Source organism: Musa acuminata, chromosome BXJ1-10 (genome assembly GCF_036884655.1).
Source record: "Musa acuminata AAA Group cultivar baxijiao chromosome BXJ1-10, Cavendish_Baxijiao_AAA, whole genome shotgun sequence".
In the NCBI taxonomy this organism is placed as follows: domain Eukaryota; kingdom Viridiplantae; phylum Streptophyta; class Magnoliopsida; order Zingiberales; family Musaceae; genus Musa; species Musa acuminata.
The window spans coordinates 18,188,990-18,332,500 of NC_088336.1; the positions used below are offsets into that span (position 1 = coordinate 18,188,990).

Here is a 143,511-nt window from a genome sequence, read left to right on the forward strand (position 1 = left end):
CGGTAGTACCATCCATGCTCGAGGAACCCGGGATGGGAAAGTTTTAGGTTCCAAGTTTAAATCAACTTGAAGCCTATAAATACCCCTCTCATCCTTGGTTAAAACACACTGGCACAGAGAGATTAAAAGAGAGAAAATGCTGCTGCGATCATAAGTGTATTCCCTCCTCTAGCTTAAACTTAGAATTCTGTTTAGAGAGGATAGTGTGTGCTTGTAAGGGTTATCTCCTAAACCCGGTAAAAGGAGAAGAGGGGTGTAAAAGGTGATTGGCCTTCGCCTATTGAAGGAAGGCCTCTGGTGGACGCTGGTGACCTCGTCGGAGGAGGAAGCCGAAAGTGGATGTAGGTCACGTTGACCAAATCACTCTAAAAATCTCGTTTATATTTTACTTTGAGCAATTTATCTTTACTGTAAACCTCTTTAATAGCTCACTACCTTCAATACATTTACAAATGGGTTTCAAGTTAAGATCTTTACGAAAAGGTTTTTGTCAGAAATGGTTTTTATCAAACAAAGTTTTATTCGAGACGTAATCTTTCCGCTACACTAATTCACCCCCCCTCTTAGTGCCGACCCCACTCTTGATCCTAATAATTGGTATCAGAGTGGGGTCGGCACTAAGAGGGGGGGGGTTGAATTAGTGCAGGGGAAAGATTACGTCTCAAATAAAACTTCACTTGATAAAAATCGTTTCCGATGAAAACATTTTCATAAAGATCTAAAAGCACTTAATAAAAGTTTTTTGAACTTTGAACTCATTAACAAGATCTTAAGATCACTTTCTAAAACTTGGGAATCGAAAGTAATGGTAATACAAGAAATAAAAGATTTAAATATTTTTCCACTTGAAGAACTAATTGGGTCTTTGATGACCTATGAAATGACTAATGTGGCTTGACGAACATGAGAACTACCTTCCAAAGGATAAGAAGGATTTCAGACATAGAATATTTGAAGACCACTCGAGTATAAGCTCAAGTGATGGTGAACTTGAACTACAAAAGAAATTTAAAAAGTTAAAGAAATAAAAATTTAAGAACAAGAAAAACGAAATTACTGAACGCAAGAAGAAGAACAAAAATTGGGATGAATCGAGCTCCTCTGAAGACAAGGAGAAAATCAACAAAGGCGAGGCTGCAAACTATGTCTTAACCGCTTTTAACGATGAGGTAATCGAAATCCCCCTAATTTATTTCGAAATTACTTGATGTTTTTCATGATGCATTATTTTGTTTAGAATTTTCTTAAAAGTTACATGTTAAAAAAAAAATAAAAATGCAAGAATATAATCATGCTCGTAATTTTGAAAATGATAATAAAAATTACATGTTTTATGTTAATGGAATAAAATGTTAGATTTAAATCTAATGATCATATGTATGTTTTTTTAAGAATAAATAATGTATATCTTGATAATTTTCATTTTTTTTTAATATACCTTATGCCCAATGAAACCATGATTGATGAATATGCTTTATGTTTAATAATTTCTTTGGCTTGTATGCCTTATCATGATGAATATTTTGAAAATAAATAGTTGTATCATGCTTGATGATTTTTATGCATGAGAACTTGAAGTAATAATTTGAAATTATATGTTTTAGAATCGTATTACATTTTTTGATCTTGATGATTTTTTATCTTTCCGTTTTAAACATTGATGCATGGTTTTAACATAAGAATAAATATTTGAGCATGCTAATATAAAATCGATTACACAAATTGAAACTAAAGAAGTTTAAATATATTTAAGAATCATTCAATATTATATTCAATGAAACCAAGCTTGGTGTTTTAACGAAGATGTAATGAATTTTGACATTTAGATACCATCATTTGAAAAGCTATCATCATGTTGCCAAAATGATGTATCATGAATGCTCGAATATCATGTATGATATGCCCATAGTGATGATTTATTTTTTAGTATCATACATGGAGTAAGGATGATATGTAAAGTTTTGGAATGTGCATGTTTTAATTTAAAACTAGGATGATGCACAAATATATTAAAAAAAGATTAATACTTTACCTTTGTCATGATTTAGAAATTGACGCAAAGGGTCTTCCCTTCTTTTTGACATTGACAAAGGGGGAGAAATATCGCTAGCTCATCTTGCAAAATTTAGAAACATGCACTTTGCAAAGGAAGCAAAATTGCTAGCTCAAACATTGCAAAGGAAGCAAATATGTGCTAGCTTACATATTGCAAGGAGAAGAACTTGACATCTTGAACCTCACAAAAATTTGCTACCTTGCATGATGTAAAATTTGCTAGAATTGCTAGCTTGTGATCTAAAGAGAAACAAAAAGTTATTATATCAAAAGAAACAAATGTGCTATCTTGCCTATCTCAAGAGGCAAAAAATGCTAACTTGCACATCTAGCAAAACTTGACAAATTTGCATATTTCAAGAAGCAAGAGTTGCTTTATTGAACATCTCAAAACTGCTAGCTTGCATGTTCTAAAATGTTGTAAAATTTGCTAGCTAGATGTTGTAGAATTTACTATCTTACTACCTTGCATATCTATGATGATAGCAAAATTGCATGATGATAAAACTGGAGATTATGTTAATCATGCAATGATTTGAATTTATTTTTAAACACATAAGAATTGTACTTCTCCTTTTTGTTGATGACAAAGGGGGAGAAGTATGTTGTTGGTATGTCATAATTTGATCATGACATGTTGCTTGGATTTTTGAATCTAAGAGTTTATATCAATATGGCATATTGATAGGGGGAGTTTGTTTAAACTCCGGGAGTTAAGGTTAACTCCGTCATCGATTGGTTGTCATCATAAAAAATGGAGAGATTGTTGAATCTCATATTTTGATGATGAAACCAATTGATAGGTATTTATGTTTTAATCTGTGTTTTGAGTGATACATGATGCTTCAATTAAGATAAGACAATTAAAGCAGGAAAAATCATGTTGGGCCGGAGGAACATGTCAGAAGATTGGACGTCGGGCCGGTGGATCGGTCGACGTATCAACAAAAGGCTTCAGGCCGTGGATTCAGGCATCAGGCCAAGAAGAGCAAATATTATGCCAAGGATATCAGAGTTACGAAGTCAACTGGCCGATTGGGTAATAGGCCGCAAGAGAGGATGATGCGTCGAAGAATCGGACGAAGCGTCGAGGGACCAATGACATGTCGGACAACTTGATTAATGCTTAGTATTAATTATCTAGATCAAAGTATATTTTACATATGCAAGATTAACTACGATAGCAAGGCATGAAGCAAAATGATGTCCCGGAGTCAAGGACGTGATTTCGTTGGGAGTTCGAGAGTTCGTCGGAAGTCCGGACGTTCGTCAGAAGTTCTGGCGGAACCAACCGAGAAGTCTCGGAGCTTGCCAGAGAAGCTCATCGAAACTCACCAAGAAGATCATCGTGAAGTCCATGAGCTTGCTGGGAGTCTGTCGGAAGTTCGTCGGAAGATCATCGGAAGCTCGTCGGAAGAACCAAGACTTACAGACTTGTTTAGCTTAGAATATGTCTTAGGATTTGTAGTTAACACGTAATTAAGTTTGGATTTAAGCTAACCCAATTAGGGGTCAAGTAGGCCCATGTAAGAATTGTGTTGGGCCCAATAAGATGCCCAAGCAGTGCCCCAAGAAGTCTCACCATTGTGGTACAGTCTTTGAGACTATGTCAAGTGATGGTACCGCCGCTGGCAAGGTGCCAAACGGTGGTACCGCTAGTCTAGGAGGTGGTACTGCTAGTCTTGGCGGTGGTACCACCCAGCACTGCCCCGCAGGCAGTGGTTCTACCAGACCTAGGTGGTGGTACCGCCTAGGACAGTATCAGTGTCAACTAACACTAGGTGATGGTACTGCCCAGCGCAGGCGGTAGTACCTCTCATGCCCGGGGAACCCAGGATGGGAAAGTTTTAGGCTCTAAGTTTGAATCAACTTGAAGCCTGTAAATACCCCTCTCATCCCTAGTTAAAACACACAAGCACAGAGAGATTAAAAGAGAGAAAACGCTACTGCGATCATAAGTGTATTCCCTCCTCTAGCTTAAACTTAGATTTCTGTTTAGAGAGGAGAGTGAGTGCTTGTAAGGGTTATCTCCTAAACCCGGTAAAAGGAGAAGAGGGGTGTAAAAGGTGATTGGCCTTCGCTTATTGAAGGAAGGCCTCTAGTGGATGTCGGTGACCTCGTCGGAGGAGGAAGCCGAAAGTGGATGTAGGTCACGTTGACCGAACCACTCTAAAAATCTGGTTTACATTTTACTTTGAGAAATTTATCTTTACTGCAAACCTCTTTAATAGCTCATTGCCTTCAATACATTTACAAATAGGTTTCAAGTTAAGATCTTTATGAAAATGTTTTCATCGCAAACGGTTTTTATCGAATGAAGTTTTATTCGAGACATAATCTTTCCGCTGCACTAATTCACCCCCTCCCCCCCCCCCCCCCCTCTTAGTGGCAACCCCGCTCTTGATCCTAACATCTTTACTCTAGTAGTGCCTTCGTGTATGATTTCAAGAGTATGCCAAATATCGAAAGTCGTTTCGCACATAGAAATTCGATTGAATTTTTTTTTATCTAAAGCGCAAAATAGAGCATTCATAGTTCTAGCATTTAAAGAAAAAGTCTTCTTCTCCAAATCATTCCAATGGTTCATTGGAAGACAAGACCTTTGAAAACTAAATTCGACTATATTCCATAAATCGAGATTCAACGAAAGCAAGAAAACTCTTATACGAGTTATCCATTAAATGTAGTATGTCCCATTAAACATGGGAGGACGAATGATAGAAAAGCCCTCTTGAAATCCAAAAAAAGTCATTTTTCTTGGGTGTTAAATCAAATAAAAAATAACGAGGCACTGATACCAACTGTTAGGAATGAGTCGGCACTAAGAGGGGGGGTGGGGGGGCGGGGGGGAGGGGGTGAATTATTGTAGCAGTAAAAATCACCACATCGGTTTGAAAATTCTTCGTACGATTAAAAGTGATCGAAAATATGTTTAACTTAAAAACACTTACGTAAGTGTGTAATGAGGAAGTAGAGCAGTAAGAGTAAAGAAGGATAGTTTGTAGTAAATGTAAATTGCAAGAAATAAATGTAAACCGAGTTATAGTGGTTCGATCGTCGTGACTTACATCCACTTCACCGATTCCTCTTTCATTGAGGTCACCAGCATCCACTATCGGTCTTCCTTCGATAAGCGAAGATCAACCACCTTTTACAACTCGATTCTCCTTTTACTAGGTTTAGGAGATAACCCTTACACCCCTACTTACTTCTCTCTCAAACTATTCTAACACTTAGAACTTTGAGAAGAGTTTCACACACAATTGCAATAGAGTTTTCTTTCTTTTTTGCTCTCAGTTGTGTGTTTGTTAAACAGGGATGAGAGGGGTATTTATAGGCTTTAAGTTTATTAAAACTTGGAGCCTAAAAATGTCTTATCCTGGGTTTCCTAGGTATGGGCGTTACCACCACCTGTCTTGGGCGGTACCACCGCTAGTGTCAATCTGACACTAACACTGCACTAGATGGTACCACTACTTGACACCCTACACTGGGTGGTACCACCGCCCAGACTGGCGGTACCATCACTTGATAGCCTCTCAGACACTGTGTTTAGGTGATACTATTGCCCAGACCGACGGTACAACCGCCTAACACAGTCTCGGAGACTGTGCCACGACGGTGCCACCTCTTGGGTCACTGTTTAGACCTTTTCACTTGGCCCAACATAGTCCTTACATGGGCCCAATTGGCCCCTAATTGGGTTGGCCTAATTCCAATCTCAATTATATGATAACTACGAATTCTAAGACATATACTAAGCTAAATAAGTCAAATAAGTCAAGGTTTCTTCCAGCGATCTTCCGGTGAACTTCCGACGATCTCTCAGCAATGTTCCAGCGGACTCCCGGCAAGCTCCTGGACTTCATGACGATCTTCTTGGCGAGCTCCGACGGGCTTCTTTGGCAAGCTCCTAGACTTCTTAGTTGGTTCTGATAGAACTTCCGACGAACGTCCGGACTTCTGATGAACGTCCGGACTTCCGACGAACTCTCGAACTCCCAACGAAATCTCGTTCTTGACTTCAGGACTTCATTTTGCTTTATGCCTTTCTATCGTAGTTAATCCTGCATACATAAAAACCTACTTCGATCTAGACAATTAATACTAAGCTAATCAGATATTGTCCGTCATGTCATTGGTTCATCGACGCTTCGTCCGATTCTTCGGCGCATCGTCCTCTCTTGCGGCCTATTGCCCAATCGGCTAGTTTGACCTTCATAACTCCGATTTCCTTGATGCAATATCTGCTCTTCTTGGCTTGATGCTCGAACTCATGGCCCGAAGCCTTCTGTCGATACGTCGACTGATCCTTCGGTGCGACGTCCAATCTTTTGACATGTTTTTCTTCGGCTCAACATGATTCTTCCTGTTTTAATTGTCTCTCCCTAATCGAAGCATCCTACGTCACTAAAACTGTAGATTAAATCATAAATACTATCAATTGGTTTCATCATCAAAATTCGAGATTCAACAAAAGGAGGTTTGCTTTAGTTATCCATTTAACTTTGTGTCCTTTATAGTTAGATCTACTTGTCTTTTGGCTTTAAATTACTTATGATTTTTTAGGAATCTAAAGTGACTATATTTCTTAAGAGAGCATATGTAAGCATAGTAGAGTATGTGTAAGCATAGTGATCAAATATTTCTTTCGTTGAGGTCACCAACATCCACTATCGGTCTTCCTTCGATAAGCGAAGACCAACCACCTTTTACAACTCGATTCTCCTTTTACTGGGTTTAGGAGATAACCCTTACACCCCTACTTACTTCTCTCTCAAACTATTCTAACACTTAGAACTTTGAGAAGAGTTTCACACACAATTGCAACAGAGTTTTATTTCTTTTTTGCTCTTAGTTGTGTGTTTGTTAACCAGGGATGAGAGGGGTATTTATAGACTTCAAGTTTATTAAAACTTGGAGCCTAAAAATGTCTTATCCTAGGTTTCCTAGGTATGGGCGTTACCACCACCTGTCTTGGGCGGTACCACCGCTAGTGTCAATCTGACACTAACACTGCACTGGATGGTACAACCGCTTGACACCCTACACTGGGTGGTACCACCGCCCAGACTGGCGGTACCATCGCTTGATAGCCTCTCAGACACTGTGTTTAGGTGATACCATTGCCCAGACCGACGGTACCACCGCCTAACATAGTCTCGGAGACTGTGCCATGACGGTGCCACCTCTTGGGTCACTGTTTGGACCTTTTCACTTGGCCCAACATAGTCCTTACATTGGTCCAATTGGCCCCTAATTGGGTTGGCCCAATTCCAATCTCAATTATGTGATAACTACGAATTCTAAGGCATATACTAAGCTAAATAAGTCAAATGAGTCAAGGTTTCTTCCGGCGAACTTCCGATGATCTCTCAGTAATGTTCCAGCGGACTCCCAGTAAGCTCTTGGACTTAATGACGATCTTCTTGGTGAGCTCTGACGGGCTTCTTTGGCAAGCTCCTAGACTTCTTAGTTGGTTCCGGTAGAACTTCTGACGAACTCTCGAACTCTCAACGAAATCTCGTTCTTGACTTCAGGACTTCATTTTTCTTTATGTCTTTCTATCGTAGTTAATCCTGCACACATAAAAGCCTACTTCGATCTAGACAATTAATACTAAGCTAATCAGATGTTGTCCGTCATGTCATTGGTTCATCGACGCTTCGTCCGATTCTTCGGCGCATCATCCTCTCTTACGGCCTATTGCCCAATCGGCTAGTTTGACCTTCATAACTCCGATTTCCTTGATGCAATATCCGCTCTTCTTGGCTTGATGCCCGAACTCATGGCCCGAAGCCTTCTGTCGATACATCGACCGATCCTTCGGTGCGACGTTCAATCTTTTGACATGTTTTTCTCCGGCTCAACATGATTCTTCCCGTTTTAATTGTCTCTCCCTAATCAAAGCATCCTACGTCACTAAAAACATAGATTAAATTATAAATACTATCAATTGGTTTCATCATCAAAATCCGAGATTCAACAAACGGAGGTTTGCTTTAGTTATCTATTTAACTTTGTCTCTTTTATAGTTAGATCTACTTGTCTTTTGGCTTTAAATTACTTATGATTTTTTTAGGAATCTAAAGTGACTATATTTCTTAAGAGAGCATATGTAAGCATAGTAGAGTATGTGTAAGCACAGTGATCAAATATTTTATAAAATATTATATTTAACTCTATGATGTGTATGAGTATGCAATATAGGTCCTTTTACAAACTTGGTTGACTTTTAAGTGACAACTACTACTTATGAAGCTAATACCTTCTTTTCTTAATATATAATCTTATTTAGCAAGAATCAAGTGACTTATTTTTAATTTTTAAAATTTTTAATATATGCCGTAAGAACATCTTTTTCTCTTTCAAATGATTCTATTACATCATTATTATTAAGATTCTTTTAAGTAATATTTAAGTTTTTCATTTATAGCAAGTAAGTCATTGTTTGTATTTTTCAAGGCATGCAATTCTAATGATTTTTGAAATAACTTATTTTTAAGTTCAATGGGATGATTCTAAATCTTCACAAAGAAGTACAAGATGCTGATATATATTTGTCATACTTATTTTTTTAATACATCAAATTCATTAGTGAGTGAGATATGATTCATTTTTAGTAAATTATGTTTTTATCAATCTTTTTAAGTTCATCATATAAATCATGAAATATTTCAAATAATTCATCAGAAGTTTTGCGAGAGTCAAATACCTCATTATTAAAAATCATTAACGAATAATTTGTCACTTCTTCTTTATTGATTTTTTTTTACTTTTGACTCATTTGATTTATCTCATATTGTCTTGAATACTTTCTTATTCTTTGGGTTGATAATTTTTTTTTAAATTATGAATACTTAAAGTGTCCTAACCTTTTGCACTCATAGCATAGTGACTATCTCTTTCTTGGACTCAATTTATTCTTATATTCTCTTTTTATTAGATTTGTCTTATTTTTCCTTATGAACTTTTTAAATTTTTTTGTAAGAAGTGTTATATCTTTATCGTCATCACTAAAGCTTTTACTCAAGTAATCTATTTTAGATTTGAGAGCAATATTCTTCATTTTTATAGAAGGCTTTTTTTTTTTCTTTATCATATGTTTTGCATGTGATTTCATAGGTCATTAAAGATCCTATGAGTTCTTCGAAAGAAAGATTATTTAAGTATTTAACTTCTTAGATTGTTGTTATCTTTAGATTTTAACTTTTAAGAGGAGACTTTAAAATCTTACTCAACAATTCAAGATTAGTATAATTTTTATCAAGAACTTTTAATCCATTAACAACAATTATAAAATTGGTATATGTGTCACTAATAGATTCGCTTTATTTTATTTTAAATAATTTATAATTATAACCAAAAGATTAATTTTGAATTCTTTTACTCTAATTGTGCTTTATTAAGTGAGTGATTTCAAGGGTGCGCCATATATTATGTATAATATAATAAGTAGAAACTCAATTGAACTTATTTTCATCTAAAACATAAAATAAAGCATTCATAACTTTAGTATTTAAAAAAAAAATTTACTTTTCAAAATCATTCCATTCATCCATCGATATAGAAGATTTTTAAAAACCAAACTCAATAATATTCCATAAATCAAAATTTATAGAAAGCAAAAAGTCCTCATTTATGTCTTTCAATAGGTGTACACTATCTCATTGAATATGTGTAGATGTGATAGAGTATCCCTTTTGATTACTTGAAAATATAATTCATTCTCTCTTAGGTGTTAATCTAAATGAGAAAATCTTATTTTAATAATAATTGTTATGATCTTAATGACACTAAGAGGGGGAGAGTGAATTAGTACAATAATATTTTTAATTGATTTTAAAACTTGATCAATAAATCAATATATTTTGAAAACTCGATTGATAAAGTTAAAGTTGCAAGTAAAAAGAATAAAACTATGTCACAAGTAAACAGCAAATAAAGAGAGATAAATTAATTTATAATGGTTTCGTCTTTCTAACCATGTCTATTTCCGATTTTTCTTCTCTTGAGGTCGTCTGCTTTCACTATCGATCTTCTTTCCAACAAACGACGACCAACTACCATTATTATAATTTTTTTTTTTTTTAGGCTAAGGAGATAACATTCACACTTTTTTTATACAAAATCTCTCACATCCTATAACTTAGAATTATAATCAAACTCAAGAGAACGAGAAGACTTAAACTATGCTCAAAATAAGAGCTTACACTACTTTATTAGCTTAGGAATGGATGCTTAATCAACAAGTCTGAGTAAGGTATTTATAGGCCTAAAAGACTTCAATAATTAAGCCAAAATTTAAATCTCAAAAATTTTGGTGTATGAGCGATCCTACCACCAACACTATTAGTACTATCAGTAGAATTATATTGCAATCTAGACTCTGGTTGTACTACTACTGACGAAGTAAGTACTACTACCGTCATAAGTGGTAGTACCACCGAAAAGGTTGATAAAGTACAAACAATGCTTATTGGTTGACTTAGATAATACTATTACTTGGGCCTAATGGTACCACCACCTAGGCCTAGTTTAGGCCATCGATTTGATCTTCTAATGGGTTCAATCTAGTCTAACTTTAAGCCCAATAGTTTTCTTGATAAGTACGCTTTGTTTCAATCTAATACCAGTTTAAATTGACTCAAAATAATCTCATCAAAGACCTTGACAAATCAACCATACATTCAACATATTTACAAAGCTTTCGACACCTATACTCGTTTTACATGTCGTCCGATTTTTCAGTACTTCGTTTGAAGCTTTGGTACATTGCCCTTTCCTTTAGTATATCGCCTATTCCACAGGCATATCAACTTTCTCATAACATCCGATCTTTCGACATAATATTGGATCCTTTTGGCATAATATATGAAATTTTAGCATGAAGTTCGATTTTTGACACGTCGACTAATCCTTTGGTTTGACATCCAATTTTTAACATGATAATTTTCTAGTACAATATCGACTCTCCAACTCAATAATTAGCCTTCGGTGGTCCAAGTCTATGATCAAAATATTTTTCTACGTTACTTATCTCAAAGATATATTAGTTTAATAAATTGATTTTATTATTAAAATTAAGGATTCAATAGCATGAACACTAATAACATCCAAAACATCTTATCATTTTATAAATTTTAGAACTATAATTTTATCTTCAAATATTTTTACATCTACAACATTGTTCTTAAAATCCTTATCAACAATAATTCTATAATTCTTACACTATTTTTGTGTTTAACTCTTCTAGTATATCAAATTTTAAATCCAATACTATCAATCTATTTTTTACTTGTCCACCTAATTTTTTATAAGTAATATATATATATATATATATATATATATATATATATATATTCTATTAATAGTCTTTACAAATTCTAATCCCTTATCTAAATGTATTTCTATATTTCAAGTTGCTAATCTAACCCTCTATTGGACTAATTTTTTTACTCCCATTGGTCCAAACTTTAAGAGAACACTTGTGCATTACATTCGGGCACCGATGTGATGGGCTATTTCTGGATAACCTTTTAATCAATTGTTTGCAATTGGAATACATAGGTAGTGAAGTTATCTTGTGTCACTTTCGAATAATGACCTAGCTCTATACTGAAATCAATTAAGATCTATGTTCATAACATATAATATAGTTTTACACTAATTATCAATGACCAAAAATAATTATTCATCTTTTTCATCTAGACTTTGTTATTTCTTCTCTCGTTATCTATTACCATAAGCATTAATTCATTGAGAGACTAATAAATCACTCATAAATATTTTAATTGGGTGATCATTAACCCTACTTTAGCTATTATGAAGGGACCTAATATTTTCATAAGCTTTAATATCTCCTTTCATGAGTAAATAAGACTATATCTAACATTAAAATTAAATCCAAGTGCATAATGTAAGTCAATTAAATTGAATTTTTTTAAAAAATATTATATTAAATTACGTATATGATGCTAATAAGTGAATTTGAATATGAGAAAAAAGCAGTGTTAAACAAGTATCGATGATATCCCAAGAGAAAAGAGTGATAAGATATCATATTCTCTAATATTATGATAAAAATTTTGATAGTGTGATAAGTAATCTCAAAAGCTTAAAATATTAGGTTATGACTCAATATATTTACAAATTTGAGCATTTTTTTATTATTTCGAATAAACACTCAGTTCAATCACAAGGCCTAGAAAATTATTGCAATTTGTTAGTCAAAATTATTCTTGATAAATAAACAAATTTATGTACATGGGCAGTGGCTTTCAAGTAATTGGCATTATTGTGATTAATTACTAGGAGAAGGGCTTTTGTGCATTTCTATTGAGGAATAGAGTGCCCTAGCCACGTCTCCGGGGGGAGAGAGAGAGAGAGAGACGGGGGAGGGGAGATTTAAACCCTGCCGCACGCTCGACGACATTGAAGAGGAGGAGAGCGAAGCCCCGGTCAGCCGCCATGTCCGGGATCCACCGCTTGGGCGCCCTCGCAGCACGATCCCTCGCCCGGCGGGCGTTCTCTCCGCCTCCTATGCATCGCCGGTCCTTCGGCGCCGCGGCGCTGGCGGAGGTGGAGTACTGGACGGAGTGGGAGGAGGAGGAGCATGGCAGGTACGCGGCCGCAGCGGCCACGGACGCTTGCGGGGAGAGGGAGCCGAGAAGGGTGCAGTGGGTGTTCATGGGGAGCCCCGGGGTGCAGAGGCATGTGTACGCCACGCGCGTGGCGGAGCTCCTCGACGTTCCCTACATCTCGATGGGCTCCCTCGTTCGCCAGGAGCTGAACCCCAACTCCTCCCTCTACAAGAAAGTATCTCTCTCTCTCTCTCTAATTCATTCTTGACGCCATCATTTTTTCCCCATCTTGGATCCAAATCTTAATTCCTTGCTCCTATTTTGGGTGCCGATCAATTTCCAATGTTGTGTAACCTTAGACAAATGTCGTTCTTGGATTTTTTTGTTTGATCTGTGGTCTCAATTTGGTGATTGTGTCGCCGGATTCGTTCCCGGATTGGGAACATCTTTTCCGTGTAAGAGAGGGGGCTATTTGCGTAGTGGCGGCCATGATTTGTCCTATAGTATGGCTCGGCTTCGTAACCTTAGAGGGGTGATTTCGTCATTTAGCGGCAATTCCTGCCATTGTGCTACGTTAGGGTTTCTGAAACTTAACGTGACTAAGCATTCCCGTACTGACGGCGTCGAAGAGGAGGAGATCGAAGCCCGGGTCAGCCGCCATTGTCGGGATCCACCGCTTAGGCGCCCTCGCAGCACGATCCCTCGCCCGACGGGTGTTCGCGCCGCCGCCTATGCACCGCCGGTCCTTCGGCGCCACGGCGCTGGCGGAGGTGGAGTACTGGACGGAGTGGGAGGAGCGCCGCCGCGGCTGCAGTGGCCACAGATGCTTGCGGTAAGAGAAGCGAGGAGGGTGCAGTGGGTGTTCATGAGGAGCCCTTAGGTGCAGAGGCATGTGTATGCCATGCGTTTGGCGGAGCTCCTCGACGTCCCCTACATCTGATGGGATCCCTCGTCTGCCAGGAGCTGAACCCCAGTTCCTCCCTCTACAAGAAAATATCTCTCTCCCTCTCTCCGTCTAATTCATTCTACACGCCATCATTTTTTCCCCTTCTTGGATCCAGTACTTGATTCCTTTCTCCAATTTTGGGTGCAGATCAATTTCCTATGTTGTGTAACTTTAGACAAATGTCGTTCTTGGAATTTTTGTTCGATCTGTGGCCTCAATTTGGTGATTGTGCCGTCGGATTCATTCCTGGATTGGGACATCTTTTCTGTGCGAGAGAGGGCTATTTGCGTCATGGATCATCTTACCGGTCCGTACTGGTGTACCGACCGACCGTTGGTATAGTATGTATCGAACTGTACTGATGTACCAACAAATGATACAATGGGACATATTGGTAGATCGGCATATACCACTCATACCAGTTCCCTATTGGATTGGTATTAATCGTTCATATCAGATAGCACATTGTGGTACGATGAACCTTGATTTGCATAGTGACGATCATGATTTGTTCTATTATATGGCTAGGCCTCGTAACCTTAGAGGGGTGATTTCGTCATTTAGTGGCAATTCCTGTGTTAGGGTTTCTGGAACTTAGCGTCACTAAGCATTTGTTTTGGCGGCATGAAATTTCTACTTTTCGTATCTGCTCATTGTTTCGTTGGAGATTAAATCTTTGAGGGACAATAATAGTAAAATTCATAATAACAATAATAGAAAAAAGCAAGGGCAAATTTTCAGAAAAAGCTAATACTTTTTGAAAATTTTCACATAGCACCCCTACTTTGAAAAATTTTAAAACAGCGCCCTTGGTCATAAGAAAAGATCATTTTGCCCATTCTTTCATTGGACTCGCCTCCGCCATCCTGTAGCTCTCGCATGAGGGTCAGTTGTTGGTCGTAGCTCTCGTATAAGGGTTGGCCGCCCCCCTCCGTTGCGTGTGGGGTTGCCCCCCTCCACCTGCAGCCCTTGCACAATGGTTGGTTGCCTCCCTTCGCCGTGCGTGAGGGCTGGTTGCCCCCTCCACCTGTAGCTCTCATGCGAGGGTTGGCCAGCCCCCTCTGTTGCGCTCGAGGCTGCCTCCTTTGCTGCAGCCTTCACGCGAGGTCTGGCTGCCCCCCTACAACGTGTGTGGGGTCACCCCCCACCTGCTCTGGGCAAGCATCATTGTTGTAGGTTGTTGGGGTCCAGCAAGGGTGACAGCGGAAGTGGTGGCCGGCGGGCTAGAGGTGGGGCGGAGGGGATGGCTGGTGAAAGGCTAGAATGGTCATTTTGAACAAAAGGGTGCTTTGTCGGAATTTTTTAAAGTTGGGCACTATCTGGGAAATTCTCAAAGTTTAGGGCTTTTTTCAGGAATTCGCTCAAAAAGCAAAGGAACTTGTTGTTATTGGATGTGAAATTTTGACCCGAATATTGAATTCGGTGTACTGTTAAAATTGGTTTGTTATCTTTGATTGTCTTGGGTGTTAATTATTTGTTTTGGTTCTTTGAAGATTGCGAATGTTGTGAACGAAGGGAGGTTGGTGCCAGAGGAAATCATATTTGGGTTGTTGTCGAAAAGGCTCGAGGAAGGATACCAGAGAGGTGAAATTGGATTCATTCTTGATGGAATCCCACGTACGAGGATCCAAGCTGTAAGCCCTGTGCTGTTCCTGGTCCTGCATTGCCTTTTTTAGTTTTGGTTGACTTAAGTCTAATATTTCAAAGGTTTTAATCGAAACTAACCTTGTTTCTTTTATGGATAGATCAGCTGTGTGTTTTGTGTTCACATAGAAGGTGTTAAGAAAGAAAGCAGAATTAGCCTACGCTTGTCTTGTATTTTTATCTCATCACATGTTTTCTTGCAAAGATTAAATATGTTATCATTTTCTAATGATGCCTAATTTCTTATTTCTGATCATTTTGTGTGTTTGGGATTTTCACAGGAGTGCTGTTAAACCGGTTGTTCTTGCCAGGAATGGCTGTTATATTTCTAGTGGAATCTAAGATCAAATATATGAATGCATATACTTTTTGAGAATGCATGCTCTTATTTCTATCTTCCTTTTTTTTATTCTCAGGAGATCCTTGATCAAATAGCAAATATAGATTTGGTAGTGAACTTACAATGCCGAGATGACTGCTTGGTGAAGAAACACTTTGGTGCTGATATTTGTTCACACTGTGGGAAAACATTTGATTCTAGCAATTCAGAGTCAACAAGCCTTAATCTCTGTTTGGCTACACGAACACGACATGCACAACTAAAATCATCTGCTGCAGTGGATATGAAGGATTCCTGCATGGAGAAATTCCGTGTCTATTCTGAGCAGGTATTTCTAAAATTTTATAAGAAGTGCGAATCTCTAGTAAGAGGCAGCATTGATCTTCTTGATATTTGGAAATTGGAAAGTTTTGAAAAATCTAGGAACTTGTTGAGCATTATTACTTTGTTTTAATCTGATCTGAGTGTTTTTTCCCCTATTCTAACACTTGCTAACCAGTATGCTATTTTAGCTCTGGTTTGTGCTGGAATTTGGAATCCATTTTTCGTGATATAATCTATGGGCTATGCAAAGAATAAGTTTGGGAAACCAGCTGAGTTTCTCCTAGATACCTAGTTTTCTGATTCAGTTAAATAAACCTAAAATTTTCCAAGAGATGGATGTAATGGTGCACCTTATCACTCCATTTGACTCCACTAATATATATATATTTTTTCATATGTGGAGAGTCACCATCATACCTTTGATTATAGCCATGGCAAATTTTTTCTACTTCTGCATATCTTTCAAACTAAATATCTTTTGAGTCGTCAAATAAGAACAAGGGCAAGAAACCCATTTGTGTTGCAAACCCTCTTGCAAGGGAGATGTACTCACGAGTGTTTATATCATTTTGTCATCCTTTTATTAGAGGAATAGGGTACCCTAAGAACAAGGGCAAGAAACCCATTTGTGTTTCAAACCCTCTTGCGAGGGAGATGCACGCACTAGTGTTTATATCATTTTGTCATCCTTTTATTAGAGGAATAGGGTACCCTAATTTGATTGTCTTAGTTCTTCTAATGTATAACTTTAGTAGACGTGAGTTGCTAGTTAAATAATTCATGCGATGCTTACCCACCGCACAACATTTCTTTAATTGCTAGTGAGTCCATAAAATTATTAGACATTTACTTTATTTTCCTGAAATATATGGGCCTCAAGTGACACGAAAATGATTTCTGATATTGGACCCACTTCTGTTCCTTGTTACAATCAAAACTAGTTCTGCTTTATGGAAGTTTTAAAAAATTACCAAAATGATTGGTACATGCAGAGATACATACCTTGAATGGATTGGAAAATAAGCATTGCCATTATCAACTGAATAAATCTTTGAATGATAAATCAAGGGATGAGAAAATTTTTGTTTTATACATGAAGCTGAATTATATAGGAAAAACAATTCTTAAGGTTTTAGATGATTTCTTTGTGTTTCTTCTGTGGCCATTTCAGTTTTGATATTGTTGCATAAGTAATTTACAGAATTCTGATTCCTTTTTTGTCTGTATTTGCATTTTTATAAGTAATATCAGTTGAATTCTGATATTAACCACATGGTGGCATCAACCTTCATGGTATATTGTATCACTTGTGGACTTCTGATAGTCGTGGGTATAGCTCATCCAAAGTTACCAATTTGACTTTAGCCCTTAACTGGATCTTACCCAAGCTTGAGTTGAGGATGCTCAACCATGCTTTTCCTCCAGCAAATTGGACCAAGCTAAGGCGAAGGTTGCACTTTCTGTGCAATCGTGATATGAATCTTACTAACCATGGATTCAAATATCCATTAGTAAATGTGGACAGACCGGTATTATTATGTTTATTTTTAAAGGGTGATATCAGATGGTACAGGTCAGTATATATTAGTACTGGTATGGTAGATTATTGAATAGAACTGTTATTTCTACGTCAGCCAACTTGAACGGACTGATTCCACCTCTGCCTTCTAACCAGTTATAGTGAAAATTATGAATCCATTCCCAACTTAGCTCTTATGGTGACCCATTCACAACTAAACATGCAAATTTGCTTCCATCATGTTGTGCATGTATCTGTTTATTAAATATTGCAGCAAATGCTTTTTTGTGAACCAGTTTTTTGCATTCTTCTGACAGGATATGATATATGCAAATTTATGTCCAGTAGACTCTTAACAACCATAATGTTTTCTACAGATCAAGCAGTTGGAGGAATACTATATGAAGCAGAAGAAGCTTTTGGATGTCCAAGTGACCGGTGGCCCAGGTGAAACCTGGCAGGGGCTTTTAGCGGCGCTACATCTCCAGCACATGGACACTGCTACTTCACAGAAGCTCACAGTGTAGGTTTTTTTGGCCATTCTGGAATTCATTGGTACAAACGAAAAGATCTGAGCAATTCCCTCTGCCAGCCCAAACAAACTCTCTAGTTTTCCTTATTACCTACCATATACCTAATCAGTTTTGTAGATGCATGTTTGTAATGTGAGACCTCTTAAGAGGAATATGTAGTCCCCCTTTCGAGCAGTTGCTGCTGCTTATGTTTTGTTGATGGATGCGGAATCATCCATATCGGTGTTATACTGCGGCTATGACCAGATTATTTGAGAGCTAATAAGCTGTTCCTTTCTGCCCCGTGCCAGTTTTATGGATTCCACATTGCTCTTTATAGACTTAACGAGCAAAATGTGTTTTTGATCAAAAGAGGCCTGCAGGCTGATTTGAGATTGTGTCTACGATTTTGGTTTAAAATGGACTATTTATTTACCTCATTGGAAAATAAAATAAAATAAAAAATATATATAATTTTGTCTGTAAGTTCCAAGACTAAGTTTGGAACAATTCATTTTCTTTTGGATAAATCTGCCAAAATGTCTACAGGAAGTTTCTTTTAGACTCTTTAGAAAAATGAAAGACGAATTGCCACAGAAAGCTTCCTTTTGAATTTTGTAACGCAGTATAAAAATATTATAATACAGTATTTTTTTGTATAAACTTACATTGCGTTACAGTGTTTTTAGTAACATCGGAAAAACATTATAATACAGTGCAAAACATTATAACGCAGCACAAAACATAATATTTTTGTCTTCGAGTAGTATTAAAACACTATAACGTAGTATACAAAAACTGTAATACAATGTTCTTGGTATTATTAAAAATATTATAATGCAGTGTTAAAAAAATGGTTAGGAAGGGAAAGTAAAAGGAAAAAAAAGATGATGTTTAAGAATGCGGAAAATTGAAGGCGTTTCTCGAGAAAAACCTTCAAAAAAAGTTTTTTTTTTTTGAAAATTCACCCAAAAATGAAAACCAAAAAACAATTCGTCGATAATTGGGTTACGTTTCCAAACATACAGTAGCAGTTTTCTACGAATTTTTTATTGCAACCAAATACGCAACACCACTCCAACTTCTCCATCACCACTGAAGTCTTCACTCACAACATGTATAGTTAACTGATCATTCGAACAAATGAGGGGCAAAAAGGAAACAGAGAAAGAACTAAGAAATGTCAGGCATCCTTCAAAGCAGCATTGATAGAGAGGTCCTATAACGGCGAAGGAGATGACGTGACTTTACGGCGCACGGCAGCGAGAGACACGCCGATTCGGTTCAGCTTCAGCGGGCACTTGCGCGCCCCGCGGCGAGCGGTGCTGTGCGTGCAGGTCGACGGCCCCGACCGAGCAACGGGTCCTTTCGGCAAAGCCTGCAGCAGCTCCATCTTGTCGATCCTCTCGGCGGAGGCCACCGACTCATGAAACATCGTCGAGCGCCGGGCTGCGGCAAGCTGCAGCAGCAGCAGCAGAAGCAAAGATGTGCTCCGGAGAGAAGCAAACATGGTCGCAGACGAGAGAGAAAGAGAGAGAGAGATGTATCTATAGCTAGATTCGGGCCCCTTTTCCTCCTCTTCCTCGTTTGGTTAATATATGTAGAATGGACGTGCAGGCCTAATCTTTGAAAGCGGACGGCGGTCGAGGAAATGTGGTGGCAAAACCGGAAGACGAAGACGCAGGCGCAGCCGAAGTCAGCGGACGTACAACGTAGTATGACAACACACGAACGAGTGCTACGCAGAGAGAGAGATCCATATATAGCTCTTGTGAACAAGTGAGAAGGGCTCGCTCCTCAATTCTCATCACCCATCGCAGAGTTGTGCGCTCTCTCCTCACGTTGTGCCGTTTGACTATGGATTTTGCCGCTACTAGTACCACTACTACGGTCCGAAGTACGACTTTTGGTTCCGCCGTTGACTCTTCACGCTGTCACGCGGGCAGCTTCTCGTGTTATTATAGATTGTTAGGACCAATGGAGGAGCTATCACATTCACACGCTTTGATTAGGAATGGTCAGCGTTTCCTTGTCAAATGCATACCGAAAAGGCTTTGTGAAAGGTTATAAAGTGCTACTGATGTGCTGTCAATCGATATATGATGGTAGGGGGATTGGATCGCCCATAAAGCAAACCTGTGCTTGGATTTCTTTTGCCTTCTTTTTGTCATGTTGTTGACTTTTAGAGAGAATAATATAACTTCAAATTGCAGCCAAAGATGAGTTCTCGGAGTCAAACGTAGCCGCAAATTTTTATTAAGCATAATTAAGTTAGATACGTAATGAGGACATAAACACAGTACTTGCATTTATTCAAGAACTAATACATCAGATTTGAGATCCACGGAGGACGCCAACTCAACAAAGACCAAATTAAAACTATAAAAATCTATATAAAATTAATCCATTGTGAGAACAGTTTCTAAGTAATATTTTATTGATTAGCATAAGTGAGACCCAAGTGTCTCTCTGATTTGTAACCATTGTACAACATGACCCCTTGTTCCATGCTCAATTAATCCATTCTAAACCCTAAATCCAAAACTCAAGTGTATCCCTGATAACCATAAGCTAGATAGTAAAATTCAAAACCCATCCTAAACCCTAGATTCATGCTCAATGAACTATGCAGGAGCTATCATATCATCCAAAAATGTCATAAAATATCATGTATGATGGTAGCTTTCGATCAACATGCGCAGTCTAACTTGTTAGAGCATAACAAAACAAACCAACGAGGCTTGTTATATCAGCATAAATCTCATGAAGACATTTTTCGAATCATTTCTGATTTTGAGAATATTATTTTAACAACAAAACAAGATAATTTTTGTATATGTCATCCTAAAAGTAAAACTATGTGTTCTATGTATTATAAAGAATATGATGCTTACTGTTTGCTCGTTCCTGATCAGCTGAAGACCAGCTCGGTGCTCATCATTCTGTCAGTACCTAAAAGACATAGTTCGTCATGATAAACATCGATATACCCATACGCATTTGAGCACTCTAAAGAAGCCTCAAAAACACGATGATGAATGACATGGGAATTGATTTTGTAACCACCTTTGTGGTCTTGACCAGCAAAGCAAGCCCTTACTGCATCCAATACCTCTTCATAGTTCCACAAGAGTGCCTCAGGTGATGCTGCTTCGGGGTGCAAAGGAAGATGACAATCAATATATAATTACCTTATGTTCATTCTTGGTGGAAGATGACAGCATATAAAGCAACTGTTTCTTCCCAACAGCCGCATTGAACATTAAGAATCTTTTTTCAAAGCTTATCATGCCATCTGAGCTGTTCTTATCGGCATATTAGGGTTCTTCACCTTCAAGATACGCTTAGCTACCAATCAATGTGTTTGGGTGACCCTGTGCATATTATGACTTTCTATACAGTGCTCATTGACTTGTCCAATATCCCCAAAGTTCATTAAGAATTGGAGATCCTTGTGATCGTTTCAGTTACTTACTGCTCTCTGTAAAACCAGGATGCTATGACGATGGTATCGGGGAACTCCAAGAAATGAGTGACCATCAGGAATATTAGCATACTGGACATCTGATATAACCCCAAATGAGAATTGATGAAAAGGCTGACTACTTTAAGTGACTTTAGTACATATGACAAACTCAAAAATAGATATCATCCATAATAATGTTGGGTTCTAGGTTGACTACTTCTACTACATTCATCTCGATAGTAGTAATGAGGATATAGAAATGTAACATCCTACCTTAGTCATGGATGAAACTAAGAGTAGGATATCATAAGTCCTATTTTTGGGAGTTCTACTTAATGCATTAGTATGAGTTATTAGCTAAGTCCTGTTTTTGGGAGTTTCTATAATAAAAGAAATCCATGCATTGCAATTTGATCTTCTGCACTCTCAATCTGGCGTGAAAGCTTTATTTGCCCTAACTTCTTCAACGCTGTATACATTAGACGAGTGTTCTTGTTTCATTGTAAAAAGCATAAGATGCAGGAGCTAAATCTGAAGCAGGATTAGAATCAGTAGCTGGTGAGGAAGTAGTACCTGATGAAAATAATAGAAGATAAGAACAATTATTGAAGAAGCTTTATTGAAGAAATAAAAAATGCTTCAATACATTAACATGTTACCTCTCCTATTTCCCTTCGATGCAAAGAATGGTTTACAAGCGAGAGACTTAGTGAGTAGGGCAAGAGCAGATCGCTGTTGTTGTTGCGATTGCTATTGCTATAAGGGCACAGGCATTCCCTTCGTTCTCCTTAAGTCCGTCCTTCGTTCTCCTTAAGTCTACCGACTGTTGACAGATCAGCGAAGGTAGCGAAGGCTACCGCGGTGACGAAGATAAGGATTGGTCGTGGAGCCTCTTAGGAATGTGACTGCAGCGACATTGGTCGCTGATCGAAGACAAGGGCGAAGCTTCGCTTTTCTTAGTGACATTGGTCGCTGGCCAAAGGCAAGAGCGAAACTTCACTTTTCTCACTGCTCTGATACCATGATGAAAATAATAGAAGATAAGAACAATTATTGAAGAAGCTTTATTGAAGAAATAAAAAATGCTTCAATACATTAACATGTTCCCTCTCCTATTTCCCTCTCTTATTTATACAGATTAAGAGAAAGAAGGGAAAGAGATTTCCTCATATAGTTAGAGAAATCTTATCTTCTATCGGTGCCAAAGGAAGCCCTTAAAGCAGTCGAAAGATCACCAGCTGGAGAAGAAGATGGAGCAGGCGAGAAAGCGGGATCATAAGCAATTTCAAGTAGAGTTCCTGTTCGAGCAGTAGGATCAAAAGCAGTTCAAGAATCCGTAGTTAGGTTAGGTAGAGCAGAGCTAGAGATCCAACTGTAGATGAAAAGAAAGGAAAGTGAGTAGTAATAGGTAGATCAGCATTAACAGCATCAACAGTAGAGGTTGGCACTAAGAGAACAGGTTGATCGGGATCAGATGAAGCAGAAGCTAGAGAAGAAGCAGAAGAAAGAGAATAAATTGGATTAGAAGCAATAGAATCTGTAGTTCAAGGATCAGCAACACCTCCATTAACGCAAGGCTTTAGTGCGTAAAGCGTTAGTGAGTTTGAGTCTTGCATAGAATCTGGTAACCAGAGTAAGAGAGAGATAGATGATTAAATTCAATTATGTCTTCATAAGATCCTGATCTTATGAAGACATAATTGATGGAGTGAAGTATAGAAGCAAAGCACATGTCAATTAGTTTGGTACAATATTTATTTATACATATTGGAAAGAGGATTTTCTTTAATGGAGTAGCAAGATTTTCTTATGCAGTTAGAAAAATCTTATCTGCTATCATGCCCTCGCAAGATTGAGTTTCTGTCAAGGATGTCGATCTTGGACCAATGCAATGAAAATAGTTTACGGACGAGAGGCTTCGTAAGTGAGTCTACTAGTTGATCAGCTGTATGTATATGAGAGACACGTAGTTGATGTCTGACAACTTGATCTCGTATGAAGTGGAAATCGATAGCAATATATTTCATGCATGAGTAGAATATTAGATTGGTACATAAGTAGGTAGTTCCAATATTATCATAATATATTATAGGAGTAAGGGTAAAGTTAATGTTGAGTTCCTTAAGGAGATTTGTGACCCAATTAAGTTTAACAATAGAGATAGCGATGACATAATAGTTAGCTTCAGTTGTTGACCGTGCGATTGCCTTTTATTTCCTAGAACTCTAATTGATTGGATTAGCTCCAAGGATGACGTGGATGTTCTATCATTAAAGTTCCCCGCCTAATTAACATCAACAAAGACATGGAGATGAAGTGGGGGTATATTTACGGAGAACGAGACCATGATTAATGGTCCTTTTAAGATGCCATAAAATTCTTTTGACCATAGACCAATGTATAGTAGATGGCTGGTACATGAATTGGGATAATTTATTGATTGCAAATGAGATATATGGATGGGTAAGAGCCAAGTACTTGTCAGTATTGAGTAGAGTCCGTAGCAGGGTTTCCATCACATAATTTGAGTGATTCACTAGTAGAGAGGAGAGTTGTAATCTCTTTTGCATCATGCATATTTGTCTTTGATAATAAGTCTTGAATATTCTTTCTTTGTGATAGGAGGAGACAAGAAAATGTAAATGTTACTTTTACTCCCAAAAAATAACTCAAGGGTCATAGATTTTTTAGGAAGAATCGATCGACCAATTGCTTTAGGAATGCTTGAATTGCCAAGGGATTATTGCCTGTGACAATAATATCATCCACATATACTAGAAAATATATTGTGTTTCTATTTTATTGTCATAGGAATAACGAGATATCAGATTTGGAATTGATGAAGCTAGTTGTTGTCAAAAATGAGTCAAGTTCAGTATACTAGGTTTATGGAGTTTGACGAAGTCTATAAATAACTTTTTTATAGTTTGTAGATACGTCTCGGATACTGATGATGAACAAAGCTAAGGGGTTACTATATAAAGACATCTTCAGTTAGAATCCCTTGTAGAAAGACATTGTTAACATCCAATTATCATAGGTGTGAGCCTTTTGAAATATGACCAAACTTAGGATAAGTTGAATTATTGTGGATTTAATAACGGGACTGAAAGTCTTTGTGAAGTCAACTCCAGGTCATTGATAAAATCATTTGGCTACTAGATATGCTTTCTATCTAGCAACGGTTTCGTCTGAGTTCTGCTTAATTCGAAAGATCCATTTACACCCGATGATGTTTTGTATAGGATGAAACGGTACAAGGGTCCATGTAGAGTTATGGAGGAGGGCATCACATTCTTCACATATGACTTTACGTCAGTGTGGAGATTTTTGAGCTTGAGTAATTGTGGTAGGTTCACTAGTCCCAAGAGAAGATTTTGTGATAGCATGCAGGTCGAGGATTTGACGTGGTTTGAAGATACCATTTTTGGAGTGTGTTGTTATTGGATGTCCAGGAGCTATAGGTTATGTTATTGATATGAGCGATGGAGAGGCAATGACATGGGTCAGAGTAGGCTGAGGTTCTTTAATGTCTCTGGGTCCAGAAGAGAGTAAAGAAAGTGATTGTGTTTCTAAAGGCATTACTTCAGTAGTATGGGAAGCTTGTGAAGAAGGGAGAGGAGAAGCAATGGCGGGAGTGAGGAGCTATTGAACTAGGAGAACAAGAGAGTGTAGATCCTTATAAAAAGGACTAGATGATATTGTGAAAGGCTTGTTTGAGGCAATCAATATTATATTCCAGTGATGTATATTTGTTGGAGTAGCTTGCATAACAAGAGACTCATGATTTTGAAATAGAAAGGTAGACTCTACAAAAATAACATGACGTGATATAAAGACTTTGAGTTTGGGGTTCGTAGCATCGAAAAATATTATGTTCAAGAGAGTATCCTATGAAAATGTAAGGCTTAGATCTTGATATTATTTTGTATGAGGTATAGGGACGTAGCCATGGATAACACAAATAGCCAAATATTTTGAGTTTTTGAAGGTTTGAAGATTTGTGAAATAGTTTTTCAAATGGTGATTGGAGTGAGCATATGATTAATAAGGCAAACGGTAGTTTGAAAGGCTACGTACCAAAAGGTTGCTGACATAGAGGCGTGATGTAGAAGTGTGAAACTTGTTTCAACTATATGTCAATGTTTGCATTCAGCAGAGCCAACTAGTTGAGAAGTATGTGGGGGTTGCTTAAAGGTATTGTATACCACAAGTTGAGAGGCAGGATATGAGAGCTTGATATTCACCTCCGCCATCAGAGTAAACTATTGTAATTGTAGACTGAAAGAAGTTCTCGACCAACTTTTTAAGGTTGGTGAAGATTATTGAAACTTTAAATTTATGATGGAGAGGGCATAACCATGTGTACTTAGTGAAATAATATACAAAAATGATATAAAATATGAACTTTTCAAAAGAAGTGATTGGGGTAGGGCCCCAAACATCAGTATAAATAATTTTAAATGGTTTAGAATAGGATATAGAGGATATTCCAAAAGGGAGTCTATGATTTTTATTATTGAGACAATCATTACAATGAGTTATAATGCTACTATTTTTAAAAGTAGGAAGAGAATAGTGAGAAAGTAATTTATGCTAGATAGAGGATGAGAGATGACTAAGATGACGATGTCATACATCAATTGGAGCTACAATTGAAGAGTAAATAGTGGGCTGAGTTATTTGTAGAACTAACGGTCATTCATAAACAATGTCCTTACTTTGGCTTTGGACCAAGGATGCCCCCATGCTAAAATCCTTGACAAGAAAAGAGTTAGGAAATAATTCAATTGAGGTATTATTTTGTTTGTAGAATTGAGAAACAAAAATGAGATTTCATTTAATGTGAGGTGCACACAGAATATCATCGAGTGTAAAAGTTATGGTATATGAATTAAGCGTTGTGGAACCACTATGAGTAATAAGGATTCCTTTACTATCACTGATGATGATATCATCATTTCGTAGATTAGAGGTGATGTGGTGAGATGCACCAGAGTCCACAATCCAATTATGTTGACTAGTATTCGGAATAGTCGTGAGATTTACTTGAGGCCAATGTGATTGAGCAGGAAGTCTGGGTCGAGATTGACATACCTTTGTAGAGTGGCTGACTTTATCATACAACTGACAGACAACTCTTTGTTGGTTTGTGTGATTAGGGCACTAAGACTAATGATGATTGAAGTAGCCACCTTAGTAGTTATGATTTAAATGTTGATGATATGGAGGAGGAATGGTTTGTTTGGAGCTCATAAGTTCAGGAGGTATCTTGGTCAAACCATTGTTGACAATCTTGTTATACTAGTTGCACCTCCTCTTAGATTTTTGACTGACTTGAGCTATGATGGATGGTCCTGGCGATTTATCCTCGTGCTTGAGATATATCTCAAAGTCAGTCAACTTATCATAGAGTTTTTCAAATAACATCAGTGAGTCATGTGCTTGTATTATTATTGTCAGATCCTTGTACTCATCCCCTAGGCCATTAAGAGTGTAGACAATGACTTCTTCATTACTGACGGAATGACCTATCAAGGCCAAGTTATGATGCTTTTATATTTTATAGATAATCGGCAACTCTCTTATTTTGTTGTCATGAGGTTGGATAGGAGACTAAGTATGTGACTACGTGAACGATTTGCCAAGGTGGTTTGCAACTTGCACTAGGCTTCGGCAGCATTGTTACATGAAGATATGAGTGGGGCAAGGGATCCAGTGACTGAAGCTTGAATTGCTTAGAGGATGAGATGATCTTGATGTAACCATAATTTGTGGTCCGGATTTGGTACTTGATTGGGTGCTCCTGGATGTTGGCATCGCTAGTGGACAATGGAGAGAGCTATCGACATAGCCTAGTAGATCATAGCCAAATAGGAGATTAAAAAATTAAGCATGCCAGTATATGTAGTTATCACCTTTGGATAGCTTGAAGGGGATAAGAGTTGTAGCATTGATGGAGATAAGGACTGTATGTGAGAAAATACTATGGTTTCCTGTGGGGACAGTAATTGGAGCGTCAAAGGTAGATGATAAGGATATGTTGAGGATATACACCAATCTGAGGGAGCAAAGTGGGAGTCTACAACGATAAAAGTGGGAGTCTGCACCAATCTCTCATTGGACCTTATTTACAAGATCTAATAATTCAAAGATTTACTAGATATCCAATAAGATAGAGACTTTAGCAGATATCTCATATTCGAACCTCTACTTGTCGTAATATCTACCATATGTATGTGACTTTTTAGGCCTAATATCGAGCTGACCATGAGTCATAACTGTTAGAACTCTTTCTGACTTAGTGAATTATTATCTCTTATAATAATTTACTTATCTCATCGACTATGGATATACTAGGTTACTACACCACAGTCCCTAGATGATACAGAAGAATTCAATTCATTAGACCTCTCTATCCTTAGTTACTATGTATCTATAGTCATACATCTATTTAATATCTCAAAGATAATATACCAGGTATGGTGTTGTTAGGCCCATACAGAATCTAGTCGACTCTCACTTTAATTGGATTCTCTCAAAGAACTCTTTCTCTCTCGATCCGAATAACCCTGGCTAGGGATTTACCTGAGTAAGAACATAAGATATTCCTCTTATGACACCGAAAGTAGATAATCTTCTATCGACACTCAATTGTCCTCCTAAGGTTGACTACCACTCTCGATGATCGGTTGTGTTAGATCTGAAACTTACAGACTTATAAGTCTAGTATTAAAGAATAAAATACTCATAAATGACATCCTTGGTGTCTCAAGTCTAAGAACTAAACACACAACTAGGACCACAGAATCGTTATCTGATAATGAGGTATCATCAATCATCCAACATTTCGTGAGCGGGTCAATCAGTGTACTCATTCTCTAATGAGCACCTATACTATATCCCTATTGTCCCCATATGAGTAGTTATGAGACTAGTCACCTCCATCATATGGATAAGTATACAACACATTGATTATCTCAATGTCCCTCTCGAGTAACCTATGATAGGGATTCTTAGGATTTGTGTTTAAAGGTGAATTGGTCTCATTATCATGATTTCATCATGATACAATCCTATTGCATAGATCCATGAACATCATAATATATGCAATAGGTAATATAAAATGAGAAAATATTAATAAATAATAATAAGTAAAAAGATTACGAAATGTGTTATACGTGCCATCACTCATATGATTGGTTTGTAGGGCACCTATGACTGGCAATCTGTCACTTGACTTAAAGCTAATTACTTATATATTTGATCCTCATCAGACCCATGTGATACTTAAAGATAATATGAGATAATGGCTTCGTTAGTGGATCTACGATGTTATCTTCGGATGGAACTCTTTCCACTACTACATCACCACGGGTCACAATCTCTCTAATTAAATGGAATCTCCTCAGAATGTGTTTCAACTTTTGATGAGACTTGGGTTCCTTTGCTTGAGCAACTGCCTTCTTATTATCGTAATATAAAGGAATCAACTCCTCGCTACCCGACATGACTCCTAGATATGTGATGAACTTCTTCACCCAAATTCTCTCATTTACTACTTCTGTCATAGTAATGCACTTCATCTCTGTGGTCGAGTCAGCAGCACTATCTTGCTTGGAAATCTTCCAACATACTGCTTCTTTATTCAGAGTAAACATATACCTTGAGTTAGACTTGCTATCATTGATATTAGACTGAAAACTCGAGTCCATATAGCCCTCAACACTAAGGCTACTTTCTTTATACACAAGTAAAAGATCCTTAGTCCTTCTTAAGTACTTAAGGATACACTTTACTACCTTCGAGTATTCCAAACATGGATCCGCTTGATATCTACTAGTAACACTTAGAGCATGTGCTATATCAGGTCTGGTACAAAGCATAACATGTATGATAGATCCTATCACTGAGGCATAGGGTATCCTATCCATGTTTGTCATTTCTTCAGGAATCTTTTGGGATATACTCCTAGAAAGTAATATTCTGTCTCATCGGTATGAGACCTCTATTGGAATATTTTTGCTAAACCTTTTGACAATGATGTCGATGTACTTGGACTAGGACAAGCCAAGCATCCTCTTAGATCTATTTTTATAGATCCGAATTCCCAAGATATAAGATGCTTCCCCTAAGTCCTTTATTAAGAAATCTCTAGATAGCGAAGCTTTTACTATTGAGAGCATCCATATATCATTCTCAATGATTAGGATATCATCTATGTACAACACTAAGAAGGTGATAGTGCTCTCACTTACCTTCTTATACACATAAGACTCATCTTCATTTTTAATAAAGCAATAAGATTTGACCGCCTCATCAAATCTTATATTCAAACTTTGAGAAGCTTGCTTTTGTCTATAGATGAACCTAAGCAATCTGCATATCTTATCTGGACTCTCATTAGACACGAATGCCTTAGGTTGTATCATATACACCTCATCCTTGATGTTGCCATTAAAGAACACAGTTTTTACATCAATTTGTCAGATCTCATAGTCATAGTATGCTATAATAGCCAACAGAATTCAGATAGATTTTAACATGGCTATAGGGGAGAAGTTTTGTCATAGTCAACACCTTCACTTTGACGATATCACTTAGCCACTAGCCTTGCTTTATATGTCTCTACCTATCCAACTACTCTTATCTTCTTCTTAAAGATTCATTTGCAACCAATGGGTATGATACCCTTAGGTGCATCAACTATGTTCCAAATCTTGTTTGAGTACATAGATTCTATTTCGGAATTCGTGACTTTATGCCACTTCCCGAAGTCTATACTCATAATTATTGAATTTTAGATTTTGATAGTCTCTTATCCATCTAATATCACAGAGACTGTATATCGAGCATGGTGCTGTCAGACCTATACGGTTTCTACTCGAGTCTTGCTTTAATCGGATTCTCCCAAAAAACTCTTTATCTCTCAATCCGAATGATCATAGCCAGAGATTTGTCTAAGTAAGAACATATGGGACATTCCTCTCATGACACCAAGAGTGGATGATCCTCTATCGATACTCAATAGTCCTTGTAAGGTTGGCTGCCACTCCCGATGGCCGGCTATGCTAGATTTAGAACTTCCAAAACTATAAGCCCAATATCAAAGAGTGGAGTATTCACACATGACATCCTTAGTGTCTCAAGTCTAAGGACCATGTATACTATTGGGATAACGGAATCGCTATTTGACAATGAGATATCATTAACCATCTAGCATTCTATTATAGATCAATTATTGAACTCATTCTCTAATGAGCACCTGCACTATATCCCTAGTGTCCCCACACAAGCAGGTATGAGACCAACTGCATCCATTATATATACGTGTATACAATATACCAGTCTGTCTAGTTATCTCGATACCCCTCTCGAGTAACTTATGACTGAGATTATTTAGGATACGTGTTTAAAGGTGAATCGGTCTTATTATCGTGATCTCATCACAATCTGATTCTCATTGCACAGATCCATAGACATCACAATATATTAATGCAATAGGTAATATAAAGTGATAAAATATCAAATAATTATAAGAAGCAAAAAGATTGCATGTCAAGTCACATTTGCCATCACTCACGTGATTATAGGGCACCTATGACTAGCATGAACTTTCTGCCATGAGATCGGGCATCGGACTAGAAGGATCGAGCATTGTGCTAAGAAGATTGGATGTTATGGGAGGTCAATATGTCGATAGATTAAGCAATACGTCGAAGGAAATGACGATACGTCGGAAGTTCGAATGAAGTGCCTGATGAACAAATAACATACCGGACAACGTAAGCTTTATGATTATAGTTGTTGAGTCTTGATCGAAGTAGTTTAAGTGTATAATTAAGTTAGTTTTGGGTATAACCATGCCAACTTGATTAAGAGCCCATTAGGCCTGAATTAGGGTTGAATTGAGCCTATTAGAAGGCTAATTCGGTGATTTGAGTTGGGCCAAGCGATGATATCACCTATGAGTTGAAAGTACGAATTGTACTTTTCTAAAAAAACTCGACAATGGTATCGTTAGGGTCAGTAGTGGTACTGCCAATACCTCAAAAACCCAGAGATTTAAATTGTTTACTCTATTTCTAAAGCCATTTGGGGCCTATAAATATCACTCTCACGCTTGCTTGACATAGCAACAAAAACTTATGATTTTAAATGTATAATCTTTCTTAAAGTATTGAGTCTCTTCTTCCTTGAGTTTAAAAGTCTTTCTAAGGGAGGTGTGAGGTTTTGTTGTAAAAGAGAGGTATGAAGGTTCTCTCCTAAAGGAGAAAAGAGTTGTAACAAGGATAGTTGATCTTCACCCATTGAAAAGAAGATCGATAGTAGTAGCCTCGAGGAAAGATGGACCGGGAGTGAACGTAGGTTAGGATGATCGAACCACTATAAATCAGGTTTGCATTTCTCTTCATTCTTTTCCTTCCTATTGATAATTGATTTAGTTACTCACTGTCTTTCTCACATTCTAAGTTAAACATATTTCCAATACGAGTTTCATCGATCGAAACTTTCAAACTGATTTTCGAAAGCTCTAATTCACCCGCCTCCCCTCATCTTAGTACCTTTATGATCTTAACAGAAGCAACCACTAATAGCAGCACCAAGCCGCTAGTGCCTAGCAGGGCATCAAAAGCTCCTGAGCTCATCATCAATGCAAGAGAGACTGTGTACGTACGATGCCCTACTAAGCAATAGTGACTCGGTGCTGCTATTGGTAGTCGCTTTCACAATGATGCATCCTCCTACCATTAATATAAGTCATAGTTTTTTTTTAATTTAAATTATATATGTCATTATATTAATGATTTATTATAAGTCAGTATGTCACATAATCAAACTCTAACATTTATTAATTTAGACTTGATATGAGAGGTTTATATACTACGTTTTTAAAAATATAAGGGTTATTTTAGACACGATTAAACTATAAGGGCTTAAGAGGTCCATGACCAACACTACATGAGCTAAAATAGATCTAAACCCTAAATTACATATGTCATTGTATTAATGATTTATTATGAGTCAACATATAACGTAAGCAGACTTTGATATCTATTAACTCAGACTTGATGAGAGAGGCTTATATGCTATATTTTTTAAAATATATAGTTTATTTTAGACATGAGTAAACCATAAGGGCTTAAGAGGTGTATGACCAAAATCACAATGACTAAAATGGACCTTAACTCTATTATAGCATGCTATAGCATGCGATAATATAACACTATTATAACTATATAGTATATTATAGTGTAACACTATACTAGTTATATTATACTATAGTATACTATAGTATAATTATAATATAATATACTATAATTTCTATACTATAGTATAGTAACTATATTTATAGTATAGTATAGTATAGTATAGTATAGTATACTATAGTTATAGTATATAATATAAGTACACTATAGTGTAATTATACTATAATATACTATAGTTATAGTATACTATAGTAATAATATTATACCATACTATATTAAGTATAGTTATTATAACTATAATTATAGTATACTACAGTTATAGTTATACTATAGTACAGTATACTATAGTTATAATATAGTTACTATAGTTACCATAGTATAGTTACTATAGTTACCATGGTAACTATTACTGTAGTAATTGTAAACTAGAACTGGAACAGGCTGACATGGAGCTCCTACAAATAGGAATTGTAATAACTCATAATAACTCCTTACTTGCATTATAACACTTAATTATATGTTACTTATTCAGGACTAGAAGTTTACTTTAATTATGGCCTTCTGAAGTGCTTAGTAGTTGTCCCTGTAACTTAACTTGCTCCTTACGCATGATCCTAAATACAAGTTCCTGTTATTTATTCTTTGACGGAAATAGAATATAAGTTCTCTTTCATTAGTGTATAGTGGGCCAACAGTAGAGTTAGTTTCTATTCTTTACCCTTAAACAGAAGCATAGTTCGAGTTCCAATTCTTTATTCTTAACCAGAATATAAGTTCCTATTATTTAGCCTTAGCCAGATTATGAATTGAATATAGGTTATATGACTTGACGAAATTAGTTATTCAAGCCTTGTTGCCTTGTTATTTGATTTTTCTTAGACTTATTGAATGGAGTGTGATATATATGGATAATAGTAGAAAAATAACATTGCTAGCTAATTGGGTCTTAGCGCTTTAAGAATAAAATCTAGTGTGCAACTCATATAAATTAGTAACTCCACTATTGCCTCAACAAGCGATGGAGTTACAGAACTGGAACTCTTCTTTAGCACAACACTCGCACCCTAAGAGACTGACTCGTATTCAGTGTCACCATGCTTCAATCAACGACGTGGACCACACCGTGCTTCAAAACCGTTACTTACATTGAAAGAGACCCAACATAGTTCAAATGCTTTGATTCCTATAGTAATCCCTGTAATAGTCTGTTGTACTAACCATCCTTTATTATTTTCCTTGGAGGAGCACCACTGTCTTCTTATTCTTGCCTCATATATTTATTCATGATGACAATGGTCATACCATTGCTTGTTTATGCTTCACCTCTCCTAACATTACAATACATATTCTAGTGAAGTACTTCTTTACAGTTTGAAGATTTTTCTAATACTAAGTTTGGTTCTTAACTATGCTACCTTTACACGTAAGAAATTTGGGTTTACAGAATGACTATGGCTTGCATTGATATATACCTGTTTCAATAATCGATTAGGGCATAAAAACTCAGAACTGATTGCATTTTTCTATGCTGATATATAAGCAATTTGGGTTTCCACAAGAACGAAACTTGACTTTTGAACAAAAACAACATTTCCTAGCACTACTTCTCCTGATCTTATTGTAACTGGTGACTCTATTGATTCTCTTGTTGACTTTACTTTTTCTATTTCTGATCTTGTCACCTTAATTGGCTTTCATTCGGCTTCTTCAATTCGATTCTCAAGGTGAACTCAACTTGATACTACTTCCAATCTTGGGGTGCTAATGGGAGCTTCAGAGGAACAAACAAATAGTATACCACTTCTTCTACATCAAGCCAATATACTCTATTCACTAAACAAAAAAGGCTATCTCAACAAGCCTTTCCCTAACATGAGTCTTTATAGGGGTGTGTCGATATTCATTCTTAATGCAAGCCTTTGGGATGTGGCATTGACATTCATTCTCAATACAAGCCTAAGTATGCTAATAGTGTTTTAGTTTGTTTATTAAATTCTATACTTAAAGGAAACGCTTAATCGTTAGCAAGCCCTTGTGCATTAGGGCAGAGTTTATCATTAGTGCTCATTCTCTTCTTTGAAATAGGGATAGTAGTGCCTCAACTCGTTCACTTAAAGTTTAGTGCCTAGCTCTAAGTGAGAAAAGTAAGAAGTCAAGAGTTAGATATTGAGTTTTTAAAGTAAGGAGAGTCAAGAGTGAGAGAGATCCATATAAAACAAATCGTAGTTAAGAGTTAGGTGTTGAGTGATAAAAGTAAGGAGTTAAGAGTTAGTTTACTCTATTATTGACTTTGTACTTGAACTTCTTTTGATGGATAGAGAGGTGTGCTTATAGGAGTTACTTAAGTTGCACATTAGAGAGTCCTGAGCCCTATAGTTGATTATTCTATTACTCTTTATTTTACTTACTTTTACTCACTTATATAAGTCGATACTCTATTTGTTATATTGCTTAGTTACACTTACTTCTATAAGCCTATACTCTATTGTTTATATTACTTACTTGCACTTACTTCCATAAGCCTATACTATACTTGTAATTACACGCTTACCTTACTTACACTTACTTCCATAAGCCTATACTTACTTCCCTTGCATTTATTTCCAAAAGCCTATACTCGAACTTATGCTTACCTTACCTACACTTATGCTTAATGTATTTGGGATGTTTACGCTTAAGGGAGTTTCATGGTGCCTCAATTTAATGATTAGGTGAGTTTTGAAGTAATAGTAGTCAAATGTCAACTCTTATAGAAATAGCGAGCGAGATTTTCTTCTTTGATTACTTCATACTCGCCCTACTATAGCACAGTGCCAGAGGTTGTCTTAGAGAGTGCTTTTAATCACTCTTCTTTTTAACCTATTATTTATAAGGTGTATATTCCTTAGTCAATTATATTATATGCAAGAGATATTCAACAAGTGTTACGAACAAGCTAACGAACAAATGTAGGGTGATAATATTGTACTTGAGTAATAGTCATGAGCATGTGTTTTGTACTTGAGTAATAGCATAGCCATGAGCAAGTATTCTATACTCGAGTAATAGCCATGAACAAGTGTTTGAGGGAAAGGCAAAGTCAATAATAAATAAATAAAATGTATTGATCGGTGCCTCCACCTCTATCCTATAGTTTAGAGTTTAACTATCGATATCATATATTTAAGAACTAGTAGCAACCCAACAAGTAATGGTGACTAAGTACAGAAAGAACTCACGTTAACACAAATAAGCAAGAAAGTAAAGAACTTGCATTAGAAGAGTTAAAAGCGTTAGAAATTTAAGCGCTAATGTGAGTGGAAGCCTTTGCTTAAATAATTGAATGGAAATATATTTTTCTTTCATCTTTGTTATAGTTCATTTTATGATAAGTTCTTTTTCAAGGGCTCTTGTCATCTCAATTTTTTTCTTTTGAATTCAATGGCCATTACTAATAAAGGTCTAGGTAGGGGATTTAATGGGATTTTAGGATAAAATCTACCCTCGAGTCTTGCCTTGGAGTGGAGTTAGCTATAGACTCTATTCCAAAGTAATCATATAATTCAATTCTTTTGGTCGGACACAAGTGTGATATGAATTATGACGATAAGGAAGGGTTCCTACAAAAAAGCTTTCCCAGTAGGATTCCTACTTTCCTGGGTTATCTTGGAGGTGTCTAATATCAATCACTTAGAAAAGAGACAGACATGCTATTATCTTAGATAAAAAGGGGAGCCTATGACTGAGTGTGAGACCTCCTCTCCATTGACATAAGATATGACATTTATAGTCTTTCTATTAATTTATCTATATCTTAGAAAGTGAATGAATTATATAAGAGAGGTAATAGAAAAGCAAAAAAGGAGGTTTTATGATGGTTTTGAAAGATTTTCTAGAAATCCAGGCTAGAGACTCCCGTCGAGATATTTCTATAATCAGCAGTTCGTTCTATTGCACCCCAATGAAGCACTTTTCTTTCCTATGCTCAATACAATACCCTTTTTATATCATACTCTTTATTATATCATAAAAAAAGAATTTTGATATTTAGTACCTTTTGAAAAAGGGAAGAGAATGTGAAATCAATCTATATTCTTTATTCTCTTTATTTTTTTAAGAATACTCATCAGCCTTGGGGTAATTGAATTCACTTTCAATAGCTCAAATTGCTTATAGAAAAAGGATTAATTTAATAAAGAAATAGAGAATGTGAGTTATTATGCACGAGCATAGCATAGGATTCCTTTCAATTTAGTGGAATTCAATTTTCCTTGCTTAAAGTGATTGGAAAGGCTACTTTCAAGCTTAAAGGAGATTAGCAGTATGATTCATACTGGTGTTTTCGAACTCATAAGTAGTGATTCATACTAGTGTTTTTGAATGCTTCGATAGTCATACATGCATGACATTCTAACAATTGATTGAATATTGAAACATCCATAGAGATAAAGAAGCCATTGATCGAGCCAACAAGGAATAAGGTGATTCAGCCTAGGCTTAAGTTGATATTGCTTTAGTATGAAAGAGTCAAAATAAAAGATAAAAAAGCAAGGTCAAAGAATGAAGAAGGGCTAAAGAGTTCCCTCCCATCATCTCATCAATAGGTTGATTGATTCGTTAGGGCTTTCTATTTCTAGCTAATGGAAGACTATGGAAGAGTAGTTTATAGGGCTAAAGTATCTTAGGGGAAGAAGTGATCTTTGAGGTGGTTGGAGATTAACATCATAGTTCACAGGTCAAACTATCTATCTTCTTTCTCATTCCTGGTGCGTGAGTCATGCACCTCTTTATAGTCAATTTTCAAAACAAATTTTGTAATCAAGCTCATTTTCCTCGATCACATTCTTTCTTACCCAATATAGAGGGAGACTCTAATATACCTTAGCTATATACTTGAATAGTTTACTTAATTCTCAAAAAAAGAGATCTATGTCTTTTCATGAGCTAAGATATATCAAATTTAAAACGAACACTACCTTATACTTACTATACTTAGGAGTATACCAAGCGTAATGATCCCCTTGATATCCAATCCCTTTGAAAAATATATGTAAATTCACTTTTACAAATAGTCTATCATGTCCCATTTGATTCTTTTGGCACAAAAGCCTAGAAATATGGGCTGAATCTATTTTCATTCCAATGGTAAGCCCAACCCTAAGCATATGTAGGTCTCGAACACTAACAAACCCACTTTTACAAGACTACCTATTTCTATGTAAGTTCTTAGCGATCTCCTTTCAATATCTCTTACAATATGAGTAGCAATTAAGTAGAGTTCTCTTACAAACAATAGGAGATAGATCTAGTTTGAGTCTCTAGCCTTGTAACTTATAGCCATTTTCTAGCCTAGCCTATTACAACAGTTTACTTTGCTCTGATTAAGTCATTTCCATGTTTATCCCTAGCGATTATTTAAAAGAGTCCAATCCACTTCAAAAAAGGCCTTAGTGTTATTGAAATAACACTATCAATAGTTCTCTCAATAGACCCCACCCCCCCTTTTTGGAGTAATATAAACCTAATCACATTATAGGATAAGAGGAGATACCTTACGTTGGACTTTTTATAAGCTTATCTAGGGTTGATATCTTATGTTGAGCACTTTCTATAAAATTTTCCTTCTTTCTCTCGTAAACAAACAATCATGATATTGTAAAATTTACCAATACTACCGATGCCTAATAAGCATCACCTTAAGTGTATAGACATTTTTCAAATCATAAGAGCATATACAATATATTCTAAAATGTATTAATAATAAACCTTGATACTAGTCTAACTTAGCGTTAGAAAGCAAGAAACCCTAAGTATTAAACAACTTCAATTGCAAAGGATACTGCATCAGCTGTCTCATTCCTTCTCATGCATGGAAAACTAGTGATAATATCACCAATAGCAAGATTTTATATATACCAAAAATAAAATAAAAAATTCTTAATCTTTGCTTCTTAAGGCTCGTTTTATTATTCCTTCGCATGTCTGTATAACTAGAAAAAAAAATTTATAAGAAGATCAACTCTAAGAAAACAGGAACACATTCAAGAATCAAGAATGAAATAAATTTAGTCGTGACATTTTCTTTCTAGATTCCATCATGGTTTTTGTTTTTTGATAATGGCCAATTCCTTAACTATTTTTTAATTAAACAACCATATAGACTGGCCTATTTTTCATCTATACAATTAGAAGACACACCCTTAGAATATCAACTCCAAAACTAAATAGGAACACCTTCAAGAATTGGAAACAAGATGGAATGCACCTCGAGAGGTACCTAAAGGGTCTTGTCATCATAGGCATCGATCCACTTTCCATCGACAAGCCCCTAGATCCTCAATAGTCCTGATTTCATCAATCAATCAACAACAACCTATGGTTCCACACTCATCTGGCCATCAAACAAACCCCTAAGACTTAGATCAAGTCAAGAATCGACACTACAGGACAAGATCAAGGAAAGATTGGATTGATGGAAACCAAACAAAAACCAGTCAGGAATTGAAACAACAAAATAAGATTGAAGAATGAGAAGAGACCAAGATATGTTAGTTTGCAATAAGAAAAGGTGAGTTCACTTGCTTGATGGTAGAGAGGGCAGATGAGAGGGGGAAGGTTACGGTCAAGGACACCCACACGGAGCATCGCCATTGGGGTCGGACGGAGTCATCGAGCGCAAAGTAAGACAAAGACACTCTCACCCCTTCTTTCTTGATTCAAGAGTCGATGGGGGTGGTTTGAAATTATCCTCCTTTGACATTGCTACATCGCACGTGTACAAATACAGTGTTGTCTCTCCCTGATGACATGGATATAACCATTGAATCTCGGATTTTGATGATAAAATCAATTATAAATTATTTGATCTAATCTATATATTAAGAAAAGTATGTAGGATTAACTATGATAGTAGTAAGACATAAAGCGGGTATTGTGCCGGAGTTAAGATCGAGACTTCGTCGAGAGTTCGAGAGTTCGTTGGAAGTTTAGACGTTCGTCGGAAGTTCTGCCAAAACTAACCGAGAAGTCCAAGAGCTTGTCAAAGAAGCTCATCGAAACTTGCCAAGAAGTTCATCGTAAAGTCCAGGAGCTTACCGGGAGTCCGCCGGAACATTACCGAGAGATCGTCGGAAGTTCGCCGAAAGATCGCCACAGGCTCGCTGGAAGAACAATTGGCGTACCGGAACAAAAATACTTTATTAAATATCTTAATCATTATAGTTAGTCCTTAAGTTAAATTAGGATTGGGAGATAATCCCACTAACTCAGTCAGGGGTCAATTGGGCCCTTAACAAGACTGAATTGGGCCGGTTGAAATAGCTCATTCAGCACCTGAAGTCATCGGCGATGGCACCGTGACCCAATCTCCCAAGTGGTCTGGGCGATGATACCACCAACAGTTAATGCTGCTAGTGGTGGTACTGCCCCTGTCAAGTGGTGGTACTGCTAGAGCTCAGTCTTTGAGAGCTCTGTTAGGCGATGGTACCGCCTAGTGTCAGGTGTCATGCAATGGTACCATCAGTACCCCGGAAATCCGAGATATTACACTTTTAGGCTTCAATTCTAAAGTCATTGTGCCTATAAATACACTACCCTTTTCTGCATAGAAGAGTAATAAAGTGCAATCAAAAGTGTGAAAAAATCTTAAGTGTTGGGGTATTAAAAGTGTTGTAAAAGTGAGAAGAGTCCTCCTCCTCCCTCTCTTAGCTTTGTAATCATCCAAGAAATAGGAGTGAGGCTTGTAAGGATTATCTCCTAAATCCATGAAAAGGAGAAAGCACTGTAAAAAGGTGGTTGGTCTTCGCTTATTGAAGAAGGACCATTAGTGGACACCGATGACCTCGACGGAGGAGGAATCAAAAGTGGATGTAGGTCACAACGACCGAACCACTATAAATTTCGGTGTATTCTTTCCTTACTGTAAATTCTCTTTACTGCATTCAACTTTATTACATCGTAAACTACTCAACCTTCTCTTCTCTACTTATTTAAAGTGAAATAAATAATTTGAGTCAAAACCGTTTTTATCATACGAAGGATTTTGAATCGACGTAATTTTTCCGCTGTACTAATTCACCCCACCCCCCACCCCCCCTCTTAGTGCCGCTCTTGATCCTAACAATTGGTATCAGAGCAAGGTCACTCTCATTTGGTTTGAAACCCAAGAAAGATGGCATTTGCTGACAACCAAGAGGGTCATTCAATCACACATCCTCTAATGTTCAATGGGACAGATTACACATATTTGAAGACTAGAATGAGGATCTTTCTGATTTCTATGGATTTTGAGCTATGAAACATTATCAAAAATGGTTTTCAAAAGTCTTTATCTTCCAATGAACGATTGGAATGAGTTGGAGGAGAAGACTTTCGCTTTAAATACTAAGGCTATGAATGTCTTGTTCTGTGCTTTAGATAAAAACGAGTTCAATCGAGTGTCTATTTGTGAAACGACCTTTGATATTTGACACACTCTCGAAATAACTCACGAAGGAAGTAGTAGAGTAAAGGAGTCAAAGATAAATCTTTTAGTTCATACTTATGAATTGTTTTGGATGAAGCCAAACGAGACAATTATCGACATGTACACCCGTTTTACGGATGTCGTCAATAGTCTAAAAGCTTTTGGCAAATATTTTTCAAATTTTAAACTTTTAATAAAATATTGAGATCTCTTCCAAAGAGTTGGGACCCTAAAGTAACAGTCATTCAAAAGGTCAAGGACTTAAATAACTTCCCTCTTAAAGAACTAATCGGGTCACTAGTGACCTATGATATGACTTACAATGCTCATGAAGAGCTTGATAATAATCTTCCAATGAATAGGAAGGATATGACACTAAGAACTCATGAAGACCATTTGAAAGAAAATTCAAGTGATGAGGACTATGATGATGACTTGGCACTCTTGACAAGAAAGTTTAAAAAATTTATAAAAAGAAATAAATTTAAAAATGACACTAAAAACAAAATTGAACCCAAGAAAGGACAAGTTATATGCTATGAATGTAAGAAGCCGGGACATTTTAAAAGCAAATGTCCCCAAGAAAAGAAGAAGCAACCAAAGAAGAAGAAGACTCTTAAAGCAACTTGGGACGATTTAAGTGCATCTAAAGAAGAGGAGCCAACTAACACAGAGCAAGTTGCTCACTATGCACTAATAGCTATTAGAGATGAGGTAAGCAGTTCATTAGATGCAAATTTATTTTTTGATGAACTACTAAGTGATTTTCATGATTTATTTGATGAATGTAAATTAGTTAGTAAAAAATATAAATTATTGTAAAAGGAGCATGCTTCTCTCGTTAGCGATTTTAATGGACTAAAAATTGAGCATGATGATAGTTTAGCTCTTTGCACAAAATATAATAAATTAGAAACACTTAAAAAGGAAAACTTGCTACTTAAAGAAACCTTAGAAAAGTTTGAGGTTGATAGTAAGTCCTTGAACATGATCCTTGCCAATAAGGGTCACGTTCATAGAAGAGGTGGAATCGGATTTGTGAGTAGCTCTCACCAAAATCCAACTACCTTTGTTAAAGGCCCTACCTTGCATGTATCACCCCACACCAAATGCAATTTTTGTTACAAACGTGGACATGTTGCCTATAAATGTCCACTTAAAAGATATAATCCACACAAATTGATTTAAGTTCCTAAGGAACCTCAAATGACTAAATGCAATATGATAAGTTGTGTAGATCGATTTTTGAGGCACCCAAGGTCAAATGGGTATCTAAAAATCACCCTTTTTTATAGAAATATTTATGAGCAAGAGATGATACCTTGATAGTGGATACTCAAGGTATATGACCAGAGATCCATCTCAATTCTCTAAGCTCACTAACCTAGACGAATGGTATGTCACCTTTGGAGATAGCAATAAGGGTAAAATCATTAGCAAAGGAACTATATGTAACAAATCTAACTTTTTGATTGAAGATATAGTGTTGGTTGATGGCTTAAAGCATAATCTTTTGAGCATTAATCAATTATGTGATAAAGAATATATCATTAGATTTGAATATAATGCTTGCATCATTGAAAAATCACACAAAAACACATCCATGATTGCCCTAAAATAAAATAATATATACACTATTAACATTGATGATCTTTGTAATGAAATATGTTTTTCGATTTTGAATGACGATGCTTGGCTTTGGCATAAGAGATTAGGTCATGCTAGCATGAAACTAATCTCTCAAATCTCATACAAAGAACTCGTAAGAGGAATTCGTAACATTAAGTTTGTTAAAGATAATGTGTGTGATGCATGTGAACTAGGAAAATAAATAAAAGATAGTTTCAAAAATCAAATAAACACATTTAGATCATTGCAATTGATTCATATGGATTGTTTGGATAAATTGATACATTAAGCCTAGGAGATTGCAAATACGCTTTTGTCATTGTAAACGATTATAGTAGATATACTTGGACATACTTCTTGACACATAAAAGTAATTGCTTTAGGTATTTTTTAAATCAAAAATTATAATTAAATTATTCTAAGTTCAATTCTAATTTAATTTAGACCGAATAGATTATCGGGCTGGTTGCATTTTGATTTGATTTGGATTGAAATAAAGATGTGATCTTCTCATGGACGTACGTACAGTATCAATTAGATACATGCACTATGCTTCGGTATTTTGTACTCCATGTCCCCCACAACCTAACCCATAAACTAATGGCAATTGAAAAGGATTTGAGGTGTACTCATCAATTTGTGTTTATATGTTCATCCATCACTATGTTCCATCAATACAAGTTTGGGCAGACTCAATAAAATCTAACCTCCATTATTATTATTATTATTATTATTATTATTATTATTATTATTATTATTATTTATATAAAAGTGCCTGTATTCGGCAACTTCAAGACTCGCCCTCTATCTTTGTGTCTTTGGTTTGCGGACCGCTGAGATATGTATCCTCGCATAAATGTAGATTCTTCTGCACCGAATCCTCAACACACACACCCTCTTTCCGGATTTCTTTCCCCTTCTCCATAAGCTCGAATTGGAGTTTCCAACTTCTGCAAGGTATGTATGCTTGATGCAAATCCTTCCCTCTCTGTTCTTGTCGTATTTGTTGTCACTGTTGTTTGCTCGCATCAAAATTGTATCTTTCTTGCTGGAAGTCTTGATGATGTTCCAGACTATTTTTCTCGATCTTCCCTCGTTTTCCAGGAGGATCGATTAGAATTTCTGATCAAAATATGATCCTTGGATGCCATTCAATATCAGTTCTTTACCCTCCAGTTTAAGTTTCATCTTAGCTGCCGATTCGTCTTCTCTTGGCATAAAATGATTCGGCTTTGAGCTAAAACTTGTATCCATCTGTCCTCCCTTTTGTAGTAATTGGCCGTTGTGCCAAGTGGTTGTCTCCGTCCAGGATTTCTCCTGTTATTTGCAATGCTTGGTGGGCGAGAAGGGAGCAATGGAAGGAGGAGAGACGTTCCCAGTCTTGGGAAATGGCAGCCAAGGGGACTACAAGGTGATGCAGACCTTCCACAAGAGCTTTGGGCAAGTGCAGAGCCGGTTGGACCAGAACAGGAAACTGATCAACGAGATCAACCAGAACCAGGCGTCGAGGATCCCCGGACGCCTCAACCGCAACGTCCGCCTCATCGGGGAGCTCAACAGCAATATCCGCCGCGTCGTCGACGTGTACGTCGAGCTCTGCCTCTCCTTCACCGGGTCAATGGAGGCATCACCTGAAGCTGGAGCTGCTTCCCAAGGGAAGCCTGGCCACAAGAGAGTCAGGGCATGAAGCAGAGACCTCTCAACCCTCGAGGTCCGTCTCAAGTGCTATATTCTTTCAGATGCTTTAATGCATCCGCAAGAAAGCAACTTAGAATCTGAGCGTAGAGTGGATGAGTTTGCTTCCCCATCTTCTCTTTTGCGGCAATCTCTCAAGCACGAGCGTATAAAGATGTTGTGGGAGACAGAGATCTCTTCAGAGCGGTGCCATAGAAGAGGACAAGCGGCATAAAGCTTCCTTCAGATGGTGGAAGGCAGAGCAGAGCAGAGCATTGGTCTTCTGTTTTCAATCGGGATAATTAATCCATTAATTTAATAAATTTCGATAATATCATTTCAGAATGCGTAGTGTCTATCTATTTTTTATAAATCAATTTAACTCGTCTTTCACTTTTGGGATTAACTCGTTTCTCATTTAGGACATCAATTAAATAAATTTTAGGAAATTGATGTTACGTGATTTTTAGAAAAACACTCAATTTTTATTTTTATTTTTTAATAAAAATAAGTGACGAAGATAAATTTTAATTCATAATTTTACAATAAACTGTCAATGTCTTTGCCAACTAAACTAGCTAATTGACACTCTCAATTTTTATTTTTTTCTCTTAATTTTATTTTTTTTTTTCTCTACTCCTCAAATATAACGAGACCTCGTGATAAGAAAGAGACTATGGATAGACAATGTTATTAGACGATGTCATCTTAGGACGAAGATTGAACGACGTCACCATGATGGGACAGGAGGATTGGATGTGCGATTGGATACAGGAAACCTAATTGCTGGAGGTACCCATGGGGAAGATGTCTAATGGTGCAGTGCTCCAAGGGATGTGCATTCCTGTGCAACTGATATTGTAGAGATTGGCATTGTAGAGATGTGCATTCTCTGTACAGACTTGCTCTAACTTCCAAACCTATCTATTGTATCGAAATATCAACAGGGACAATCGAGCTATCGTTAGCTTGAGCATCGAGAGAATAGTTCTAGTCTTTTTAACTGAATCTTCACGGATGACCTCCATGCTGTAGAAATCTCAATTTGGTGGTGTTGTATAGTTATTGCCTATTTGACAGTGGTGTGTAAATGTTGCTAAATATATGATCAGCGAGTGAATTAGCACTAGTGGTGTGTAGATGTTGCTAAATATATGATCAGTGAGTGAATTAGCACCGCCAAGGTTTGTATGTACCACAGGAATTACAACTGTTAATGCAGTTGCATCACATTTCTACTCTTTTGCTCTTTTGTTGATCACTCATGGTTTAAGTCAAATGAGTGAGCAATCAATTACACTAATAAAAAACTACAGGGCTTCGTCAGTATCTTTTTGGATGCTTGCCCACTATGGTATGTTGATGCATGGGAAGAAAGAAAACAGTGACCTCTCTCTCGGATTGCTGGTTCATCCTATAGGGACCAACATCGCATCAAAGGAAACAACAATTCATGCGATGGGATGAAAAATGAACTTTGTTATTGCCAATATTTACATGAACATATATTTTCTTTTCCTTCCATTATTATGATATACATGAACAAACAGTATTTTCCATACAAACAAAGCTACTGCTCCAACCACAAGATCATAGTCGAACCCATAGGGGTGTCATCGGACTTCATGGAGGCTTCAATCTCTTGCAGCACACCCAATAGAGTCGTTCGACGATGACGACCAAGCCGGTTCGACCGTGGTCGAATCAGACATCAAGCAGGCTTGCAACTCTTTCGGGGTTGTCGAGCGGGCATTGTGCGCGCACTCCATTTGCTCCGCGGCAAGGCCGGTTGAAGGTGTCATTCGACATCAAGAAGGCCTGGAAGACCTCTTCCAGGCTCGTGAAGAAGGGGCCGTCGGTGCAGTACATCTGCTCACACACGATGAAGTCGATCGACGAGGAAACCTCTGCGACCGTGGTGGAATCTATCCGAGTGTCACCGGGCATCAAGAGAACATCGACGATGCCTGACGGCGAGGCCTTCGGGATGGTAGTCGAGGCTGTGTCGGTGGCATCGGACATCAAGAGAGCATCAACCTCTCTGGTAAAGAAAGCATCGTCGGTGCAGTGCTGCTCGGCGACGACGACGAAGCCAAGAATGCTTCAACTGCCACCGGTGAGCGTCTCCGTTTTGTTGAAGTTGCCGCCGTGTCTCGAAGGTGGAGGAACACATCTCGTATTCATACATTGTCCACCCGGAGTTCTTCCGCCGGCCGTCCTTGAAGGAAAGGTAGCTCCTTCCCACCACCATCTCGCGCCCGTCGACGATGAACTTCGACGGGTTCTTGCCTTCTGTTCAGAAGCCTAGAACCGGTGCCGATCGTTCGATCCACGCGCGAGCGCTGGGCCGCTGGTCTTGGGCTGGCGCACCGCAAAGAAATAGCCCTGCCGATTGCTGCCGAGAAAATTCTGTTGAGCCGATCGCTGCCGAGAAAATTCTGTTAGAGAATTGATTTATAGTAGTTATTTAGGTAGTTAGAAGTAATTATAGGGTAGTTTCAAAAAAATGACTCATCATCTATAAGTTATAGGTTAGTTCTTATAGGCCCATGATCTGGGTAGTTACAATTTTGAAAACATTTCTAATGTTGTTTGCATTTCAATTGATCTAATATGGAAGTAATTTTATATTCTGCTAAGTAATTCTATCAGTTGATTTAATATCGAAAATATTATAATTAAATTTTAAGGCTACATTTGCATGTAGTATATAATGTTGTTGGTCTCTACATATTGTTATGTACAATTTTACTTATTATTTGCTTTTTGAAATTAACATGCATAATAATAATAATAATAATAATAATAATAATAAATCATTTGATCTTGACCTAATAGTCATTCTTCGTGGTCTTAATACGAGTCTATGTGGCATATTCATCTTCTTTTACTGTGTATATTATTATAATATACCTCCTCGCAGCTGCAATGTTGCCCCACTTCACCGCTATGGGTCCCAGATCTTATGGTGAAGAGGCAGCGGCTCTACACAACGAAACACTAGCGTTGCCTCTTCGCCGTTGCAATGTTGCCCCTTCGCCACTGCAATGTTGCCTCTTCTTCGCCGCTGCAATGTTGCCTCTTCTTCGCCGCTGCAATGTTGCCCCTTCGCCGCTTTGCCGCTGTTATAACTGTTCTTCCCTTCGACGCTGCCGCTGTTTCCAGGTATCGCCGCACTTCTACTCCTTTTTCTTCTTCTTCTTCTTTTCTTCTTTCGTCCAAGATTGAGAAGTGATATCAGTAGACAAATAGGATGGCTGGATCCAACCAGCACTCATCAATAAGAAAGCAGCAGCATAGGGCAGCAACGGAACACTCTAGTGAGTGGAGAAATCATAACAAAAACCATAGTAAGTGATCTCCATTTCACCGAAGAAATTACAAGTGTGCAGTTTATTTTGTGATCTCATTTTTTCATGCAGATTTATTGTTAAACGTTATTTTCTTTCGATTAAACTTGCCTTGTTTCAGAAGCTAATTAGGGAAAAAATTAGTTTTGACCAAGTATGAACTGACCAAGTAGGTTGCAATGATAAGATGTAAAACAAGATGCAAAACAGATCATCCATCCAAGATGGATGGTCAAATTTTCTCCGTTTAAACCAGATAATGTAATTGTCACTTCATACGGACACGTGTTGAAGGATGCTTGGTCCAATTTGCTGCCTCATGTCTGGATGTACTAACAACCAAAAGCAACAGTATCCTGATCGACCACTGTTTCCAATCGCTGAATCACATCTGTTCACAACCCAAGTTGATTTCCTTTCCGTTATTGCTGCATTATCGCTTCGGCACTTCTGCTTGGGTTTGCGGATGGGATGTCTTTGCTACGATTGTTATTAGGTTCGTATTTTGCCATACATTGCTTTGTGTGTCCCCTTTAGTTTTCTTAAAATATGTTGTGATTTAGAATGAATGCATTTATTTTTATTTCTGTTCATCGATGGTTGTTTTCTCAATTGAAAAAGCCCAATTCTCCATAACAGATTAGGGGTTGCTGAGTTTGGATCACGTCAAAGCTCAAAAAATTCTTTATTTGCTACACTTCATGCTATGATGGTTCCGATATTTTACTGCTATTTAATTTCACTTTAATTTGTTGATAGTTTCTTTTTCAATGAAAATGCCAAATTCTCAAAACAAGATTAGGGATAACTAAATTTGGACAATGTCAAAGCAAAAAAAATCTTTGCTTTTGCATGCGTCAATTTGGAGTGGTTCTGATCCTTTACCATTAGATAAATTTATGTTGATTTGCTGATAGTTGTTTTTAAATATGATCTCTGATCTCTCCCATGAATGGGGGACTCCTAAGTTTGGTTCACATCAAAGGGTAGTGTTTCCGATCCTTTACCATTGTTTTATCTTGATTTGTCAATATTTCTTTCATAGCAAACCAAAATATATAAAAGATCAGGGATTTTAGACTTTGCACCATGTCAAGTCTTCAAAAATCTTCTCTTTGGTGTGCTTCATGTTGTAGTGGTTTTAGTTCTTTACCATTTTTACATGTCTATGTATATGCTGCTTGTTGTGGATTGTTAGGGTTATTTTCAACTTGCTTGTTTATAGCCTTAAACATTACCATGTCCTGTTATTCTGCTGCCTTTGATCCTCTTATTGACACTTTTTAGTGATGCTCTTGTTTTAGGATATTTATTATTTACTTAATATTTTAGTGTCTCTTAAATATGAGCCCTTTCCTTTTTGCATCTGCAGTGAGACATATGCTTACTACGACTTGCCATTCTGCTCGTTCTTGACTATCCTTACTGTTCCACTGACTACTAAGCTGCATGAGTCTGTTGGCAATACTAACTTTGCTGATTTATTAGATCAAAAGAAGCTATTGGGGAAGTTCTAATTGGTGATCGTTTGGTCAATGCTCCACATAGTTAAATTTTCTGGAGGAAAAGCAGTCAAAGTCTCTTTGTAAGAAGAACTTATCAATTTGGTCAATGCTCCATATGGTTAAATTTTCTGGAGGGAAAGCAGTCAAAGTCTCTTTGTAAGAAAAACTTATCAAAAGAAGATGTTGCAAAGTACAGACATCATGCTGTATTCAAGGGACTACTACTTTGAAATGTATTATGATGATATGCCTCTATGGGGATTCTTGGGCAAGATTTAGTGGGACAAGACTGATTCGGGCAAAGAAAATCACTTGTTCTTTAAACACATCCATTTCAATATTCTTTACAATGATGATAGGGTCATATAGATCAATGTCCAACATTATTATGGATATCTCAGAGGATAAGGAATTAGATGTAGAGTTTTTATATTCTGTTTTATGGAAAAAGACTGACATATCTTTTAAAGAAAGGACATTGATCATCTGCTTTCTGCTTGATTACCTGATAGCATATTGGACTAACGAAGATGGAGATATCTGCACTGGTGTTGGCTTGTGGTTTGAGGGTCGGAGCTGACGGAACATATCGTAAGTGCAAGATTTGATCTTGTATGGGCTATCCATTGGCATTGCATTTCGTGAAGTGCTTCACAGTTGTGTCTTCGGGAATTTGTGTGGTTTGCCATGTCAATTTCTCGTTCTGCTTTGACATGTATGAAGTCTGCCTCTTGCTTTGACTACAATCTTTTTTACTCATCTTGAATTTTTTAGCAAATTTAGTTACATTGGTCTATCTTGGATGCAGAAACACTTCCAAGCTTGAAATTTTGATTGCAGCTTCAGAGCAGATCAAGTGTGTTCAAAGGCAGCAAATACTTCAAGATCGATCACTGATATCAGCCGACAGATAGGATGGCTGGATCCAAGCAGCAATCATCAGTAAGAAACCAGCAGCAAGGGCAGCAAGGCAGCAAAACAAAGCTTTCTAATTAGTGGAGAAATCATCACAAAAACCATAGTAAGTGATCTCCATTTCACAAAATGAATAAAAGTAGGCAGTTTATTTTGTGATCTCATTTTTGGTGCAGTTTTGTTTATTAACATTGTTTTCTTTCAATTAAATTTGCATTGTTTTAAAAGCTAGTTAGGGAAAAATTTGTCCATGGTAAAACTTGTGGGCATAAGTTTCTAGTCTTCTCTAATTTAAAAAAAAGATAAAGTTTTGACTTTTCCTATTAAGAAAATTGACTTTCTGCTCTAAAGTATACTCTGTAAGTGAATCACTATTTATATTTCTGTCAAACAAATGCAAGATCTTGATGATTAAAATACCTCCAAATTACATAAAGTTAACCTTTAAATGAGAATATAACTTTTTCACTCCAAATTACATTAGTAATGGAAGCTCTTGTTGCTACAATCAATATTGGAAATGAAATATATTTTGTTGTTAAAGGCAAAATTGGTGATGAAAAGAAATATATTTTGTAGCTATATCTTGATAAATAAGCAGCAAAAAATATTCAAATTTTCCCCAATCCTTGAAGTAATCTGTTAAAATTATGCAACCATAAGAGCAACATATCACACAACAGAAAAAATAACAGGAATTGATGTTTAGCTAACAATTATACCAATGCAATAAATTAAAAATTTTAGTTATAAGTTTGTTTTAGCTGCACCAACAACATTATTTCAATTTTCGATAGTCTTAAAAAAAATATTTTAGACGGTCATTTATAGTTTATTTAGCAACTTCATCTCAAGCGAACTCTTCAAAATATATGTTTTACAAATCAAAGTTCCTCTTCTACATAAAAGCTCTACAGTAAGAACTGACCAAATAGGTTATATGCTGAGATGTGAAACAAGATGCAAAACATATCATCCATCCAAGATGCAAATCATGTCTAATTTCCACAGTTCCGTTAATCTTTGTTCATCAGTTAAAGATAACATTCCTCTAATATTGAATACTTTTATTACACAAAAAACAGACAAACACAGAAACAAAAGCTTTTTGATTACAGAGTATTATAACAAATCTTTAAGAGCAGAAATGAAGAAGTCATGAACACTTGATCACTAATCATCCTTCCAAAAAGCCACTTCTCTTGGGTGGTGGAGTTGCATGTTGAGGTGGTGCCATCATAGGAGACCCATGGTTGTATCTTACAACAACAAATACATTATTTTCTCATATATATATGTATCATAATAAAGTTGTAACGGCATCTTTTTATTGAAGCAAGAATACACGATGTGGATTTTAGTTATAAAATGTTATTCTGATCTTGATCCAATGTGGTTTTTTCAATTGTGTCATAGTCAAAACTTTTAGTGCATTATCCATCATAGTGTAATTCTTTTTTTATGATAATATCCAGCAGGCTTTAGTTTGATTGAATTTGGTAAATGAAGGTATAGATACTTGCTATAAATCATATTAATGTTGATTATCGATGTCACAAAAATTGTGTTTGAATATGTAAGACAGATCCATCAAAATTATGTGGGACACATCCCAACATCATTTAGTAGTTTCTTTGCAATTAACCAATTTCTGTGCCGATTTTTTTTTTTTTGTGAAATGAAATCAGATATTGGTTGTGAACCATGAATACACTATATGCATTGTTGCTGAATTATTTCTTGAATGTAAGCTAAGTAAGTTCAGTCACCAAAATTATCTCGATTAGCATCGTATCAGAAGTGGAAGAATAATTGTGATGGTTTATAGGGCTAGATAAGCTCACAATCATTAACTTGATGTTGAGTCCTCTAAAATTTTCTTTCAAAGCAATGCAAACTGAACTTTTATCTGGTTCCATTTAACCATCCTCATTTAACATGCTTTTCACTTGTCTATTGATTTATACTTTTCATTTTACTTGCTTTAGAGGTGTTATATATTGATTCATTTAAGCTTTTGATGCAGAACATTAACAAAATTAAAAATGTCAATTGCCCAGTTTTTGTAATTCATGCAAGTGCTTTGTCTTAAATTCATCACGTTTTGTCCTGCAAACAATCAGTGGTTTGATTCTTTCTGTTGAGAAGGATTTAAAAGCTTTCTTTGCAAAGTAGTGGCAATTGTATCCTTAACAATGGACTGAATTTGGTTAATGTTTTTCCATTGTATCAGAAAGTTTGAACTTATATTAAAGAGTCTATCAGTTTCTTAAATTTATTGATTCCTGTCAGATGCTATGCTTAATTTCTGCATTCAGTGATCGGTTTGGAAAATATTGTCAATTCCTTAGTCACTTTGATGAATTCAAATTGTCATTTGACTTCTGCTTTGCACTCACCAAAGTGAATACTGTAGACTTTGCTGGATAAGAAAATTTTTATTGGAACTGATCTGGTTTTACGATAGAGCTGTTTATAGACTCTGCTTATGTGCTAATAATTTATGATTGTTGTTATCGCTTTAGAGAAGACATACATAGGGAGGCTACTGCCACCACAACCACCCACCTTCACGACAAACTGTTGTTGTTGGATTAGACGCAGGAAATCTAATTGCTGGAGCTACGCATGGGGAAGATGTCTAATGGTGCAGTGCTCCAAGGGATGTGCATACCTGTGCAACTGATGTTGTAGAGATTGGCATTGATGGTGGCCTCCTCTGTACAGACTTGCTCTAACTTCCAAACCAATATATTGTATCGAAATGTCAACAGAGACAATCGAACTATGGTTTGCTTGAGCATCGAGAGAATAGATACTAGTTTTTTTTAACTGAATCTTTAATTTGGTGGTGTTTTATAGTTATTGCCAATTTGCCAGTGGTGTGTAGATATTGTTAAATATATGATCAGTGAGTGAGTTAGCACCAGTGGTGTGTAGATGTTGCTAAATATATGATCAGTGAGTGAATTAGCAGTGTCATGGTTTGTGTGTACCACAGGAATTATCACTGTCAATGCAGTTGTATCTCATTTCTATTATTTTGCTCTTTGGTTGATCAATCATGTTTTAACTCAAATGAGTGAGCAATCAATTACACTAATGAAAAGTAGAGGGCATATTGGCTGTTTGCCCACTACAATGACCTTTCTGTCAGATTGCTGGTTCATTCGTTATACCATCCTATGGAGACCAACATCGCATCAAAGGAGACAACAATACATGGGTTGGGATGAAAAATGAATTGTGTTATTGCCAATTTTTACATGAACATATGTTTTCTTTTCCTTCCTTTATTATGATATACATGAACAAACAGTATTTTCCATACAAACAAAGCTACTGCTCCAACCACGGGATCATAGTCGAATCCATTGGGGTGTCATCGAACTTCATGAGGGCTTCAATCTCTTGCAGCAAGCCGTCGTCGTCGTCTATGTTCTCCGTCTGCGCACACCCAACAGAGTCGTTCGACGATGACGTCGAAGCCTTTTCGACCGTGGTCGAATCAGACATCAAGCAGGCTTGCAACTCGGATGATAGCGAGGCCCCTGGGATCGTAGTCGAGGCAATGAAAGTGTCATCGGACATCAAGAAGGCATGGACCTCTTCCAGGCTCGTGAAGAAGGGGCCTGACGGCGAGGCCTTGGGGATGGTAGTCGAGGCTGTGTCGGTGGCATCGGACATCAAGAGAGCATCAACCTCTCTGGTAAAGAAAGCATCGTCGGTGCAGTGCTGCTCACCGCCAAGATCGACCGACGACGAAGACGAAGCCAAGAATGCTTCGATCTCCTCCGCAGTTATCCCGAGGTCAAATGCTTCGAGTTCTTCCGCAGTTATCCCGAGGTCACCTCCACCAACGTCCGTTGAAGATGGGGAGGCGGCTGGGACTCCGGCTTCGTTCGGTGCCACGGAGTCGATGGAGGAAAGACGACTCTCCGGGATTGTCACGACGGGAGCCAATAAGAGCTGTTGCAACACCGCGGTTGGAGGTGGTGAGACGTCGGACTGGAATGCTCCGTTGGAATGTGCAACCAACCCCCGGCATGGCTTCTTGGGTGCTGCTGATGAGAGTATAGAAGATTCCTCTCTATTTCTCTTCTGCCCAACGAAACTGCTGCCGCCGGTGAGCGTCTCCGTCGCGGCCTCCGTGAACGTGGACTCAACCGTTTTCATGAACTTGCCGTCGGAGATGGGTTGATACGAGCTCTTCTTCACGTGACAGAGAACTCGTGTCTCGAAGGTGGATGAACACATCTCGTATTCATACATTACCCACCCGGAGTTCTTCCGCCGGCCGTCCTTGAAGGAAAGGTAGCTTCTTCTTCCCACCACCATCTCGCGCCCGTCGACGATGGACTTGACGGGTTCTTGCCTTCTGTTCAGAAGCCAAGAACCGGTGCCGGCCGTTCGTTCCACGCGCGAGCCGCCGCTGGCCTTGGGCTGGCGGTCCGCAAAGAAATAGCCCTCCATCCGATCGCTGCCGAGAAGATTCCACGGCTCGGTGCCGTAGACGTCGGCGAAGGCGACAGCGCGGCCAGGGAGTGGTTTGCCGGCGACCCAGTTGGCGAGGTAGTCGACCACGAGTTCATCCGCCGTGGGAACGAATCTGTAGCCTGACGGAACGAGGTCGACGGGCTCCATGGATGACTAAAGTTTCCGGAGAGGGGACGAGAGGAAATGAACGAGGAGAAGAAGGAGAAGGGAGCAGAGGATTCTTGAAGAGTTGGAGAGGAGAGAGAATGGGCGCTCGGGGTTGGACAGAGTGATTCTTGAAGACATTCAAGCATTTCTTTGGTGGGTGTCTTCAAGACGGAGGATCTTGAAGACTGAGGTATGATTGCATACATCAAGGATTGTTGTACCCGCCGTACAGTGCGGTTTGGGTGGTACGTATAGGTCTAAGCATTGTATTGATACATGGATAGGCCTTTTTGGGGTTGTCCGAATTAAAATAATAAAAAATTAAAAAGGGGTGGACCCCAGTTCATTTCGGCATTAAAAAAATTCAAAAGGCATATTAGGGCTCCTCTTCTCGCGTACGATGCCGTGGCATTCCCTCACATCGCATCGCCGATGCGATGTTGCTGCTGCTTCCCTTCGACGCTGCCGCTGCTTCCCAGGTATCGCTGCACTTCCTTTCCTCCTCCCTTTTTTTTTCTTCGTCTTCTTCCTTCTTCCTCCTCTATTCCTCCATCGGACCATCCACTTCAACCTTATTTTCTTCCTTGTCGAAATATCAGTATGCACCAATGTACCATGTGTCGGTACACCGGTACTGGGCGGCACACCGGTGTCGACCGATAAGTCAAACCTTGGTATACATTTGATATATTTTATGATTTATGACTTTGGGAAGATCTCACCAGAGAATTAACCTCACATCTCATCACTTGTAATGTCACATTTTCAGATGTTCGAAGAGAATTGTATCGATTTATAAGGATTATATGAGTCTACTATAGTTAACTTGAGTTTAAGTATCAACATTGGTTTATAAGGATTCAGATGATTTTACTATAATTGATTTGTCAAGTTAATGAGACAGTTAACTCATCGAGTTAGTCATGATAAATGACACTAAAAAATTATCTAAAAAATATTGGTTAATGTTAATATCAGATTTTCAGTTTCGAAGACCCTAATGGTTCTAATAGATAAGAAATGAGTAGCAAAAGTGTTAACTAAAGTAATCAGATTCTTCCATGTAGCAGACTGGATTGATGCAGAATGATCACTGAGAAAGGTTATTTGACATTCATGAATCTTCTTATTTATGTTCTTGTGGCCATCACTGCTAACCACAGCGAAACATACTTTTATGGAAGTTTCTCTAAATAAAGATGCTGAAACACTTTCAAGCTTGAAATTTTGATTGCAGCTTCACAGCAGATACTTCAAGTGTGTTTAAAGGCAGCAAATAGGATGCCTGGATCCAAGCAGCACTCGTCAACAAAAGCAGCAGTACAGGGCAGCAAGGCTGCGAAACAAAACATTCTAGTCAGTGGCGAAGTCATCAAAAAACCGTAGTAAGTGATCTCAATTTCACAAAAGAAATAAAAGTAGGCAGTTTATTTTGTGATCTCGTTTTTTGTGCAGATTTATTGATTAACATTGATTTCTTTCAATTAAAGTTTCGTTGTTTAAGAAGCTAGTTAGGGAAAAAATTGTCCTTCGTAAAACCTGTGAGCATATGTTTCCACTCTTCCCTAATTTTAAAGAAAGAAAAGTTTTGCCTTTTTCCTATTAAGAAAATTAAGTTTCTGCTCTAAGGTATACTCTGTAATGAAACAGTATTTGTATTCTTGTCAAACAACTGCAAGATCTTGATGAATAACATACCTCCAAATTTATATAAAATTAACCTTTAAAAGGGAAAATAAATTTTCACTGAAAAATAAAAAAATTCTTGCTGAAGAGTTTTTCTAACATTGTTTTCTTTTAATTAAATTTGCGTTGTTTAAAAAGCTAGTTAGGGAAAAATTTGTCCTTATTAAAACCTGTGGGCATAAGTTTCCAGTCTTCTCTAATTTTAAAAAATAAAAAGTTGACTTTTCCTATTAAGAAAATTGACTTTCTGCTCTAAAATATAATCTGCAAGTGAATCACTATTTATATTCCTGTCAAACAAGTACAAGATCTTGATGATTAAAATACCTCCAAATTACATGAAATTAACCTTTAAATGAGAAAATAACTATTTCACCGAAAAATATAAAATTCTTGCTGAAGAGTTTTACTAGTAATGGAATATCTTGTTGCTATAATCAATATTGGAGATGAAATATATTTTGTTGCTAAAGGCAAAATTAATGATGAAAACAAATATGTTTTGTACCTATATCTTGATAAATAAGCAGCAAAAAATATTCAATTTTTCCCCATTCCTTGAAGTCATCTGTTAATATTATGCAACCATAAGAGTAATATATCGCACAACATAAAAAATAACAGGAATTGATGTTTAGCTAACAATTATACCAGTGCAATAAAATAAAAATTTTAGTTATAAGTTTGTTTTAGCTGCACCAACAACATTATTTCAATTTTCTATAGTTTAAAAATAATTATTTTCGAGGACAAAACGAAGGTCATTTGTAGTTTATTTAGCAACTTCATCTCAACCAAACTCTTCGAAATATATGTTTTACAAATCAAAGTTCCTCTTCTACATAAAAGCTCTACAGTAAGAATTGACCAAATAGGTTGCATGCCGAGATGTGAAATAAGATGCAAAATAGATCATCCATCCAAGATGCAAATCATGTCTAATTTCCAATGTTCCATTTAATCTCTATTCATCAGCTAAAGATAATACTCCTCTATTGTCGAATACTTTTATTAAATAAAAAACAGATAAACATAGAAACAAAAGCTTTTTGGTTACAGAGTATTATAACAAATCTTTAAAAGCAGAAACGAAGAAGTCATGAACACTGGATCACTAATCATCCTTACAAAAAGCCACTTCCCTTGGGTGGTGGAGTTGCATATTGAGGTGGTGCCATCATAGGAGACCCATGGTAGTATCCCAAAACAACAAATACTTTATTTTCTCATATATATGTATCATAATAAAGTTATAGATGCAAGCAAGAATACATGGTATCTAAGTATACCCATTATCTAGTTTTTTTGGTTATTGGGGCCTATTCTAGATTTATGTGGCCTCATTTGTTACTGAATATACATATATATATATATATATATATATATTGTGTGGATTTTAGTTATAAAATGAAAATTATTCTGATCTTGATCGAATGTGTTTTTTTCAATTGTGTCATAGTCAAACCTTTTAGTGAATTATCCATCATAGTGTATTTTTTTTTTTACGATAATATTTGGCATGCTTTGGTTTAATTGAATTTAGTAAATGAAGGTATAGATGCTTGCTATAAATCATATTAATGTTGATTACCGATGCCACAAAAATTGTGTTTGAAAATATAAGACAGATCTATCAAAATTATGTGGGACACATCACAACATCATTCAGTAGTTTCATTGCAATTAACCAATTTTTGTGCCAAATTCTTTTTTTTTGTGAAATGAAATGAGATATTGGTTGTGATCCATGAATACACTATATACATTGTTCCTGAATTAATTCTTGAATGTATGCTAAGTAAGTTCAGTCATCAAAATTATCTCGATTAGCATTGTATCAGAAGTGGAAGAATAATTGTGATGGTTTATAGGGCTAGATAAGCCCACAATCATTAACTTGATGTTTTGAGTACTCTAAACTTTTCTTTCAAAGCGATGCAAGCTGAACTTTTATCTTGTTCCATTTAACCATCCTCATTTAACATGCTTTTCACTTGTATATTGATTTATACTTTGCATTTTACTTGCTTTAGAGGTGTTATATATTGATTCATTTAAGCTTTTGATGGAGAACATTAACAAAATGAAAACGGTCAATTGCCCAGTTTTTGTAATTCATGCAAGTGCTTTGTCTTAAATTCATCACGTTTTGTCCTGCAAACAATCAGTGGTTTGATTCTTTCTGTTGAGAAGGATTTAAAAGCTTTCTTTGCAAAGTAGTGGCAATTGTACCCTTAACAATGGGCTGAATATGGTTAATGTTTTTCCATTGGATCAGAAACTTTGAACATACATTAAATAGTCTCAGTTTCTTAAATTTATTGATTCCTGTCAGATGCTATGCTTAATTTCTGCATTCAGTGATCAGTTTGGAATATATTGTCAATTCCTTATTCACTTTCATGAATTCAAATTGTCATTTGACTTCTGCTTTGCACTCACCAAAGTGAATACCGTAGACTTAGCTGGATAAGAAAATTTTTATTGGAACTGATCTGATATTACGATAGTGTTGTTTACAGACTCTGCTTATATACTAATAATTTATGATTGTTGTTATCGCTTTAGAGAAGACATACATAGGGAGGCTACTGCCACCACAAGCACCACATTCACGACCAACTGTTGCTGTGGGATTAGACGCAGGAAACCTAATTGCTGGAGGTACCCATGGGGAAGATGTCTAATGGTGCAGTGCTCCAAGGGATGTGCATACCTGTGCAACTGATGTTGTAGAGATTGGCATTGATGGTGGCCTCCTCTGTACAGACTTGCTCTAACTTCCAAACCTATCTATTGTATCGAAATGTCAACAGGGACAATCGAGCTATCGTTTGCTTGAGCATCGAGAGAATAGATTCTAGTTTTTTTAACTGAAACTACACTGATGGTCTCCATGCTGTAGAAATCTCAATTTGGTGGTGTTGTATAGTTATTGCCCATTTGACAGTGGTGTGTAGATGTTGCTAAATATATGATCAGTGAGTGTGTTAGCATTAGTGGTGTGTAGATGTTACTAAATATATGATCAAGTGAATTAGCACTGTCAAGGTTTGTGTGTACCACAGGAATTAGCACTGTAAATGCAGTAGTTGCATCTCATTTCTATTCTTTTGCTCAATGGTTGATCATTCATGGTTTAAGACAAATGAATGAGCAATCAATTACACTAATGAAAACTAGTTATCTTTTTGGATGCATAAAAAGAACATCATCAGTTCCCAATTGTGCCTCATGTTTTTGTATTTCCAGATCAAATACCAATCATCTAAACCAGCAATTACTAACTTTGTGAGAAGTTGATGATAGAGGATGGTGGGCAAATAGAATGCTTGCCCACTATGGTATGTTGATGCATTGGGAGAACACTGTGACCTCTCTCTCTCAGATTGCTGGTTCATTCGTTATACCATCCTATGGAGACCAACATCGCATCAAAGGAGACAACAAATACATGGGTTGGGATGAAAAATGTATCGTGTTATTGGCCAATTTTTACAGGAACATACGTTTCTTTTCCTTCCATTATTATGATATACATGAACAAACAGTATTTTCCATACAAACAAAGCTACTGCTCCAACCACGAGATCATAGTCGAATCCATTGGGGTGTCCTTCATGAAGGCTTCAATCTCTTGCAGCAAGCCGTCGTCGTCATCTATGTTCTCCGTCTGCGCACACCCAACAGAGTCGTTCGACGATGACATCGAAGCCTTTTCGACCGTGGTCGAATCAGACCTCAAGCAGGCTTGCAACTCCGTTTGCTCCGCGGCAAGGCCGGTTGAGGATGACAGCGAGGCCCCTGGGATCGTAGTGGAGGCAATGAAGGTGTCATCGGACATCAAGAAGGCATGGACCTCTTCCAGGCTCGAGAAGAAGGGACCGTCGGTGCAGTACATCTGCTCACACACGACGAAGTCGATCGACGAGGAAACCTCTGCGACCGTGGTCGAATCTATCCGAGTGTCATCGGGCATCAAGAGAACATCGACGTGGCCTGACGGCGAGGCCTTGGGGATGGTAGTCGAGGCTGTGTCGGTGGCATCGGACATCAAGAGAGCATCAACCTCTCTGGTAAAGAAAGCATCGTCGGTGCAGTGCTGCTCACCGCCAAGATCGACCGACGACGAAGACGAAGCCAAGAATGCTTCGATCTCCTCCGCAGTTATCCCGAGGTCAAATGCTTCGAGGTCACCTCCACCAACGTCCGTTGGCGATGGGGTGGCGGCTGGGACTCCGGCTTCGTTCGGTGCCACGGAGTCGATGGAGGAAAGACGACTCTCCCGGGTTGTCACGACGGGAGCCAATAAGAGCTGTTGCACCACCGCGGTTGGAGATGGTGAGACGTCGGAGTGGAATGCTCCGTTGGGACGTGCAACCAACCCCCGGCAGGACTTCTTGGGTGCTGCTGATGAGAGAGTAGAAGATTCCTCTCTATTTCTCTTCTGCCCAACGAAACTGCCACCGGTGAGCGTCTCCCTCGCGGCCTCCGTGAACGTGGACTCGACCGTTTTGTTGAAGTTGCCGCCGGAGATGGGTTGATACGAGGTCTTCTTCACGTGACAGAGAACTCGTGTCTCGAAGGTGGAGGAATACATCTCGTATTCATACATTGTCCACCCAGAGTTCTTCCGCCGGCCGTCCTTGAAGGAAAGATAGCTCCGTCTGCCCACCACCATCTCGCGCCCGTCGACGATGGACTTGACGGGTTCTTGCCTTCTGTTCAGAAGCCAAGAACCGGTGCCGGCCGTTCGATCCACGCGCGATCCGCCGCTGGTCTTGGGCTGGCGCTCCGCAAAGAAATAGCCCTCCTGCCGATCGCTGCCGAGAAGATTCCACGGCTCGGTGCCGTAGACGTCGGCGAAGGCGACAGCTCGGCCAGGGAGGGGTGTGCCGGCGACCCAGTTGGCGAGGTAGTCGACCACGAGTTCCTCCGCAGTGGGAACGAACCTGTAGCCTCTCGGAACGAGGTCGACGGGCTCCATGGATGACTAAAGTTTCCGGAGAGGAGACGAGAGGGAACGAAGGAGGAGAAGAAGGAGAAGGAGCAGAGGAGACGCGAGAGGCGAAAGAACCGAGTGAGTGGGAGAGGAACGCGATACGCCCATATATATATATATATATATATATATATATATAGGCAATGGCGCTCGGAGTTGGCAGATTGTTTCCTGTTCTGGATTCTTGAATCGAATCCGAGAGGAAACGAAGGAGGAGAAGAAGGAGAAGGAGCAGAGGAGACGCGAGAGGCGAAAGAACAGAGTGAGAGTGGGAGAGGAGCGCGATACGCCCATATATATATATATATATATATATATATAACTTGGAGTTGGACAGAGTGTTTCCTGTTCTGGATTCTTGAATCGAATCCGATAAGTTAGATGTAAGCGTGTTTCCTGTTCTGGATTAGGAAAGCCCCAAATTAATTAGACTAATTATATTTTAGTGTCGAATTATATATATTTAATTTGAAATTATCTTTCGCACATTCCTTCAGCTTCTTTCTATGTATCTCCGAGATCCAGCGAGCCAATCGCCCGGTTCGGTTTAGGGTTGATTTTGAGCTTTCCTTGATGGATTTTAGGTTCGAGGATCTTGAAGACGGAGGTATCTGCGCTGGTTCTTCTGGTGTTGGCTTGTGGTGTACAATCTATGCATTTCTTTGTGTGTCTTCAAGACGGAGGATCTTGAAGACGGAGGTATCCGCAAGACGGAGGTATCTGCGCTGATTTTGGGTGGGAGCTGATAGAAGGTACAAGATTTGGTGTTGCATTCGGTAGCATGCTTGCCAAGACTGCCAGGCGAAGTAGTTCACGGTGCTATGCCTTAGGACTTCTTGCGGTTTGCCATGTCAGTTTCTCGTTCTGCTTCCACATTTATGAAGTCCGCCTCTTGTTTTGACTACAATCTTTTTACTCAGATTTTTTAGCAATTTTAGCTACATTGGTCTATCTTTTGATGGAGAGCATTAATAAAATTTAAAAGGTCAAGTGCCCAGTTTTTGTAATTCATGAAAGTGCTTTGTCTTCAATCCATGCCTGTAGCCCTGCAGACAACCAGTGGCTTGACTCTTTCTATTGGGAAGAATTTAGAAGCTTTTTTTTTTTTTTTCCTTTCTTTCGGTGATGTACTTGTATTTGAATCCTCAACACCTCGCTGTAGGTTTAATTTGGTTGATGTTTTTCCACTGCATTAGAACTTTGAACATGAAAATTGGCTTTATTTTCTATACTAGTAGTTCAAATTAAAAATAAAAATAAAAGAATATCTGTTTGTCCATGAACTTAACATTGAACAGTCTCAGTTTCTTTTATTTGTTGATTCTTTTCAGCTGCTATGCTAAACTTGTGCATTCAATGATTAATTTGGAATATGGTGCCAATTTCTTCATGCACTTTCATGAATTTAAAGTGCCATTTAACTGACGCATTACACTCAACTAAGTGAACATTGTTGATCTTACTGGAACTCATTCGATATTACAGTGCTGCTGCCTAGAGACTTCGCTTATTTATCTTCATGTTCCAAAGTTTTGGTTTAAGGATTTCCTTATTTATGATTCTTGCTGCTTAAGGTACGAGCATTCAGAATGATTAGCCCAAATCAGTCGATGACCACTTCCAGGAAGGAGATAGCTAGCATGTGAACTAAAACTACACTTTTCTGTGTTTCCTTTTTCTACCTCTCTTCTATTTTTCAGAAATAAGATGGTATCCAATTGATCCTCTTGTAGCCTTACTGACTCATATCCAGCCCCCAGGATTTCCACGGACTGGAATAGCCATTTCATAGTGGGAAGGCATTCATTTTGGAATTGGTGTCGATCTTTTCATAGGTTCCTGTGGCGAAACATTAATGTATCCTCATACGTCTATCAATCAATGTTAGTGATCATTGAGCTTCTAACTGTGTCTCTCCATTTAGGTCTGCTATTATTAGTTACTTTTTTCTATGTTCCCTTATGTACAATGTTACCAATTTCTGTTATAGATTGTCAGTAATTCCTCGTGTGAACTGATACCTCTTATTGACAAGTTAAAATGTGAATGTCAGAATGATCGTTATCAATATTCCCAATAATTTTATGTGATTGGTTCCGATCCTTTGCCATTAGATAATTTTATGTTGATTTGCTAATAGTTGTTTTTAAATATAATATCTGATCTCTCCCGTAGATTGGAGACTGGTTTTTGTGGTAGTTTTTCCATTGAAAAGGTGTCATAAATGGTGCAGAAATCTGGTATTAGCTTCCTGCTGATTGCAAATATGCTGGATCAGTTTTCAAACAAAATTTCAAAATAAAGGTTGCAGTATATAATTTATTTTGTTTCCACATATTGCTCTGTGCAATTTTACTTGTTATTGGCTAATGAAAAAAGTTCTACATTCATTTATCCCATATCTTCCTTGCTTAATATAAAGACCATCTGATCTTGACATAATAGTCATTCTTCATGGTCTGAAAACCTCATATTATCGTCTTCAGGTCTGTTCTATGTAGAGGCTCCACCGGCATATTCATCTTCTTCTACTGCATATACTACTATCACGCGAGATCAGACATGTCAGGCTTCATGCAAACATATGACTTGCATTTGCTATGGATTCTTCCTTATGATGCTGGGGACTGTCGGTCTGTGCCTCTTTGCTGTTCGTGTGGCACATATATTGGGACATCGAATGTGAGTAAAAATTTGCTCTTTCTGCCAATAAATTTCACAAAGTATCATATTGCAGTGACAGCAATGATATCAAGCCTTCTGCTTTCTGCTTGATTGCCTAGTTGCAGACACTTATTAGCACATGCTGAACGAGCATAATCATTTTCACATCTGAAACTCGAAGCATTAACTAAGTCAACTGATGATGGAAAATTAAAATTGTCTGTAGCTATCAATCTGTTTGCATTTTATTTTGTATCAGAGATAACAATTCCTAACATGTAATGTTTTGCACATGGAGGTCTTGTACTAGTATTTTTCAATTTCATGTTTATTATTGTCAGTCATCTTTGAAAAGCAGTAAATGATCACTCTATATAGCCTCTCCAAGGAGCCATCAGTCAACTATAAAAAGATGAAAACCCTTCAAATATTTCTTGATCAATTTGATTTGAAGAAACTATTCAATCATATCAAAATCATGAAAATTATAGAAGGTAATAATAGTTTGAAGCATTAATTAAGATCTCATGGTGAGGATTGTGTGGCATAGACCGATATGTTTCCAATGAAAATGCTGCTAGGTGTAGTCATTGACTATTGTGTTTATTCCCATCTCGAGAAACTCACATGAAAATGCTGCTAGGTGTTTATGATTCATTTTGTATTGTTAAACTGTCATATATTGGAATAATGTTAGTACATAGGAACTTTACCAGTTCATATACACTGGAGAGATGTTTGCTCCAGAAAGACGGATCATGAAAGCATCATATGATTGGAGAAACTGAAGGATGTTTCACCAATCATTCATTCATAGAGAATGATCATGTATCTTTGCAGAAAACAACTAAAGTGAATTTAGTTGCAGTGTGTGTCAGTTTATGATGCTTTTGGGGGAGAATTTAGATGACTACTGGTACCTATACAACTTAAAAAGTTTATGATGATTGTGTCAAAGTCATGTTCTATCATGTAGAACATGGAAATTTAGTGCACTCCACAAGCAATTTAGTGGACTGCACTAAATTTCCATGTAGAACTATACAACTTAAAAACGGAGAACCTCATGTAGAACTTAACATTACTTGTATGTTCTATCACACAGCAATTTAGTGCACTCCACAAGCAACACATCCTTTTGGCATATACATCATATAACTGACTTCTCAAAGACTCGGCCATTGAAAATTTTGATCCTCAATAATGAACAAGAAGGCATGAATTCATACAAGTGACTTCTCAAAGACAGACAACTTTAGGTCTAGTTCACCAGAAAATCTTTAAAATACATCCATAACCCACAGAATAAATATACATGTTTTTAATCAAGTCGAGAAAAAAAAAACATTTACGAACCCTGGATAAGTCAAATGATCTCTCAACCTGAAAGAAGATGCATAAATTCATGTCATCACATGGAAGTACATCACTGAAGGAAATGTTAAAACGAACCACAAGTTCCATGTTGTGAGGTGAGGGAGATAGCGAATGCAGAACTCTGATTGCCATGATGAATTTTATAACTAATAATCTAAAGAAATAAAAACATTTACTTAATAAGCTAGTTCCCAACAATGCTCCAGCAAAATAAATCTGGCACTACAGTGAAGATGCACAGAGGGCCACTCTAGCTGTCTGCTTGTAAGTATTCGGCTATATGGGTGTTGCAGCACTATGTTCTCTGCAAAAGAATGCAATTAAAAAAGATGTAATATCTCCAGATTATCGACTGCAGAAAACCAAATTCTTAGCTTGGGAGGAAAAATTCATTTCTCTCAAGAAATAAAATCAAGAGCGGGAAAATATGCCAAAAGGTCTTGCAAAGGATAATCTTTTTCCAGAATGGGTTCTCAAACAGGGCAAATTAAATTGAAAGAAAATAAGTTTAATCAGTAAATCTGCATAAAAAAAATGAGATCGCAAAATAAATTGGTTGCATTTATGTCTTTTGTGAAATGGAGTTCGCTTACTATGGTTTTTGTGATGATTTTGCCTCTTTAATTTTGCAGCCTTGCTGCTGCTTTCATATTGATGAGTGTTGCTGTGATCCATCCATCCTATTTATCTGCTAATATCACAACTCAATCTTGAAGTATATGCTAAGAAGTTACCCAAGCTTGACAGTGTACTTCCGGATCTTTATTTTAGAGAAACATCTACATAAGTATGATTCATTGTGGTTGGTAGTGAGAGTCCCAACGAAGAACATTAATAAGAAGTTGCATGGATGTCAAAGAAACTTTCTCAAATATTATTATGCATCAATCCAGACTGCTATTTGATAAACACGTTTGTGACTCATATTTGATCGTTTAGAACCATTAGGATTTTCAAAACTGAAATTAACATTATTTAACAATTTTTAGCACCATTTATCTTGACTAATTAACTGTCTCATTAACTAACTGATAGATCAACTATAGTAGAATCATTTAGACATTATTTAACTAACTGTCTCATTAAACTAAACTCTTAGTAAACTCGACTTACCAAAGCGATGGTGTGGTAAGAATCGAAAAGAAAGCACTTGGCATTGTGGACAGGTCCGACCTTGATGACATACAGGGACCTATTATTGGTTCCATCAGCTCCAGCCCTCTGCTGAAGACGGCACTGTGAAGCACTTAGCCTCGGAAGCATAATGCAATGCCAACGGATTGCCAATACAACACCAAATCTTGTACCTTTCATCAGCTCCCACCCTCAAGCCACAAGCCAACACCAGCGCAGATATCTCCATCTTCAAGATCCTCGAACGTAAAATCCAACAAGGAAAGCTCCAAATCAGCTGTAAAATTCATGCATTTCGCTGTCAGAAGAGACCTTTCGAACCAAAAATGCTCACCTTTGTTTCCGAGTCGAGCAAGACCGAACGGGGCGATGGGATTCAAAGACGATGAAGGCACTTTGTCTTCTCGCCCCTAGCCTCTCTGCTCCCTTCTCCTCCTCTTCGTTCATTTCCTCTCTTATCCTCTTCAAGAAACAACCGTCGCTCATGGAGTCCGTCGACCTCGTTCCAAGAGGCTACAAGAGGAACTGTGGTCGACTACCTCGACAACTAGGTCATCGGCACACCCTTCCCTGTCGCGCGTGGATCGAAAGGCCAGCACCGGTTCTTAGACTCTGGACAAAAGACAAGAACTAGTCAACAAAGGCGCGAGATGGTGGTGAGGTGAAAGAGCAGCCTTTCCTTCAACGACTACCGGCAGAGGAACTCCGGGTGGACAATGTACGAATACGAGATGTGTTCTTCCGGCTTATTTGACATTTGTTTTGATGGTGGTTTATAAGGTGGAGTCAACTGTTTTGATGGTGGTGCCGTCGGAGATGGCCTGATGCAAAATCTTCATAGAACTCGTCTCTCGAAACTGGAAGAACACATCTCATCTCGTCCATCGTCCACCCTCTTTCGCCGGCCATCGTTAAAAGAAAGTTAGCTCTTTCGCCCCCACCCACGATCTCGCGGGCAGCCGACGGTTTTCTCGCCGACTTCTTTTTACAGAGTGGAAGAACCCATTCGTAACCTTAGGGTTTTTAAAACCTAAGAGGCTCGCTCGGTTCTTCTTGGGCCGCGATGGGCTGCCGGGACGGGCTCAACCCAAGTTCTTGCTTTTCGAACGTGGACTCAACCGCTTTGATAGAACCGGTACCGGCCTTTCGATCCATGCGCGAGCCATCGCTGTTCTCGAACTTGCTCTCGACAAAGAATCCCTCCTGCCGATCGTTGCCAATAAGATTCAACGGCTCGGTGCCGTAGACCGAAAGCGTGGCCAGGGAAGGAGGGCGATCCAGTTGGTGAGTCGTCGACCACGAGTTCCTCCGTCGTGGGAAGGAACCCGTCCAATTTGGATGGTAAACCGATATGCGGAGACTTCCCTGCTACGGATAGTTTGAATTATAATAATAAAAAATAGGTCTCAATCTATTTCAATAATAATAATAATAATAATAATAATAATAATAATAATAATAATAATAATTTCTTTGCAAAAACATGTGGGCATATAAATTTGTCCTTAGCAAAACCTGTGGGCATATAAATTATCCGTAGCAAAGATTTGCTTATAAATTTCACAACGTAGCATATTACAGCGATAGAAATGATAAATTATTTAATGCTCGTTGCCTCTTCGCCACTTTAATGCTGCCTCTTCATTATTTTTATAAATTTTTTAACATAAATTAATTACTATAAATAATATATTACTTTATTATTAACTTTTATGTTTGTATATTATACTTTTAAAAATAATTAAATTTAATTTTCTTAATCATGTGGATAAGTTAGGAATTATTCTAATCAATTAGATTATTAATTGATTTATTTCCTAATAAGTGATGTGATTTTTAGGAAGTAAATGATATGCATTCCATTTTTATATGTGAATCTTTATAAATAAATATTATATTTTTGTCTTTGTGTAAAAATAAAATAAAAATTAAATTTAAAATAAAAATTAAATTATTACTTACCTTTTTAAGAAGATCTCATCTTCTCCTATATAAAGGGGGATCCTCCTCTCTCACTCCACACCAAGCCCGAAAATGAGAGGATTGACGAGAGAACTTCTCGATGAGATGATCTCGAGGAAAAGATAGTCAAGGAGAGGTAAGATCATTTCTTTTCTAATAAACATTGATTTATATTTTTAAATCTTGATATTATGATTGTTAGATGCATAATAATGTTTTAATTTCGAAATTTTATAATTAATAAATAATGATAATTGATTTGTGATGTTAGAATAATTATTTGATTTATATTGATTTCTTAAGCTTAAGTGAATTTTAATATTGATTTAATTATTAAAATTCTTATTTTTAGATTAATATAATAGTTTTAATTTATTTAATTAGATATATCTGTGTTTTAAGAATTATGTATGAATTTTTATGATTTAATTAGTTTTAAATTTAAGATCATGAATTTATTGGTCAAGCATGACCCATCCCATGTGGCCAAGTATGATCCAGTCCATGTGATCATGCATTCTCCAACCCATGTGTGGTAAGGTACGACCCAACCCATATTGCCAAGCATGACCCAGCCAATATGGCTAAGTACGATCCAACCTATGTGGTCATGTACGTCCCAACCCATGTGACAAGGTACGATCCAACCTATGTGACCAGGTATGACCTAACCCATTTGGTAAGGTATAACCCAATCATGTAGTCAAACATGTGCAAGCTCATATGACTAGGTACGACCCAATCCATGTGGCCAGAACAACTCCAACTCAGGTGTCTAGGCTTGACCTAACCCACGAGCCAAACATGGCCCAGTTCAGTGGTAAGGCTCAGCCCAACTTATGAGTGAGGCTTATCCTAGTCTATGAAGTTAAGCCTACCCAACTATGCGATTGGCGTTGGACACATCGTCGCTCATCTATTTAGTCTGTTGTACCTCAACTCAACCTATTACTTGAACAAGCATGTGCAACGCAAATGACTCATCCAAGACTCGGGTGGGTTGGTTTAGTTTGGGCTAGCACTATATGACATAATCCAATTTCCTTTTCCTTTATTGGTTTGAGCTCATCAATTAACTAAATCAAACATGGGTTAATGCGAGGTCTTCCTGACGAGATGGAGAAGTCGTCTCTTGAAGTCAGAGGAACACATCTCGTACTCATAAATCATCCACCCGGAGTTCTTCCACCGGCCATCGTTGAAGGAAATGAAGCTCTTTCATCCCACCACCATCTCGCGCTCGACAATGGACTTAGACAGGTTCTTGTTTTTTTTTAGAGTCCAAGAATCGATGTCGACCTTTCGATCCACGTGCAAGTCACCGTTGTTCTTGGGCTTGCGCTTTATAAAGAAATAGCCCTCATGCCGATCGCTGTCGAGAAGATTCCACGATTCAGTGTCGTAGAGTCCGTGAAGGCGATAGTGCAGTCAGGGAGGGGTGTGCTAGTGACCCAATGGGCGAGGTAGTCGACCATAAGTTCTTCCGCCATGGGAAGTAACCTGTAGCCTCTCGGAATGAGTTCGACAGGCTCCATGGATGACGGAAGACGGTAGTTGTTTTTCGAAGAGGAGAGGAAATAAAGGAGAAGGGAGGAGAGGCGAGAAGACACTGAGTGAGAGTGAGAGTGGCAGAGGAGAGCGATACACGTATACGTATACAGAGGCAGGCAGTGGGTGGGTTTCAGATTCCATATTTCGGATTCCAAATTAATTAGATTAACTTGTATTATATATTTAATTAGAAATTAAGGTGCCTACATACATCTCGCAATCAATGTTAATGATCATACAACTTGTAACTTGCGGTATTGCTTCTCACTTAGATCATTGTCATATATATCATTATAGATCATATAGATCATTATCATTATCAAGGATATGCAACTTTTAAAAAGCAAATAACAAGTAAAATTGCACATAGCAATACGTGGAGACAACATTATGTACGACATGCAAATGCAACCTTTATTTTGAAATTAAATTGCAATGTCTGCTGTATTAGATCAATTGAATGGGAGGAGAAATGAGAATATCATATACTAATGTTTTAGAGTCGCTACTTAAGAAGCAATACGGCAGGTAAGTTGTATGATCACTAACATTGATTGAGAGATGTATCTAGGCACCTTAATTTCTAATTAAATATATAATATAAGTTAATCTAATTAATTTGGAATCCGGAATCTGTAATCCGAAACCCGCCCACTGCCTCTATATATGTATATGCGTATCGCCCTCCTCTTCCACTCTCACTCTCTCTTCTCGCCTCTCCTCGCTTCTCCATTTCCTATCATCTTCGAGAAACAACCATCGTTTTTTGTCATCCATGGAGCCCGTCGACCTCATTCCAAGAGGCTACAGGTTCCTTCCCAGAACTCATGGTCGACTACCTTGCCAAATGGGTCGTTGGCACACCCCTCCCTGGTTGCACTGTCGCCTTCGCCGACGTCTACGGCACAGAGTCATGGAATCTTCTCGGTAGCGATCGACAGGAGAGCTATTTCTTTACGGAGCGCAAGCCCAAGAACAACGGCAACTCGCGTGTGGATCAAAAGGTTGGCATCAGTTCTTGGACTCTAAACAAAAAACAAGAACCCATCTAAGTCCATCGTCGACGGGTGCTCGATGGTGGTGGGATGAAAGAGCTTCCTTTCTTCAACGAGGACCGCTGGGAGAACTCTGGGTGGACGATGTACGAGTACAAGATGTGTTCCTCTAGCTTCGAGAGACAAATTCTCCGTCACGTCAGAAAGAGCTCGCATCAACCCATCTATGGTGACATGGAGGCTGCGACGGAGATGGTCACTAGCGGCAACAGTTTGGTTGGGCATAAGAGAAATAGAGAGGAATCTTCTACACTCTCATCAGCAGCACCGAAGAAGCCGTGCCGGGGGTTGGTTGCACATTCCATCGGAGCATTGCAGTCCGACGTCTCACCACCTCCGACCGCGGTGGTGCAACAACCCTTATTGGCAGCAACATCACATCGGCGAAGCGGTGATGAATCAGCACTACTGCAACGGTGAATCTACGAAGAGGTAGCGCCGCTGCACCATCGCAGCGGCAAAGAGGCAATGCGACGCGACGCCATCGTACGCTAGAAGAGCCCTAATCCGAAATGAACTGGGATCCACCCCCTTTTTATTTATTTATTATTTTAATTCGGACAGCCCGAAAAGGGGCGGTCTGTGTATCGATATATGCCTGCCTATATGTACTACCCAAACTACACCATTTTGGGTGGTACAATAATCAAACTGTATCATTTTGGGCGGTACAACAATCGTTGATATATGCAATCATACCTCACTATAAGATCCTAATTAATGCTTTAAATTATTATTATTTAAAAAAAATTCATATTTTGCAAGGCTAATATTAAAAGACAACAAAAGCTATAAAAAGGACTCATTGATGCATGCATGATAGAACATACCAAAAAGTGCAAGGACGATGAATATCATAATAGTCATGAGACAGAAATATCAGATGATATTAACAGAAATCAGCACTAGAAGAGTTTAGTGAGAGCTCTAACGGCACCGAGAGCTGAGTTCCAGAATCAAGGATAGCCGAAAACAAAGACTTGTTTCTTCAGAAATCAAAAGACATCTCCATATCAAGAAAAAATTAAACGTAAAGAAATATGTTTCAAAAGGAAAACCATCGAATTTATATATCTTATTTTACAAAATTATTTTTTAGCATACGAATGAGAAATATGCTTCAAAAGAAAATAAACACCATTTAGGACATCTTTTCCATTTTACGGCTTTGGTTAGAGACAAGAAACTTTAATTTCATATATACACCACACTCGAGCTCCCAGATAACACATCATACATAAGACAAGAAGATCTAAAAGCTGAATTATTTTGTATAGGATGATAACCATAAGAGAATCAAATATTGTAGCCTTCTTGGCTTTGTCTTTGGCTGACTTCATAAAGTCAAATAAACGTAAGTCTTTCATAGCACAAGTTTTATTCTATATGTTGCTTTTTCCTTGAGATTCATATTGAAATTACTCATGCTAAATTTTTGGATTGCCATATTTATAGTGTTTTTGGTATTGATCAGATTAATGGTACAGTATGCCAAATCTTTTAACTCTTTTAACTCAAGGAATTACTAACAATATACAGCAGAAATTGACAACATGTACATAAGGGAACGTAAAACAAAGTAACTAAAAATAACTGGCCTAAATAGTATTAATGGAGATACTATGAAATGGTCAATTTCTGCTTTGTGCACAACTCAAAACATGTACATAACCAAGAAGTGGTCGTTGACTGATTTGTGCTAATAATTCTGAATTCTTATACCTTCCGCAGCAATAATCAATAAATAAGGAAAATCTTAAACCAAAACTTTGCAATATTATGGTAAATAAGCGAAGTCTCTAGGCAGCAGTACTGTAGTACCGAATGAGTTCCAGCAAGGTCTACAGTGTACACTTTGGTGAGCTTAATGCATAAGTTAAACAGCACTTTAAATTCATGAAAGTGCACGAGAAAATTGACACCATATTCCAAACTAATCACTGACTGCAGAAGTTTAGCATAGCAGCTGAAAAGAGTCGATAAATAAAAGAAACTGAGACTGTTCAATGTTGCGTTTATAGAAAAACATATCTTTTTCTTTTTTCTTTGAACTACTGGTATAGAAAATAAAGCCAATTTGCAAGTTCAAAGTTCTATTGCAGTGGAAAAACATCAACCTACAGCAGAGTTGTTGAGGATTCAAATACTACTACTTCAAAAACATTAAAAAAAAAAGCCTTTAAATTCCTCTCGAGAGAAAGAATCAAACCACTGGTTGTTTGCAGGACAAAACGCATATATTTAAAACAAAGCACTTACATGAATTACAAAAACTGGGCACTTGACCTTTTAAATTTTATGAATGATCTGCTTCAAAGATAGACTAATGTAGCTAAAATTTCTAACAAATCCAAGAAGATGAGTAAAAAGATTGTAGTCAAAGCAAGAGGCGGACTTTGTAAATGTGGAAGCAGAACGAGAAACTGACATGGCAAACCACACGACGTCCTGAAGATATGGCACTGCGAAGCACTTCGCCAAATGCAATGCAGATATCACCATCTTCGTAATCGTCCAATACGCTATCAGGCAATCAAGCAGAAAGCAGATGGTCAATATCCTTTCTTCAAAAGATATGTCAATCTTTTTCCATGTAACAGAATATAAAAACTCTACATCGAATTCCTTATCCTCCAAGATATCCACAATAATGTTGGACATTGATCTATATAACCCTATCATCATTGTAAAGAATATTCAAGTGGATGTGTTTAAAGAACAAGTGATTGTCTTTGCCTGAATCAGTCTTGTCCCTCTTAAGTCTTGCCCAAGAATCACCATGGAGGCATATCATCATAATACATTTCAAAGTAGTAGTCCCTTGATACAGCATGTCTGAACTTTGCAACATCTTCCTTTGATAAGTTTTTCTCACAAAGAGACTTTAACTGCTTTTCCTCCAGAAAATTGAACTCATATGGAGCATCGACCCGATCACCATTTAGTACTTCCCCAAGAGCTTCTTTTCAGTAACACGATCTAAATAAGCAGAGTTAGTATTGCTAACAGACTTATGCAGCTTAGTAGTCAATGGAGCAGTAAGGGTAGTCGATGGAACAGTAAGGATAGTCAAAGGAACCTGGTGAGCAAAATGGCAAGTCATAGTCAGCATATGTCTCACTGCAGATGCAAAAGGGAAAGGACTGTCATATTTAAGAGACACTGAAATGTTAAGTAAATAATAAATATCCTAAAACAAGAGCATCGCTAAGAAGGGTCAATGAGAGGATCAAAGGCAGCAGAATAATAGGACATGGTAATATTTAAGGCTATAAAAAAGCGAGTTGAAAATAACCCTGACGATCCACAACAAGCAGCATAAACATAGTCATGTCAAAATGATAAAGAACTAAAACCACTACAACATGGATTTTTTAAGACTTGACATGGTGTAAGGTCTAAAATCCCTGATCTTTTATAGATTTTGGTTTGCTATAAAAGAAATATTGACAAATCAAGATAAAACAATGGTAAAGGATTGGAAAAACTACCCTTTGATGTGAACCAAACTTAGGAATCCCCCATTTATGGGAGAGATCAGAGATTATATTTAAAAACAACTATCAGGTAAAGGATCATGCATCTTGGATCAGAGATTATATTTAAAAACAACTATCAGGAAATCAACATAAATTTATCTAATGGTAAAGGATCATGCATCTTGGATGGATAATCTGTTTTGCATCTTGTTTTACATCTTATCATGCAACCTACTTGGTCAGTTCACATTGTAGAGCTTTTATGTAGAAGAGGAACTTTGATTTGTAAAACATATTATATTTTGAAGAGTTCGCTTGAGTTGAAGTTGCTCAATCCTAAACAGCCTATAAATGACCTTCATTTTGTCTTCTAGTGCAATTTATTTATTAAACTATAAGAAATTGATCTAATGTTGTCGGTGCAGCTAAAACAAACTTATTACTAAAAATACTTACTATGTTGCATTGATATAATTGTTAGCTAAACACCAATTCCTGTTATTTTTATGTTGTGCTATATGTTGCTCTTTTGTTTGCATAATACTAACAGATGACTTCGGGGATCGGAATGTTTTTTGATACTTATTTATCAAGATATAGCTACAAAATATATTTCTTTTCATCACTAATTGTGCCTTTAACAACAAAATATATTTCATCTCCAATATGGATTGTAGCAACAAGAACTTGTATTGCTAAAACTCTTCGGCAAGAATTTTTATTTTTCAGTGAATAGTTCTTTTCTCATTTAAAGGTTAATTTTATATAATTTTGAGGTATTTTAATCACCAAGATCTTATGCTTGTTTGACAGGAATCTAAATACTCATTCATTTATATGCTTTAGAGAAAAAAAAGCCAATTTTCTTGATAGGAAAAAGTCAAAACTTTTTCTTTTTTTTTTAATTAGGGAAGAGTGGAAATATATGGCCTCAGGATTTGCTAAGGACAATTTTTTCCCTAATTAGCTTCTGAAACAAGGCAAGTTTAATTGAAAGAAAATAACGTTTATCAATAAATCTGCATGAAAAAAAAGAGATCACAAAATAAACTGCCTACTTTTACTTCTTTTGTGAAATGGAGACCACTTACTACGGTTTGTTGATGACTTCTCCACTAACTAGAATGTTTTGTTTCGCAGCCTTCCGCCCTATTCTGCTGCTGATTTCTTGTTGATGAGTGCTGTTTGGATCCAGCCATCCTATTTCTCTGCTGATATCACTCTGATCCATCTTGAAGTATCTGCTCCATCGGCACACCCTTCCCTGTCCACGCTGTCGCCTTCGCTGACGTCTTCTTGGCAGCGATCGGCAGGAGGGATACTTCTTTGCGGACGGCTCGCGCGTAGATCGAAAGGCCGGCACCGGTTCTTAGACTCTGGACAAAAAGCAAGAACTAGTCAACAAAACCGTCGCCGGGCGCGAGATGGTGGTGAGGTGAAAGAGCATCAATGACTACCGACAGAAGAACTCCGGGTGGACGATGTACGAATACGAGATGTGTTCTTCCGGCTTATTTGACATTTGTTTTGACGGTGGTGCCGTCGGAGGTGGCCTGATGCAAGATCTTCAGAGAACTCGTCTCTCGAAACCGGGAAGAACACATCTCATCTCGTCCATCGTCCACCCTCTTTCGCCGGCCGTCGTTAAAGGAAAGTCAGCTCTTTCGTCCCACCCACGATCTCGCACCCATTCGTAAAAGGAAAGCCGACCGATTTCTTGCTTTTTTACAGAGTGGAAGAACCCATTCGTAACCTTAGGGTTTGAAAAACCTATGAGGCTCGGTTCTTCCGGGGCCGAGATGGGCTGCCGGGATGGACTCGACCCAAGTTCTTGCTTTTTGAACGTGGACTCAACCGTTTTGATAGAACCGGTTCCGGCCTTTCGCTATTCTCGGGCTTACGCTCCACAAAGAATCCCTCTTGCCGATCGCTGCCAAGAAGATTCCACGGCTCGGTGCCGTAGATGTTGGTGAAGGCGAAAGCGCGGCCAGGGAAGGAGGGGATTGTCGGCGACCTAGTTGGTGAGGTAGTCGACCACGAGTTCCTTCCCACGACGGGCCCATGGACGACGGAAAGACGTACTTATAAGCACAAGCCGAATGAGCAGAATCATTTTCACATATGATGCGTGAAGCAAAATTAAAATTTATATATAGCTATTAATCAGTTTGTATTTTGTTTTGTGTTAGAGATTAATTGTTCTAATGTTTTTTCAATTTCGTGTTCATTATTGGCTTTTTTTTTTCTAAAGCATATAAGCGAATGAGTTTTAGCAATACAAGTTCTTGTTGCTACAATTCATATTGGAGATGAAATATATTTTGTTGTTAAAGGCACAATTAGTGATGAAAAGAAATATATTTTGTAGCTATATCTTGATAAATAAGCATAAAAAAACATTTTGATCCCCGAAGTCATCTGTTAGTATTATGCAACCAAAAGAGCAACATATAGCACAACATAAAAATAACAGGAATTGGTGTTTAGCTAACAATTATATCAATGCAACATAGTAAGTAGTTTTAGTAATTGCACTAGAAGACAACATTAGATCAATTTCTTATAGTTTAATGAATAAATTACACTAGAAGACAAAATGAAGGTCATTTATAGTCTATTTAGGATTGAGCAACTTTAACTCAAGTGAACCCTTCAAAATATAATATGTTTTACAAATCAAAATTCCTCTTCTACATAAAAGCTCTACAATGTGAATTGACCAAGTAGGTTGCATGATAAGATGTAAAACAAGATGCAAAACAGATTATCTATCCAAGATGCATCATCCTTTACCATTAGATAAATTTATGTTGATTTCCTGATAGTTATTTTTAAATATAATCTCTGATCCAAGATGCATGATCCTTTACCATTAGATAAATTTATGTTGATTTCCTAATAGTTATTTTTAAATATAATCTCTGATCTCTCCCATAAATGGAGGATTCCTAACTTTGGTTCACATCAAAGGGTAGTGTTTCCAATCCTTTCCAAGATGATGTCGTTGCTGTCGTTGCAATACGATAGGTTGTAAAATTTATAAGCAAATTTGTATTCTTGCGAATATCAAAGAGGCATACAAAGTAGATGAATATGTAGAACATATTTGCATGATAGTAGCATATAAAGTAGATGAATATGTAGAACATTATTTGCATGATAGTAGCATATAAAGTAGATGAATATGTAGAACATACTTGATAAAGTTCCTTGGAGTTGCAAATTACTTGGAGTTCCTCTTCGAGAAACAACTGTAGCCCATCGACGAGAGGCTTCAGGTTCTTACCCACGGCGGAGGAACTCGTGGTCGACTACCTCGGTAACTGGGTCGCCGACACACCCCTCCCTTCGTGGCCGCGTGGAATCTTCTTGGCAGCGATCGGACGGATTCTTTCCGGAGCGTAAGCCCGAGAACAGTGACTAGCTCGCGCATGGATCGAAAGGCCGGCACCGATTCTTTCAAAACGGTTGAGTTACGAATGGGTTATTCCACTCAAGAAGTCGGCGAGAAAACCATCAGCTGCCGCGAGATCGTGGGTGGGGGCGAAAGAGCTGACTTACTTTCCTTTAATGACGGCCAGCCGACGAAAGAGGGTGGACGATGGACGAGACGAGATGTGTTCTTCCGGCTTCGAGAGACGAGTTCTCTGAAGATCTTGCATCAGGCTATCTCCGACGGCACCACCATCAAAACAGTTGAGTCCACCTTATAGACCACCGTCAAAACAAATGTCAAATAAGCCGGAAGAACACATCTCGTATTCGTACATCGTCCACCCGGAGTTCTTCTGCCGGTAGTTGTTGAAGGAAAGGCTGCTCTTTCACCTCACCACCATCTCGCGCCCGGCGACGGTTTTGTTGACTAGTTCTTGCTTTTTGTCCAGAGTCTAAGAACCGGTGCCGGCCTTTCGATCCACGCGCGAGCCGTCCGCAAAGAAGTATCCCTCCTGCCGATCGCTGCCAAGAAGATTCCACGGCTCGCTCGGTCCTGTAGACGTCAGCGAATGCGACAGCGTGGACAGGGAAGGGTGTGCCGATGACCTAGTTGGCGAGGAGAAGGGAGCAGAGAGGCGAGGGGCGAGAAGACAAAGTGCCTTCATCTTCCTTGAACCCCATCGCCCCGTTCGGTCTTGCTCGACTCAGAAACAAAGGTGAGCATTTTTGGTTCGGCCTCTTGTGTCAGCGAAATGCATGAATTTTACGGCTGATTTGGAGCTTTACTTGATGTTGCCTCTTCGCCGCTGCAATCACCGCCATTAGCCGCCGCAATACTGCCTCTTCACCGCTTCACCGCCATCATGCTGCTGCTTCCCTTCACGCTACATATCATGTGTCGGTGCACCACTACAGGGCAGCATGTGCTGTGCCACCGATCGGTCGACAAACCGGCTCGGACTAGTAAGTCAAACCTTGGTATACATTTGATATATTTCAAGATTTATGACTTTGGGAAGACCTCACCAAAGAATTAACCCCACATCTCATCACTTGTAATGTCACATTTTCAAACACATCAGATGTTTGAAATGCCTTGTATCGGTTTATAAGGATTATATGAGTCTACTATAAATAACTTGAGTTTAAGTATCAACGTTGGTTTATAAGGATTCAGATGATTTTACTACAGTGGATCCATCAAGTTAATAAGACAATTAGCCCATTGAGTTAGTCATGATAAATGGCACTAAAAAATTATCTAAAAAATGTTAATTTCTGTTTTGAAGACCCTAATGGTTCTAAAAGATAAGATATGAGTAGCATAAGTGTTGATTAAAGTAATCAGATTCTTCCATGCAGCAGACTGGATTGATGCAGAATGATCTCTGAGAAAGGTTAATTTGACATCCATGAAACTTCTTATTTATGTTCTTTTGACTATCACCTCTAACCACAATGAAATATAATTTTATGGAAGTTTCTCTAAATAAAGATTCTGAAACACTTTCAAACTTGAAATTTTGATTACAGCTTCACAGCAGATACTTCAAGTGTGTTTAAAGACAGCAAATACTTCAAGCTGGAGCAGAGTGATATCAGCAGAGAAATAGGATGGCTGGATCCAAGCAGCACTCATCAACAAGAAATCAGCAGCAGAATAGGGCGGCAAGGCTGCGAAACAAAACATTCTTGTTAGTGGAGAAGTCATCAAAAAACCGTAGTAAGTGGTCTCCATTTCACAAAAGAAATAAAAGTAGGCAGTTTATTTTGTGATCTCTTTTTTTCATGCAGATTTATTGATAAACGTTATTTTCTTTCAATTAAACAGACAAACACAGAAACAAAAGCTTTTTGGTTACAGAGTATTATAACAAATCTTTAAGAGCAGAAATGAAGAAGTCATGAACACTTGATCACTAATCATCAAAGGGTAGTGTTTCCAATCCTTTACCATTGTTTTATCTTGATTTGTCAATATTTCTATTATAGCAAACCAAAATCTATAAAAGATCAGGGATTTTAGACCTTGCACCATGTCAAGTCTTAAAAAATCCATTTTGTAGTGGTTTTAGTTCTTTACCAATTTGACATGACTATGTTTATGCTGCTTGTTGTGGATCGTGAGGGTTATTTTCAACTCGCTTGTTTATAGCCTTAAATATTACCATGTCCTATTATTCTGCTGCCTTTGATCCTCTCATTGACCCTTCTTAGTGATGCTCTTGTTTTAGGATATTTATTATTTACTTAACATTTCAGTGTCTCTTAAATATGACAGTCCTTTCCCTTTTGCATCTGCAGTGAGACATATGCTGACTATGACTTGCCATTTTGCTCACCAGGTTCCTTTGACTATCCTTACTGTTCCATCGACTACCCTTACTGCTCCATTGACTACTAAGCTGCATAAGTCTGTTAGCAATACTAACTCTGCTTATTTAGATCGTGTTACTGAAAAGAAGCTCTTGGGGAAGTACTAAATGGTGATCGGGTCGATGCTCCATATGAGTTCAATTTTCTGGAGGAAAAGCAGTTAAAGTCTCTTTGTGAGAAAAACTTATCAAAGGAAGATGTTGCAAAGTTCAGACATGCTGTATCAAGGGACTACTACTTTGAAATGTATTATGATGATATGCCTCCATGGTGATTCTTGGGCAAGACTTAAGAGGGACAAGACTGATTCAGGCAAAGACAATCACTTGTTCTTTAAACACATCCACTTGAATATTCTTTACAATGATGATAGGGTTATATAGATCAATGTCCAACATTATTGTGGATATCTTGGAGGATAAGGAATTGGATGTAGAGTTTTTATATTCTGTTACATGGAAAAAGATTGACATATCTTTTGAAGAAAGGATATTGACCATCTGCTTTCTGCTTGATTGCCTGATAGCGTATTGGACGATTACGAAGATGGTGATATCTGCATTGCATTTGGCGAAGTGCTTCGCAGTGCCATATCTTCAGGACGTCGTGTGGTTTGCCATGTCAGTTTCTCGTTCTGCTTCCACATTTACGAAGTCCGCCTCTTGCTTTGACTACAATCTTTTTACTCATCTTCTTGGATTTGTTAGAAATTTTAGCTACATTAGTCTATCTTTGAAGCAGATCATTCATAAAATTTAAAAGGTCAAGTGCCCAGTTTTTGTAATTCATGTAAGTGCTTTGTTTTAAATATATGCGTTTTGTCCTGCAAACAACCAGTGGTTTGATTCTTTCTCTCGAGAGGAATTTAAAGGTTTTTTTTTATAATGTTTTTGAAGTAGTAGTATTTGAATCCTCAACAACTCTGCTGTAGGTTGATGTTTTTCCACCGCATTAGAACTTTGAACTTGCAAATTGGCTTTATTTTCTATACCAGTAGTTCAAAGAAAAAAGAAAAAGATCTGTTTTTCTATAAACGCAACATTGAACAGTCTCAGTTTCTTTTATTTATCGATTCTTTTCAGCTGCTATGCTAAACTTCTGCAGTCAGTGATTAGTTTGGAATATGGTGTCAATTTTCTCGTGCACTTTCATGAATTTAAAGTGCTGTTTAACTTATGCATTAAGCTCACCAAAGTGTACACTGTAGACCTTGCTGGAACTCATTCGGTACTACAGTACTGCTGCCTAGAGACTTCGCTTATTTACCATAATATTGCAAAGTTTTGGTTTAAGATTTTCCTTATTTATGATTATTGCTGCGGAAGGTATAAAGAATTCAGAATTATTAGCACAAATCAGTCAACGACCACTTATTGGTTATGTACATGTTTTGAGTTGTGCACAAAGCAGAAATTGACCATTTCATAGTATCTCCATTAATACTATTTAGGCCAGTTATTTTTAGTTACTTTGTTTTACGTTCCCTTATGTACATGTTGTCAATTTCTGCTGTATATTGTTAGTAATTCCTTGAGTTAAAAGAGTTAAAAGATTTGGCATACTGTACCATTAATCTGATCAATACCAAAAACACTATAAATATGGCAATCCAAAAATTTAGCATGAGTAATTTCAATATGAATCTCAAGGAAAAAGCAACATATAGAATAAAACTTGTCCTATGAAAGACTTACATTTATTTAACTTTATGAAGTCAGCCAAAGACAAAGCCAAGAAGGCTGCAATATTTGATTCTCTTATGGTTATCATCCTATACAAAATAATTTGATAGATAATTCAGCTTTTAGATCTTCTTGTCTTACTTATGTATGATGTGTTATCTGGGAGCTCGAGTGTGATGTATATATGAAATTAAAGTTTCCTGTCTCTAACCAAAGCCGTAAAATGGAAAAGATGTCCTAAATGGTGCTTATTTTCTTTTGAAGCATATTTCTCATTCGTATGCTAAAAAATAATTTTGTAAAATAAGATATATAAACTCGATGGTTTTCCTTTTGAAACATATTTCTTTACGTTTATTTTTTTCTTGATATGGAGATGTCTTTTGATTTCTGAAGAAACGAGTCTTTGTTTTCGGCTCTCCTTGATTCTGGAACTCAGCTCTTGGTGCTGTTAGAGCTCTCACTAAACTCTTCTAGTGCTGATTTTTGTTAATATAATCTGATATTTCTGTCTCATGACTATTATGATATTCATCGTCCTTGCATCGATGAGTCCTTTTTATAGCTTTTGCTGTCTTTTAATATTAGCCTTGCAAAACATGATTTTTTTTTAAAATAATAATAATTTAAAGCATTAATTAGGATCTTATAGTGAGGTATGATTGCAGACATCAACGATTGTTGTACCGCCCAAAATGATACAGTTTGATTATTGTACCGCCCAAAATGGTGTAGTTTGGGCAGTACATATAGGCAGGCATGGATCGATACATAGACCGCCCCTTTTCGGGTTGTCCGAATTAAAATAATAAATAAATAAATAAGTAAAAAGGGGGTGGATCCCAGTTCATTTCAGATTAGGGCTCTTCTAGCGTACGATGGCGTCGCATCGCATTGCCTCTTTGCCGCTGCGATGGTGCAGCGGCGCTACCTCTTTGCAGTTTTGCCGCTGCAATAGTGCTGATTCATCACCGCTTCGTCGATGTGATGTTACTACTAATAAGGGCTGTTGCACCACCGCAGTCGGAGGTGGTGAGACGTTGAACTGCAATGCTCCGATGGAATGTGCAACCAACCCCCGGCACGGCTTCTTCGGTGCTGCTGATGAGAGTGTAGAAGATTCCTCTCTATTTCTCTTATGCCCAACCAAACTGTTGCCGCTAGTGACCATCTCCGTCGCAGGCTCCATGTCACCATAGATGGATTGATGCGAGCTCTTTCTGACGTGACGAAGAATTCATCTCTCGAAGCTAGAGGAACACATCTCGTACTCGTACATCGTCCACCCAAAGTTCTCCCAGCGGTCCTCGTTGAAGAAAGGAAGCTCTTTCATCCCACCACCATCGAGCACCCGTCGACGATGGACTTAGATGGGTTCTTGTTTTTTGTTTAGAGTCCAAGAACTGATGCCAACCTTTTGATCCACACGAGAGTCGCCGTTGTTCTTGGGCTTGCGCTCCGTAAAGAAATAGCTCTCCTGTCGATCGCTACGGAGAAGATTCCATGACTCGGTGCCGTAGACGTCGGCGAAGGCGACAATGCAACTAGGGAGGGGTGTGCCAACGACCCATTTGGCAAGGTAGTCGACCATGAGTTCTGGGAAAGAACCTGTAGCCTCTCGGAATGAGGTCGACGGGCTCCATGGATGACAAAAAACGATAGTTGTTTCTCGAAGATGATAGGAAATGGGGGAGAAGGGAGGAGAGGCGAGAAGAGAGAGTGAGAGTGGAAGAGGAGAGCAATACGCATATACATATATAGAGGCAGTGGACGGGTTTCAGATTACAGATTCCGGATTCTAAATTAATTAGATTAACTCATATTATATATTTAATTAGAAATTAAGGTGCCTAGATACATCTCTCAATCAATGTTAGTGATCATACAACTTACCTGTCGTATTGCTTCTTAAGTAGCGACTCCAAAACATTAGTATATGATATTCTCATTTCTCCTCCCATTCAATTGATCTAATATATCAGACGTTGCAATTTAATTTCAAAATAAAGGTTGCATTTGCATGTGGTACATAATGTTGTCTCCACATATTGCTATGTGCAATTTTACTTGTTATTTGCTTTTGAAAAGTTGCATATCCTTGATAATGATAATGATCTATATGATCTATAATGATCTATATGATAATGATCTAAGTGAGAAGCAATACCGCAAGTTACAAGTTGTATGATCATTAACATTGATTGAGAGATGTATGTAGGCACCTTAATTTCTAATTAAATATATAATACAAGTTAATCTAATTAATTTGGAATCCAAAACCCACCCACTGCCTGCCTCTGTATACGTATACGTGTATCGCTCTCCTCTGCCACTCTCACTCTCACTCAGTGTCTTCTCGCCTCTCCTCCCTTCTCCTTTATTTCCTCTCCTCTTCGAAAAACAACTACCGTCTTCCGCCATCCATGGAGCCTGTCGAACTCATTCCGAGAGGCTACAGGTTACTTCCCATGGCGGAAGAACTTGTGGTCGACTACCTCGCCCATTGGGTCACTAGCACACCCCTCCCTGGCTGCACTATCGCCTTCACGGACTCTACGGCACTGAACCGTGGAATCTTCTCGACAGCGATCGGCATGAGGGTTATTTCTTTATAAAGCGCAAGCCCAAGAACAACGGTGACTCGCGTGTGGATCGAAAGGTCGGCATCGATTCTTGGACTCTAAAAAAAAACAAGAACCTGTCTAAGTCCATTGTCGGGCACGAGATGGTGGTGGGATGAAAGAGCTTCATTTCCTTCAACGATGGCCGGTGGAAGAACTCCGGGTGGATGATTTATGAGTACGAGATGTGTTCCTCTGACTTCAAGAGACGACTTCTCCATCACGTCAGGAAGACCTCGCATTAACCCATGTTTGATTTAGTTAATTGATGAGCTCAAACCAATAAAGGAAAAGAAAATTGGATTATGTCATATAGTGCTAGCCCAAACTAAACCAACCCACCTGAGTCTTGGATGAGTCATTTGCGTTGCACATGCTTGTTCAAGTAATAGGTTGAGTTGAGGTACAACAGGCTAAAAAGATGAGCGACGATGTGTCCAACGCCAATCGCATAGTTGGGTAGGCTTAACTTCATAGACTAGGATAAGCCTCACTCATAAGTTGGGCTGAGCCTTACCACTGAATTGGGCCATGCTTGGCTCGTGGGTTAGGTCAAGCCTAGACACCTGAGTTGGAGTTGTTCTAGCCACATGGATTGGGTTGTACCTAGTCATATGAGCTTGCACATGTTTGACTACATGATTGGATTATACCTTACCAAATGGGTTGGGTCATACCTGGCCACATAGATTGGATCGTACCTTGTTACATAGGTGGATCGTACATGACCACATAGGTTGGATCGTACTTAGCCATATTGGCTGGGTCATGCTTGGCAATATGGGTTGGGTCGTACCTTACCACACATCGGTTGGAGAATGCATGGTCACATGGACTGGATCATACTTGGCCACATGGGATGGGTCATGCTTGACCAATAAATTCATGATCTTAAATTTAAAACTAATTAAATCATAAAAATTCATACATAATTCTTAAAACACAGATATATCTAATTAAATAAATTAAAACTATTATATTAATCTAAAAATAAGAATTTTAATAATTAAATCAATATTAAAATTCACTTAAGCTTAAGAAATCAATATAAATCAAATAATTATTCTAACATCACAAATCAATTATCATTATTTATTAATTATAAAATTTCGAAATTAAAACATTATTATGCATCTAACAATCATAATATCAAGATTTAAAAATATAAATCAATGTTTATTAGAAAAGAAATGATCTTACCTCTCCTTGACTATCTTTTCCTCGAGATCATCTCATCGAGAAGTTCTCTCGTCAATCCTCTCATTTTCGGGCTTGGTGTGGAGTGAGAGAGGAGGATCCCCCTTTATATAGGAGAAGATGAGATCTTCTTAAAAAGGTAAGTAATAATTTAATTTTTATTTTAAATTTAATTTTTATTTTATTTTTACACAAAGACAAAAATATAATATTTATTTATAAAGATTCACATATAAAAATGGAATGCATATCATTTACTTCCTAAAAATCACATCACTTATTAGGAAATAAATCAATTAATAATCTAATTGATTAGAATAATTCCTAACTTATCCACATGATTAAGAAAATTAAATTTAATTATTTTTAAAAGTATAATATACAAACATAAAAGTTAATAATAAAGTAATATATTATTTATAGTAATTAATTTATGTTAAAAAATTTATAAAAATAATGAAGAGGCAGCATTAAAGTGGCGAAGAGGCAACGAGCATTAAATAATTTATCATTTCTATCGCTGTAATATGCTACGTTGTGAAATTTATAAGCAAATCTTTGCTACGGATAATTTATATGCCCACAGGTTTTGCTAAGGACAAATTTATATGCCCACATGTTTTTGCAAAGAAATTATTATTATTATTATTATTATTATTATTATTATTATTATTATTATTATTATTATTATTATTGAAATAGATTGAGACCTATTTTTTATTATTATAATTCAAACTATCCGTAGCAGAGAAGTCTCCGCATATCGGTTTACCATCCAAATTGGACGGGTTCCTTCCCACGACGGAGGAACTCGTGGTCGACGACTCACCAACTGGATCGCCCTCCTTCCCTGGCCACGCTTTCGGTCTACGGCACCGAGCCGTTGAATCTTATTGGCAACGATCGGCAGGAGGGATTCTTTGTCGAGAGCAAGTTCGAGAACAGCGATGGCTCGCGGAAAGGCCGGCACCGGTTCTATCAAAACGGTTAGTCCACGTTCGAAAAGCAAGAACTTGGGTTGAGTCCGTCCCGGCAACCCATCGCGGCCTAGGAAAAACCAAGCCTCTTAGGGTTTTCAAACCCTAAGGTTACGAATGGGTTCTTCCACTCTGTAAAACAGCAAGAAGTCGGCGAGAAAACCGTCGGCTGCCGCGAGATCGTGGGTGGGGCGAAAGTCGGCTGCCGCGAGATCGTGGGTGGGGCGAAAGAGCTGACTTTCCTTTAACGACGGTCGGCGAAAGAGGGTGGACGATGGACGAACATGAGATCTGTTCTTCGGCTTCGAGAGACGGAGTTCTATGAAGATCTTGCATCAGGCCATCTCCGACGGCACCACCATCAAAACAGTTGAGTCCTTATAAACCACCATCAAAACAAATGTCAAATAAGCCGGAAGAACACATCTCATATTCGTACATCGTCCACCCGGAGTTCTTCTGCCGGTAGTCGTTGAAGGAAAGGCTGCTCTTTCACCTCACCACCATCTCGCGCCTGGCGACGGTTTTGTTGACTAGTTCTTGCTTTTTGTCCAGAGTCTAAGAACCGATGTCGATCCACGCGCGAGCCGTCCGTAAATAAGTATCGCTCCTGCCGATCGCTGCCAAGAAGATTCCACGGCTTGGTCCTGTAGACGTCAGCGAAGGCGACAGCGTGGACAGTGAAGGGTGTGCCCCTGTAGCCTCTCGGAACAAGGTCGACGGGCTCCATGGACGACGGTTGTTTCTTGAAGAGGAGAAGAGAGGAAATGAACGAGGAAGAGGAGAAGGGAGCACAGAGGCGAGGGGCGAGAAGACAAAGTGCCTTCATCTTCTTTGAATCCCATCGCCGTTCGGTCTTACTCGACTCGGAAACAAAGGTGAGCATTTTTGGTTCGAAAGATCTCTTCTGACAGCGAAATGCATGAATTTTACAGCTGATTTGGAGCTTTCCTTGTTGGATTTTAGGTTTGAGGATCTTGAAGATGGAGGTATCTGCGCTGGTGTTGGCTTGTGGCTTGAGGGTGGGAGCTGATGAAAGGTACAAGATTTGGTGTTGTATTGGCAATCCGTTGGCATTGCATTATGCTTCCGAGGCTAAGTGCTTCACAGGGCCGTCTTCAGCAGAGGGCTGGAGCTGATGGAACCAATAATAGGTCCCTGTATGTCATCAAGGTCGGACCTGTCCACAATGCCAAGTGATTTCTTTTCGATTCTTACCACACCATCGCTTTGGTAAGTCGAGTTTACTAAGAGTTTAGTTTAATGAGACAGTTAGTTAAATAATGTCTAAATGATTCTACTATAGTTGATCTATCAGTTAGTTAATGAGACAGTTAATTAGTCGAGATAAATGGTACTAAAAATTGTTCAATAATGTTAATTTCAGTTTTGAAAATCCTAATGGTTCTAAACGATCAAATATGAGTCAGCAAACGTGTTTATCAAAGAGATTCTTCAAAGTAGCAGTCTGGATTGATGCAGAATGATATTTGAGAAAGTTTCTTTGACGTCCATGCAACTTCTTATTAATGTTCTTCGTTGGGACTCTCACTACCAACCACAATGAATCATAATTATGTAGAAGTTTCTCTAAACTAAATATCCGGAAGTACACTGTCAAGCTTGGGTAGCTTCTTAGCATATACTTCAAGATTGAGTAGCGATATTATCAGACAAATAGGATGGATGGATCACAGCGACACTAATCAATATGAAAAGAGGCAAAATCATCACAAAAACCATAGTAAGTGAACTCCATTTCTCAAAAAACACAAATGCAACCAATTTATTTTGCGATCTCATTTTTTATGCAGATTTACTGATTAAACTTATTTTCTTTCAATTTAATTTGCCCTTTTTGAGAACCAACTTATTCTGGAAAAAGATTATCCTTTGCAAGACCTTTTGGCATATTTTCCCGCTCTTGATTTTATTTCTTGAGAGAAATGAATTTTTCCTCCCAAGCTAAGAATTTGGTTTTCTGCAGTTGATAATCTGGAGATATTACGTCTTTTTTAATTGCATTCTTTTGCAGAGAACATAGTGCTGCAACACCCATATAGCCGAATACTTACAAGCAGACAGCTAGAGTGGCCCTCTGTGCATCTTCACTGTAGTGCCAGATTTATTTTGCTGGAGCATTGTTGGGAACTAGCTTATTAAGTAAATGTTTTTATTTCTTTAGATTATTAGTTATCGAATTCATCATGGCAATCAGAGTTCTGCATTCACTATCTCCCTCACCCCACAACATGGAACTTGTGGTTCGTTTTAACATTTCATTCAGTGATGTACTTCCATGTGATGACATGAATTTATGCATCTTTTATGCATCTTCTTTCAGGTTGAGAGATCATTTGACTTATCCAGGGTTCGTAAATGTTTTTTTTTCTCGACTTGATTGAAAACATGTATGTTTATTCTGTGGGTTTTGAATGTATTTTGCATGAAACTAATCTCTCAAATCTCATACAAAGAACTCGTAAGAGGAATTCGTAACATTAAGTTTGTTAAAGATAATGTGTGTGATGCATGTGAACTAGGAAAATAAATAAAAGACAGTTTCAAAAATTAAATAAACACATTTAGATCATTGCAATTGATTCATATGGATTGTTTGGACAAATTGATACATTAAGCCTAGGAGATAGCAAATACGCTTTTGTCATTGTAAACGATTATAGTAGATATATTTGGACATACTTCTTGACACATAAAAGTAATTGCTTTAGGTATTTTTTAAATCAAAAATCATAATTAAATTATTCTAAGTTCAATTCTAATTTAATTTAGATCGAATAGATTATCGGGCTGGTTGCATTTTGATTTGATTTGGATTGAAATAAAGATGTGATCTTCTCATGGACGTACGTACAGTATCAATTAGATACATGCACTATGCTTCGGTATTTTGTACTCCATGTCCCCCACAACCTAACCCATAAACTAATGGCAATTGAAAAGGATTTGAGGTGTACTCATCAATTTGTGTTTATATGTTCATCCATCACTATGTTCCATCAATACAAGTTTGGGCAGACTCAATAAAATCTAACCTCCATTATTATTATTATTATTATTATTATTATTATTATTATTATTATTATTATTTATATAAAAGTGCCTGTATTCGGCAACTTCAAGACTCGCCCTCTATCTTTGTGTCTTTGGTTTGCGGACCGCTGAGATATGTATCCTCGCATAAATGTAGATTCTTCTGCACCGAATCCTCAACACACACACCCTCTTTCCGGATTTCTTTCCCCTTCTCCATAAGCTCGAATTGGAGTTTCCAACTTCTGCAAGGTATGTATGCTTGATGCAAATCCTTCCCTCTCTGTTCTTGTCGTATTTGTTGTCACTGTTGTTTGCTCGCATCAAAATTGTATCTTTCTTGCTGGAAGTCTTGATGATGTTCCAGACTACTTTTCTCGATCTTCCCTCGTTTTCCAGGAGGATCGATTAGAATTTCTGATCAAAATATGATCCTTGGATGCCATTCAATATCAGTTCTTTACCCTCCAGTTTAAGTTTCATCTTAGCTGCCGATTCGTCTTCTCTTGGCATAAAATGATTCGGCTTTGAGCTAAAACTTGTATCCATCTGTCCTCCCTTTTGTGGTCATTGGCCGTTGTGCCAAGTGGTTATCTCCGTCCAGGATTTCTCCTGTTCTTTGCACTGCTTGGTGGGCGAGAAGGGAGAAATGGAAGGAGGAGAGACGTTCCCAGTCTTGGGAAATGGCAGCCAAGGGGACGACAAGGTGATGCAGACCTTCCACAAGAGCTTTGGGCAAGTGCAGAGCCGGTTGGACCAGAACAGGAAACTGATCAACGAGATCAACCAGAACCAGGCGTCGAGGATCCCCGGACGCCTCAACCGCAACGTCCGCCTCATCGGGGAGCTCAACAGCAATATCCGCCGCGTCGTCGACGTGGACGTCGAGCTCTCCCTCTCCTTCACCGGGTCTATGGAGGCATCACCTGAAGCTGAAGCTGCTTCCCAAGGGAAGCCTGGTTACGAGAGAGTCATAATATATCGAACACAATTTCTACGTCGGTTGATATATCTGCTAAGATCGACAGACCAAATCTCTTATTGCATTACTAGATTAGGACAGAAATTTACAACACGATGTGTAAGGCAATAATTAACAGAAATTTAAATTCAGAACTCGATCAGACCATTAATGTAATGTAGCCGACAAAATATATCATTAAACTAATACTTGACTCTGCCTCTTGGCCAAGTGCGACATAACTCTAGCGGAGGCCACCTTCTTCACCAGTAGCCTCCATCTCTCGGCCTCGTCCTCCTCCAATTCCCCTTCCTTCTCCTGCATCCTCTGCTTGAATTGTCTATGGATTCGCAATGATACGAAGGCAAGTGAGTTACTTTCTCGGCTATTTAACTCACGGCAAGACCAAAAACGAGAGAATGCAGCAAGAATAGATAACTTACATGCAGAGGGGAACCTTGCAGGAGGCGTCGTCGACCTCGTCGCAGATGGAGGCGTGGAGGCGGAGCAGCTGCCACAGGCGCTTGCAGCGTCGGCACCCGTGCTGCTGCCGCTTCTGCCGGTCGCACGCCGCGAAGTGGCGGATGAGCTGCCGGAGGCCGCGGCAACTGACGGGGTTGGGGCAGGGGGGGCGGGCGTGGGCTGGGAGGAGCCGGCCTGAGGGCCCCACCTCCCCGCACCCATCGGCGCAGATGTGGCGCAAGCAGTCCATGGCCTCGTGCAGCTCCGCGTACAACCTCTGCTCCGCCTTCCTCCTCGCCTGCCGCCGCCGCCGCTGTTCGCACCACAAGCAAAGCCACGACCCGATCAATCTATCTGTCTCTCTCGGCCGCCATGGCGAAGTTGGGTGCGTCGAGGGAGTTGATGCGTACGTACCAGGTGGGCGTGGTGGAGGAACTGGAGGATGTGGAGCTCGAGCCAGGGGTCGTGGTCCTGGAGGAACCGCCAGGCCTCGGTCTGCTCCACCGCGGCGAAGTCCTTCGACAGCAGCTGCATGCACCGCAGGTGGAGGCGCGGCGCGTCGCACCGCTGCGACAGCACCAGCACGTCCACCACGCCCTCGGCGGTCAGCCGCAACGAGAGCGCCCGCTCGGCAGCGCGCTTCAACCACCCGACGCGGTACGCGTGCGACAGCGCCAACAGGTGCATTCCGTGCTCCCCGATCATCTCCTCCTCTGTGGCTGACACGCACCTGTCGTACGGCCGCCTATAAAACTCGTCATGGATGACTACAGGGAAGAAGAAGAGGAGGAGCATGACAGAGAACTAACAGAACAGAAGGAAGAAGAGATACAAGACCTGGCAAAGTAGAGTGAGTGAACGAAGGCTTGGACAGCGTCGCATGGGACGCCAAGAATGGGGATCTCCCTTCCTCGACTCCTGCCCTTATGCGGTCCACCCAGTATGCTCTCCAGCACAGGCGACGCAGAAGCCTTAGATTCAAGACGAAACAAAAGAAGAATAAGCGAAACGAGAAGGTCGCAAGCGAGACATTATGTCAGGCAGGTGAGCGACGCGGAAGGCCGCGGTCGGTTACCAGAACGGTGGAGTGAACAGGTATTCGCCGCCCGCCGGACGTCACGATCCGGACATCGGCCGGCGGGATCTCGACACTCCCGACCTCAAGCCACCGCTGGATCTCCGCCTCGCCGCGTTTCTTATCTTCTTCGGTCATGTTTCCGAGCCAACGACGGATGTTTTGTGTTTCAACAACCCACCGATCCCTCGATATATATACCGTGGGGAAGAGGACACGAAATGGATCGGAAGAAAAAGCAAAAAGACATATATGCCCCATCAGAGCCATTAAAAACATCTTCCAGATGTCAATTATATCAAGCAAGTATGGAAAAGAAATAAGCCATTGTTGGATAATGAAGAATCATATAACTTTATTTTTCGGGACTTACTCCATCAACCATGATGGAAGAGGCGGGGAATGAAGACGGGTCCCAAGTCAGAGGACATGATAGAAGGGGTCACGGCTGTTAATTACACGTCCCTTGGAGACCAGAAGAGGCGTCCTTCCCGTCTCCAAGGCTCGAGGGATTGGTGACGATGACTTGCAAGGATCCGACTCATCCTCATCCTTAACAGCTCAGTTCCAACTTCTTCTGTGTAGTCGACTTGGCACTTCCCTTTTTGCCTATTCTTGAGGATAATTGACACTTTCGTTAGTTCTTTTGGGTCAACAGTTCTTTTCGAGGACCACAAGAAAATATTTGGACAATGGTTCCTCTCTGAGTACATAGCAACTTCAGATTTATAAACGTGTCAGAAGCAAATTAAGTTTCCTTCTTCATCTTCATTTTGTTCCTCATTTATGACAATGTCCTGATTCTTTTTTTCTCCTTTTTTTTATTTTTATTTGTATAAAACTCTTCACTGTAGCTGCATGAAAGATAAAAAAAATAATTTAAACCTCTACTAATAGTTTTCTAGCAATTCTTTTCCTTAATCTGCAAGAATCTCTTCTTTCACCACTGCATACTATCTTAAATTATTCTTATTTAATCTTCCAACAATCTAATTATTCATGCATAAATATTTTTTTATTGTTTAATAACTTAACGTATCCAACACATCAAATCTCCTTGCAACAATACAAAAATAGAGTTTCCGAACTCATCTAATAGCCTACAAACATCTTCTAATTATCCCATCCAACTCATCAAAACTCAACTCTCAAGCTGAATACAATTTGTGTCTACTCCGAGGAACAACTTTTGAGTCATCTACATGCATAACCATATGTTACCTGAACAATTAGCTAAAGAGAAGGTAATAGAAAGCGCAGACATATTGGGAAAACATATTCATAGACTCAACTATATTTAAAAGATGTATTCAAAGCAGCAGTATACTAAGCAATGAGACAGCAAAACGCTCACCTTCCAGTTGACATGTTGTGGGTCACCTATCTGTTTGCGCCAGCTGTGATAAAGATGTGCTCTCCTGCTGTCATTAAATGCTTTTGCAGGCCTTTAATTGAAACCTGAATGGAATAGAACTCAAGGAAATACCATTTAGCATATCAGTGAAAAACCAGAAAAGTAGATATGTGCCTATCCTATAAAAACAATTAATGCAACCCAATATAAGAGTGTGATTGCATAGGGACAAATATCACAATCAAATATATTAGGCCTGTTTTTTTACGTCTGCTAATGGTAAAAGCATCCACCTCTGTCTACATCTACACCAGTCCCCATCTGATTGAAATGTCAAGTTGATTGGACTAATGGTAGAAAGATTAGTCTTCCTAAAGAAGGAAAAAAGAATATATGCACTGAGGCTCCTACCTACCCTACCCTGATCAACTAGTGATGGCACTTTTAATCAAGAACATTAGTTTACAATCACCCAATTTTCCTACATCGAATGAAACTTCATCAAATTAGTTGTTACAAGCCTGGTCGTCTACGGCCCTTTTTTGCCGAGTGGCCTGTTTTGCGCTTGTGACGGCTAAAATCTGATACAAACCGGAATGTCTGACCACACCCTGATTCCCAGCAGACGTATGGACGATCACCAGTATGCACCCTAATATGTTCGGTCCGTGCCCATGGCCACTTGAATGTCATCTTGCACCCCTTCCATGGACAAACCAATGGTCGGTCATCCATGTGTACCTTCCGATGCTGCACGAGGTACTTGTGTGAGAAGAACTTCTTCCCACACCCTTTGACAGGACAAATGTCACGCTTGTGTAGTGCCAAATCTTGCTTTGTGCTGAAGCTCATAGAGCACCCCTCAATATCACATGTATATTCTTCCTCCTTGCCTTTAACTGCAAGACTTGCAGTTTGAGTATTTTTAGCCTTTCTCTTTGTAGATTGCTTCTTGCTGGCCAACTTATTCTTTAGCTCTTCAGACTTGGATGATCGTTTCTTGAGATGTGTGCCAGGTCCTCCTGATTCATTTTTCAAACTCGATTTACCCTGGCTACTGCTGTCATTGTGCCTGAGATGACTGCTTCTTAAAGTCCTTCCAAGTGGAGATGCAGGAATTGCAGATACATCGTCAGTTTTTGAATTTCTGTCCGCCATGGTGCTGCTGTGTTGGGGTTTCTTAGAGTTTGCCATCTTCGAAGGCCTCTTCCTCTTCTTCCCAGAATTATTTGCTGCCAGATTGCTACCTGATGAGTTCCTTTTGGAAGACAATCCGCTGGAATGACCAATATCTATCTCAATCAAAGGATTTTGATCAGTATCAAATGAATAAAGCCCTTCTGTCTGTTCTTGCTCCTGTGTTTCCTTTTTATGGGCTAAATATGGGTGAACCTGGTTCGACATCCAAACCTTACCACACCACCTACCAGCGGCAACTATCTTCTTCTGCCTGCCTGGACACCTCCTAGTAGCCTTTGGCTTCATAGGGGAGTTGCCTGTGGAATCACGACCAAAAGCCTTGTATATAACTGGATTATATGGCATCTGCTTACTGTATAGGGGAGATTTGCTAAGGTTGGCAGTATAACACAGGTTGATTCCCAATTTCACTGTCCAATCACTATTCATAGGCATGACTTGTTCATCCTCTATGGCTGCTCTGATTCTTTCTTGGTCTTCTTCATTGGCCTCCCTGAATTTGACATTCTTCCAGATATAACCAATTCCCTGTTCTTTTGCCAACAACTTTGCTTCTGACTCTATTTTAGGATAGTCTGCATATGTCATTATGGGCAAGTCACATACAACATCCAGAAAGAAATCACAAACTTTACATCGGAAAGAAATTAAAAACACACTGCCAATTGATTAAAAGAACCATCAGATAAATATGCAGCTCAAACAATTTTTCTTTACTTCATGGCAAACATATGTTTCAGGTGTACAATTTTAATTGCAATGTCACTTCCATTAATCTTTCAATGCTCTTGATACAAAAGTACACTCTTGTTCCACAAAATCAAAAGAAAATTCCATTTGGCATCAGTACTGGTTATCTCAATATACTTAGCAACGAACATTTTAGGATACATTGTATGCCTAAGTCAAAAGACGACTTCAACTTTAATTTTAGGATTTGACAGTGTATGTTTAATAGCACATTTCATATCATAGTCGTGTACGTTTTAGTGCAATAGAGATTCTAGGTACTGCAACTGCAACAAGCAATTGTTTCTCCTTCTGCAAATTGGACTTGCATTTTGCAGATGATGCATGACTTCCACTGGAATGGAAAAATATAAATGGGCCACCATGGTGCATGAGACTTCCACCGATACAGAATCTGGGAAAAAAAAATTTACAAAGCTTTACCCCTGCAAGTAGAGACACTATTCCTGACCTAATACCTAGTCACCTAGACCATTAAGACGCAACTTTGCTGTGGCACAAAATCATCCTCAAATGGTCAAATTAAAAATATATAAACTACATCCTAGCTGCAACCAGCCAAGCTGAATAAATGTCTCCAATATACAATTTTGCACAACCTAGATCCATTTTATTATTTTGGCAAGGCAATGAGAAATCAGGTACCAAACAACACGAGCTACTGATCAAAGCCTTTCTCAAATGACAACCTGAATAAGAATATCTTCTGAACATGAGCATCAATTAAAAATTGATCCGTCAGGAATTGCACAGATCATACAGTGCAAAACTAAAGCGCAGCAGCAAAAGGACACCCCAATATCCCAGTGCAAACGTACAGATGTTTCTAGGACAAAAACAAACTTGATGGTGGAAAATAAACTTCACTACTAAATCATATTAGATTACTACAGAGGAAGATGGATGAAGCATGTCGCACAAGCCACTAAGAATAAAGTTTAGCCACTTAATGCTGAAAACCATCAACCCAACAGCTTCACAAGTAAATAAACAAGAGAGCCAGATCCAAACTATGAGCAGTCTAGTTGATTTAGGGTTAATATCCTACTTTCACAAGATAACAATCTGGTTGATTCCTCTAATGCTACCTGTCTAGTTACAGCAAATTATGAACAGTCACAGCAGTTAGTTATACCTAAAGATATTTGTTAAAGTGCTAAGAAAAGGAGGGAAGGCCTACTGCACCAAGCTCCTGCAATGCATTTTACAGAGAGTCAAGTTCACAACCTCATCCTTGTGGACAAAGAGGCTGGTCCCATAATTCAAACCTTCCTAACGTGGATTGCAAAGGAAAAACCTTGCGATGACACCTAGGGTAGCTTTGTTAGAGAGCTAAGAACTAAGTTTAATCAAAAAAATGTAGCAAACAGATTCCAGTCACCACAATTCCCTTGGATATAAAAATAATCCTTGGGATTAATTTGGCTCTGACACTTTGACATTTTGATCGCAAGTTCAATACATGATCCCCATATTCATGAGAGGCCTCTAGCCTCGATATTCCAAACTTTAACGATATTTTAGTGACTCCCTTCATCTCATACTTCTAGACTTCTCCCTTTCTAGAACAAGGGAAACAGGATGTCTTTTTCAAAGGCCTCCTTATCCTGATGACAAAAGTGGACAAGGCTCCTCTCTCAGACCCTCTCTGTTATCCACCTGGATAAAAGGTACTTACCAATTTGTCATGAGTTAGATCGTCCATCATCTCAGACATGAATCTTCTTTGCAAAAGGATACATGTAATTATAAGGCCAACTCTAAAATCTTCTTTAAGTTTTTGCATTGATGTCGAATAATATGTCTTAAGTTAACCACATCATGCACGGATCAGCACATGAAAGGCTAAAGCTTGGTCCTAGTTATAAGCAACCTAATCATAGAAACAAATTTCACGAATATCACTTGGACATTGAGATACATAAGTAAGACCTGCTCAAATAAGACTATGAGATGCATTGGAATTGTCTTTGCACATTACTTAGGCATGACATTCTAACAACTTCCATTAATACCGTACAAAGAAAAAGAAAGCCTAGAAAATCAAGTTTTGTATGTTACATTGTTAATCACAACCTTTTTCAGTCACCTCAGTAGATCCTGTCAAGAAGCATCTAGTACTGCAAATTTGATGAAGAAAATGAAGCTCTATCTTTTACATTCGTTAGCAATGACAACCAATGTTCAAACACTTCAATAGATTATATCTTGAATCACATGTCGACATACTTTGTAAAACAAGAAATAATGTTCAACTGGTGAGCCAATAGACTCTTCCACTCCTAAACGATTGGTTACACCAAAAAGAAATATGTAACTGATAGATATCAAACATGATATGAAAAGGTGTCGTTTGCAGTTTAGTCAATCATGGTATGTCCAATCATATCAAAACCAACCATTACCAAGTTATGCAATCAAAAAACAACAATCTAAGGGATAAGGAGTAACCAAAAAAACACACAGGCAAAAACATGTGGCATGGAAACATAAAAGATAAAGAACAGAAAATATATATATACAATTTTCTATGGCAATGCACATTTAAATGATTCAAGAAATCACCTGGATGACACAGAACCATCATATGCACCCCACCTATCGGTTGAAGTTGTTTTTCTATCTCTGCAGCATGCTCGAGACAGAATACATGCAGTCGGGAAGAATCTTTGTCAGATCCTTGCATAACTAATGCTGTGGAGCTCATCAATTTTATATCAACATTTCTTAATTCTGGATGTAACAAAGCAGTTTTCACTGGCACAATTCGGTTGCCACAGATGTCACGGTTGACAGGGAGATCTTTGAAAACAGAAGTTAAATTTCCCATCTTTAAGCTACTGTAATGATCTTCAGCATTTTGACCATCTAGTTCCCTACATTGTGCACCTCTGGGTTCCCCCACAAATTTTGTGGAAGTGCCAGAATTTGCCACTGTTCTATTATCTTCTAAATAAGATGCACTGACTAATTTCCAATTTTCTGGCTGATCTGGGCTACAGAACCCTGATTCAATTTGACATATGTCATCAGCAGCAGCACTGATATGTCCATTTAAATTATCTGAAATATCAGCAGACTGAGAACTTTGAATAGACATATCAGTTTGGTTGTCTGCATCAGCCAAATGCCAGTATGTTTTGTCATGTTCAACCTCCCTTGAATAAATGATTTGGGGTTCTACTGCAGTTACAAAGGGTTGATTGGCATTACATGATGATGAGTCTTTTTCCGGATCGTTTTTATCAGAGCATCTAGACTTCTCATGTGGAACATCTTCATCCTCAACATCTGAAGAATCCTCATAAATAGAAGCCAAAAGATCAAGTGCAGAAGCACCACTTGGACATGTAACATCAGAAATCATTTCAACACTCTGGTCTGAAACCTGAACTGGATATGCAGTACAATAAACTATGTTATCATCCATTTATCCTCAATATCTGTTACTGAATAAAACATGTAGCTAATATAGGAAAAATAGAATAATTGTACCGAAAGAAATTATTAGCAATTTTCAACCAAAAATAAAAATAAAATGAAGAAATAAATCAGATCAAAATCCAGAGACAAAAAAGAAAAATACAACCTGATTTTACCAGAGACATCAATAACAATTTCTTCGGACTTGCTAGTCAGATTTAACTAAAGGTTCAATATTATAGTTTTATCCCAAAGGGACATATATTTTCAAAGTTGTTCTATTTCTCTTTGACTAATAAACTTATCATAGATTTTCCACACATCATTCTCCAACAACATTCACAAAACAAAAAAAACAGCCATTATAAACTACTTATTAGTAGTGGACTGCACCTGATAAATTGGCTTCCATTTTTATCAAAGAGTTCAGTATTAAGAAGGTTAAATATTGAACAAAGACAGGGACACGAAAAGAGAAGTCATCATATGTAAAAGCCTGTGAACAAGTAGGCCAAATTGACTTGTAGACCAATTTTTTACGCATGTACCATAATTTTCTGACCTTGTCATTCATTAGTTCCTTCATATATGAACAAACATTTCTTGAATTTATAAATTTAAGGTTCAAAAGTTTCAAGGTAACTAAAAGCTTAAAAGCATCAGGTATAAAAGTCTTAGAAAAGCTAGGATACATGATGTATCCTATAGGTAGAACCTTGTACGAATGGAAAAATAACCAGTGTGCATCACTTCATTCTGTGACCTATAGCTGCTTCTAAATAGCTCCACAATAATGTAAATTCTCCTCTTTGTCTAAACTCTCAAGGGCTGGAAAGTTTCTTGAAAGATGCTACATGTTAGCATAAGGTTACACATTACCAATAAAGTAAATTTCCAAGATAAACAATGAGGCTTCCATGTTTCATGTCAATACACTCTCACCTAGACTTTCTTGGATAGGTATTCAGCGCTAATATTATAATATTAGTAGCTGGCTGTGATTAGGCCTCTTATTTGTAGGAACCTCGGGTTATAGTGAAAAGTTCATCACCATTGATCAAAAATATACTCTATGTCAGATTAAGAATGTTGCAAGTAGTTCTAAACAATTTCTAGAACCATTAATAATGTATGCTCATATGCCACAAGCAATACAAGTTTTAATGTCCAAAAGGCATGCACAATTTAATAAATATTTAAATATTCTAAATTTAACTAAGCATATAACTTTTTACGGATCTCAATAGTGGCAAGAGATCCATATAGCCGACCTCAAATAGTTGAGACTTACGATTTTATTGTTGTTATTGTTATTCTTGAATGCTATTCATGCTTGACAAGAAAAATAGAAAAGATTCCATGTATATGGTTAACCAAATATGGATGATATCCACATACGGATACATTATCTGAAATATGAGGTTAAGACTTACAAGTCAATCAGAAAGCTTTTGATGATGAATGATTAAAAAAATGACAACATAAACTTAAGGCTATTGTGTACCAATGTCAGCAACCAGGCTGTTGTTGTTGGTCCTCTGATTTGTATCTCTGCTGATGCCACTAGCTTCTCCTGAACCAAAAACATGATCATCAAGAAAACTACAATCTGCAGACATGAAGTATTTGGCTGTTGTCTCTCTTGGTTGTACAACAGCCACACATGCAAAGCTCAAAATTCCACATGTAACACATGACAATAGTCCTTGCTCTAGCAATCCATCACATATTGTTGTCCCCTCTTTTTCACCTTCCAAATTTTGTGAATCAGACGAGGTAGAGTAGTGATCAGCATTAACAAATTTGTTGTCTGTGCCTAATGAAACTGTTTTATCATTTCCTGTTGATGTAAAATTTCCTTTAAATGAAAACAACCCATTAAAGTCTCTAATCCTCGCATTCCAGCCTGAATCATCATCAGAGGAATGTAAAAGTTGTGATGCTTCCAACGCTTCCTGATGACTGCATATGCCAAGTGATTTTCTTGGCTTGACCTTGACTTGAGATCTGACAAGTGAAGTTGAACATAAAGGACTTTCAGGTGCATTTTGAGGAAGAACTACACAGGAATTTCCCGAATCAAGCAACACACTGAGTAGGTGATTATTTTGAATCACACTCTGAACAAATGCATTTTTTACCATCTCTTCCCCTTCTCCTTTTATCTTATCTTTTAGTCTAGAACTTCGTGGCTCACTTCCTTCACACATGGGCATCCTGTAAAGGGAAAAACAATATCCATTCTGCAAGGTTAGTGTAGCTCATTATAAATAAACTTAACATCCTTGGACTGTCTTGACAAAAACAAGGATATCCCTGACATTCATAAAAAGGCATCACAAGGAAACTACATGCAGGACATTGCATTTATCAAACTGAAACAAAACCAACAAGCATGGCATTTCATGACCAGAGCAAAACTTGTAAATTATACATCCATTCATGGAAAAAGTAGAATGTAGAAGAAATACATAAGACTTGGAGAGAGTAATAACATGTCAAGCAAGAAGATCAGCACACTTTCTCACACATGTGAAAACAAATGAGCCGAATTAAATTCGACAAATATATAAAGTTACTAAATCAGGAAGCTAAACAGGCTTCCAAGTTCCAACATCACCAAGAAAGAACATAAAATAGTTAATAGTCAATGAACTAGAACAAATATGAGATAAAAGGTGAATAAATGAGAAAATTGTACTGAACTCTTGTTTGTCATCAATGATTTAAATATTGTGAAAATTCAGAATCAACAACAAGAAATATTTTTAAGCATAATTCTTTAAATATCAAGCCCCTTTTCATCCTCAAAAGTCCATTTTGTCGAAACAACTAACTGGTTCAGTAGAAAATCACTTGATCTTGTGAAAATGATTTTAAAATAAGATAATAATGCAGTTTCAAGATCTGCATATATAAGTTCCCCCATAAATAACAATCATTCAATTCACAAAAAATTCTAATGGATGTAGATTGTACAGATCGATGACTGCTTTTCAGAACAGTGATTGATGATTAAAGTTCAACAGTATTACTGTGCTTTATATTTTCTGGCATCCTTCTTGTTTGTCTTATTTTTAAATAATAGAATTTATGTGGTCTTTTAGAAAGTAATTCTCCAATCAACAAGCCAACGTATTTACATAATCAGCAATTATTTTAGATCCTGAGAAACAGGAATATGTGATGTATGTCAAAAAAAAACACTAAAACCAGGAACTGATCAATTAATCATTGTTCAGATTAGATTAGCACTTTAGCTGAATATAACATAGATAGGATAGTCATCATCCTCTTAGCACCAAGTTAGGCAGATAAATTGCGGATGGATGATTTAAAGTTGAACATGAACGATGTCAGAAGAAAGATCTTAAAGGAAACAAGCACAAAATAAGAATTACACTGTACTTCACAGTTCGCACTTTCTAGTAATATTCAGTTCTCCACCAGCCAATCTATAGTAGTGACATGGATGCATATTTTCTCTAGTGCAACAAGTGATCTTTGTCTAGAAGTGTATTGATGTTTGTCCAGTCCCTCTGAATATAACATAGATAGGATAGTCATCATCCTCTTAGCACCAAGTTAGGCAGATAAATTGCCGATGGATGATTTAAAGTTGAACATGAAGGATGTCAGGAGAAAGATCTTAAAGGAAAACAGCACAAAATAAGAATCACACTATACTTCACAGTTCACACTTTATAGTAATATTCAGTTCTCCACCAGCCAATCCACAGCAGTAACATGGATGCATATTTTCTCTAGTGCAACAAGTGATCTTCGTCTAGAAGTGTATTGATGTTCGTCCAGTCCCTCTGTTCCTTCTTACTTCTACAACCAACAATTAATGACAAAGAAAAGCATATACAAAAAAAGGGTAAATGGTAACAAGAAATAGAAACAGAAAGAAAAGAATAGCATACAAAGTGATAGTCGAACAAACTCATATAAAAAGCCATCATAAATATAATCAAGCAGCCAGAGCAAACCTTGTGCACAATGACAATGCAAGGGCATATAGCAACTGAAAATGAGACACCAGAGGAGGACAGTCTATTGAAGCCCTTCGCACTGCAGCCTCTTTGGCAAATTTCAACCATTCAGGAGTAGCAATATTTGCTGCCTCCCCACAATTAAATCCTATAATAGAAAAATGAACTGGTTCTGGTAAATGCAAATAATAAACTCTTCATATGAGATCTAATAAATCATACTATCAAAAACATTCATAACAATGTGAGTTAAATGAGTTATTGGATCTTATTTTTAGAGGCGAAACATCTCAGTGAGTATATAAAGGCTAGCATCATTAGCAAGGTGAAGGTGATGGAACAAGTTGGTAAAAGATCACTTATTGACTAAAAGATTATCACTTCATATGCTTACTATGTTCAATCATTACGCTAAAAACCAAATAAGTTCTTTTGCTTATCAACATCATGTTGAATATCCAAAGTCAATCAACTAATAAAATAAGTTTTAATCACATTTTGGCAACTGTATTAGTACAAGAAAAGAATTTCAAATCCAAGTATAAATACACATATCATCTACCATTGTCAGTTTTCCTTTTAACTGTTTCTATCTTCCTTCCCATTTGAATAAAATCTGCTGATCAACTGTAACAGGAGTCACTTGTGGCATAAAGAATGCTAAAAAAGTTTTTTTTTGTGAATTTATATAAAAGCTTTATAATTTTGTAAATTAGCAATTATCATTCTTTTGCTGGACTTCAATAAACATCCCTTCATCCAAAGTATTTTCAAATTTCAATCACCATTTTCTCTAGGAACAAACGATTATATAATCTAAAGAAGAGAAGACAGCATTTAGAGGCTTGAAATTTTTTAAGCTTGCAAACTAAGCAAAAAGAAAAAGGAACTAATTTAAGTTAGGCTTCTCATAAAATGTACATGGAACATAGTTCAATAAAATGTCTATTTGATACTGAAATTGGAAACATCTATTTTTGCAGAATTTACATGATTTCAGGTTCTATGGATTTTGTTGGACTCCCACCAAAGTTTTCCTTATAACTGCAATAGACCTTTTTCCTCCACTGGACCCAAACTGCTCATCATGTATCCTCATTGAAAGGGAAAAAGAAAAGCAAAGAAAAAGAAATCCAAATCTCTTCTGAAAGAAGATGCCTTTTTCTAGAAGAAGAAGAAGAAGAAGAAGAAGAAGAATACAAATCCAGATATAAATCAAGGGAAGTTGTAATTTACCATAGTTGTGCCTGCTTCAGTTTATTACATTAACTTCATGATCAAGATCAGTTTCTTGTTAGAAAATCAGTTTCAGATATAATAAAGCAAGCTTCTTATCCCATGCTCTCTAACAACGTTGGTTCACATTTTGGTTGAGCTTCAAACTAAAAGTTTGAACCACTGTCAATTTAGTTTTTATTACATTAACTCTAATGTAAATCTAGCTCCTCAAATTTCTAGTTTAGGACTGTCCATCTCAACTTTCGCAACCAAATTCCAACTTCCTACATATGTTAGCTAACAGAAAAGAATAATATGTTATATTATTATTCCTCACAAAAGAAAAAGCCATGGAAAAAAAGACCTACCATGACTGAATCCCAAATGATAAGACCCAGGAAAAGTGACAACAAAATCTCCAGCATTTTGAACCAACCTGCTTTAAGAAAACAAAAAATTACATAAAAAATAGTTATAAAGCATAAAAAGAAAAAGCTAGTGAATATTCCAAAATCATCATCTGGCAGAATTCACCTGCAGCATGGGATTCCTGCTCCAACAAAGACTTCAGGAGACATAACAGTGGTTTTCTCACCAAGGATTGCAAAAGTCACTGACATGATCTCACTAATATTAGCAGATGATTTACCTAATCACATACACATAATAAGGTCTATTGAGTAGATAAAAAGAATAACGCAAAAAACATAATGTCCTTGGTCAAAAAACCATCTCAAGGCCCCATCTCATGCCATCCACATTCTGCAGTCTGCACATGATAATGCAACCCTGTTAAATGCATGCTGCACATGAGCACATATCAATGTAACCCCCCAACCAGCAGCTCAATATGGCTCAGACTTGAAACAGCTTTAATTTAAAGCATATGATGTAAACTTGGTCATGGACCTTTAATTTCTATACCATAAAGCCTTCCTATCCATAAGTTGGTTATCTCATAGGCTTCCCGTCATATGACTTTAACAGTTCTTGCTTTTGGATTATCAGTTAATGTTTCTTCAAAGTCATATCAAGCTAAGGCACAATGCATCTAACTCAGCCACATTTCTTTTTTCTGCTTCTAATTCGTAAGTATCCAGCAACAGCAGCATTGCAGCTCTACTTACGTTTAGTGATGATCATCAAGAAACGCATTATAGGACGAGGAAGCAGAACTAGAAGATAGAAATAATGAACGCAGCGTAAACAAGCGTGTTGAGGCAACCAGACTTACTGAGAGGATTCCCATCCCCGCCATAGCCGTGCACCCCGACCACCTCCTCGAACGCAAGTCCCGCATCCCTCGGAACCCCGTACCACGTCTTCCCCGCTCCCATATGCAGGTAATTCAAGCTGTGTAGCTCGTGGTCTTCGACATGCCACGCGAACCAGCTGAACAACATAGCGACGTACACCATGGGGGACGTAACCCCGGGGATCTCCTCCTTCATGAACCGGAGCAACGAGCCCTTGGCCCGCGACACGCCCCGCATGTTCCACGCGGACTCCCCGAGATTGGCCGGCACCTCCTCGCGACAGCGTCGGCCCGCGGCGGCGGCCAGCGGCGCAAACCCCGATCCAGGCATGTCGTTGGCGTACTCGACAGAGAAGGGCTTGTCGGCGGAAGCCCGCCAGAAGAGGGTCTCCATCTCGAGTGGAGAAAGGGCAGGAGCAGTGGCGGCCTTGCGCCCGCCACCTCCGGCGGTCCGGCGAAGGTAGGAGCGCTCGAACTGGCGGGCCTTCGCCTCGAACTGCTGAAGGGTGTAGCGCTCGCCGCTCTGCCAGACGGGCTTCTGGACGGGTCGGGGGCGGCGGGGGCAGAAGCCGATCTGTTGCTGCCTGGTGGTGAATGTGGGGGGCTTCCCGCCGCCGGGGTCGCGGGCGGCGAAGGAGCGGTTGAAGTTTGCGACGGCGGTCTTCTTGGGGGCGGAGGGGAGGGGGGGAACAATCTTGCAGATGCCGTAGTCGGCCGCCTCCTTCTCGATCTTTAGGATGTAGGCGATGGGGTCCTGGAACTCCTGCAGCGTCGGGTGGAACTCCGGCGCCAATGGCAACGACTTTAGCCACGGCGGCACCTCCATGGGCGGCGGCTCCGAGGCCACCACGCCCTGCGCCGACGACGACACCGCCGAGGCCATCAACGGAGGGTGCCCCTCCTCATCCTCTCAGAGAGAGAGCGAGAGAAGGAACGAGTGAGTGCGGTTTCCCCCTTTTTTCTGGTTGGGGAGAGAGATGGTGGTGTGGTCTCGCCCTCTTGCAGTCGCTCCTCCTCGGGTAAGGAAGACGTACTACGGACAGAAAGAAGACAGCGAGACCGAGTAGAGAGAGAGAGAGGAGAGGGGGATTTTTTTTATTTTATATCTATTTATTATTTAATGAGGGTGTGGACGGTAGGGTTGGGGAGGGAGAACGGAGGAACCGGGAATCACATTTATGCCACTGCTTGTGCTTCTTGTTAGGGGGAATAGGAATCACCTTTTCCTTCCTTTGCTTTCTCTCCTCTAAAGTTGCGCTTTCCTCTTTCCCGTTTCAAGATTCCGTTTCCGTCATGTTAAAGATATCTTACGCGAACGGAGACCTGTCTCGGGTAATGGGCTGAGCTTTGAGATTCGTTCTGGCCATACTATCATGACTTTCCCTGCATACGCAGCCTCGTAACCGTCCATCTCATTTTCTCTCTTAATCTCGACCGTCTGAGTCTTCCTCTCTTCGCATTCTCAAGGCCGCCAAATTCCGCGAAGCCTTCGCTGAAGTGCTTCCTCGCGTGGGCCGGGGAGGCCGTGAGCTCTGAGGAGAGCGAGAGGGTGGTCGCCGACGTGGATAACGATGGCGACTGGGCCGGTGGACTATACGCTGACTTCGCGGGGCCGATGGAGGGCGGCGGCCGCTGTGGCGGAGACGGAGGGGACGACGACGACCTGAACTACCACCATTCCTCAGACGGGTCCGGTGCGGGACGGGGCGGAGGAAGACGGCCTGGAAGCGGCAGGTGGGAAGGCGGAGGAGTCGGATCGGAGACGATGAGAGATGGCGTCGGCGACCGGTAGATCTCCGCGGAGAGAAGGGTTAGGATTCTAGGTGAGGAAGGAGAGGACCGGGCAGGGTGGGCCGCGGCTTGGAGGAGGAGAGCCATACGAGATAGATCTGAGTTCGTGGGCTTTGTTTGGGCTGTAGAAACATGGCCAGCTCATTCTGAAAATTAGAGTATCAGGATTCTCTGTAACCGATGAGTTATTAATAAGTATTTTTCAGACAAGTTATGCAATAGTCAATGTGGTTCTTATTTTTGTACTATGTTTATTCCATAATATGGATGTAAAAATATCTGGTATACATTCAATATATACTCAAATTTTGTTGGATGAAATCCATCAAATTTGAATATAAGTCTAATTTTGCTCATTAAAAAATTAATGACAAATTTATCGGGAAGAAAACAAAAAACTCTTTATTTACTATAATCTTGAAATATCCTTGTAACAAGATAACTAGAGTAAGTACGTTATACTTTGTGAATCAATTGATAGAATGAATCTATAATCAGTATATTATGGATCAATCTATATCAATCTATAATATCCAGCTTCTAGCTCTATCTATACCCTATATGATTAAAATAGGATGTTATATTTTAAATTTTTATTACTACTAGTAATAAAAGTGTAACGGAAAGTAGACAATCTTAAAATTAAAATATGCTAACTTATGAAACAAACTAACAAGGTTTCCCAAATACATAGTATTTTTTACACATGTACATAATTATAATATCTAATAAAAAAAAACTCAAACATAATATGTCTAAAATTTATATACATAAAATATCTATAAGTCATCATCCATACTCACTTCCCTATCCCATCACTTTGGTAGTATACTCATATCCTTACATACAAAATATGGTTTATAGTAAATAATCACTCGGTAAATATAAACTTTTATAGTTTTATTCAGGTGAGAATGTGTCATATCATGAATACAACATTTTAAAATTACTAGCATAAGATATTTAATGATAAATATCTTATCTTATGACTTCTTTAGCAAGTATAACCCTACAACACAGTATATGCAAAATAAAGAGGCAATACTCTACATCGAAATAATTCAAAATGTTTATATACACATATAGGAAATATAGCAAATTCGTATAGTTTTATACCTGATATCATAATATATATGTGCACTCTCACATTGCACATTATCGTAATATATACGTACACTCTCACACTACATATTATAATATATACATGTACTCTTACATCGTACATCATAATATATATGTATACTCTCATACCTCATGTCATTGTAATATATATATGCACTCTCACACCGTATGTCATAATATATATATGCACTCCTATATCGTGCACTCTTATACTACACGTCATAATATATATATATGTGTACTCTCACATTGTATGTCATAATATATACGTTTAATCCCACACCATACGTCATAATACATAAGTATACTCACACACTATAAGTCATAGTATATACATATCCCTGCACTTTCACACCGCATGTCATAGCATATATATGCATTGCACGTCATAACATATTCGTGCACTCTCATACTATATGTCATACAAAATATGTGCACTCTTACATTATACATAATCATCATACAATACATTTTTCATCGTACTTCATAGATTTTTATGCTTACAAATATATATATATATATATATATATATATATATATATTCATATTTAGTTCGCGCTTAGCTAATGATGAATATATCATTCAAAACATACTTTCCAAAATATAGTATGCATATAATAATTTGTATGACTACTATTTTACAATGAATTAAACTTATTATTATATGATTGAACTTATAGTATTAGGATATTAGGATTCTCCATCATCGACGAGTCATTAATATTTTTTTATGACAAGTTATGTAAAAGTCAATGTGGTTGTAATAGTCAATGTGGTTATCATACTATCCATCTAATTCTTATTTTGTACTATATTTATACCTTAATATTAATGTAAAAAATATCTGGTATATATCCAATATATACTCTAATTTTGCTCATTAAAAACCTAAGGGCGAATTTATTGGGAAAAAAACTTCTCAAGTTTTTTCAAGTTTCATATTTCTAAAATGCACTCTTTATTTATTATAATCTTGAAATAACCTTGCCAAAAATAACTAAAGCAAGTATGTTATATCATGTGAATTAATCAATAGGATGAATATATTATTATAATATTATGGATCAATCTATAATATCCTGTATCTAGTTCTATCTATTGAATCATGAATTTTGATGATGAAATTAATTGATAAGTTTATGGACTAATATGCTTTTAAGATAAGTGATGTAAGAAATACATTGATAAAGACTCGAACTATCAAGGGCAAACTATCGAAGTAGGAGAATCAAACATTATGTCGAGAAAAGTATTCTATCAAAAATTGGACGTTGAGTCGGAAGATTAGTCGATGAGGTGAAGATTGTACTTCATGCTATAAGTTCGGGTATCATGCCAGAACGATCAAGTATTGTGCCAAAAGATCGGATGTCATGGGAAAGTCGATGTGCCGAAGGTTGGAACGAAGTATTGAAAGATCGGATGACATACTGGAATGGCGTATAATGTGCTGAAAGCTTCATAATTATGTCGGATATGTGGTTGGATTGTTAAAATATTATTTGAGAATTTTTTGGGTCAAATTGAGTTAGTATTGGGTTCAAATTATGCCAACTTATCGAGAAAGCCAATGGGCTTAGACCCAGGTGGAATTGAGCTTATTAGAAGGCCAAAACAATGGCTTTGAGTTAGCTTGGTCGATGGTACCGCCTAAGTTAACTGATAAATTACTATGGTAGCACAGCCTGAAAGTTTAAAATTATGGTGTTAAAAGTTATGACGGTAGTACCTGTTAGGATCAAGAAAAGCACTAAGAGGGAGGGGAGGTGTGAGGGTGAATTAGTGCAACGGATTAAAAACGACCAATTTAAGTAATTTTGAAAACTTCGTAAAAAAAAAAACTTTAGTTTGACGAGAATTGTTTTGAAAAGTCGTTTGGCTCCTGTAAGTGAGTAGAGAATAGGTGATTGTACAATTTGTAATGAAGTAAAATAGAGTTCAGCACAAATAAGAAAATAAGCAGTAAGGAAAGAACACACCAGAATTTATAGTGGTTCGGTCGTTGTGACCTGCATCCACTTCTGATTCCTCCTCCGTTGAGGTCACCAGCATCCACTAATGGTCTTCTTTCAATAGGCGAAGACCAACCACCTATTTACAATGCTTTCTTCTTTTCACGGGTTTAGGAGATAACCCTTACAAGCCTCACACCTCTTCTTGGATGATTGCAAAACTAAAAAGAGGGAGGATGACTCTTTGCACTTTTACAACACTTTTACACCCCAACACTTCAAGATTTTTTACACTATGATTGTACTTTGTTATCCTTTCATGCAGAAAAAGAAAAGGATGAGGTATTTATAGCCCCAATGACTTTAAAATTGGAGCCAAAAAGTGTCTTATCTTGGGTTTCCAGGGTACTAGTGGTACCACCACCTGTGTTGGGCGGTACCACCTCCTACAACACTAACACTAGGTGGTACCATCGCCTACTCTGGTGGTACTATAACCTGACAGAGCCTCGGATACTGGGCTCTAGCAGTACCATTGCCATGCAGTAATAATTGTCGGTGGTACCACCGCCTAGTCTAGGCGGTACCACCGCCTAGACCACTTGGAAGGCTGAGCCTCAAGCGGTTCCACCGCCTAACAAGGTTCAGCAACCTGTTTGGGCTTTGAATCCAGCCTAAACCAATCCAATTACGAGCCCAGTTGGCCCTTAACAAGGTTAATGAGATTACCTCCCAAACCTAACCCTAATCATGTACTAACTTTGATTTTTAAGGCATACACTAAACAAAACAAGCCCGATAAGTTTAGGTTTCTTCTGGCGAGCTTCCAGTGATCTTCCGATGGACTTCCATCGATCTCTTGGCAATCACCTAGCGGACTCCCGGCAAGCTCCTGGACTTCACGATGATCTTCTTGACGAGTTCAGATGAGCTTCTTCTCGATCAATTCCAATAGAATTTTCGATGAAACTTCGGACTTCCGACGAACCTCCAGACTTCCAACAAACCTTCGAACTCCCAACGAAATCTCGATCTTGACTCCGGCACTTCGTTTTGTTTTATGCCTTAATCGTTATCGTAGTTAATCCTGGACACTTTTCTTAACATATAAATTGGATCAAATAATTTACCAATTGACTTCATTATCAAAATAATATCGCTTATACACCAAAATTTTCAGACATTTAAAATGTTTAGCTCCATTTTGAAGCTTCTTGGGGTCTATAAATACCTCATTGAGGCTTGGTTGATAAAGTATCAAATTCTGAGTTTGTGAAGGGTTATAACTCTCTCTTTAAGCATTGTTTAAGTTTCTTCTTCATTCTTGAGTTTAGAGGTGATTCTAAGTTGTAGGAGATGAGAGATCTTATAAAAGAGTGAATGCAAAGGCTCACTCCTAAGCCTATTAAAAGGAGAAAAGTTGTAACATGGGTAGTTGATCTTTTTTCGTTAGAAAGAAGATCGATAGTGAAAGTCGATGGCCTCGACAGAAGAGGAATCGAGAATGAACGTAGGTCGGGAAGAATGAACCACTATAAATCAGTTTGTATTGCTTCTCTTATTTTTGATTTGTTATTGCTTACTCATTTACTTTACTTGCAACCCTTACTTTTTTGTTAATCGTGTTTCTGATACGAATTTATCGATCGAACTTTTAAATCGATTAAGATTTTCTTTAGCACTAATTCACCCCACCCACCCAGTTCCATTACGATTCTAACAATTGATAAGAGATCTAATATCTTTTTCATGCAATTAAGAGAGTCACTCTATCACTTGTCCTCATATGTTCAATGGGACGGACGACACCTATTGGAAAATATGAATATGAATACATATTTGGATTTCAAAAATCTTTTAAATCGATTGATGAATGTGATACCAGGGAGGGTAAAAAGCATAATGGAGTTTAAAAGAAAATTCGATAGTATAACTGTGTTTGTTGGAAGAAGTATTTTGGATAGAAAAGTCACAGTAGATAAGGAATGAACTCTCGAAGAAAAGTCGCAATACAGTTGCATTTGCTGGAATGAGAGCTTTGAATTGAAAAAGGTACGAACTCACGATAAAACTTAAATAGCTCACCACCAAGTTAAAATCACAGAGGGATATAGAAAGTTCACCACCCAAAGGATTATAAACGAGGATACAGAACTGAAAACAAAGACTCACCACTCAAGGACACATCCAAGAGATATAGAGTTTATAAGAGTACTCCAAGAGAGTTTCTACTAAAATATCATCAGTTTCTAAAGTCCTTTATAAGCCCTAAACACCAAAATAAGTACTAGTAGATGAAACAACCCTTTATGCATAGGGAATTTCGAAATTAAGTGTTCACAGCTGCTAACCAACTCCTTTAATGCATTCTTTGGTCATGAAGAAAAGCACCTTGAAACGGCTTTAACTTTGTGTAGGGAATATGCTGATGAGTTGTCATATTTGAGGGGGCTGAGTTGAAGATTATGTAACATCATTGTCGGTTGAAAAAATACCATATCATAATTAAGGTTCATATGATCAGATTGTAGTAAATTAGACACTCCCGTGTCAATCTCCCCCGGTTGAAAAAGACTTGTCCTCAAGTCCTTGTTTGATTCATGAATATAATTATAAAAAGGACTTAAATCAGCTACATTAAATTATTAGGAATGGGGTCGACACTAAGAGGGGGGGTGAATTAGTGCAGCGGTAAAATAACGTCGGTTTAAAACTTTGTTTCGATTAAATCCGTTTCCGACGAAAAACCATTTCGTAAAGATAATAACTTTGAAAGCATACGTAAGAGAGTAGTGGATGTAAAGAGCAAGTAAGGAGGTTTGCAGTTAAAGTAAATTGCTCAAAGAAATGCAAACCAGATTTTATAGTGGTTCGATCATCGTGACCTACATCCACTTCGCCGATTCCTCTTCCGTCGAGGCCACCAGCATCCACTATCGGTCTTCCTTCAATAGGCAAATACCAACCACCTTTTACAACTCGATTCTCCTTTTATCGGGTTTAGAAGATAACCCTTACACCCCCACTTACTCCTCTCTCAAACTATTCTAACACTTAAAACTTTTGAGAGGAGTTCACACAAGATTGCAGCAGCATTTCTTTCTATTTTTACTCTCAAGTCTTGTGTGTGTTAACCAGGGATGAGAGGGGTATTAATAAGCTTCAAGTTGATTCAAACTTGAAGTCTAAAAATATCTCATCCCGGGTTTCTTGGGTCCGAGCGGTACCACCGCCTGCGTTGGGCGGTACCACTACCAATGTCAGTTTGACACTGACACTACACTGGGTGGTACCACTGCCCAATCTAGCGGTACCACCACCTGACACTGGGCGGTACCACCACCCAGACTGGAGGTACCACCGCCTGCAACCTCTCGGAGGCTGTGTCTGGGCGGTACCACCGCCCAGATCGACGGTACCATCGCCTGACATAGTCTCGAAGACTATGCCATGACGGTGCCACTTCTTGGGACGCTGTTTGGGCCCGACCTAGACCGATGGTACCACCGCCTGACATAGTCTCGGAGAATGTGCCATGACGGTGCCACTTCTTAGGACACTGTTTGGGCCTCTCATTGGGCCCAACATAGTCCTTACATGGGCCAAACTGGCCCCTAATTGGGTTGGCCTAAATCCAATCCCAATTACGTGCTAACTATGAAATCTAAGGCATACTTAAGCTAAACAAGTCCCTAGGTCTTGGTTTCTTCCGGCAAGCTTCCAGCGATCTTCCGGCGAACTTCCGATGATCTCTCGGCAATGTTCTAGCAGACTCCTGGCAAGCTCCTGGACTTCACGATGATCATCTTGGCGAGTTTCGACAAGCATCTCTAGCAAGCTCCGAGACTTCTCGATAGAACTTCCGACGAATGTCCGGACTTCCGACAAACTCTTGAACTCCAAATGAAATCGCGTCCTTGACTCCGGGACTTCATTTTGTTTCATGCCTTGCTATCGTAGTTAATCCTGCATATGTAAAACACACTTCGATCTAGACAATTAATACTAAGCATTAATCATGTTGTCCGGCATGTCATTGGTCCCTCGACGCTTCGTCCGATTCTTCGGTGCATCATCCTCTTTTACGGCCTATTGCCCAATCGGCCAGTTGACTCCACAACTCCGATATCCTTGGCACAATATCCGCTTTTCTTGGCCCGATGCCCGAATCCATGGCCCGAAGCCTTCTGTTGATACGTCGACCGATCCTCCGGCCCGACATCCAATCTTCTAATATGTTTTCCTCCGGCCCAACATGATTCTTCCTGCTTTAATTGTTTCATCCTGATCGAAGCATCCTACTTAACTCAAAATATAGATTAAATCATAAACACTTATCAATTGGTTTCATCATCAAAATATGAGATTCTACAATCTCTCCATTTTTTATGATGATAACCAATTGATGATGGAGTTAACCTTAACTCCCGGAGTTTAAACAAACTCCCCCCTATCAATATGCCATATTGATAGAACCTAAATTCAAGCTGAATTCAAGTCCTTGCAAATATTCATCATGAATATTTGCAACACATCATCATTTATAACATGATCATACTTCTCCCCCTTTGTCATCAACAAAAAAGAGAAGTGTAACTTTCAAATGTTTGAAAATACAAGTTCAACTTATTGCATAAGAAACATAATCTCCATTTTTATCATCATGCAAACTAGCAAAAATTTACCAAGTGCTACAACATATTAGAACATGCAAGCTATCAAGTTTTTGATATGCAAGGTAGTAAGATAGTATGTTCTACAACATACAAGCTAGCAAAATTTATCATTATTTTAGAAAGTGTAAGCTATCAATTTTCTATCACTTTACAACCTGCATAATCACCAAATCATCATTAATTTTAAAGATGTACATGATTGTAAATTTTGTAAGTTTATATTTTTGCTTCTTAAGATAGGCAAGCTAGTGATTTTCAAGATAGCAAGCTTTACATCATGCAAGCTAGCAAATTTAAAGATGTGCAAGTTGGAATACTTGCTTTTCTTTATGATATTTAAAACTAGCAAGTTTTTGAAAAGTATAAGATAGCACCATTTTTGTATTTTCTTGAAATGTGTAACTTAGCAAAATTCACAAGATAGCATCATTCTTTCTTCTCTTTTTGAGAAGTGCAAGCTTATCAATTTTGCTTTCTAGCAAGTTTTGCTCCCCCTTTGTCATTGTCAAATAGAAGGGAAGAATACCGTTTTCTTTTTTCCTTTACAATAATTTTCAAATCATGACAAAGGATAAATAACAAAAATGAAAAATCAAGTCATGAATGTCAAAACCATTTTTCATCATGAATATTTCATCATTGTATGCATCATTATCATAAGTTGAAGTATAGCATGCATAATACCATATCATCATGTATATTTTCAAAATATAAAATGTATGATTCCAATCATTATTTCAATCATCAAAAAATCAACTCATGATTGTCAAAATCATAGTATTGCATGCATTCATATCATCATATGAAGAATATCAAGAAGAACTTGGTGATGAGATATACTTTATGAATACAAGGAATTTAACATAATTAAAATATAAGTCATAAACTTTAAAAGATGTCAAGTAGCATATCATGGTTTATTAGAATAAGTCTTCTTTTTGGTGAATAGAAAAAAGAATAGTAGGAGAACAAGATTTCAATTCATGCATATCAATAGATATGATTCACTTTGACAATTCTCATTTTTAGTAAATAACAAAAAGAAACATGGAAGTTCAAAAAACAAGATCTTGATTCATAAAAAAATTTCAAGTATCAATATCGAGAATTCAAGATCACGATATAGATGAAGACATTCTTATAACAAAAAGATGTCATGAGAGAACACATAAATGATCTTGATTCATGTATAATATCTCTCAATTCATTATGAATCATAAAAATTATAATTCTGAAAAATCATGATTCATTTAGAAAATCTCCTCTTAAAAAAATACCAAGTAGAATCGTAGGAGAATGATTAAAAAAAATCTTGATTCATAATAAATCTTAACTTGTAAATATCAAAGAATTGAGATTATGATTTTGATAAAAAAAAAATTATTCAAATTTAAATCATCAAATCATCAAAATCACTTTCATAGTTCAAGAGATTCAAAAAAATGATACAAATGGATTCATCAAAATTAAGATAGAGAAAAATAATTTTCAAGAAAAATATTTTCCTCTTTTTAGTTGTTTCAATTCATATGATTTTATTTCATTTATGCCAAATAAAAATATGTATCATGTTTAAAACCGAAAGTGCAAGATTTATTACGACGAAGATCAATAAGGCATAAATCACCCAAAAATCATCATTACTTTAAATCATCATGCATAATTTCAAAAGATAAATTTATTAAGCATGATCATATCATTACATTATTTCATCAAGCATGATTTCATAAAGTGTTTTCAATAATACGAAAATCATTAAGATGCACATTATTATTAAAACATTTAGCATGATTTATGTCTAACATTTTGTTCCTTTATCATAACACATGTAATTTTCATGATTATTTTTAAAATTACTAGATAAGCATGATTCCTAATTTTTTATATTTTTATTTATTAAACATGAATTTTTTTAAAAAAATACTTTTTCTAAATTAAAAATAACTCATAAAAAGCATCTTGTAATTTTGAAATAAATTAAAGGTATTTTGATTACTTCAAATATCGTTAAGGCGTAGTTTGCCACCTCGCCTTTGTTGATTTTCTCCTCATCTTCAGAGGAGCTCCATTCATTCCAAAGTTCTTCCCTCTTCTTGCATTCATAGCAAGTAGTTACATTCTATTTGTTCTTTAATTTTTATTTAATGAACTTTTTAAATTTCATGAGTAGTTCAAGTTCACCATCACTTGAGCTTATGCTCGAGTGGTCTTCATGTATTCTAAGTGCCAAATCCTTCCTATTCTTTGGAAGGTTGTTCTTGAGTTCTTCACGTGCATTGTACGTCATTTCATAGGTCATCAAAGACCCTATAAGTTCTTAGAGAGGGAAATAGTTTAAGTTTTTTTATTCTTGAATAGCCGTTACTTTTGAATCCCAAGTTTTAGAGAGTAAGTGTAAAACTTTATTCACAAGTTCAAGATTCGAAAAACTTTTACCAAGAGCTTTTAAACCATTGACAACATCCGTAAAACAGGTGTATATGTCAACAATGGTTTCGCTTGGTTTCATTTGAAATAGTTCAAAATCATGCATCAAAAAGTTGATTTTCAAATCTTTAACTTTGCTAGTGCCTTCATGTGTGATTTCGAGAGTATACTAAATTTTGAAAGCCATTTCACACAAAGAAATTCGATTAAATTCGTTTTTGTCTAAGGCACAAAATAAGGTATTCATAGCCTTTGCATTTAGAGAAAAAGTCTTCTTCTCCAAATCATTCCAATGGTTCATTGGAAGAGAAGACATTTGTAAATCAAATTCGACTATGTGTCATAAATCGAGATTCAATGAAAGCAAGAAAACTCTTCTTCGAGTTTTTCAATAAGTGTAGTTCGTCTCATTGAAAAAGGGAGGACGAATAAGAGAGTGACTCTCTCGAAAGCCGAAAAGAGCCATTTCTCTTGAGTGTTAAACCAAGTGAGAAATAACGAGTCTCTCATACCACCAATTGTTAGGGAAAGAGTCAGCACTAAGAGGGGGTGTGAATTAGTGTAGCGGTAAAATAACGTCGGTTTAAAACTTCGTTTTGATTAAATCCGTTTCCGACGATAAATCGTTTCGTAAAGATAATAACTTTAAATGTAAGAGAGTAGTGGATGTAAAGAGCAAGTAAGGAGGTTTGCAATTAAAGTAAATTGCTCAAAGAAATGCAAACTAGATTTTAGAGTGGTTCGGTCATCGTGACCTACATCCACTTCGTTGATTCCTCTTCCGTCGAGGCCATCGGTATCCACTATCGGTCTTCCTTCAATAGGCGAAGACCAACAACCTTTTACAACTCAATTATCCTTTTACCGGGTTTAGGAGATAACCCTTACACCCCCACTTACTCCTCTTTCAAACTATTCTAACACTTAGAACTTTTGAGAGGAGTTCACACAAGATTGCAGCAGCGTTTCTTTCTATTTTTACTCTCAAGTCTTGTGTGTGTTAACCAGGGATGAGAGGGGTATTTATAGGCTTCAAGTTGATTCAAACTTGGAGCCTAAAAACATCTCATCTCGAGTTTCTTGGGTCCAAGCGGTACCACCGCCTGCGTTGGGCAGTACCACCGCCAGTGTCAGTCTGACACTGACACTGCACTAGGCGGTACCACTGCCCAGTCTGGTGGTACCATCACCTGACACTGGGCGGTACCACCACCCAGACTGGCGATGCCACCGCCTGCAGCCTCTCGGAGGTTGTGTCTGGGCGGTACCACCGCCTGACATAATCTCGAAAACTGTGTCACGACGATGCCACTTCTTGGGACACTATTTGGGCCTCTCATTGAGCCCAACACAGTCCTTACATGGGCCCGATTGGACCCTAATTAGGTTGACCCAAATCCAATCTCAATAATGTGCTAACTACGAAATTTAAGGCATTCTTAAGCTAAACAAGTCCCTAGGTCTTGGTTTCTTCCGGTGAGCTTCCAGCGATCTTCCGACGATCTCTCGGCAATGTTCCAGCAGACTCCCGGCAAGCTCCTGGACTTCACGACGATCATCTTGGCAAGTTCCGACGAGTTTCTCTGGCAAGCTCCAGGACTTCTCGGCAAAACTTTCGACGAACGTCCAGACTTCCGACGAACTCTCGAACTCCCAACGAAATTGCATTCTATACTCCGGAACTTCATTTTACATCATGCCTTGCTATTATAGTTAATCCTGCATATGTAAAACCCATTTCGATCTAGACAATTAATACTAAGCATTAATCATATTACCCGGCATGTCATTGATCCCTTGACGCTTCGTCTGATTCTTCAGTGCTTCGTCTGATTCTTCGGCGCATCGTCCTCTCTTGCGGCCTATTGCCTAATCGGCCAATTGACTCCGCAACTTCGATATCCTTGGTGCAATATCCCTCTTCTTGGCCCGATGCCCGAATCCATGGCTCGAAGCCTTTTGTCGATACGTCTACCGATCCTCCGGCCCGACGTCCAATCTTCTGACATGTTTTCCTCCGGCCCAACATTATTCTTCCTGCTTTAATTATCTCATCCTAATCGAAGCATCCTGGATCACTCAAAACACAGATCAAATCATAAACACTTATCAATTGGTTTCATCATCAAAATACAAGATTCTATATAAATGTTGGGGATACTCCGTAATCTTTAGGTAGCTCAATCTCATAATTATTTTTATCAATTCTCTTAAGTACCTTGAATGGACCATCAGCCTTTGGTTTCAGTTTTCCAAATTTGTCCGGTGGAAACCTCTCCTTCTTTAGATGAAACCAGACCAAATCACCTGCTTTAAACTCCACATATTTTCTATGTTTGTTGGCAGCTTGCATATGCCTCTCATTTTACTTCTCAATGGTTGCTTTCACACCCTCATGCAGCTTCTTTATCTATTTAACTCTTTCATCTGCATCTCCACTAAATTGCTTTGTTGTAGAATGAGGGATTAAGTCCAACGAACTAGCAGGATTAGCACCATAAACTACCTCAAAAGGACTCTTACCAATACTATAATGCATAGAACGATTATAGGCAAACTCAATTTGTGGAAGAATGACATCCCATTGCTTAATATTCTTGCCAACATAGCTTCTAAACAAATTTCTCAAGCTTCTATTCGTTACCTCAGTTTGCCCATCCGTTTGTGGATGATGCGAGTTGCTGAAATTCAAAGAAGTACCCATCTTCCTCCAAAGAGTTCTCCAAAAATGACTAACAAATTTTGAATCTCAATTAGACACCATAGTTCTTGGAATACAATGCAATTTAACAATCTTCTTAAAATATAAATCAGCAATATAAGATGCATCATTCGATTTATTGCATGGAACAAAGTGAGACATTTTTGAAAATCTGTCAACAACAACTATGATAGAATCCTTGTTCCTTTGAGTTCTTGGTAGTCCCAAAATGAAATCAAGACTCATATCCTCCCATGGAGCATTTGACACTGGCAATGGAGTGTACAAACTAGAATTTTGACTTTTTATTTTTGCCAAATGACACAATCAGCATTGCTTCACATATCTATCCAGATCTCTAAATATTTTAGGTCAATAGAAATTTGATTGAACAAGAGCTAGATTCTTGTCCCTACCGAAATGTCCTCCCAAAACACCACCATGAGCTTCAGCTAGAATTACTTGTCTCAAAGAACAAGATGGAACACATAAGGTATTAGCTCGAAAAAGAAAACCATCAAAGATTAAAAATTATTAAAAGGAACATGATTTACAATTCTACCATATTAAGTCAAAATCTATATTATTCTCATATAGATCTTTGAACGTCTCAAATCCAACCACTTTGACTTCCATTGCTGATAATAAAGAATGTTTTCTACTCAATACGTCAGCAACTATATTTTGAACACTAAATTTGTGCTTAATTGTAAAGTTATAAGATTGTAAAAACTCCACCCAAGCTGCATGTCTCTTGTTTAGCTTGTGCTGATGATTAATGAACTTTAATGCTTCATGATCTAAATATAGCACAAATTCCTTGGCAAGAAGGTACTGACTCCAATGAGATAAAGCTTGATATATAGCATAAAACTCCTTATTATAGGAAGAATATTTCCTTCTTGTATCATTCAGCTTCTCACTAAAAAAAAAGCAATAGGCTTTCCATCTTGACTCAAAACAACACTAATTCTCATATTAGATGCATCACATTCAACCTCAAACACATTATCAAAATTTGGTAGAACTAAAATAGAAGCTTTGGTCACCTTTATTTTTAAAAGTTCAAAAGCATCATTAGCCTCACTAGTCCATTTGAATTGATCATATTTCAGATATTCGGTGATTGGAGCGATAATAGAGCTGAAACCCTTGATGAATCTTCTGTAAAACGAAGTTAAGCCATAGAAACTCCTCATATCATACAATGAAGCAAGTGTTGGCCAATTCAGAATAGCTTCTACCTTACTTTGATCTATCATAATTCCATCTTTTGAAATAATATATCCCAAAAACACAACACTAGAAGTAAAGAAATCACACTTGCTAATGCATAAAGCTTTTGTTGCCTCAAAATAAGAAAAATCTTTTTCAGATGATTCATATACTCCTCTTCGCTCTTGTTGTACACCAATATATCGTCAAAGTAAACTACAACAAATATTCTAATACTCGACTTAAGTATGTGATTCATAAATCTCATGAAGGTGCTAGGAGCATTAGATAGCTCAAATGGCATAACTAACCATTCATATAAGCCTTCACTAGTTTTAAATATTTTTTTCCACTAATCTCCGAGCCTGATTCTTATTTGGTGATTACCACTCCTTAAATCAATTTTGGAGAAAATATAAGCACCACACAATTGATCAAGTAAATCATCTAACATTGGAATAGAAAAATGATAGTCCACTATGATTTTGTTGATGGTGCGACTATCCACACACATTCTCCAAGAACCATCCTTCTTTGGCACCAACAAGGTTGGAACCTCACAAGGACTCATGCTCCCGAATTAACCCATTTTTCACCAATTCATCAACTTGCCTTTGATGTTCTTCATGCTCCTTTGGACTCATTCTATATGTTGCCTTATTAGGTAAAATAACCCCCAGAATAAGATCAATGTGATGTTGGATATCTCTCAAGGGTGGAAGGCCATGTAGAATCTCTTCTGGAATAACATCTTCAAACTCCTCTAGGATTTGTTTCATGATTGCTGGGGTCTCCTTGTGTTGTTTATTTTCCTCTACTACTACTAGAGCCATAACATGACCACCCTTATCTAATTCACATTTACATTCACCATAGGACATAAAAGCGCTAACTTTCTTCTTTGGTGTACTGATTTCGGAAGGTTGTAATGGAGCTAAGATAATATTCTTTTCATTCAACTTAAAAGAATAAGTATGTTTGTAGCCATCATACAACACCCTTCTATCATAATGCCAAGGTTTTTCCAACTGCAAATGACAAGCATCCATAGGAGCAATATCACACCATATTTCGTCTTTATAATACTTGCCAATATAAAATGAAACTAAACATCTTTTAGTTACCTTGATGTCATTTCCTTTTTGCAGCCAACATAATTGGTATGGATGTGGATGAGAGATTGTGTCCAACTTTAGCTTATGCACCATCTTCAAAGATATCACATTCTCAAAGCTGTTGCTGTCGATGATCACCAAGCACACCTTGCCAAGAGAAGTGCATTTAGTGTGAAACACATTTTTTCAAACCCAACTTTCATCCTCTGCCACATAAGACACTTGTAAGTTACGATGCAATACAATCGACAAACCATGATCTGCATAAGTAACCTCTTCCTCATCTTCATCATATTTTGATTCATCGTCATCTTCAAATTCTCCTCCATCACTATGATCTTCAACCAAAGTTACAATCCTTATATTTGGACAATCTGAAGTAATATGCCCAAAAATCATAACATTTGAAGCATTTTCGGCCACTTGAGGTAGAAGAATTAGGTGTTTTTTTGCTACCAACAGATTCTTCACCCTTTTCTTGCACATTCGATATCACCTTGTTTTGGATAGTAGGCTTGAAACTTCCTCCTTTTGTATAGCCTTCTTTTAAGCCGTACCGAAAACTCTTTTCAAACTTCTATTGCTTTTTAACTTTTAATGCCAACTTGCTCACATCATTTAAAGACCAATATGACTGCAATTGAATAACTTTAGCAATCTCATACTTCAAACCTCCTAAGAATCTTGCAATGGTTTGCTCTTCTGGTTCCACAGGCTCTCCTTTTAACATTAAATTATCGAATTATGCAATGTACTCTTCCACACTAAGATCTTTTTGTTTAAAATCATGGATTTTGAGAAAGATCTCTTGCTGATAATTGTCAGGTAAATATTTTCTCTTCAGCTCCTTTTTCATTTTTTCCCATGTCACGATCTTACTCTTCCCCTCACGTTCTCTTTGTTTCTTTAAATTTTCCCACAAAAAAAATGCATTCCGCTTGAGTTTGAGTGCCACAATTTTAACATTCTTTTGTTCTGGTGGTTTATGAAAATCAAAAATTATTTCTACTGTATTAAGCCAATCGATAAAGTCATCAACATTGATTTTACCTTCAAACTCTGGAATATCCAATCTTGGATTGTATTTATTCTGCCACTTATCTTGAACTCTATTCCTTGCACAAAATCTTCTCAACTGCATTGGATGAAGAGATGTATCATCATCAGAAGTAAATTCATGGATTTCATTTTCATGCTGGTTGCGTCTACTTTGAAGTTCGTTAATTATTTCATTTTTTCTTGTAGACTACGCAACAATCTCATAGTTGCAGCCTCAATGACTCAGTATCATCTTCATGGTTACTACATTCACCAACTATATCTTTTCCATTCCGCCTTGCCATGATATAGCCTTTAGCTCTAATACCAAACTAATACCAGGGAGGGTAAAAAGCATAATGGAGTTTGAAAGAAAAATCGACAGTATAGCTTTGTTTGCTAGAAGAAGTTTTTCGGATAGAAAAGTCACAATAGACAAGGAACGAACTCTTGAAGAAAAGTCACAGTATAGTTGTATTTGCTGGAATGAGAGCTTTGAATTGAAAATGGTACGAACTCACGATAAAACTTAAATACGATCGAAAAATAGCTCACCACCAAGTTAAAATCATAGAGGAATACAGAAAGTTCAACACCCAAAGGATTATAAACGAGGATACAGAACTGAAAACAAAGACTCACCGCTCAAGGACGCATCCAAGAGATACAGAGTTTATGGGAGTACTCTAAGAGAGTTTCTACTAAAATATCATCAGTTTCTAAAGTCCTTTCTAAGCCCCAAACATCAAAAATAAGTACTAGTGCATGAAACAAACCATCATGCATAGGGAATTTTGAAATTAAGTGTTCACAGCTACTAACCAACTCCTTTAATGCATTCCTTGGTTATGAAGAAACGCACATTGAAACAGCTTTAACTTTGTGTAGGGAATATGCTGATGAGCTGTCATATTTGAGTGGGCTGAGTTGAAGATTATATGACATCATTGTTGGCTGAAAAAAAAATAATATCATAATCAAGGTTAATATGATCATATTGTAGTAAATTAGATACTCCCGAGTTAGAATGGAATGGAATGATTTAAAAAAAAATTAAAATGCTAAACCTATTAATGCTTTATTTTGTACCTTAAACAAAAATGAGTTTAATTGAGTTTCTACTTATGACACCGCACATGATATTTGGTAGTCACTCGAAGTTTCTCATGAAGGCACAAATGGAGTAAAAAAATATAAAATTAATCTTTTAATTTATAGTTATAAATTATTTAAAATGAAATTAAGAGAATCCATTGGTAACGTTTTATGGATGTTGTCACTGGTTTAAAAGCTCTTGGTAAAAGTTATACTAATCTTGAATTTATTAGTAAGATTTTAAGGTCTCTTCCTAAGAGTTAGATCTGAAAGTAATCCATGAAGCTAAAGACTTAAATAATTTTCTTCTTAAAGAACTAATAAGATCTTTAATGACTTATGAAATGACCTACGAAGCACATAATGAAGAAGAGAAAATCCTTCCACATAAAAGGAAGGATATTACCCTTAAATCCAAAGAAAACTACTCGAGCGAAAGCTTAAATAATGATGACGATGATATGACACTTCTTATAAGAACATTCAAAAAGTTCATAAGGAAAAACAAGATAAATCCTGCAAAATGAGATGGTAAAAATAAATGTGAGTCTAAGAAAAATACAATCATATGCTATAATTGCAAAAATCCATGCACTTCAAAAATAAGTGCTTGCAACCGAAAAAAAAGTCATCAATCCAAAAGAAGAAAGCACTCATGACAGCGTAAGATGAATCAAGTGAATCAGAAGTCGAAGAGCAAGTCAATAAAGAAGAAATAACAAACTATGCCTTAATGGCCATCTATAATGAGGTATTTGACTCTCTCAAAATAGCTTTATCATATAATGAATTACTTGATGCATTTCATGATTTATACAATGAACTTAAAAACCATTAGTAAAAAATATAATTTACTAAAAAAGTATCATGTTTCTCTTACTAATAAATTTGATGAATTGAAAAATAAGTATGACAACTATATGCCAACATCTTGCACTAAATATGAAGAGTTAATCTTACTTGAAAAGAAAAATATGTTACTACAACAAACATTAGAATATGATTTTTTACTAACCAAGATTGTGTATTAAGAAAAGAAAGAATTAGCTTCATGAGTAGTAACACTCATCAAAAGCCAACAAAATTTGTAAAAGGACCCACATTACATGTTCTTCATAAATTTAAATGTAATTTGTGTGAAAAATTTGATCATTATGCTTACACATGTTGTCTTAAAAAGTATCGTGCTCATAAATTAGTTTAAGTTCCTAAAGGAACTATAAATGATTTGATGTCAAAAGTTAAGAAAGGTATATCTAACCTGAAGGCCCCAAAATTAAATGGGCAACTAAAACAAACTCCTCTTTCTTATAGGTATATCTCCAAATAAGAGCTAGAAGCAAAAGATAGTATCTTGATAATGATACTCATGGCACATAATCAGAGATCCAACACACTTCTTAATGCTCATTAACCGAGACGAATGATATGTTACTTTCAAAAACAATAATAAAGGAAAATTCATTGATATTGAAAATATTGGTAACAAATCAAATCTCTTGATTAAAGATATACTTTTGGTAGATGGTTTAAGTATAACTTAATAAGCATTAGTCAATATATAATGTAAAATTTGAATCTCATATAAATAACAAATAATAATAAATCTATGATTACTTTAAGAAGTGATAATATTTATATTATTGATCTTAACAAATTTTGTAATGAAACTTACTTTTTAGTTTTGAACGATGATACATAACTTTGGCATAGAAGACTAGGCATACTAGTATAAAATTAATCTCATAAATTAGAACTAAAGAACTTGTAAAAAAAATATCTAAAATTAAATTTGTTAAAAATAAAATTTGTGATGTGTGCCAATTAGAAAAATAAATAAAGAGTAGCTTCAAACCTAAAAACCAAGTAAGTACCTCTAGGCCATTACAAGTAATTCACATTGATTTATTTGGACCTATTGATATCATAAGCCTAGAAGGTAGCAAATACACTTTTGTGATTGTTGATGATTATAATAGATATATTTGGATATACTTCTTAACACATAAAAGTGATTATTTTAAATATTTTTTATTAAATTTTATAAATAAGTTTAAAATAAAAAAGGTTTTATGATTTCTTTCATTCGTAGTAATCATAGTAGTGAATTTAAAAATCATAATTTTCAAGAATTTTATGATTTAAATGAGTATGACCATAATTTCTCTACCCCAAGAAATCCACAACAAAATAGAGTTGTTGAGAGTAAGAATAGGAGCTTACAAAAGATGGTAAGAACCATGTTTAATAAATATAATCTACCTAAATACTTTTGGTCCGAAGTGGTTAACACGACATGCTATGTCATGAACATGGTACTTATAAGACCTCAGCTATCTAAAACTCCCTATGAATTGTAAAATAATAAAAGATCTAACATTTCATATTTCAAAATTTTTTGATGCAAATGTTTTATTTTAAATGAAAAGGATGTCTTATAAAAATTTGATGTAAAATTCGATGAAGGTATTTTTCTTCGATATTCTTCTATCTCTAAAACTTATCGAGTTTTCAATAAGAGATCCTTAGTTATTGAGGAATCTATTCATGTTATTTTTAATGAATCTCTCGAAGTTAAGAAAAATAATTTTAATGATGATTATGAATTTGATAAATTAAATTAAAATGAGAACTCTCCTTCCCAAAACAACTTATATGCATCTACTTCTAAAGAAATATTACCCAAGGAATAGAAGTATTTAGATGCATATCCTAATGAGCTAGTTATTACAGATACATCAAAAAGTATTCAAATTTATTTTTTATTAAAATAATATTTATATAAATGCTACATTTTTATCTCAAATTGAGTCTAAATACATTGATGATACTCTCAAAGATGACTCATGGATCTCGGTAATGCATCAAAAGTTAAATCAATTTAAAAGAAAAAAAGTTTGGATGCTTATTCTTAAACCTAGTAATCATCTTATAATCGGTACTAAATAGGTCTCTAGGAATAAGCAAAATGAATAAGATATTGTGGTTTGAAACAATGTTAGATTAGTGGCCAAAAGTTTCAATCAAGAAAAATGTATAGATTATGAAGAAACATTTGCTCCTTTGACTAGACTTAAAGCTATAACGATACTTCTTGCCTATATATGTTTTAAAATTTTTAAATTATTTCAATGGATGTTAAAAGTACTTTTCTTAATGGTTTTATTTTTAAAAAAGTTTTTATAAATGATTTAAAAATAATTTAAAAATATTTTTTTTCTAAACCATGTTTATGAATTATCTAAGACTATCTAGGGGTTAAAGCAAGCCCCTAGGGCTTGGTATGAGAGACTTAGCTCCTTTTTTATTTAAAATAATTATTCAAAAGGTAAGATCGATACCATATTATTTATTAAATATTTTAAAATTATGTTGATAATATTAATTTTGGTTCTATAAATGAATCTTTATGTGAATCATTTGCCAAGAATATATGCTAAGAATTTAAAATTAGTTTGATGGGTGAATTGATATTTTTCTTAGGATTACAAATTAAGCAACTAAATGATAAAATTTTTATTAGTCAAACTAAGTATACTTTGGATCTATTAAAACAGTTTCACATAGATAATACTAAGACTATTAACACATTAATGAGCATTGGAAAATGCTTTGATCAAAAGACTTATAGAGGTATGATAAGTAGTTTATTATCTTACTATAACTAGACCTGATATAATATTTAGAGTTGGGCTTTATGAAAGATTTTATTTCAATCCTAAATAATCTCATTCTAAAACAGTTAAAAGAATTTTTAGGTACCTAAAAGGAACTCCTAATATAGGATTATGGTATCCTAAATTCAAAAAATTTTGATTTTACTGCTTCTACTAATGCTAACTTTATAGAATGTAGAATAGATAGAAAAGAATACCATTGGAACTTGTCCGTTGTTAGGTCATGCACTTATTTCTTGATCTCTCAAGAAGCAAGACTCTATCACTTTATCCACAGTAAAAGTTAAATATGTCGCAGTAAGTGCATGTTGTGCATAAGTAGTTTAGATTAAAAACACTTTAGAAGATTATCAATTTTACATGAAAAATATTCATATAAAGTGTGATAACATTAATGTAATTTTCTTGTCAAAGAGTCCTATTCAACATTCATGAACTAAATATATTAACATTATATATCATTTTATTAGAGACCATATAAGCAATCATGGCATATCCTTAGAGTTTGTGAATACAAAACATCAACTAACGAATACATTTACTAAATCACTGAGTGAGAAATAATTTAATTTTATTAAAAGGGAATTAGGTATGTTAAACCTGCATAAATGAATCTTGATAAGCCTAAAATAAAATTATAAAAAAAGGGAGGGCCAAAAACAAGGGGCTGGTGGTAGAACGGCCCTCTAAACCCCTCTTCTCCTCTCAATTACATTCTTCCTCCCTCTAAAACTTGCCCAAAACCCCCTTTCATCCTCTTACTCCTCCAAAACCTTTGCCAAATCTCTCCTCTAAGCCACCCTCTTCCTCCTCAAAATCTCCTAATCTCTCGTGAAGAATCTTTCTTCTTTTAAAACCCAAGGACTCTCATCTCTCCTCCCTCTACAAGGCTACAAGGCTAAGGTTCAAGTTTAAAACTCAATCAATCCTCTTAGTGATCAAGAAAGAGGCTTGACTTGGCAAAAGGCTAGACTACAAGGGTAACCTCTAAATCCTCCTCTTGTTCTTAATCTATTATTTGATCTTGTTCTTATTTTTAGTAATACATGTAGTCTTCATGGCATTTAGAAGATCTTTAAGAGACAAAGGAAAGAGGAGAATATATGAAACCTATGACACTACTCTTTTTTATTCCTATGAACATGCCCTTAAGTTTTTCAAACTTTAAATCTAGGATTGTTCATAAAGGAAAGCATATAGATCTAGAAGATTTGAGTGATTTAGAAGTATTTCAATAGTTTGCTAACTTAGATGTCCTTCTAATTCTTCAAATTAGTGAACCTATCTATCAAAGACTAGTTAGATTATTCTATAACAATTTGCATGTTAATAAAAATGATAGGGTATCCACTTATCTTTCAGGACATCATATATCTATCACATATGATATAATTTGTGACTTAATAAGTATTACTAAAAAAAGATGAGATTGTTACTTTATAGGATAATGGGACACTAGGTCAATTGGGTTTACATATTCTGAGGCTATTTGCACTATTTTTAGAAACCTTAACCTATTTATTGCTCCAAAGAGTTATGAGGGTCTATTACTATTTAACACAAAATTACTTCATCGTATCATAGCTTTCTAAACAATACTATTTTGATGAAATTAATATCCTAGAAATAGGTACCATGTATTGAATTATGATAAGACATAATTGTTGCTTTGGAAAATATGATTAATATATCTAAAAAGAATATGATGCTTCAATATATTGGGCTGATTACTAGATTACTACATTGACACGACATAGCCATCTCACTAGATGAAGAAATTATGAAACTAGATAGATTCAGTATCATTAATAGAAACCTATTAAGAAGATTGATGTGCATTGTAATGAATGAAATTTGGACTAGATTACCTAGAAAAACTAATCCTCCTTCACTTGAGCCTCAACCATAAACACCTATATATAGGAGCAGTCCATCTTCTCCTACTAGTCCCTTTGAAGTAAGACATCTAATGGATCCAACAGTCTCTTCGTCTTTTGATTCCATAACAGCCCAATGGATCATACAAAGCTTCGTCAAAACTAGATTTTGACTAAGATGCAAAAAATTCATCAACGTCTTAACACTTTTGATACACATTTTTGTAGTTTATTTAGATATTTTGGATTATCATCACCTGAGTAGCCTATGTATTTCTCCTTTTTTGTTGATGATAAAAGGGGAGAAAAGTCTTTACTTTTTAATGACATGGTAACTATGTATATTAAGAAAGAAAAATTATGATATTTTAACCTATGATGATGATGATATTGAAATTATACATATAATGCAATGATTATTCTAATATGTTTTACTAAAATTATTCATATGTTTTGTATAATGATTATTTTGATAATTTAACTAAAATTACGCATATGATTTCTACAATGATTACTATTAAAAGTCACTAAGATTTATGATTAAAATTATTTCAACTTAAATTCAAGGACTAGCACTAAAAGATTATTATATTTTGAATTCGAGTTCATTATATTTCAAAATGTAATATAGGCAGGGAGAACCTATTTAAAATTCCGTCATCAATTGATTATCATCGTAAAAAATAAGAGATTACTGGATCTCAAATTTTGATGATGAAATCAATTAATGAGTTTATGGACTAATATGCTTTTAAGATAAGTGACATAGAAAATGCATCAATCAAGAACTCGAACCATCAAGGGCAAATTATCGAAGCAAGAGAATCAAACATTATGTCAAAAAAAGTATCATGTCACGTTGAGCCAAAGGATTAATCGACAAGTTGAAGATTGGACTTCGTGCTATAATTTCAAACATCGTGCTAGAAAGATTGGGTATTACACTAAAAGATTGGTTGTTGTAGGAAAATTGACATGCTGATAGATCGGACGATATGTTGAAAGAAAGAATAATATGTCGAAGGTTCAAACGAAATGTCGGAAGATTAGACGATATGTCGGAATGGTGTACAATGTGTTGAAAACTTTATAATTGTGCCAAATATGTGGTTGGAAAGTATTATTCGAGACCTTTATGAGTCAAATTGAGTTGGTATTGGGTCCAAACTATGCCAACTTATCGAGAAAGCCAATGGGCTTAGACCTGAGCTGAATTTCACCTGTTAGAAGGCTAAAGCAATGGCCTTGAGCTAGCCTAGGTGATGGTACCACCTGAGTTAACCGATAAGCATGAACAGTGCTTGTCAACACTATCGACGATGTAGTCGGTAGTACCGCCTAAGGCAACAGCGGTACCACATAGAATTCAAAAACTATAATGGTAGCACCGCCAAAAAGTCTGAAATTATGATGTCAAAAGTTATAACGATAGTATCGCCATGTATCTACTAGTAATTTGTGCCTTGCAAGCCAATCACGTGAGTGATGACACGTGTGACTTGACACGCAGTCCTTTTGCTTATTATATTTTGGCATTTATCACTTTATATTGCTTGTTGCATATATATATATATATATATATATATATATATATATATATATATATATATATATATGTCCTTGGATTTGTGTAATGGGAATCGGATCATAATGAGATCACAATAATGAGACCGATTCGCCTTTAAACACATATCTTAAATAAATAATCTTGGTCATAGGTTACTCGAGAGGGACATTGAGATAACCGAACAGACTGGTGTGTTGTATACCCGTTCATATGATGGATGCAGCTGGTCTCATAGCTGTTCGTGTGGGGACAATAGAGATACAATACAAATGCTCAAAGGGGAATGAGTTCATTGATTGATCCACTTACGCAATGCTGAATGGTTAATGATGCCTTATTATCAGATAGCGATTCTGTAGTCCTAGTAGTGTATCTGGTCCTTAGACTTAAGACACCAAGGATATCCTGTATGAGTGCTCCACTTTTTTATATCAGACTTATAGATTTGGATGTCCTAGATCTAGCATAGCTAGTCATCGGGAATGGTAGTCAACCTTACGAGAACTATTAAGTGTCGATAGAGGATCATTCATTCTCGGTGTCATGAGAGAAATGTCTCATATGTTATTGCTTAGACAAATCGTTGGCTAGAGTCATTCGGATTGAGAGAGAAAGAGTTCTTCGGGAGAATCCGATTAGAGCGAGAATCGAGTAGAAACCATATGGGTCTGATAGCACCATACTCAGTATACGGTCTCTGGAATATTAGATGGATGAGGGACTATAGGTACACGATAATTGAGAACAAACATGTCTAATTGATTGGATTCCCTTATATCGTCTCAAGCCTACGACGTAATGACCTAGTACGTCCGCAATCGATGAGTCAAGTGAATTATTATGGAGATGATAATTCACTGAGCCAAAAAGAGTTCTGACAGGTATGACTCACGACCAGTTCGATATTGGGCCTAGAGGGTCACACACATATGGTAGGCATTACGATGAGTAGATGTTCGGATATGAGATATCTGCCGGAGCCCCTATCTTATTATATATCCAATAAACCCCTGAATTATTGGATCCTATGGATGAGATCTAATAAAAGCCCATGAGAGATTATTGGATAGAGATCTACTAATCTAAAGAGGCTTGGATAGTTGGATAGAGATCCAATACCCAATACAGAAGGATCCATTAGGGTCAAGTTGACATGGGACCTCTATAAATAGGTATGATTCAATAGTTTATAGGCTAAAGCTTTTTTTGCTTCCTCTCATATTCTCCTCCCCCTCTCCATCTCAAAGCATGCCTGGAGTTTTGAGGAGCGTCATCATAGCCCTACTATGTGGATCACCACTAAAGAGAAGGGCGCTTGACCTCCTTCATCCATCCTCTCCTAAAGATCTATAGAGATTCAGGGATATACGATCTCCCCAGGTAACATAATCTATCTCATAGGTGGTTGTCTATTTTATAAATTTTTACGCACCAATCTTCGCACGACGATGAACATATCTTTAGGAGTTGGGGATTTTGTTTTCTGTTCTTCCGCTGCACATGTGATGTCATCCCAAGATTTCCCAATAGTGGTATTAGAGCTAGGTTGTTCGTGTAAAAGATTGATTTTGAACTGTATGTGTTGTGTTTTGGAGAAGTTTTTGACGTCAAAATCATTGACGCAAAAGCGAGAAAGGCCAGCAACAGTTACTATCCTTGATGCCCTTGCGGATGGTAGCCTTGGCTGCCATCTACGTGCAAGGGGGTGGCTGTCGGCGGGCTGCTACCAGCGGTTTGTGGCCGACGGCCTACGGCCTGCCTACAGTAGGTGCCACCTACTGGTTGGGCTCTCGTAGGTAGGGCAGCTTGCAACAACGGTCGCCTGCACACGGGCACTGCGCCCGTGCACAAGGGCGGCACTTGCGGGTGCTGGGCCTACGCACAAGCCACCAACAGTGGCGATAGCGAGCCCTAGCGGGCGGCGCTGGTCCGCTGGTGTTGCGCCCGCAGCGGCACCTGCAGGCGTTGTGCTCGCGGGCTAAGGCATCGTAGGGTAGTGACGCCTGCGGGCGCTATGCCCGCGAGTACAATCGCCCGCGGGCGCAGTAGTGCCCGTAGGGGTGGCCCCCCCCCGCCTCCCGCCGTAGAGGGCCACCGCTAATAGGGTGACGGTTACCGGGGAGAGGGAGAAGGGCTTAGGGCTTTTTTCGGACAAAAGATAGTTTTACCCCTTGAAATTTTAAAAATTTCATATTATGTCTTTTATCCAAATTATGAAAATGTCCATCAGAAAGGGAAGAAGCCCGATCTTATAGAAAAGGAAAAAGCTCAATCTTAAGATTGTTAAGATTTGGGGCTGCCCTGCCCACGTTAAAAGACACAACCTCGATAAATTGGAATCAAGGACGGAGCGGTGCAAGTTCGTGGGATACCCCAAGGAAACTTGTGGGTATTATTTCTATCATCTCGAGGACCAAAAGGTCTTTGTAGCCAAGAGAGCGATGTTCCTTAAGAATGAACACATTCTTAGCGGAAACAGTGGGAGCATGATAGAGTTAAATGAGATTTGAGAACCTAACTCAAGCACCACTCTACAGCCCGAGTTTGTTTAGGTACCTAACACACAAGTTCCAACTTTCCATAGGTCCAGCAGAGTATCCCATCCTCCTAAGAGATATGTGAGACATATTGAAGGAGAGAATGTTGAGGATATTGATCCTCAGACCTATGAGGAGGCTATTATGAGTATAGACGCTGGGAAGTGACAAGAAGTCATGAATTCTGAGATGGATTCCATGTACTCCAACAAGGTTTGGAACCTAGTTGATGCACCCGAGGGTATTGTACCCATCGGTTGCAAGTGAATTTTTAAGAAAAAAATCGGAGTAGATGGAGAGGTAGATACCTATAAAGCAAGGCTAGTGGCTAAGGGGTATCATCAAAGATAATGTGTTGACTATGACGAAACCTTCTCACCCTAGTCATGCTAAAATCCATCTGAATTCTATTAGTTATTGCAGCACACTATGATTATGAGATCTGGCAAATGGACGTGAAAACCATATTCCTCAATGGCAACCTCGAGTATATGATACAGCCCGAGGGATTCGTGTCCAAGGACTACGTAGATAAGGTGTGCAGGTTGCTTAGATCCATTTATGGACTAAAGCAAGCTTCCCGAAGTTGGAACATAAGATTTAATGAGGCAATCAGATCTTATGACTTCGTTAAGAACGAAGATGAGCCTTGTGTGTACAGGAAGGTAAGTGGGAGCGTTATCATCTTCTTGGTGTTATATATGGATGACATCCTGATCATTAGGAATGATATATGAATGCTATCTATAGTAAATGCTTGGTTATCTAGATACTTCGTGGTGAAGGACTTAGGGAAAGCATCATATATCTTGGGGATTCCATAGACACCATTGTCAAAGGTATGGCATGAAAAATTTTTCAAGAGATGTCTCATACCGATGAGACATAGGATATCGCTTTTTAGGAGTATGTCCCTAAATACTCCTAAAGAAAGGACGAACATGGATAGGATATCCTATGCCTCGACAATAGGGTCTATCATGTATATTATACTATGTATCAGGCCTGATATAGAAAATGCTTTGAGTGTCACAAGCAAGTCTTAAGCGGATCCAAGCTTGGAGTACTAGAAAGCAGTAAAGTGTATCCTTAAGTACTTGAGAAGGACTAAAGATCTTTTACTTGTATATGGAGGTAGTAGCCTTAGGGTTGAAGGCTACACGGACTTGAGTTTTCAGTCCGATATCGATGATAACAAGTCAGATTCGAGGTATGTGTACACCTTGAATGGAGGAGCAGTGTGCTAGATGAGTTCCAAGCAAGATTCTACTATTGACTCGACCATAAAGGCAGAGTACATAACTGCAGTAGATGCAACAAAAGATAGAGTATAGATGAAGCAATTCATTATAGATTTGGGAGTCGTGTTGGGTAGCAAGGAGCTGATTTCCTTATATTGTGACAACTACGGGGCGATTGCTCAAATAAGGGAACTCATGTCTCATCATAAGTGTTCTGAGGAGGTTCCAACTTATTGGAGAGTTCGTGACCCGAGGAGATGCAACAGTGGAAAGAGTTACATCCGAAGATAATATTGTAGATCCATTGACAAAGTCGTTGTTCAGATTGTTTTTAAGCGTCACAAGGGTCTGATGGGGATCAGATACATAGGTGATTGGCTTTAGGTCAAGTGGGCGATTACTAGTCATATATGCCCTACAAGCCAATCACGTGAGTGATAACACGTGTGACTTGACACATAGTCCTTTTGCTTATTATATTTTGACATTTATCACTTTATATTACTTGTTGCATATATATATATATATATATATATATATATATATATATATATATATATATATATATATATATATATATATATATATATATATAGTGATGTCTTTGGATCTGTGCAATGGGAATCAGATCATGATGAGATCATGATAGTGAGACTGATTCACATTTAAACACAAATCTTAAATAATCTCAGTCATAGGTTACTCGAGAGGGCCATCGAGATAACCGAACAGACTGGTGTGTTGTATACTCGTTCATATGATGGATGCAGCTAGTCTCATAGCTGCTCGTGTGGGGACACTAGGGATATAATATAGGTGCTCATTTGGGAATGAGTTCACTGAGTGATCCGCTTACGAAATACTGAATGGTTGATGATGTCTTATTGTCAAACAGCGACTCCGTAGTCCCAGTGGTGTATCTAGTCTTTAGACTTAAGATACCAAGGATGTCCTATATGAGTGCTTCACTCTTTGATATCGGACTTATAGGTTTGGATGTCTCATATCTAGCACAGTCGGTCATCGGGAGTGGTAGTCAACCTTACGAGGGTTATTGAGTGTTGATAGAGGATCATCCACTCTCGGTGTTGTGAGAGGAATGTCTCATGTATTCTTGCTAAAACAAATCCCTGGCCAGGGTCATTCGGATTGAGAGAGAAAGAGTTCATTGGGAGAATCCGATTAGAGCGAGACTCGAGTAAAAACCGTATGGGTCTAACAACACCATGCCCAGTATACGGTCTCTAGGATATTAGATATATGAGGGACCATAGGAACATGGTAACTAAGGATAAATAGGTCCAATGAATTGGATTCTCCTGTGTCATCTTGGGACTGCGGCGTAGTGGCCTAGTACATCCGCAATCGATGAGTCAAGTGAATTATTATGAAGATAATAATTCACTATGCTAAAAGGAGTTATGATAGGTATGACTCACGACCAGCTCGATATTGGGCCTAGAGGGTCACACACATATGGTAGGCATTGCGATGAGTAGAGGTCCGGAAATAAGATATCCGTCGGAGCCCCTATCTGATTGGATATCCAATAAGCCTTTGAATTATTGGATCTTATGGATGAGATCCAATAAGAGCCCATGAGAGATTATTGGATAGAGATCCTTAATCTAAAGAGGCTTGGGTAGTTGGATGAAGATCGAATACCCAATAGAGGACGATCCATTAAGGTTAAGTTGACATGGAACCTCTATAAATAAGTAGGATTTAATAGTTTATAAGCTAGAGTTTTTTGCTTCCTCTCCTATTATCCTCCCCCTCTTCACCTCAAAGCAGGTCTGAAGTTTTGAGGAGCGTCATCGCAGTCCTACTGTGTGGATCACCACTAGAGGGGAGGGCACTTGACCTCCTTCACCCTCTCCTAGAGATCTGCAGGGATTCAAGGATATACGATCTCCTTATGTAACACAATTTATCTCACACGTGGTTTTCTATTTCGCGAAGTTTTGTGCACCAATCTTCGCATGACGACGAACATATATTTGGAAATTAGAGATTTTGTTTTCTGTTCTTTCGTTGCGCATGTGATGTCGCCCCCAAGATTTTCCAACAGTATCAACGATAGTACCGCTTGTACCTCGAAATTTTTAAGACTTTAAAATTTTTTGCTCTATTTTGAAGCCTCTTGGAGCCTATAAATATCTCATTGAAGCTTGGTTGATGGAGCATTAAATTCTAAGTTTGTGAAGAGTTGTAGCTCTCTCTTCGAGTATTTTTTAAGTCTTTTTCTTTTTTTTAAGTTTAGAGATGATTCTAAGTTATATGATGTGAAAGATCTTGTAAAAAAAACGAGTGTGGAGGTTCACTTCTAAACCTATTAAAAGGAGAAAAGTTCTAATAAGGGTTGTTGATCTTCTTCCGTTAGAAAGAAGATCGATGGTTTTGACGGAATATATATATATATATATATATATATACTGCCCTCCTTCTGCACGCTTCCCGAGGCGGAGCCTCCGTGCTGACCTCTCCGCCAGTCCGTGACGCCCGCCGCTCACACGCCTCACAGCGCGGATGGCGCCCATCCGCCGCCCGCTTATTTACCCTCGTGCCACTCCCCCGCGCCTCCCCGTGCCTTGGCGCAGTCCCGGGTCCTCGATTCTTCCGCCCAGCTAACATCCGTCGCATTCTTAGACTCCCTCTATATATATATATATATATATATATATATATATATATACAGAGAGAGAGAGAGAGAGAGGGAGTCTAATGCGACGGCTGTTAGCTGGTCGAGATGGAAATCGACGACTTCATCAACGTACTCAAAGCCCAACCCTCATTGATAATCCTGCTCTCATCTCTGGGATTCCTCACCCTCCTTAGGGCCGCCATCGCCCCTCTGAGCTGGGTCTACTCCACCTTCCTTAGGCCTGGCAAGGACCTCAAGTCGTCCTACGGCTCATGGGCCCTCGTCACCGGCGCCACCGACGGCATCGGCAAGGCCATCGCCGTCCAGCTCGCCCTCCGTGGACTCCACCTCGTCCTGGCCGGCCGCAACCCCGCCAAGCTCGAGCAAGTCGCCGACGGCATCAGGGCCGCACACACGGCCACCATGGTGAAGACCGTTATCGTGGACCTCGCCACTGACGCGGCGGATTGGATCGACCGGCTCGAGGCGGAGATCGAGGCGCTGGACGTCGGGGTCCTGGTGAACAGCGCGGGGACGACGTACCCCCACGCCATGTTCTTCCACGAGGTGGAGGAGGAGCTGTGGCGGAGCATCGTGAGGGTCAACGTGGAGGCGACGACTAGGGTCACGCGTGCCGTCCTGCCAGGGATGCTCAGGCGGCGGAAAGGCGCGGTGGTTAATCTCGGATCGGCAGCCTCGGCGGTACTGCCTTCTTTCCCTTTCTCTGCCGTGTACGCTGCTACCAAGGCGTAAGTCTGCTTCCTCCTCCTCCTCCATCATCATCATCATCATCATCATCATCATCACCTTGTTCATCGGTAGCAAAACCATGGAATCGCGGATGAACATCAGGGGTGACCTGGCTGATCATGTCTGTAGTCTCATACTTATCCTTGTCATCATCATCATCATCACCTTTTCCCTCTTCCTTCCTATTCTACGTGCTGGTGACATCAGCCCTGAAACTTTTCGGGGGCGGGACAGTCGGGATTCTGATAGCAGGGTCACATGCATAAGAATCATGGCGTACATCATTGGATATATTTACATGTTGAGTATGCATGTTTTAGGTGCATGGTAGGTTGAGCAGGTAAGGCTAAGTTGGCTTTGTTTACCTTCTCATTGAGAGTTCGCACAGCATGCAAAGCACCACTTGCAAGAATTTTCCTCATTAATTTTTGGAGTAAAGACAGGCTGATTCGTAGGTGCCCAAAGTACATCAGATAACTGCTATGCTGATGGGAGTATTTGGAATTTATGATTGCATTTATTGGATGAGAAATGCCTCTGTCTCCCAACTGTCCAATGAATCACACAGTGAAACATAAAGAGATGACGTGCAACTGTTTTTAGTGTTTTCTTCCGGCAAAGACACTTGCACAATTTATCCAAAAAAGAAAAAGTCAACACTAATAAAAGAAGATATTCTTACATTTTCCTACACATCTCTAGTACTTGTAAAACATCATGTACATTAAGAAGTTAGATTACTAGTAACAGCTGGACCTCAATTTTACTCTTAAAAGATGAAATACTATTTGTTGTAATATTTTCTATTTGTACTCAGTTTAATACACAATTTCTGAAAAACAAAGATTGAAATTGGTCTCTTTTCTTTTTTTCTTTTTTTTTTTTATGATTGGTTTAGAATGTTGGGAGTCCATTACACTGCAACTAAGTAGACATTCTTGCATATGTAACTTTCAAACTTTTTTTCACATTACCTTCATACTTGCATAAATTAAAGACAATATTAAAGCCATCTTTTAGATTTGCTCCTTCTGTCACCATATGTGTAAATGCCAATTCTGTGTTTAGATAGGTGCAGTTCTGCTGTGTTTCATGCAGGGAGTAGGGTATACAGTTCAGTGTTTTTTTTTTCTTTTTTTTTTGCTCATTAAATGGACATTGATAGCTGCACAATGATCTTTTGGCTCTTCTGCATAAAGAATTGATTTTGCCTGGCCATTTCTGTAGCTCCATATATATATATATATATATATATATATATATATATATATATATATATATATAGTTGGAATGAATTTTTGACTTACCTGCAAAAAAAGAAACAAAAATCTTTAGAATTATTGTACATATACCTTTTTTTCCAGTGAGTTAATATGCAAGATATCATCACCTTGAACTCCTACTCTATAGGCAAGTATATTCACATTCATCCATTTTATGGAAATCAATTGTTCTAAAAAGAATAATTGAATACTAAATGTGTTCCCAGATACATTGATCAGTTGTCAAGGAGCTTGTTTGTGGAGTACCAGAGGATGGGCATTGATGTGCAGTGTCAGGTTCACCGAATATTCTCTTCCTATGAAGTTTCTGCATTCAATTTTACTTTATATTTGTAGGAAAGATTTGAATAGCACAGTTCAGTTTGTGTCATTCATTTCTACCAAGTGAGATAATTATCTTTATGCCTTGCTAATGATCTATGAGTAATAAAGTCAATATCTACAACAATGGCCATGCATGACCAATACAAACTTTAAGAAAAAGGAAGCGTGATGAGAACTGGATCAGAGGTAGATGTAGTCCAGTAGAATAAATCAGTAACAGCATAGAGTGTAGTAAACTTGTTCAGAGTTGCTGCTACATCACAACTTATGGTTGGCTTCTTATTGCAGATACCTTTCTATGTAGCAACAAAGATGGTGTCCACGAAGCAATCTTCCACATTTGTACCATCTCCAGATGAGTATGCTAAAGCTGCTGTGGATTGGATAGGTTACGGACCACGATGCACTCCCTACTGGTCTCACTCATTGCAGTGGTGCTTCACTTGCTTCATCCCAGATTTTGTTCTTGATCTCTGGCGCTTACATGTTGGGATTACCAACCGAAATCAAGCAGTAAGATCGAAAGAGGAATGAGAACAGAATTTAAAGTTTAGAGTCGGTTTATGATGTTGCCAGTGAAGTACTTTGTGTGGTCTTTGGACAGTGCATCGTACGATCATTACAGTTTGTTTTTATGTGAGAGAGAATGATATTTGATGTGCATGGTAGCTTAAGCTGTTCACCTGCTGAAGAACAGTATAATTCAAGGTATTTGGAGAATGATATTTGAATGCTCTGTCTGCAGAGCATTCATGCCTTCTGCTTCTGGTGGTCTCAAGCCATGTCTTATTTAATCACCTCTGCTCACACCTTTATGAGCATAGTAATGGAGCACACCCACCTCTGATCACCTCCACCTTGATTCCGATGTATCGATGGATTGACCGTACCTAGTAGATGTCCATTGATTCCTGTTGTCCTTGTTCATGCTGCAGTCTCACTAAATTAATTGTTCGAGTGGCTCCTTTCAGGGTTGCAGGCCCGCTGCTTTGGATCATCTTCGATGGCAAAAAGTTGTAATTGCTGTCTTGAAACCATTCTTTGCTCCAATCGTTAGGATCTCAGCAACCAAATTTAAGAGTCCATTTTGATTTTTGATTTCTTTTGGTTGAGGGAATGTTCAGATACATCCATCTGATTAAACCGGGTTTAGATATTATTTATTTGAATTAGAATTAGGACTAAAGATTTAGAAAAAGAGTAAATACCCCAGTTGGATTAGGTATTTGTATTTGGGTTTAAATATGATGAAAATTGATAATACCCAATTGGTGTATTAAATAACAATTATAGTTATTCATTTTTTTTTATATACTCGTATTTAATGAACCAACTTAAAATATGATTTGGATATTCCGAGTTGATTTAAGATTCATCCAAATAGAAAAATAGGTACTCAAAATAGATTTATTCAAATTATACTATAACGAAAAATTATCGGTATCATCCTCATAAGTGTTGTATTTTCTGTATGATACATTTATAATGCAGAAACAATGCTCTCAATAAGAACTCTATCAATGTGTGTATTGTAGGAGGATATGTGACTTACTGTAGAAATGCCTCCATCAGTAGTTATAACTTCAGAGTTGCAGATGGATCACAACTGATGGTTGACTTCTTATTGCAATGAAGCAATCTTCCACATTTATACCATCTCCAGATGATTTGCAATGCAAAAGCTGCTGTGGATTGGATAGGCTATGAACCAAAATGCACTCCCTACTGGCCTCAGTCATTGCAGGGGTGCTTCATTTGCTTCATCCCAGATTTTGTTCTTGATCTCTGGCTTTGACATGTTGGGATTACCAACCAAATCAAGCAGTGAGATCAAAATAAGCATGAGAAAAGAACTCAGTGAGCTTAAATGATAAAAACAGACAAGCTTGAGTCAGTATATGATGTTGCCAATGAAGTATTTCTGTAGTCTTTTGACACTGCATCTTACAATTCAATACAGTAAGGCCACTACTCTATATATACTGTCATTCATAGCAGAAAAAGAGAGTGTTCTATAGCATATAAGATATTTGCCATTTTGTTTCATCATTTCGAGACTCTTTAATCTCACTGTGGAGTGTAGACTAAGTTTACTCTTTCATCATTCTCCATGTAGCTAGTGGTTGAATCTGTGAAGGAGTATGTACCATTTTGTGCTGAAATCTCTAATGAAGACAAAATGCATTCATAAATGATGGGCAAGATCAAGATGAGATGAGTCGGATTCTAGCAGCAGATCACAGTGATACAAAGATTGAAATTGGTCAAAAGTAAAAGACAAGAGAAGCTGAATCTTGGAAGAGATTTTAGTCACCAAACTAAGAACACAGACAAGCTAGAAATGATGCCTAAACACAGCATTGTCACATGAGCTACAAAAAAGATTACTAGTTGATTCAACTTTTGGATGAGGACCTCCGCTGAGCATTCATGAAAATTTTACCCAAAAAATAAGCCGATAATAACGAGTTATTATCAAAGAAAATGAAGTTACAGTCTCTAAAGTTACAAACTCTTTAATGCAGGTTATTGGATTCAATAATCCGAGAGGACCAATGCTAATGTGCTGTTGATGACAATTTAATAGCATTCAACAAATAAATTTGAAGTTTATGAAGCAGTGTATTTTCTTCCAAAAATAAAAAATGTAAACACACTGCTCGAAATGTTTTAGGCAATAGAGACATACCAAAATCTAGTCTCCAAAGGGTAGAATTTCCCCTTCCAATCAAGAATCAATCTTATCTATTCCATAACTTCTGATTAATTTTTGAG

General features: G+C 37.7%; 9 protein-coding genes and 6 long non-coding RNA genes across 30 annotated transcripts in view; 8 read left to right on the forward strand and 7 right to left on the reverse strand.

Annotated features, from left to right (window-relative positions):
• Window positions 1-12,418: 12,418 nt before the first annotated feature.
• Window positions 12,419-18,226, forward strand: LOC135595289 (probable adenylate kinase 7, mitochondrial). 3 transcript variants are annotated; one of them, XM_065086012.1, is made up of 4 exons: window positions 12,422-12,873; window positions 15,078-15,218; window positions 15,645-15,896; window positions 17,789-18,226. In XM_065086012.1, the coding sequence occupies exons 1-4, from the start codon at window positions 12,526-12,528 to the stop codon at window positions 17,936-17,938; spliced, it is 891 nt and encodes a 296-aa protein (XP_064942084.1). In that variant the 5' UTR covers window positions 12,422-12,525; the 3' UTR covers window positions 17,939-18,226. The 3 variants fall into 3 exon arrangements, with proteins under 3 accessions (XP_064942085.1, XP_064942084.1, XP_064942086.1); XM_065086014.1 differs by lacking the exon at window positions 12,422-12,873 and adding an exon at window positions 12,925-13,470; XM_065086013.1 differs by lacking the exon at window positions 15,078-15,218 and having other exon boundaries at window positions 12,419-12,873.
• A 25,799-nt stretch (window positions 18,227-44,025) lies between these two features.
• On the forward strand, window positions 44,026-44,358 carry LOC104000042 (protein ELF4-LIKE 3-like). Its single transcript, XM_009421980.3, has one exon. The coding sequence runs from the start codon at window positions 44,026-44,028 to the stop codon at window positions 44,356-44,358; it is 333 nt and encodes a 110-aa protein (XP_009420255.1).
• Window positions 44,359-47,247: 2,889 nt separating this feature from the next.
• On the forward strand, window positions 47,248-53,097 carry LOC103999946 (uncharacterized). Its single transcript, XR_672825.3, has 4 exons — window positions 47,248-47,695; window positions 49,713-49,915; window positions 50,009-50,221; window positions 52,641-53,097. It is a non-coding gene; the product is annotated as an uncharacterized LOC103999946 (long non-coding RNA).
• A 357-nt stretch (window positions 53,098-53,454) lies between these two features.
• LOC104000041 (NAC transcription factor NAM-B2-like) lies at window positions 53,455-54,759 on the reverse strand. The gene has a single exon (XM_009421979.2). It carries the CDS (start codon window positions 54,757-54,759, stop codon window positions 53,455-53,457), a length of 1,305 nt encoding a protein of 434 aa, XP_009420254.2.
• Window positions 54,760-55,149: 390 nt separating this feature from the next.
• On the forward strand, window positions 55,150-59,495 carry LOC103999947 (uncharacterized). Its single transcript, XR_672826.3, has 3 exons — window positions 55,150-55,238; window positions 55,997-56,144; window positions 59,014-59,495. It is a non-coding gene; the product is annotated as an uncharacterized LOC103999947 (long non-coding RNA).
• Window positions 59,496-60,016: 521 nt separating this feature from the next.
• Window positions 60,017-61,432, reverse strand: LOC104000040 (NAC domain-containing protein 10-like). Its single transcript, XM_018819133.2, has one exon. The coding sequence runs from the start codon at window positions 61,430-61,432 to the stop codon at window positions 60,017-60,019; it is 1,416 nt and encodes a 471-aa protein (XP_018674678.2).
• Window positions 61,433-63,940: 2,508 nt separating this feature from the next.
• On the forward strand, window positions 63,941-81,313 carry LOC108952044 (uncharacterized). 3 transcript variants are annotated; one of them, XR_010480331.1, is made up of 3 exons: window positions 63,941-64,129; window positions 79,638-79,827; window positions 80,450-81,313. It is a non-coding gene; the product is annotated as an uncharacterized LOC108952044 (long non-coding RNA). The 3 variants fall into 3 exon arrangements; XR_010480330.1 differs by lacking the exon at window positions 63,941-64,129 and adding an exon at window positions 78,172-79,067; XR_010480329.1 differs by lacking the exon at window positions 63,941-64,129 and having other exon boundaries at window positions 78,172-79,827.
• Window positions 65,275-67,601, reverse strand: LOC103999945 (uncharacterized). Of its 3 annotated transcripts, none has more exons than XR_010480325.1 (4): window positions 66,957-67,601; window positions 66,796-66,851; window positions 66,602-66,709; window positions 65,275-65,792 (listed from the first exon to the last, which is right to left on the reverse strand). It is a non-coding gene; the product is annotated as an uncharacterized LOC103999945 (long non-coding RNA). The 3 variants fall into 3 exon arrangements; XR_010480326.1 differs by having other exon boundaries at window positions 66,602-66,712; XR_010480324.1 differs by having other exon boundaries at window positions 66,602-66,851.
• On the reverse strand, window positions 73,406-76,709 carry LOC135595291 (uncharacterized). 2 transcript variants are annotated; one of them, XR_010480328.1, is made up of 3 exons: window positions 76,127-76,409; window positions 75,761-76,045; window positions 73,406-74,269 (listed from the first exon to the last, which is right to left on the reverse strand). It is a non-coding gene; the product is annotated as an uncharacterized LOC135595291 (long non-coding RNA). The 2 variants fall into 2 exon arrangements; XR_010480327.1 differs by having other exon boundaries at window positions 75,761-76,709.
• Window positions 81,314-87,698: 6,385 nt separating the features above from the next.
• Window positions 87,699-89,277, forward strand: LOC135595292 (uncharacterized). 4 transcript variants are annotated; one of them, XR_010480334.1, is made up of 4 exons: window positions 87,699-87,835; window positions 87,924-87,996; window positions 88,080-88,190; window positions 88,993-89,277. It is a non-coding gene; the product is annotated as an uncharacterized LOC135595292 (long non-coding RNA). The 4 variants fall into 4 exon arrangements; XR_010480335.1 differs by having other exon boundaries at window positions 88,083-88,190; XR_010480333.1 differs by having other exon boundaries at window positions 87,924-88,701.
• Window positions 89,278-90,660: 1,383 nt separating this feature from the next.
• On the forward strand, window positions 90,661-91,069 carry LOC104000038 (protein ELF4-LIKE 3-like). The gene is made up of 2 exons (XM_065085653.1): window positions 90,661-90,970; window positions 91,065-91,069. Exons 1-2 carry the CDS (start codon window positions 90,661-90,663, stop codon window positions 91,067-91,069), a joined length of 315 nt encoding a protein of 104 aa, XP_064941725.1.
• On the reverse strand, window positions 91,048-93,193 carry LOC135595294 (BTB/POZ and TAZ domain-containing protein 1-like). 2 transcript variants are annotated; one of them, XM_065086018.1, is made up of 5 exons: window positions 92,510-93,193; window positions 92,272-92,405; window positions 91,849-92,179; window positions 91,416-91,747; window positions 91,048-91,312 (listed from the first exon to the last, which is right to left on the reverse strand). In XM_065086018.1, the coding sequence occupies exons 1-5, from the start codon at window positions 92,786-92,788 to the stop codon at window positions 91,171-91,173; spliced, it is 1,218 nt and encodes a 405-aa protein (XP_064942090.1). In that variant the 5' UTR covers window positions 92,789-93,193; the 3' UTR covers window positions 91,048-91,170. The 2 variants fall into 2 exon arrangements, with proteins under 2 accessions (XP_064942090.1, XP_064942091.1); XM_065086019.1 differs by having other exon boundaries at window positions 91,049-91,312; window positions 91,849-92,164; window positions 92,510-93,172.
• An 865-nt stretch (window positions 93,194-94,058) lies between these two features.
• On the reverse strand, window positions 94,059-107,605 carry LOC103999943 (lysine-specific demethylase REF6-like). 4 transcript variants are annotated; one of them, XM_065086016.1, is made up of 7 exons: window positions 105,684-107,605; window positions 104,984-105,098; window positions 104,818-104,888; window positions 103,229-103,379; window positions 100,741-101,453; window positions 98,379-99,206; window positions 94,059-95,638 (listed from the first exon to the last, which is right to left on the reverse strand). In XM_065086016.1, exons 1-7 carry the CDS (start codon window positions 106,585-106,587, stop codon window positions 94,377-94,379), a joined length of 4,044 nt encoding a protein of 1,347 aa, XP_064942088.1. In that variant the 5' UTR covers window positions 106,588-107,605; the 3' UTR covers window positions 94,059-94,376. The 4 variants fall into 4 exon arrangements, with proteins under 4 accessions (XP_064942088.1, XP_009420125.2, XP_064942089.1 ...); XM_009421850.3 differs by having other exon boundaries at window positions 104,984-105,062; window positions 105,684-107,603; XM_065086017.1 differs by having other exon boundaries at window positions 104,818-104,885; window positions 105,684-107,603.
• Window positions 107,606-138,436: 30,831 nt separating this feature from the next.
• Window positions 138,437-141,693, forward strand: LOC135595295 (very-long-chain 3-oxoacyl-CoA reductase 1-like). Of its 2 annotated transcripts, none has more exons than XM_065086020.1 (3): window positions 138,437-139,128; window positions 140,619-140,688; window positions 141,025-141,693. In XM_065086020.1, the coding sequence occupies exons 1-3, from the start codon at window positions 138,485-138,487 to the stop codon at window positions 141,268-141,270; spliced, it is 960 nt and encodes a 319-aa protein (XP_064942092.1). In that variant the 5' UTR covers window positions 138,437-138,484; the 3' UTR covers window positions 141,271-141,693. The 2 variants fall into 2 exon arrangements, with proteins under 2 accessions (XP_064942092.1, XP_064942094.1); XM_065086022.1 differs by having other exon boundaries at window positions 138,437-139,081; window positions 140,632-140,688.
• A 1,784-nt stretch (window positions 141,694-143,477) lies between these two features.
• The window catches only part of LOC135581628 (zinc finger protein CONSTANS-LIKE 3-like), a 1,942-nt gene continuing 1,908 nt past the window's right edge, over window positions 143,478-143,511 (reverse strand). Inside the window, exon 3 of the mRNA XM_065086024.1 lies at window positions 143,478-143,511. This exon is cut by the window's right edge and continues 261 nt beyond it. The gene's annotated coding sequence lies outside the window, so the exon portion shown is untranslated.

Bases quoted from the DNA above. Each gene is read 5' to 3' on its own strand.
- LOC135595295 (XM_065086020.1), top strand. From the start codon at position 138,485: ATGGAAATCGACGACTTCATCAACGTACTCAAAGCCCAACCCTCATTG. The intron at 139,129-140,618 runs GTAAGTCTGCTT...ATGTGTTCCCAG, and splicing joins GTGTACGCTGCTACCAAGGC to ATACATTGATCAGTTGTCAA. The intron at 140,689-141,024 runs GTTCACCGAATA...TTCTTATTGCAG, and splicing joins GCATTGATGTGCAGTGTCAG to ATACCTTTCTATGTAGCAAC.
- LOC104000041 (XM_009421979.2), bottom strand. From the start codon at position 54,759: ATGGAGCCCGTCGACCTCGTTCCGTCAGGCTACAGATTCGTTCCCACG.
- LOC104000038 (XM_065085653.1), top strand. From the start codon at position 90,661: ATGGAAGGAGGAGAGACGTTCCCAGTCTTGGGAAATGGCAGCCAAGGG.
- LOC104000042 (XM_009421980.3), top strand. From the start codon at position 44,026: ATGGAAGGAGGAGAGACGTTCCCAGTCTTGGGAAATGGCAGCCAAGGG.
- LOC135595294 (XM_065086018.1), bottom strand. From the start codon at position 92,788: ATGTTTTTAATGGCTCTGATGGGGCATATATGTCTTTTTGCTTTTTCT. The intron at 92,406-92,509 runs GTAACCGACCGC...CTTGAATCTAAG, and splicing joins CTGTTCACTCCACCGTTCTG to GCTTCTGCGTCGCCTGTGCT. The intron at 91,313-91,415 runs GTAAGTTATCTA...GCGAATCCATAG, and splicing joins TGCAAGGTTCCCCTCTGCAT to ACAATTCAAGCAGAGGATGC.
- LOC135595289 (XM_065086012.1), top strand. From the start codon at position 12,526: ATGTCCGGGATCCACCGCTTGGGCGCCCTCGCAGCACGATCCCTCGCC. The intron at 12,874-15,077 runs GTATCTCTCTCT...GGTTCTTTGAAG, and splicing joins ACTCCTCCCTCTACAAGAAA to ATTGCGAATGTTGTGAACGA. The intron at 15,219-15,644 runs GTAAGCCCTGTG...TTTTATTCTCAG, and splicing joins CACGTACGAGGATCCAAGCT to GAGATCCTTGATCAAATAGC.
- LOC103999943 (XM_065086016.1), bottom strand. From the start codon at position 106,587: ATGGCCTCGGCGGTGTCGTCGTCGGCGCAGGGCGTGGTGGCCTCGGAG. The intron at 104,889-104,983 runs GTGAATTCTGCC...GTTTTCTTAAAG, and splicing joins GCAGGAATCCCATGCTGCAG to CAGGTTGGTTCAAAATGCTG. The intron at 101,454-103,228 runs GTTTGCTCTGGC...TTCCCTTTACAG, and splicing joins GCATTGTCATTGTGCACAAG to GATGCCCATGTGTGAAGGAA.
- LOC104000040 (XM_018819133.2), bottom strand. From the start codon at position 61,432: ATGGAGCCCGTCGACCTCGTTCCGAGAGGCTACAGGTTCGTTCCCACT.